At 43.8% G+C, this 144,179-nt stretch overlaps 3 protein-coding genes and 4 long non-coding RNA genes across 16 annotated transcripts; 3 read left to right on the top strand and 4 right to left on the bottom strand.

Moving 5' to 3' along the window:
* The first annotated feature begins 61,088 nt into the window (after window positions 1-61,088).
* LOC111838667 (probable E3 ubiquitin-protein ligase DTX3) lies at window positions 61,089-61,625 on the top strand. The gene is given in 1 exon segment (XM_023801897.2): window positions 61,089-61,625. A coding segment is annotated over 1 exon segment (522 nt). The 5' UTR covers window positions 61,089-61,103.
* Window positions 61,626-65,194: 3,569 nt separating this feature from the next.
* On the bottom strand, window positions 65,195-92,075 carry LOC140581148 (chromogranin-A-like). 5 transcript variants are annotated; one of them, XM_072702997.1, is made up of 8 exons: window positions 75,302-75,538; window positions 74,758-74,807; window positions 73,442-73,535; window positions 71,652-71,720; window positions 71,216-71,308; window positions 68,588-68,851; window positions 67,332-67,714; window positions 65,195-65,879 (listed from the first exon to the last, which is right to left on the bottom strand). In XM_072702997.1, exons 1-8 carry the CDS (start codon window positions 75,342-75,344, stop codon window positions 65,793-65,795), a joined length of 1,083 nt encoding a protein of 360 aa, XP_072559098.1. In that variant the 5' UTR covers window positions 75,345-75,538; the 3' UTR covers window positions 65,195-65,792. The 5 variants fall into 5 exon arrangements, with proteins under 5 accessions (XP_072559098.1, XP_072559100.1, XP_072559097.1 ...); XM_072702999.1 differs by having other exon boundaries at window positions 65,195-65,876; XM_072702996.1 differs by lacking the exons at window positions 74,758-74,807; window positions 75,302-75,538 and adding an exon at window positions 91,838-92,075 and having other exon boundaries at window positions 65,195-65,876.
* Window positions 92,076-110,547: 18,472 nt separating this feature from the next.
* LOC140581133 (uncharacterized) lies at window positions 110,548-111,648 on the top strand. Its single transcript, XR_011984165.1, has 4 exons — window positions 110,548-110,979; window positions 111,244-111,302; window positions 111,401-111,469; window positions 111,551-111,648. It is a non-coding gene; the product is annotated as an uncharacterized lncRNA (long non-coding RNA).
* A 57-nt stretch (window positions 111,649-111,705) lies between these two features.
* Window positions 111,706-112,014, top strand: LOC140581132 (uncharacterized). Its single transcript, XR_011984164.1, has 2 exons — window positions 111,706-111,838; window positions 111,950-112,014. It is a non-coding gene; the product is annotated as an uncharacterized lncRNA (long non-coding RNA).
* On the bottom strand, window positions 111,978-113,104 carry LOC140577647 (uncharacterized). Its single transcript, XR_011984163.1, has 3 exons — window positions 112,625-113,104; window positions 112,436-112,547; window positions 111,978-112,365 (listed from the first exon to the last, which is right to left on the bottom strand). It is a non-coding gene; the product is annotated as an uncharacterized lncRNA (long non-coding RNA).
* Window positions 113,105-115,878: 2,774 nt separating this feature from the next.
* Window positions 115,879-129,209, bottom strand: LOC140580856 (protein sel-1 homolog 1-like). 4 transcript variants are annotated; one of them, XM_072702498.1, is made up of 21 exons: window positions 128,515-129,209; window positions 128,083-128,117; window positions 127,646-127,784; window positions 125,625-125,792; window positions 123,611-123,716; window positions 123,340-123,502; window positions 123,122-123,175; window positions 122,988-123,047; window positions 122,822-122,903; window positions 120,827-120,981; window positions 120,690-120,746; window positions 120,537-120,605; window positions 120,184-120,261; window positions 120,030-120,092; window positions 119,853-119,940; window positions 119,579-119,727; window positions 119,308-119,473; window positions 119,068-119,145; window positions 118,563-118,735; window positions 118,333-118,482; window positions 115,879-117,596 (listed from the first exon to the last, which is right to left on the bottom strand). In XM_072702498.1, the coding sequence occupies exons 1-21, from the start codon at window positions 128,591-128,593 to the stop codon at window positions 117,432-117,434; spliced, it is 2,277 nt and encodes a 758-aa protein (XP_072558599.1). In that variant the 5' UTR covers window positions 128,594-129,209; the 3' UTR covers window positions 115,879-117,431. The 4 variants fall into 4 exon arrangements, with proteins under 4 accessions (XP_072558599.1, XP_072558600.1, XP_072558601.1 ...); XM_072702499.1 differs by having other exon boundaries at window positions 119,068-119,142; window positions 128,515-129,208; XM_072702500.1 differs by having other exon boundaries at window positions 118,333-118,461; window positions 128,515-129,203.
* Window positions 129,210-130,055: 846 nt separating this feature from the next.
* Window positions 130,056-137,908, bottom strand: LOC111838666 (uncharacterized). Of its 3 annotated transcripts, XR_011984039.1 has the most exons (4): window positions 135,752-137,908; window positions 133,144-133,312; window positions 132,244-132,326; window positions 130,056-131,828 (listed from the first exon to the last, which is right to left on the bottom strand). It is a non-coding gene; the product is annotated as an uncharacterized lncRNA (long non-coding RNA). The 3 variants fall into 3 exon arrangements; XR_011984037.1 differs by having other exon boundaries at window positions 130,056-132,326; XR_011984038.1 differs by having other exon boundaries at window positions 130,056-132,326; window positions 137,447-137,908.
* Window positions 137,909-144,179: the final 6,271 nt, after the last annotated feature.

The following is a 144,179-nucleotide window of genomic DNA, read 5'->3' as shown; positions in this document are numbered from 1 at the left end:
CACCCTGCCTGACCACCCCCAACAGAGCTGTCAATCAGTTTGTTCAGTTAGAGTAGCGCTTCAAACAGTAGGGCTGAGCTCCAGCCTCCTCTGTTTCAAAGCCTGTTGGACTACTACTAAAGCATGAAGATGAAAAAGGGTTAAGTAAACAGTTGTTTGCAATATTTAGTGTTTAATGATTCGCAAATGTTGATTTGAGGTTGACAAGTAAGTTGTATAGCGTTAGCATAGCGCCACTAAGTTATAGAGTTCAGCTACGCTGAGCTAAGCATGCTAATTGCGTGACTAGGAAAAATTAGCCTGCACCCTAAGCCAGTGTCACAAACGTTGCAGTTAGCAGCCTCAAGCTTGCACGTTTTTCAACTAAATATTTCTGAAGAATATTTTAAGTAGTGAGAGTTGTTTATTATTCGGAGGGCATCCAAAGGGGTCACCGTAGGTAGCTCCTTCCTGGTTACTCTGTGGCAGTGACTAGTTAACTATGAGTTAGAGTGAGGAGCTGAACAGCCAACAATAGTCCACCCTAAGTGTGTGAGAAGGGCAAAAGGTTCCTCATCCTTTCCTGTTATGACTTGTCTGGGAACAAGTTTTCTCGGACAGTTGTAACCAATCAGTAGTTCCACTTCGCAACTAAGCAGTGGCAGTATTTGATCTGCTGTTGTGGTGAGATGGCGCCATCCTTTGGCCATTTCGTGCGTTGGAATATGCTCCCTGTTCACAGGTATACAGTCTTTGGTGTAGGCAGGGGGCATTACTTACATCTTGTTCAATGAATGTTGTGTCGCTTTGTGTGTCCAGCGAAGCATACACAAGTTTCTCTTTGGATGGATCCCTTTCATTGGAGAACCAGACCAGCACTATCATGGAGGTGTTTACTAACTGACCTTGGCTGATGACGTTGAGGGACATAGCAGATGTTGCTTCCGTTTCACCATGTTGCATCGGAATTTTCTTGCTTCCACCTTTACCGTAGCTGTCGTCATGAAGACAGGTGGGATGTCGTCCTTTGCACAGTCCACACGTGTGACAGAACCGGCACTCCTTCGCACCGTGGCCAGGCTTTAAGCAACCATAACACAGGTTGTTGTCTTTGATATAGGTTCTTCTGTATTTCAGTGTCTCAGGAATTCTGAGCATTTGCAGAGCTGATGATAATTATCCTGGCATAACATGCATGGGGTTTTGACCTTTTCCTTTGTTGTTGTCTGATTGCTATTGTCCACCACGGTTTGTGTGTTGAAGACACTGGCTTTGTTTCTTTTGTTGATTCTTGTGCTCACTTTGTCATTGCAGGATTCAGCTGAATGGGAGCAGAAAGAGAAGTGACTGGATTGCAGGCGGTTTCTGCCTTAATGGACATGAACTTGGAAAACTCCTTAAAGTTAGGAAAATCTTCTCCCTCTGTGAGACGAACAGTTATTTGGCGATTCCACCGTGAGGCAAACCATTTGGGCAGTTTCCTTACCAACTTCTGTTTTCCTTCACAGTCATTTAAGATATTTAAACCTTTTACATGGGGCATGGCCTGCAAACAAGCATTTAAGAAATCAGAGAAATTTCTCTGTCCTTCAGCATCTTTCCCCTGGATTTTAGGCCAATTGAATAACTTTTCTCTAAAGGCTCTTTGATTGACGAACGGCTGGCCGTACCTCTGACTGAGCTTGTTCCAAGCATTACTGTCTTTCTAATTCTTTCCTGTATTCCTCCTCTAGAGCTCTTATCTTCTCCCTTTGTTTCCTTTCTTCCAGTAATACTTTATATTCAGTCTCCTTTGCGGCTAAATCCGCCCCCACTTCAGCTCGCTTGGCCGCAACACTTGAGTGCTTGGAATGACGACTGAGTTCGGAAACAGAGCCATAAATGGACTGGGCGTAGTCTGGCTTGAGTAGCTCACGCAGGTGTCGTCCTTCATGTTTTGCAACATATTCGCCATTTATGCCTGTCAGTCTTTGATTTAGGATTTTCATTATGTCACTCGTTACTGCTACGCAAACATCAACTTTCCGCCTTAGCTCTATATAAGGTGTGCTTCGTACTCTCAGTTCATTAAACATTTTCAAAACGTTCTCTTACCATCACACCGTCTTCAACTACCCGCCATCCTTGTCCCTTTCCTTCAGAGGAGTGTTCCTTTCTATCTGTATAAGTTCTTTTTTCCGTTGGAATCTTTGTAGCAGGTTAGCTGAAGGGGTGAAGCTCTTACTGTACAGATCCCCGTAATATGTGATGGCAATGATCTTGACTGCTAGTGTAGTTTACAGTTTTATTTTCTACTTTCAACACAGTACACTTCGCATAAACATATAAGCTACAACCACCGTAAGAGCTTGTGCCTCATTATGGGTCCATTAACCCCCTGGGGCCTGAGGCCTTTTTTCCACTTTCGAGGATGGCTGACATGCCTTGACATTTTAAAATATTTCACCTATCTAAAAAACATTTATCCCAAAGTGATACATTTGCTTTTATTCAGCACAAACTCAGCACCAATAATCTGAGACCTCTTAGAATGTTATTATTCTATTTTTTGTTAAAATCAACTTTAAACATATACTTTTCAAAAACCTATTTTCAGACATGCTGAGAAATTGTAAAAAATCACATTATAGACATTTCTAGGTAAGACTTTTGAGCTCTGAAGCTTATAGACACAGGGGTTGGCTACACATAGGTGAAAGTGACATTCAGAAATTTTATGTAGTTTGATTACTAAAGTGTTAGAACTTTGGAGTGACACTCTTTTTCTCAAAGTCAGTGGTCTTCACAATGAATATTGATGAGATAGGTGTCCTCACACCTGTAGTAGTTTGCATACTGTCAATGGCCCATCAGTCTGGAATGTCACTGCACCCCACACCCATCACTTTGGAAAGGCAGTTTGAAACGCAAGAAAAGTAGCAACAATAAAATCCCTTTCACAGTTTATTGATAGATGGAATGAAAAATGAAAAACTGTGACTATATAAATATAGAAAGCGATAAATATGATGCAGTGACTATTATTGACGCTCTGGGGACGAGGGCATCATCGACCGCGTATCTTTCTCGTGTATTTCAGTTTATATCTCGCTGAAATCATTATGTAGAATCATGAAAAAAACACTGACTAAATCCGTTATCTGTCTTCTTTTCAAAACTTCCATTGTCAGAAGTATTAACGTTTTTAAAATTAGGTTAAATAGGCAAAAAAGCAAATCGTGTCATCTTTCTTTGTTTTACTTGCGTCGGGAGCGTTTGGGACCGCTCTCAGCGGAAGATCGCTATTCACGTTCTAAATACGCTGCGTTTGAATCGGCGACCACGTGATTGCAGGCACACAGGCTTAGCCCACTGAGCTATGAACACAGGTATGAGCTTCGCTGCTGAAAGTGGCAACACTGGCGCAAAGCTTCAGCGGCAGAGACGTATCCGTGTGCTATATTGTAGCCGATCAGTGTAAACACTACCCAGACATGTGCTCTTGTTTATTTCGGTCACAATGGGCGTATTCACATATTTCTTTACCCAATACTAACTGTCGGATTATCATGTTATTATCATGCGAATAGCGCGATTTGCAAGTGGGTGGGCGATCAGAGCCGCTTCGAGACGCAGACGCTTAAGTCAGTCACTCTTGTTCTTTCAATTCGTATCACGAAGCTGTAAAAATATATTTAGTTTCTACCTATATATATTTGAAAAGTAGACCGTCCAAGGTTTCTGAGAGTATTTTAAAAATGTGTATATGACAAAAACTCGCGGAATTATTTAAACGGTTTTGCGAAATTTCTGTCAGATCCCGCCGGCGGGATCGCCGGTCCCAAGGGGTTAATTGATAAACATTAGTCATAGGCTATGTAACCACTTTTTCTGATGAGTGCAGTAGTCTTACTGACAATTCCACAGGCATGCACAGAGAAAAAATAAAACATCTGCCTTTGACCTTTATCAAAATAAAAGCTCCCCTTTCTACCTCGCACAGGATGGCTTAAGGCTTCTGTACTTCACAGTCAACTAATAGGAGAACATTTTAGACAATATTAAAAAATAAAATAGCTCTGAAAAATCAAACAGGTAATTCAACTAAAATAATAAACCTTTCAGGTGGTTATTTACACCAACTGTCTTGAGTTTTCTCACCAGTGTCTGTGGGACTATTGTGTTAAATGCAGATCTAAAGTCCACAAACAGAAGGTGGACATATGAGTCCTTGCTCTCTAGATGGGTAAGAGCCGTGTGAACCACTGCAGAAATGGCGTCATCAGTGGATCTGTTCCTGCGATAGGCGTATGGATGTAGGTCCGCAGTTATATTGATGGAGCTCTTAATGTGCGCCATAAGTGTGACTAAGGCATTGAAGATGTCCGTCAGCACCTCAGAGAGGTTAATCCTCTTCAGGTTCCTACAGACCTCTGCTGTGGTCACACTGAGGGGCACTTCTCCAAGTGATGGAGGGAGCCTGGTGCTGGAGGAAGGGATGGTTTTGGGGCCCTCGAAGCAAACGTAGAAGGTGTTTAGGCATCACACAGGAAAGGATCAATGGGGTACTGTGCCTCGCTGGGTTTGTAGTCAGTAAGGCACTTGATACCCCTCCACATGCCTAACATAGACATGACATGGGGAACAGTTGTGGTATATCCACATCCATGAGTTTGACTGAACTGTAAGTCAGGCGCTTGTTCGCGCAAGAAACAGAAATAACAATTAAATTCCGGGAGCTGGAGAAGCCGCTGCACTGTGACGCGCCGCCATCTTGAATTTTACTACCAAACAGAGCAAGTACAACTTGAAGCACTAGATGTAACACCCATATTAAAAAAAGGGGATAGAAGTAATCCAGCAAATTATAGGCCAATCAGTTTAACTAGCATTACTGGAAAAATAATGGAAGCTATAATCCAAGTGAAAATTGTAGATTACATGGATGCAAATAACATTCTGATGGATAGCCACCATGGATTTAGGAGTGGTAGATCCTGTTTAATGAATCTACTTGAGTTCTTTGAGGAAGCTACAAGTGAAATTGATCACAAAAAGGCCTACGACGTGATCTACTTAGAGTTCCAGAAGGCCTTTGATGTTGTCCCCCACAAACGGCTCTTGCTTTTCTTTTTTTTTTTTACTCCCTCCACCACCCCCCCTCTGCGGAGGACTACTTTATTTATTTGTATTTATTTATTTATTTATTTTTGTTTTATTATAATTTTTTTTATTATTATTATTTTTATTTACTGTACAGAGAAGGGGGGAAACAAAGGAGAAGAAAGGGGAAAGAGAGAGAGGAGAGAAAAGAAAAAAAACAAAACAGATAATCTGCTTCCATGTCTGCTGAAAAGAGAAAGACAACGTACAACATCTGTACTAATCACAACGACCACCAAACGTTAAATGTTGTTGAATAGCACGCACAAACAGCATTACAACACATGCCCAGAAGCAACAGCCGATCAAGACAGTGTGTGTCCGTGAGCACGCGTCCGTGAGCACCTGTGTGTGTCAGCGCGCTGGTGTTCCTAAGGTTTCTCCATGTAAATGTCTAGTTGTGTGTGTGGGGAGCCACAGCCCCACCCACCCAGGACATGAAGTCGACACGGAGGAGACCCGGGCCCTAGACATCCAGAGGCTCCACAGGGCACGGGAACCCCAGGAGGACCACCGCAGGGACAATTACAGCCCCCACCCAGAAAAGGGCAGAGGAGTGCTCCGGAGGAGCAGCACAGCCGCCAGGCCGGTACCCTATGTCCGCCGGCACAGGCTACCCCAGCAGCGCTGCATGTAGCCGCCAGATAGACGCCACCCAAGAGCCACCAAAGCCCCATCTAGGCCAGGACCACAGCCCCAACGCCAAACCCCCCCAGAAACCCACCCCCAGGGAACCCCCAGACACCCCAAGCCCATATGCCCCCCCACCCCACACCAACAACAAAGACCAAAGCGGAACAAACCTGCGACCCCCCACCCCCACTAGTTGATGGAGCTGATCAGAGGAGCCCAGAGAGTCTGATCTAATATGGCGGCAGAAGCTGTATCAAGACTAATATGGTCCAGCAAACTGTCTCTATATTGGTTGATATTAAGATTATTTTTATTGTTCCAGTTCATGAGGACAGTCTTCTTAGCAATGCATAAAGCGGTGAAAGCCATGTGGGTTGTGTTAATCTCTGTAGTGACACCATCTAGGTCGCCCAACAAGCAGACTGAAGGAGAGGCTGGAATGGTACATTTCAGACACTTTGATAAGTCCTCACAAATCCTGCGCCAAAACATCTGAGTAGGTGGACAGAACCAAAGAGCATGGATGTAATTGTCAGGTGTATCCCCTTGACAGTGTGAGCAGGTGTTAGAAGACGTAAAACCCATCCTGAACATCCGATGCCCTGTATAGTGCACTCTATGCAGGATTGTGTATTGTATTAATTGTAAACTGGAACTTCTGATCAGTTCAAAGGTTTTTAAACATGTCTTAGACCAGGAATTGTGGTCCCAGCTGATTGATAGATCTGCCTCCCATTTTGCAATAGGAAGGGATATTGATCCATCCATTTTGGAAAGTGTCCTGTATATTTTAGACAGTAATTTGGGGGTTTTGAGATTAAGGAATTCTGCCACACTTGGTGGTATTTGTAATTTGATTTGATTAGACTTGAATTTCCTTTTTACTATAGATTTAACTTGTTGATATTCCAAAAATCTATTCTTGTTAATCCCATATCTTTTAACTAATATGTCAAAGGGGATAAAGTCTATTTCTTTGAATATATGTTCCAAGTATTTAATACCTTTACCACTCCAATCCGGGAAGTTTATCATATTATTGTTTAGTAATATGTCAGGGTTGTTCCAGATGGGAGTACGTTTGCATGGGATTAATGAAGACTCAGTCGCTTTTAGAAACTCCCACCATGCTGTCAGAGAAGAGCTGATACTGATACTGAAGAGGTTCCAAAACCAAATTTGTGTAATGTTGCAAATAAAAAACTCCAACTAACTCTATTGAATGCTTTTTCAATATTGTGATTTGAAGGTTTTTATTGCACAAATAGATTGAGTAATCTACGTGTGTTTCTTGATGAGTGCCTCCCTTTTATGAAACCAGTTTGGTCAGGATGAATTATGTGAGGGGTTAACTTCTCTATTCTTTTTGAGAGAGCTTTGTAGATTATTTTAAGGTCAACATTAATAGGCAATATAGGGTCTTTGCCTGGTTTTAGCAAGAGACTAATGTTGGCAGAATTCATATTTGGTAGTAGTCCACCATTTTCCTTGGTTTCCTGCAACATTCTGTAGAATGTTGGTGACAGAATTGTCCAGAATTCTTTATAGAATTCTACTGGAAATCCATCTGGGCCTGGAGCCTTATTATTGGGCATACTGTTCAAAGCTTCCTGGAGTTCACCTGGTGTCAGCGTAGAATCCAGTGCCATCGTTTGATTATCTGATAATTTCGGAAGGGTTATACTATCAAGAAACTGATCAATTTCATCTTTAAATGGGTTTATCTGTGGTGAGTATAAAGATTTGTAAAAGTCCCTGAAAGTGTTGTTTATTCTTTCAGGGTCATATACTGTATCCCCAGTTAAGTCTTTAACAGCACATATAGTTGTTTTTTCTTTATTTATTTTTAACTGGTTAGCTAGAAATCTACCTGATTTGTTACCATATTCATAATTTTGGCAGCAAAGTCTTTGTTGTCACAATGCGAGTTGACGAGCCGGTGAGAGAGGCGAGAGCAGCCAGGTTGACAGACAAAACGGGGTTTATTGGGAAACAAACAAGACGGAAACTCACACATGAGAATTGACGATGACAGATCTGGGGAAAACTGACTGAGACTCGGACTAAATACACAGGACAGGTTGGAATTAACTAGACATAGGTGGGAACAATCAGGAAGTAACATGAGGTAATGAGGGGGCGTGGCTCACATCGTTCGGAGCGGATCGTGACATAACCCCCCCCCCCAAAGGCATGCACACCGGGCGCGCCCGAGGGGAGGCGACGGACGAGACGAGGGGCCCAAAACCTGGAAAACAAAAGCAAAACATCAACGAGACACAGGAACCAGGACCGAGACACAAAACAGACACAGAGGGGACACCCACAGGTGACACGAAGGGGCCAGGAGTGCACAGGAACAGAGGGACAAGGAACAAACACAGGCGGAACAAAAGGAGGAGGAGCCGACAGGGGAGACCAGACAGGAACGGGAGGAGGACAAAGGGGAGCCCGAGGGAGCCCAGGCGGGCGACGGGCAGCGGCCGGAGGGGCCGCAGGGGAGAGGGAGGAGGGAGCAGGAGGGGACCACACAGGGACCGAGGGAGAGACGGAGGGGACACGGAAGGAACAGTAGGGAACACCGACGAAGGCAGGCAGGAGGGGGAAGCCGCGACAGGCGACGGCGCAGCCAGAGCCGGCGAAGGCGCCGTCCGACGCCCCGCCGAAGCAGGGGGGCCCGGAGGTGACCGACATGGAGCCGTAGGAGCGGCCGAGGACCGGCCCCGAGGGACCAGGGGGGGACCCGACGGAGACCGCCGACCCCGAGCCGGAGGACCCGCCGGCAGCCACCTAGCCACAGCCAGGGGCCGAACGGGCAAGCCAGGGGGCAGGGTGGGCGGGACCCGAGCCCGACGCCTGTGTCCCCGTCCCTTACGGGACACTGAAAGGCGGGGTCCTGGGGGGTGTCAGCCTCGCTGAGGCAAGGGTGAAGGAGTCAGTGAGGTCCCCGAGGGTGGAGGCAGGGGGTGTGGCATCAGGCGGTGCAGCCGGAGCTGGGGACAGGACTGGCGAGCCGGGCTGGACGGGAGAGCCGGGCTGGACAGGCAGGACGGGCGAGCTGGGCAGGACAGGAGAGGTGTCCTCAGGCAGGGTCGCGGGCAGGACAGGAGAGGCGGCCTCAGGCAGGGTCGCGGGCAGGACAGGAGAGGCGGCCTCAGACATGGCCGCGGGCAGGACAGGAGCGGCGGCCTCAGACACGGCCGCGGGCAGGACAGGAGCGGCGGCCTCAGGCACGGCAGCGGGCAGGACAGGAGCGCCGGCCTCAGGCAGGGCCGGCCCATCATGTGGCCAGCAGGGGGCGCATCTGCGGCCACCTCGGACAGTGCCGCAGGCAGAGCGGTGACAGCTGCAGGGACTGCAGGCAGAACAGACGAGTCAGGCAGAACAGGTGGTACAGGCGGGTCAGGCAGGATAGGCGGGTCAGGCGCTGCCCCTTTAAGGGCTCTCGGGACCTGGGGAATAGCGTCCCTAACAGCGCGTATCCCGCCTTGACCCAGGCGTGCCGGCCGGTAGTGATACGCCTCCATCGGAGGCGGCTTCTCCGGGTGGGTGCTGGTCAGGTGGGTAGCGGCGGGGTCATCCCAGGTGGGGAGCAGAGAGCAGGCCCCCAGGAAGAGAGTCGGGGCGGCTTCTTCACCCTTTCCCCTTCGCCTCTTCTTCTTTCGCCATCTGGAACCAGTAGGAGGCAGCGGGGTCGCATCGGCACAGGCGAGGGGCTGGAGCCTCTTCTCCCTTACCCGGCGGACGAGCTGCTGCAGGAGGGAGTGCACTTCCGCCATGTTGCACTCCTCTGTCCGAGGGTTTACTCCCCGGAGAAGCTCCTGGCTCCGTTCGACCAAGCCGAACAGCGTGGGGTCCTCCTTGATCTTGTTGGAGCACGCCGTCTCCACCAGGTCCGTGGATGAGAAGAGATTCACAGCTGACACGGGGAGAAGTTGCAAATCACCGGTTTATTGTCTGACAGATTGCAATCCGGGAGCGGCCGTCTGACATACATTCAGCATGTACAGGAGGAGGCTCTGCCATATGTATCAGCTGTATCCCTTTTAAAGCCCTTTGGGCATCCCCCCCCCCCCTTTCTCGGTACCTTGTCTACGTGACAACCACATGTTTGACACTTGCACTCGTTAGCCGGCTCGTAGTTGTCCTTCTGGAAGGCTAAAAGATAAGTAGGGGCCGCTGATATTCTCTGTCGCCCCCCCCATCTGTTCCGATTAGGTAGCCTTGCCTTGCCGGCGCGCCAGTCAGTTCTCGTTTTGATTAGTTACAGCCTTATAGAATCATTCCATTTATTTTATTAATTATTCCCTCAATTCCCCCTTTTGATCTCCGCAAGGAGATCACCCTGATTATGCTGATTAGTAATATTTTCCCTTATTTATGAAATTTTGCATTCCCCCTTTTGATCTCCGCAAAGAGATCACCCTATTGGCGGCGGAGTTGTAGTTCAAAGCTGTCCAAATGACCTTTGCCCCTCTCCGGCCCAACAGGCAGGAGAGGCATCATCTGCGCATAGGTGCCATCCCGCTTTTCTATCACGGTAGTGATGAGACGAACTGACAGTGCGCGCAGGCAGGGAATACAACAACACCCGCAAGTAACTAAAATCGCAGCAAAAGTAGCAAAGGATAATAAAAGCGAGCCCATTAAGCCTTTCCACTGTCCGAACGCTGAGGTCAGCCAAGCATCCCAGATATTATTGATCCCGGAGTGTGCATGCATCGTTTTGGAGAGGGTCCGGAGACCCTCGAGTGCCCTGGTCACTGAGCCGTCTGGTGCTGTGTTATTAGGAATGTAAGTACAGCATTCTTCCCCAAACATAGCACACACTCCCCCCTTTAGGACTCCAAAGAGTTCCACACACAATCCTGTCCATCCAGCCTAGGAAGAAGGGCAAAAACCCTGAGCTTCAGGGAAATTCCACTCCCAGCCCGCCACAGGCGCGGCCCCCCTTCGGGGTCCATGGCTGGCATGGCTCACAAACCACTAATCATTAACACTTTAAGCATTTTAAGCATCACACATAACACACTTGTTTCCCCCAACATTCCCCTCTTTATCTTGATCTTCATCCTGGTCCTAGTGTTGTCTGGCGGTGGCTGAGGTGCTTTTGTTCTTTCTGGTCGTTGGAGCAGGGGTGGACTACCCTGCTCTGGTTGCTCAGGTCAGGGGATTATTCTGCCCTGTTGAGACCTGAGTTGCGTCTAGTTCAGCCGAACTGACGCTCTGGATTCCTCCGTGGACCACTCGTGTGGTTCTCCCCCGCTCATGTGGTCTGCCACTTCCCTTTGTGAGAAAAATTCAGATTAGGTGCCTCTAGTACTTTACTAAGTCTCTGTTGCCTGAGTGGTGTCATGGTAAACGTTTGTGAATTCACATAAGCCACCACACTGTGTGAGGTCAGAATGTGCAGCGGATGTCCCATCACTTTGTGTGCTGTTTTCTGAATAATTTTGGCCACTCCCGCCACGTGCCTTGTGCATGCGGGGTGTCTTTTTTCTGTAGTATCGAGTTTTACGCTGACGTACATCAGCACTCTACTCTCTCCCCCTTTTTTCTGAAACAGGATGCTGTTGACGACCTCTCCTGTTTCAGAAACATCCAAGTGAAATGGGAGAGAGTAATCTGGGAGGGCTAGGTCCGCGGCCTGTGCTAGCCTCTGCTTTAAGGTGATAAAAGCCTCTTCAGATGCTTGGTCCCAGTTAAGGGGCGCCCTGAGGTTACATAGGCCGTGTTCTCGGACAAGCGCCCTAAGGGGCTGTGTAAGCCCTGTGTAATCTGGAATGTAGGTGCGACTGTAACCTGTGAGCCCTAGGAAAGATAACATGTCTTTTACTGTGATGGGCTTTGGGTAATGCAAGATAGCCGACCGATGAGCTGGGGAGAGGCCTGTTCCTGCCCCCGACAACACTCGTCCTAGGAAGGTCACTGCTGTCCTAGCAATCTGCAATTTGTCTTTACTGACCTTAAAGCCTTTTTCTGACAGAAGGCGCAGCACTGACTGGGTGGCCTGTAGGGCCGCCTCCGCTGTTGGGGCCGCGATCAAAAGATCGTCCACGTATTGGACAAGGGTGACACTGTCCGGGAGAGGACACCCCTGCAAAGCCTGCTTCAGGACCTGGTTAAAGATACCTGGAGAAAGGGCAAACCCTTGAGGCAGGCGGGTGTACCGCAGCTGGCAGCCCCTGTAAGTGAATGAGAATATGTCCCTACACTCCTCTGCTAGGGGCAAACAGAAAAAAGCATTTGCTAGATCAATGTCAGATTAGTTAGGGCAACATATGGGTTTGGAACTGAAACAGTAGGGGTCAGCAGGAGGTTGTTTATGGCACGCAAGTCGTGGGCCATCCGATATTTGCCTGTGCCGGGTTTTGCCACTGGGAGGATGGGGGTGTTCCACTGAGACGTGGAGGGCTCTAACACCCCGGCCCGCAAGAGGCCCTCTATAGTCTCAGCTAAACCTTCCTCCGCCGCCGGAGCCAGAGGGGACCCTCCCCTGATTGAAGTTTGAACTGCACTGGCGTGCAGGATATTAGACCTACATCTGTGGGGCTGGTGGACCACAGCGAATCTGGCAGAGACACCAGAAGGGCTGCCGCCTTTGGGTGGTCCATCTTTTCACACCCGTGATCTCTAGCTATCTGCTCATGTTGCAGGAGGGCTGTGTCCTGTGTTGTGACCTGTATGCGATAGGTACTGCAGGAGAGCGAGAAGGAGACCTGTGGGATCTGGGTCTGTACCCAGTCCTCAGTTTCTCTGGCCCGTTTCACCATCGGGCCCAAATCCTTGGCCTGGTGTTTGGGATGGAGGGCCAGAGAGACATGTGGGACAGCTTCCTGTCCCATCATGTACCAGGGCAGTTGTTCTGGGGTAAGCAGTGTGGCTGAGGCTACCCCTTCGGGACCCACATATAAGTTCTCAGAGGCAACTTGCCACTGCCGGCCTTCTAGTTGCTCAACAAACAGTTCCTCATACCAATCAGTACTATCCCTATCGTAGGAAAGGGTCACATGAGGAGGGTCAGGTGGGGGCACATAGGGCTCTAGGAGCGAGATCCAGGGCCGCCACGCTGAGTAGGCCGCCAGGATGCCAGTCAGGCTGGGTTCCAGTAGGCCCCAATAGATATCCGCCAGGGCCTGACTGTGGACCGGCTGTACCAGCCACTGTCCCGAGCCCGCGGTGCGGGCGTCACACCGCAGGCGAGTGCCCTCCGGCAGGGTGCACAGGATCGAGGCCCCCAGCTTCACCAGCATGTCCCGTCCCAGGACGTTCACTGGAACGGAAAAAGCACTGGCAGTCTCTGTTCTTCCCCCGAGAAGCCCATAACGGTCACTGTTGAGGTAGACAGATGATGTTGTTGTGGAACCACGTTAAGAGTGGAATACATGGCTCCCATGTCTACCAGAAATGGCAGTTCTTTGTCCATGACCATAAGGGACAGCATAGGGTCTGCCTCCCCTGCGTCCCGGGCCGCTCGCGGGAACCGTCACGGTGAGGAGGGGTACGAGTCCCACTCCCCTGCCTCCACTGCCAGATATTGTCCTGCCGTGGGAGCTGCTTGGGGGTTGGGGGCCATCACCTGGTTTCCAAGAGGGCCTCCCCTGCCGTGGACATTGGCTGGGACCGCTGCTGGGCAAGTCCTGGCCCAGTGTCCTTCCACCCCGCACCTGTAACAGACACCTGACGGCGGTCCCCTTTGCGGAGAGCCCCTTCCCCAGCCCCGGCCCCTGTAACCCCTGCGCCAACCGCCTCGGCCCCTTCCCCATTGCTGGCCCCACCCTCCCTGTTGGGAGGTGGGTGGCCCGTTCCAAGTGCCAGGTGAGTATATAGGTGGTCCCTCTGGAGAAACCCCTGCCACCCTCTGCTTTCCCTGCCCTTTCCTTTTAGATTCATTAGCCTTTTGACTCGCTTCGCCCACCTGCAGCTTCAACGACTGGGTCTGCAGTTCCTTGAGGTCGTCTGAGACTTCCTGAATCGCATATGTGTGAACATGGAGGGTTCCTCCTGTGACATTAATCACGGGGGACCCATGGGCCGGGGGCGCTGTTGAGAACGCCCTCTGACCTGTATATGCCGGGGGAGGGTCCTCACAATCTATCTGTGTTTCTTTTGCAGGAGGGAGCGACTTACACTCCTCCTTTTCCTCACTGTGGAGGTGATTTGTCTCCTGCCAAAATAGGGCTAACCTCGCCCACTCCCTCCTTTCCTTCTCATGCATATCTCCCTCTTTTCTCAACTTCCCCATCTGCATCAGATTAGCGCTCTCTCTCTTACGTGCTGCTTCATCCCTCAGCCTAGCATGCTCTCTCTCCTTTTTCCACAATAGCTCTCCCAATGAACGCCTGTCTCCTATCTGTTGTCCAGCACGCCGGACCACTGCACACATACGCTCCCAGGCGTCAGCTACCTCCTTATCCTTATCTTCTTTACCACTTGCCCCTTCTATGGCTTCCTTCACCACCTGGATCTGCTTTACTAGTGGCTTCCACACTGCATTTTCCAGGGGCGCCCATCCCCCGTCATCTAGCTCCCGATCAAACTCGCGGTCCATTTTTAATCTGTCCTGACTGTTTTAATCCCTCGTCTAGCAGCCCTTCTGCCTCCGGATGTGGGTTCAGCCACCCACACTTAGTACACCTCCTTACAGTATCTTAGTCGAATGTCCTACCAACAAACACCACCAATACATAAATCAACAACTTCTAAAATAATAAGACTATATTCAGAGCAGCTTACTGTTGTGTCCCCCCTGAACAGGGCACGTCCCACAAGCTCAATCCCAGTCAAACAGGCCCGCTCCCAGCCGAAACCCCCCCGATCTATAGCAATGTCAACTTGGAAGGGGGTGTTCTGTACGCACAACTGAGACAACCCAGGTGGGAGTCAGCTTATCGACCGCACTACCGGTGTTCTGACTCGACCAAGGCCGGCAAAATAGCCTTCAGCCGTCACCCATCCTCCGGAGAGTCCAAGCTAGGGGTGTTCTTAGAACTCACCCTAGGCGAGGTCCTGCTCGGCAGTTGTAATGAACGCCCGAGGTACCTGTTGGCCCTGCCTGTACTGAGTCAGCGGGTGCGGCCGGGCTGGCACGCTTTTGGGCGTCCAATTGCTGAGAACTCCCCTTCGGTTCTGACAAACTGTATGACCGCAAGCAGTGACAGCAGAGCCACGGGCAAGTTCAACCAACATAGAGCGAGCGGCGAGCACTCTGAACAGGAAGAACCCACAACCCTGCTCACACACAAACCAGTACAACTGCACCCAAGCTGGTGCTTTGATTCACCCTTTCTTTTTTTTTTTTTTTTGTTAGAGAGGGGGACCTTATTCCCTCCTCCCAATCTAGAGTTCGGGGGTCCTGAATTCCCCGGGTCTCCCACCCAGCTTTTCTACCGCTCGTCAGCAAATAGTGGGGTTGCCACACCAAGGACAATGCGGGGGTCTCGTACCCTCCGCTCCTTAAAATTCTATTTCCCTGCGGGGTTCCCGTACCCTCCGCTCCTTAAAATTCTATTTCTCTGCGCACGATACCTGGACACAATTCATACACAATACATAGACATACCCAATATACTGTATAAACACAGTGCGTGCAACCTCTCCTCCGTCTTAATTTACCGACGGGCCACTGGACATCAAACTGCTCAATTTCACATATCCAATGTGCAGATTTTGATGTAACAGGCTCTGCTCACTTCTTCTAGTTGGCGCCTCGCAGTTCCCTTAGCCGAATCTTGCGAATCTCCTGGGGATCCCGGACGAGCCCTCAAATTGTTGGAGCACGCCGTCTCCACCGGGTCCGTGGATGAGAAGAGATTCACAGCTGACACGGGGAGAAGTTGCAAGTCACCGGTTTATTGTCTGACAGATTGCAATCCGGCAGCGGCCGTCTGACATACATTCAGCATGTACAAGAGGAGGCTCTGCCATATGTATCAGCTGTATCCCTTTTAAAGCCCTTTGGGCATCCCCCCCCCCCTTTCTCGGTACCTTCCGTCTACGTGACAACCACATGTTTGACACTTGCCCTCGTTAGCCAGCTCGTAGTTGTGCTTCTGGAAGGCTAAAAGATAAGTAGGGGCCGCTGATATTCTCTGTCGCCCCCCCTATCTGTTCCGATTAGGTAGCCTTGCCTTGCCGGCGCGCCAGTCAGTTCTCGTTTTGATTAGTTACAGCCTTATAGAATCATTCCCTTTATTTTATTAATTATTCCCTCAATCTCCGGCTGCTCTCCCCAAAACGCGACCTCATGCAGCAGGACGAGCAGATACTGATCTAGCAGCTGTAAGGTGCAACGGAGGGCTACGAGCATAGTTCTCCCCAAACGAGCTTGATGTTCTTATGTTCTTAGACTATGGATCTTGCAGTATAGTCTTTTGAAGTTTGGGACTGTACGTTGCTCAGGGATTTAAAAATCTAGTGTGCATTTCCCAAAAGCATAGTTAGAACCATGCAAGTAAATGCTATGTAAATTGCTAATGGGAGCTTTTGGGAAACGCAGCCCTGGTTATCAGACTTTTCAGAATTTCATGGTTTTTCCTCACCGTGTTTCATATCCAGGGATGTTGCTAGAGATTATGGGCCACACGAAGGTATATCGTATTGGCCCCCCCAGTCCAGACCAATCCAGTTATCTTCCAATTTTTTTTAGGCCTCCTGTCACTCAGGGGACCTTGGAATTGTCCTAACTACCCCCCCCCCCTTACAGTGCCCCTGATCATGACAGTCTGAACAGAAAGACTCAGGAGCAGGCATTGGGGCAAACAAAATGGGGGTTTATTCAACTCAACGTTCAATTCAAAGAACACTGGAAACAAACTGGATTGCATGGGATCAAAGTTGGGAACACTGAAGGCTAAGGTAGGGACGGCTACAAATAGATAGATGCTTTATTGTCATTGTAAGTACAATGACATTTAGTGTGGAACACGCCAGCTGATGCACAGTATATTTACAATTAAATAGATTCTGACGTGGCTGAGGCCTCCCCTTGGCTGGGCAACACAGCAGCCTCTCCTGGACCATGTTGCAGAGGCTTGGCCAGAGTGATGGAGACCTCACCTGGGCTGGGTACTGCTGCAAAGTCAGGTGTTGGCCTGCCTGCAGCTGGGGAGTCAGCAGGTGGATTGGCTGCTAGCTGCGGGGAGCCAGCAGATGATTTGCAGTCTAGCCAGATTAGTGGCTAGCTCCAAGGAACCAGTCTCACAGTGCCAGGAGCCTGGAGCAAGGACAGGGAAGTGCTTTCTGGGAGGGGAGCTGTGGCTGTAACTGTGGCTTGGAGTCTGGCTTGGACATGGGTTCTACCTACTTTTTAAGTCCCCACTTCCTGTGGCAGGAGCTGGCGGAGAAATTTGGAGAGGCAGGACCACAGCAGGTCTCTGAAAAGTGGCATTCTGTTGTGCTTCTGGCAGTGAATAGGACTTAAGAGGCTTCATTTCCTGAGAAGCCTAAAGAAAGCACAACTTCCACAACAGTTGATGGTCAATTTCTACAAGTGCACCATAGAGTCATCATCATATACTGTAGGGGTGGGGAACCTGTTCCATGGAGGGCCGGTGTGGGTGTGGGTTTTTGGGATGGCCTCTCAATCAGCCAATAAAAGTGGGTCCCCAGGACTGGAGTTGAAAACCACTGCTTTATTATTGGTTGATTGAGAAGCAATCCCAAAACCCACACCCACACTGGCCTGCCATGGAACAGGTTCCCTACCCCTGATATACTGTTTCACAGCATGGTACCCAGGCAGCACCTCTGAGAACAAGAAGGCTATCCAATGCATTTTCAAAACAGTCCTACCCTGGAGGAACTCTTCAGAACCAACTGCAGCTACAAAGACAGGAACATCTGCAGTGATCCAACCCACCCCAGACACAACCTTTTAACTTCTGCCATCTGAAACACACTGAGCCCACTCCCCCCTCTCACAACAGCACCACACTAAACTGAACTGAGACTTATCCACACTACAAACATCATGCACTACACATGTAGAATATGCACTTTAACTGTTCAGGCTCCTAACCTTTTCAAATCCCTGACAAAATACTACACTGACCTTTCAGTTCACACGGTTCCCCCATTTATTGGAGTTAATCGCCATCAAGGTTTAATGGCTGAAAAGAGTTTTCTCTGTGAAAGTTTCTCTCAGTAATATATTTTGGAAAAGCCTGGTTGGTATTGTTGCTTTATTTTGGGGTCTTAAGAACATAAGAACTATACAAACGAGAGGAGGCCATTCGGCCCATCGAGCTCGCTTGGGGAGAACTTAACTAATAACTCAGAGTTGTTAAAATCTTATCTAGCTCTGATTTAAAGGAACCCAAGGATTCAGCTTGCACTACGTTATCAGGAAGACCATTCCATATTCTGACAACACGCGGTGTCAAGAAGTGCTTCCTTAAATCCAGTTTGAAATGTTCTCCCGCTGATTTCCACCTATGGCCACGAGTTCTTGTATTTGAACTAATGCTGAAGTAACTATTTGGTTGAACAGCATCCAAACCTGTTAGAATCTTATAGACCTGGATCATGTCCCCCCTCAGTCTCCTTTGCTTGAGGCTGAACACATTTAGCTCAACTAAACTTTCCTCGTATGACATTCCTCTAAGACCAGGAATCATTCTTGTGGCCCTACGCTGCACCTTTTCTAAGATCGCAATGTCCTTTTTAAGATATGGTGACCAAACCTGCACACAATATTCTAGGTGAGGTCTCACCAAGGAATTGTATAATCTTACCATTACCTCCCTTGACTTAAACTCCACACACCTAGAGATATACCCCAACATCCTATTGGCCTTTTTTATTGCTTCCCCGCACTGGTGAGAATGAGACATGGAAGCATCAACATACACACCAAGGTCTTTCTCATAATCTTTATTTCAGTAGGTCCCATAAAATACCTGTACTTTATATTTCTGCTCCCTACATGGAGTACCTTACATTTGTCTATGTTAAATTTCATCTGCCAGGTATCGGCCCAGTCACTAATTAAATCAAGATCCCGCTGTAGCTGCTGAGCCGCTAGTTCAGTATCTGCTACACCACCCACCTTGGTGTCATCTGCAAATTTCACCAGTTTACTGTATATATTGGTGTCTATATCATTTATGTAAATTAGGAACAATAGTGGTCCTAAAATTGAACCCTGCGGTACCCCACTATGAACGCAGGCCCACTGTGACATTGTGCCTCTTATAACTACTCGCTGCTTCCTGTCTGTCAACCAGTTATCAATCCAGGTCACTACAGTTCCTAAAATACCTGTCGCTTTGAGTTTAAGTAAGAGCCTCTTGTGGGGGACAACATCAGAAGCCTTTTGGAAATCTAAGTAGATGACATAATAGGCCTTCTTTTCATCAACTTCCTGAGTAGCTTCCTCAAAAGACTCCAACAGATTTGTTAAACAGGATCTACCTCTCCTAAATCCATGCTGGCTAGCCCTCAAAATGTTATTTGAGTCCAGGTAATCTACCATTTTCTCTTTGATTATAGCCTCCATAACTTTACCAGTTATACAAGTTAGACTGATTGGCCTATAGTTTGACAAATTACTTCTATCCCCTTTTTGGAAAATGGGCGCTATGTTGGCATGCTTCCAATCAGAAGGTACCACACCTTCAGATAAGGATTTTTGAAAAAGTAAAGTTAAGGGTCGGCAAATAATATCCCTCATCTCTTTTAACACTATAGGTAAGATGCCATCAGGGCCCTGTGATTTATTTATTTTGAGCTTAGCTAGGCTTTGCAAAAAATCAGCTTCAGTTATATATATATTAGTTATAGACGATGCTGGATTAGTAATAAGAACTGGTAAGTTACTAGTGTCCTCAACAGTGAATACCCGTGCAAAACTATCATTGAACTCACTTACTATATCAATGTCGTTTTCAATTTTAAGACCCTTACTATCCTGCAGATTAGTAATTTCAGCTTTTAGAGCTCTTTTAGAGTTAAAATACTGGAAGAAACTTTTACCGTCATCCTTAGCCTCCAATGCAATCTTCCTTTTAGCTCGTCTAATGTCATTTTTTAACTCAGCCTGTAGATTTAGATACTCTTGCTTTATTCTGTCATCATCAGTTATTTTCCATTTCTGGAACAAAGCCCTTTTTCTCCTTACTTTATACTTTATTTCCCTAGTAAACCACCTAGGTTGCAATTTCCTAGATTTATTCTTGCTGGAAAGAGGTATGAAGTCCTCTTGCACTTGCAATAATGTGCTTTTAAAAAATTCCCATGCCTCTTCAACAGTTTTGTTATTTAACTCCATCCAGTTCACAGTTTCTAGTTTTAATCTCATACAATTAAAGTTAGCCTTCCTAACATTATATATTTTTGATTTGGACTTTGCTCTTCGGGCACTAAACTTAACCTCAAATTTAACCATGTTATGATCGCTACTGTCAAGTGATTCTAAAACGTCTAATTTACCAATCCTGTCCTGGTTATTAGACAAAACAAGATCAAGAATGGCATCTCCCCTGGTAGGGGTGTTAACAAACTGAGTAAAAAAAAAAACAATCCTGTACTAATTCCACCATCTCTAGTTCATTTTCAGAAGAGCCAGCGACAATGTCCCACTGCTTCCCCGGTAGATTAAAATCACCCATAACTACCACATCATTTTTATTGCTCATAATCCTAATATCACTGTATAACAATCTGCTTTCCTCGGCAGCTACATTAGGTGCTCTGTAACAAACACCGACAATTAGGCTATTTGAGTTTTTAGCATCTAATTTTACCCATATAGCTTCCGTAGTTTTACTTATATCAGTAAGCTCCCTTGTCTGCAAGTTTTCCGTAGAGATGGCAATTTCGGCACCCAGGATCGATCCGTTCCGAACACGTCCGAAACTTCTGGTTTCGATACGGAGTTTACGAAATGTTTTGAAACATCAGTCACGTGACTGCCATGTCATTGTTCACGGAAAGAGAAAAAAAACTACAGTATTAAAAAAACCCTGGAAAAAATCGGGCCTTGTTGGTTTGAGCGAGTAGTTAGGCGATCATTATTATTTGAAATCAAATTGTATTAGTGAAACAGGTTAGCAGTTAGTGTGATTTACGCATAAATTTAGTGAGGGTAATAGTAGGTGTAATATCAAGGTTTTGCTTAGATTCAGTTAGAAACAAATCAAAAAGCTAGAGTACGCATAGACAAATAGAGACATATACATATATTAACATTGCTAACATAGACAAAGACTGTTGTCTGAAACTGCGTTTTTGCACTGTTCTATTCTATACAAATTAATTAAAACTAAATCATTCCTATAACCTGCTCAACATACACAAACCAAGATAGGATGAGTATTCTAAGTTCTAACCTCAGTAGCTAACTAATTAGGCTACTATGCACACTCAATACTCGGATGGTATGTAAATACAGAAATTATGCTTTGACAATACACAACCATGGGAACAAAAAATCTCTATTAATGAAAGACCCAATTTAGGTTTTGATTGACTGCAATAGTAAAACTATGGTTACTGCATAAAAACCATAGGAAACCATAGTGAATTTTCATAATGTCATAAGGGAAAGGGGTGTGCAACAATCGCTTTGAGCCCAAAATGCTAAACCACCATGTCATTACAGCTGAAAGGACCCATTATAGGCTATTAGCTATCAACACGATTTTGCATAAATTACGAAATGGTTTGAAGCGCAAAAAAATCAGTGTGCATAGTTGTCTGTGTACTGGACATTACAATTCTGTCATTACAAACGCCCCACCTAACTTCCGTTAAAAGTTATTAAAGCCAGAAAAATGAATATCGAATATGAGGCTGTTAACCGCGGTGACGTTTCCTACAGGAAACACAAAAGCGAGCCTCACGTCTCACGCTCCGTTTACCTCACCCGCGAAACTGTTTGACTGACATGGCACAAACTTCCTCTGCATCGTACCTACCCTTTCCCTGTGATCCTCCGCTTGTAAATTGGTAAAAATGTTTTGCGTGTTGTAAATTTGTTTTCACTTTTGTAAATTGGTTTTGGGACTGGTAAAAGTGCTTTGCATATTGTAAATTTGTTTTTATTTTTGCAATATTGTTTTATGATATGCTGATTTGTTTTATGATATGATCATTTGTTTTATGCAATGTTAATTTGATGTGCCATATATTCGGCCACCGTAGTATTATGCACACTTTTGACAGTTCGAGCTTCGTGACATTCGAAACTTGCCGCAATAGGTATTGCCGTATTTGCTATAGCTGCAGTTCCGGTTTTTGCCAGCAGGCTGTGCACAGCTAGTGTTTCGAAACTTTTCGAACCGTTTCGAAACATTGTTTGTCTCGAATGTTTCGAAATTGTTTTGATGATTCGAAATTGCCATCTCTAGTTTTCCTTTACATATACTGCAACACCACCTCCCTTCTTACCTATACGGTCATTACGGAACAACGTATAACCATCCACATTATATTCTTGTCCATCCTTTTCTCTCAACCACGTTTCAGTTATTCCTATAATATTATAAGAGTCCGATGAGGTAAAAGCCTCTAAATCATGAATTTTATTCCTAATACTCCTGGCGTTTAAATACAGACAACAAAGGGTAGGCCTATTACGGTGCCCACTTATAATATGATTATTTGGGGCTTTCCGATTCCCCCCACTTACATACTTAACTAACCTCCCTGCCCCCCCAGTCCCTAGTTTAAACATTCCTCAACTACTCTACAAATACGCCTTCCCAGTACACTGGTTCCCCTCTGGTTCAGATGCAACCCATCCGGCTTGAACAGGTCCCACCTGTTCCAGAAGGTCCTCCAGTGCCCCATATACCTAAACCCCTCTTTCCTACACCATCCTTTTAGCCACGCATTTAATCGCCTTATTTCAGCTAACCTATAGCCTGACTTGCACGTGGCACGGGGAGTATTTCAGAGAATACCACCATGGACGTTCTACTTCTAAGCTTATTGGCGACTTCTATAAATTTATCCTGCAGAACAGCCCTCCTACCCTTGCCTTTGTCGTTGGTGCCAACATGCACCACGACAACTGGATCCACCCCAGCTGGGGCCAAAAGCTTGTCCACACGATCTGGAAGGTCTCCTACCTGGGCACCAGGCAGTCGAGACACCGTACGGGACCCTCTATCACGCGTGCACGCATAACTGTCTACTCCCCTAATAATTGAATCCCCCACTACCACAACCTCCCTCTTCCTGGGGGGAGGGGGCTCCTCAGTGCCCAAGGGCCCACCTGCCTCCCTAGTCCCTTCCGGCTCTAAAGCTGGAAGCACCTGAAACCTGTTAGACACAGACACCTCAGATGATACCGCCTCTGTAACGTGTGTACGCCTTTTCCTGCATCTATGACCTACGGTCACCCAGCTCTCTCAACTTCTCTGCTCTTCATTCTCCCTCCTCCCCGCTAGTGGCGTACACATCATATCTCCCTAAACGGCGTATTAACTAGCTCCTCTAACTCAATGTTGCATTGGATGAGAGCCAGTTGCTCCTCAAGGTCGCGAACCTTGACTATGATTGAGTCCACTAGATGCTTGCAGATGAAGTTCGACTGGACACTAACGTCCAGAAGGGCAAACATCTTGCAAACGCAACACTGAGCCGGCCCCATAATTAACTAACTCACTATGACCCCGTACTCCCAGCCCAGTAAATTTATATAGTGTATTTAACTATAAAGATTAATTTGCGTAACGATAAATGCAGTAAAGTGCCGAGTACACTAAAATAAGTTATTACTTGTGTTAAAACAGAACTTAATTATTATTTTTATTGACAATTTTAAACCTGATAAATTTCCTACTACTTACCAGAAGAACTTCTGCCTGAACCAAGTATGAACTAAAAACAAAGCGAAATCGAAGTTGCTCTTGGGAGGTCAAAAAACCACAAAAGTGAAAACCCACCTCACAGCAGGCTACTGCCGGAGCGGGAAAAAAGTGGAAAATGTCCTCCCGGCCCCGACTGGCGAGTGGCGACCGAGCAAAGCTCAGGAGCAACTGTCCTTTTCCGGCGCTGGGTAACGATACCGACGTTAGATATTATTAGATATTATTAGTTATTATCGCCCCACGGGTGTTTGTTACGCAGTTAAACGCGGACAGAACACGCCGCTCACGCGACACCCGCAGCTCACTGTCGGTAATAATCTCGCTGTTAATTAACGGACAGGACAGACAAGCACTAACGCCGACCAAAATAAGAACAATAAATAGAAACTAGAAACGAAAATTCCTGAAGAAATTTTGAGACGGGCCTATTCCGCTGACCTTGGAAGAGCCTGTGCTACTAATAAAATGGCTGGTCTGTGCACTGCTAGGTGATTGCTATGATTTTAGTAGTTTGGTGCTATGGTGCTGCTAGGTGGTTGTTGTAGTGCCGCTAGGCAATGCTAGGTGGTTGCTATGCTGTTATTAGGCGTTGCAATGGTGTTGGTAGCTGGTTGCTAAATGTTTGCTAGGCGTTGCTATGTGGTTGCTATGGTGTTGCTATGCAATTGTAAGAGGTTGCTATGGTATTGCTTGGTGGTTGCTATGTCATCAGAAGGTGTTGCTGTGGTCTCAGTAGCTGGTTGCTAGGCATAGCTAAATGGTTGCTATGGTGTTGCTATGCATTTTTTGGTGGTTGCTATGGTGTTGCTAGGTGGTTGCTAGCTGCTGCAAGGTGGTTGCTATGATGTCAGAAGGCGTTGCTATGGTCTCAGTAGCTGGTTGCTAGGCATTGCTAAATGGTTGCTATGGTGTTGCTATGCAATTATAGGTGGTTGCTATGCTGTTGCTAGGTGGGTACTAGGTGCTACAAGGTGGTTGCTATGTTTTCAGAAGGCATTGCTATGGTGTCAGTAGCTGGTTGCTAGGCATAGCTAGGTGGTTGCTATGGTGTTGCTATGCAAGTGTAGGTGGTAGCTAGGTGGTTGCTAGGTGCTGCAAGGTGGTTGCTATGTTGTCAGAAGGTGTTGCTATGGTCTCAGTAGCTGGTTGCTAGGCATAGCTAGATGGTTGCTAAGGTGTTGCTATGAAATTGTAGGTAGTTGCTAAGGTGTTGCTAGGTGGTTGCTAGGCAGTTGCTAGGTGTTTGGTGATATGGCCTGAGGTTTAATACCAAGTCTTGTTGCTGTGGCATTAACACTGGCCAAGTGGCAAAACTTTGATTGAAATGCATTGAAGTCAATGGGAGAGAACGAGGGATGAAAGACGAGTGCTGGTCAAGATGGTGGTCTTAAGGTGTTGGGTGATGAGGCCTGAGGTTTAACCCTCTGGGGTCTAGGGGTAGGAAACACACTTTCACTGACTGGGGCATGATCACACATTTCTTCAAATATCATAAACTTAATTCATGGCAAATAAATTATTTCTTATATATTTGTTTTGCCATTACACTCATCTTTATTTTAATTTATATTGTAAATATGTCAGATTTTTGTTAAGTTTGAAATTTGACATCAAAGTATAGACATTGCAAAATGCAGTTTGGAACACTTGCAGAAACATTATAAAAGTACATAGTAAGCAATGCTGGCAGTTTGTTTTGATCCCAGATATCTGATCACCAAAGTCTTGGCTACATGAAGATGACTAAATGGTGTAGATGCAACATTCATTTGGATAAATAAATAAGAAAAATCTAACTCATGTCACTATTTCTGGCTCCTTTCATTGAATATGTAGCAACTTTCATGTGTATGAATGAGCCATTGTCACCTGGCCACGTCCCCAACCCCCTTTTATGGTGCTGAAGGGGATGTATCTGGATCGCGTTTCACCGTTGCGCTGTTAATCAAATTACCATGCGAATGCGATTTGAATACGCGCTAATGCGGCTATTTAGAATGTGAATAGCGATCTTCGGGTGAGAGCGGTACTACACGCCCCCGATGCAGGTAAAACAAAGTAAGATGACATGGTTTACTTTTTTGCCGATTTAACCTAATTAAAAAAACTTTAATACTTCCGACAATGGACGTTTTGAAAAGAAGACAGATTACGGATTTAGCCAGCGTTTTTTCATGATTCTACATTAAGATTTCAGCGAGATATAAACTGAAATAGATGCGAAAAGTACGCGATGTTGCCGACGACATACTCGACCCCAGAGAGTTAATATCAAGTCTTGTTGCTGTGGCATTAACACTGGCCAAGTGGCAAAACTTTGACTGAAATGCATTGAAGTCAATGGGAGAGAATGAGGGATGAAAAACGAGTGCGGGTCAAGATGGTGGTCTTAAGGTGGTGTGTGATGAGGCCTAAGGTTGAATACAGAGTCTTGTTGTTGTGGTATGAACGCTGGCCGAGTGGGAGAACTTTGACTGAAATGCATTGAAGCCAATGGGAGAGAACGAGGGATGAAAGACGAGTGCGGGTCAAGATGGTGGACTTGTGGTGTTGGGTGATGAGGCCTAAGGTTGAATACCGAGTCTTGTTGCTGTGGTATGAACGCTGGCCGAGTGGGAAATCTTTGACTGAAATGCATTCACTGCCATGAAAAAAGACGATCCATACTACTATTCACATGGTTAGTTAGGTATAGGCTAATGCTAGGTAAAAGTTAGCATTCAATGCATTCCTATGGGATTTTTAGTGTGTTTTAACGTGAATAACGTCACCATGGTAACATATTCTGCGCAGAAACGTAATAGCACACCTCACACCATGAAGGACTCACTTTTGATATATATAGATTGCCTGGCTGCATGCTATGGTACGACCCGCATTAATTGCCGAAAATCACGGAAGAATAATAATAATAAAGTTTTTTTTTCGACTTTGAGAGGCAATTGCACGCAATCCGTAAGTAGTACAGAGACAATCGATATGTCAATCCGTCCAGCTAAGCAAGCCCTACGATTTGGTACCAAAGTGAGCTCCGTGCCTTTCACGGGCTCAGCGCAAATTGGGAAAATGTAGTTTACTAGGTGAAGAGTAATATGGGCCTTTCATTACATGAATAGGCCCATAACTAGGTGAAGAGTAATATGGGCCTTTCATTACATGAATAGGCCCATAATAAAACAACCACCCACGTAAACAGGTAAAGCACACAAACACTCAAAATATACGTTCAAAATACGTTTAAAACACTCCAAAAAACAATCCCAAACAATCGCTGCAGCTCAACACCACTCTCTCGCAGCAATCCTTGCACACAACCAATCATCTGGTGAACGCTCAGTGCAGGTCAATTTAACCATATAAGGGGTGGCATGGTTAGTGCTGTTGCTTCATACCTCTGGGACTGGGTTTCAAGTCTTTACCTTGGCTCCATGTGTATGGAATTTCATGTTCTTCCCGTGTTGTTGTGGGGTTTCCTCCAGTTTCCCCCCACGGATAAGAACATGCTGAGGTGAATTTGAGTTGTCAATTTGTGAATGGTGTGTGAGTGTGTCCTGCAATGCATTGGTGCACATATACAGCAATATTGTTAAAACTCTAATGAATATATGTTAAATGTTTAATGTAATGTAATGTAATCTGAGGTACCAAGTTAGACCCGAGTTCACCAGCATGTACATTGTAGCAGTATGAGTTCACAGGGAAAAACAGTGTTTTAACAGTGATAATGGTAGTAATAGGAGTGACATGTCAATATCAGATTTCTAACGTCAGAAAATATGAATAGAAGCAGAATAATGGACCAGACAAGGAATAATGGGGATTTTTCTTAATGCCCCATGTCAGAGTGACGATTAATCGGGAGGGGGGGGGGCAAAAACCAATTTGATTTCCAGCAATTTTTAATAACCCAGTCTGTCTTTGTACAAAGGTTGTTTCCAGCAACTCACATAAAAAACAAATGTATGCTACATTAAGAGTATATAAAAAAAATTTTTGTAGCAGCTGAATCAATGTAATGAAATACACAAAATCTTGTTTTATGAAGTGCAACCAGCATGGTGCTTTAGATAATGTATTCAGTACTCCAGTTTTTTTAATGTAAAAGCACAGACTACAGCCGCTGCTACTAAGAATGTTATTAAATAATTGTCTAATGTTATTTAATGTTGATACACATATGTGACAGGGGGAGAGAGCACGCAATCGAGTGTGTCTGCATTTATTACGGACAAACAAAGTGAACATTTATTGCGAAGAAAAAAGCCTTTTCCGCATTTTACGCTAAAAATGCGCCGACTTGCACTCGATCGTGAAACCCCACAGACTTTAGTGACTGAGCGACACAAATAAGACGATCGGTGACGAAAAACCCATGAACGGCAGGCAGCAAATTTAGTTTTAAAACGTGTCCGGTTGTTTCAGCATAATACAGTGATGAACTGTACATAAGATAAATAACATAAGGCTATTTAATTTGTTTAATAAAAGGACAAGATATAAACATGTTCTATAGGAAAGGTAGCCTTAAATGACTTCTGTTGTGATCTTGCGCTATATATAAAATAAAATTAAATAAAATTAATTTGGGGCGCCCCCCTAATAGAATGGTAGGGTAAACACGGCATATGTAGCCACATTTGTAGCCACATAATAGCTGATTGTGTTGACAACCACGACTTTCCCTGCGTTCATTTAAACACATGTTTGTGTGTGAAGGGACGGGGCAGGTAACGCGGCTGGCAGTAACGCCATTGGTTGCACTTGAAGTTATTAGTTATCTAATCCAACAGTAAACGGCTCATTGATAAGAATATTCTCAGAGTTGTGGTCTCAAAATAAAATCCCGAGTCCATGATAAGAACGAGAACAAATACGGCTGATTCAAAGACAAGATCGAGACATTCAAAAACTGGTCTTAGAATTAAGTGATCATTGCCAACACACCACAGAGTGCGCAACAACGAAATGTGTCCTCCGCATTTGACCCATATGTGACTTTCGTGACATAGCAGGGGGCAGCTAATTCAGCGCCCGGGGAACAGTGCTTGGGGGCGGTACCTTGCTCAGAGTACCTCAGTGGTGCCTTGCTGGTCGGGGATTCGAACCTGTAATCTTTCAATTACAAGTGCACTTCCCTAACTATCAAGCCACCACTACAACATTTGATATTACTATAAATTTCTATCATGAAGAAATGAAGCAGTGGTGTAAGTGGTAACGAAATTTAAGGTGGGTAAACTGTATGTACAGCAGTAAAAACGTTGGGTAACTATTTATATCCTTAACATTAGTGATCTCAAAAAAGGTGAGTAAACGCTTATTTTGTAAATTTAAAAGGTGAGTAAATGGCGTTTATGTGCATTTACCCTCCACTACACCACCGAACGAAGAATTTGCGTTATGTAATCTGAATAATTGCATAAAATAACCCAAAAACTCCAACAACGTCACATAATACATCAGTGTCTCTCCGACCTAATTTCAGCTAATTATCGTCAAATTCTGGCAAAATTAAAACAAGACTTTCTGTTGTGTCCGCCTCCGCCATTTTTTAAACGTTTTTTTCAGTTCTCCCAGAATTCATCACGTAAGCCACTCAAGGCACGCCATTGGTTCTCGTCACCTTTTTCTTTTATGGCGGTCGGCATCCAGCTTAATGGTACTTTACTGCCACCTTTGGTTAGCTTACTGCTCCCAAATTAGGAGGTAGCCACTGTACTTATGTGTATAATAATGTAGACTGTTGGAGTCACCACTCCGCCGGAGTCCGTTGATGAGAAGAGATTCACTGCACAGTCGAGGAGTGGTTGCAGGTCACCAGTTTATTCTCTAACAGATTGCAATCTGGGAGCAACTATCTGACATACATTCAGCATGTACAGGAAGAAGCTCGAACCATAGGTGTCGGCTCTAGGTTTTTATAGGCCTTTTGGGGTGTGGCCCCCCTTTTCTGTACTTTTCCACCTACTTGACTACCACAGATTTTGACTTTTGCTCTAGTTAGTGTGTGTGCCTGTCCCCAGAAAAGAGTAAAAATAAGTGTCAGCTACATGATCGGTTCCTGTTCTCTTACTATCGGGAACAAGGCCCTCCTGCCCTGCTCGGTTCCTGTTCTTTTACTGTCGGGAAGAATTATTAGTTGCATTCTTAAATGATTAACCCCTCAATCTATTTAGGACGAGGTCATCTTGACCTGTTTTCTTGTCTACCAGTTCCCGTTTTTAGTGTCTGCATTATATTAGACACTGTGTTATTAAACATTAGTAAGTTAATATTTGGATTATAGTGAAACTACCCCTTCATTATTGTCTAATGCACCCCTCAAGACCCAACTAATCGATTATTAAATTAGTTGGCAACTATTTTAATAATCTATTTTAATCGATTAAATCAATTAGTTGTTGCAGCCCTACCTGACAGCCTGGAGGTAAAAATGCTTTGAGTCAAATTTGAGTCATGCAGCCTGGCAGACTTGGTTCTGATGCTGCAATATCTTCTTTTGGATGGCAGGAGAGTGAAAAAAGCATGTGAGGGATGTGAATGCCCTTCCTGGAGCCGACACCTTATCGTGGTGGAGGGGTTTGCGTGTTCCAGTGATCCCAGGAGCTAAGTTGCCCGGGGCTTTACGCCCCTGGTAGGGTCACCCAAGGCAAACAGGTCCGGGGTGAGGAACCAGACAAAGTTCAGCTCAAAAGACCCCATATGATGAAGAAAATATTGGAACCACGTTTTCCCTTGCCCGGACGCGGGTCACCGGGGCCCCCCCCTGGAGCCAGGCCTGGGGGTGGGGCTCGATGGCGAGCGCCTGGTGGCCAGGCCTATACCCATGGGGCCTGGTCGGGCACAGCCCGAACAAGGCACGTGGGTCCCCCTTCCAATGGGCTCACCACCCGTAGGAGGGGCCATAGGGGTCGGGTGCATTGTGAGCTGGGCAGTGGTCGAAGGCGGGGACCTTGGCGGTCCGATCCTCGGCTGCAGAAGCTAGCTCTTGGGACATGGAATGTCACCTCTCTGATGGGGAAGGAGCCTGAGCTGGTGCGCGAGGTTGAGAAATTCCGGCTAGACATAGTCGGGCTCACCTCGACGCACGGCTTGGGCTCTGGAACCAGTCTCCTTGAAGGTGGTTGGACCCTATTCCACTCTGGAGTTGCCTGCAGGGAGAGGCGCCGAGCGGGGGTGGGCATACTTATTGCCCCCTGGCTGGGTGCCTGTACATTGGGGTTTACCGCGGTGGACAAGAGGGTAGCCTCCCTTCGCCTTCGGGTGGGGGGACGGGTTCTGACTGTCGTTTGTGCATATGCACCGAGCGGCAGTTCAGAGTACCCACCCTTTTTAGAGTCTCTGGAAGGGGTGTTGGAGAGCATTCCTTCCGGGGACTCTCTTGTTCTACTGGGGGACTTCAATGCTCACGTGGGCAATGACAGTGAGACCTGGAGTGGCGTGATTGGGAGGAACGGCCCCCCCGATCTGAACCCAAGTGGTGTTCTGTTGTTGGACTTCTGTGCTCGCCACGGATTGTCCATAATGAACACCATGTTCAGGCATAAGGGTGTTCATATGTGCACTTGGCACCAGGACACCCTAGGTCGCAGTTCGATGATCGACTTTGTAGTCGTGTCGTCGGACTTGCGGCCGCATGTCTTGGACACTCGGGTGAAGAGAGGCGCGGAGCTGTCAACTGATCACTACCTGGTGGTGGGTTGGCTCCGCTGGTGGGGGAGGAAGCCGGTCAGGCCTGGCAGGCCCAAACGTACAGTGAGGGTCTGCTGGGAACGTCTGGCTGAATCCCCTGTCAGGAGGAGTTTCAACTCCTACCTCCGGCAGAACTTTTCCCATGTCCCGGGGGAGGCGGGGGACATTGAGTCCGAATGGGCCATGTTCCGCGCCTCCATTGTGGAGGCGGCTGACCGGAGCTGTGGCCGTAAGGTAGTCGGTGCCTGTCGTGGCGGCAATCCGCGAACCCGCTGGTGGACACCAGTGGTGAGGGATGCCGTCAAGCTGAAGAAGGAGTCCTATCGGGCCTATTTAGCCTGTGGGACTCCAGAGGCAGCTGACGGGTACCGGCAGGCCAAGGGGGATGCGGCTTCGGCGGTCGCTGAGGCAAAAACTCGGGTTTGGGAGGAGTTTGGCGAGGCCATGGAAAACGACTTCCGGACGGCTTCGAGGCGTTTCTGGTCCACCATCCGGCGGCTCCGGGTGGGAAAGCGGTGCAACATCAACACTGTTTATGGTGGGGATGGGGTGCTGCTGACCTCAACCCGGGACGTTTTGGGTCGGTGGAGGGAGTACTTCGAAGACCTCAATCCCACCAACACGCCTTCCGACGTGGAAGCAGAGTATGGGGACTTGGGTGTGGACTCCCCTATCTCGGGGGCGGAGGTCGCTGAGGTGGTTAAAAAGCTCCTCGGTGGTCGAGCCCTGGGGGTGGATGAGATCCGCCCAGAGTTCCTGAAGGCTCTGGATGCTGTGGGGCTGTCTTGGTTAACACGCATCTGCAGCATCGCGTGGACATCGGGGGCAGTGCCTCTGGACTGGCAGACCGGGGTGGTGGTCCCCCTCTTCAAGAAAGGGGACCAGAGGGTGTGCTCCAACTATAGGGGGATCACACTCCTCAGCCTCCCTGGTAAGGTCTATTCAGGGGTTCTGGAGAGGAGGGTCCGCCGGATTGTCGAACCGCGGATTCAGGAGGAGCAGTGTGGTTTTCGCCCTGGCCGTGGAACAGTGGACCAGCTCTATACTCTCCGCAGAGTTCTGGAGGGTTCATGGGAGTTTGCCCAACCAGTCTACATGTGTTTTGTGGACTTGGAAAAGGCATTCGACCGTGTCCCTCGGGGAGTTCTGTGGGGGGTGCTCCGGGAGTATGGGGTACCGGGCTTCCTTTTAAGGGCTGTTCGGTCCCTGTATGACCGGTGCCAGAGTCTGGTCCGCATGAGCGGCAATAAGTCGGACTTGTTTCCGGTGAGGGTTGGACTCCGTCAGGGCTGTCCTTTGTCACCGATTCTGTTCATAACTTTTATGGACAGAATTTCTAGGCGCAGCCAGGGCGTTGAGGGTGTCCGGTTTGTTGACCTCAGGATTAGGTCTCTGCTTTTTGCAGATGATGTGGTCCTGTTGGCTTCATCAGACCGTGACCTTCGGCTCTCGCTGGGACAGTTCGCAGCCGAGTGTGAAGCGGCTGGGATGAGAATCAGCACCTCCAAATCCGAGACCATGGTCCTCAGCCGGAAAAGGGTAGAATGCTCTCTCCGGGTCGGGGATGGGATCCTTCCGCAAGTGGAGGAGTTTAAGTATCTCGGGGTCTTGTTCACGAGTGGGGGGACGATGGAGCGAGAGGTCGACAGGCGGATCGGTGCGGCGTCCGCAGTGATGCGGGTGCTGCATCGGTCTGTCATGGTGAAGAAGGAGCTGAGCCAAAAGGTGAAGCTCTCGATTTACCAGTCGATCTACGCTCCTACCCTCACCTATGGTCACGAGCTATGGGTAGTGACCGAAAGAACGAGATCGCGAGTGCAAGCGGCCGAAATGAGTTTCCTCCGCAGGGTGGCTGGGCTCTCCCTTAGAGATAGGGTGAGGAGCTCGGTCATTCGGGAGGGACTCAGAGTAGAGCCGCTGCTCCTCCGCATTGAGAGGAGTCAGATGAGGTGGCTCGGGCATCTGATTAGGATGCCTCCTGGACGCCTCCCTGGTGAGGTATTCCGGGCATGTCCCACTGGGAGGGACTATGTCTCTCGGCTGGCCTGGGAACGCCTCGGGATTCCCCCAGAGGAGCTGGATGAAGTGGCCGGGGAGAGGGAAGTCTGGGATTCCCTGCTGAGACTGCTGCCCCCGCGACCCGACCTCGGATAAGCGGGAGAAAATGGATGGATGGATGGGATGTGAATGGTCCTGCACAATGCTGCAGGCCTTACGAACACCGTGTTTGCAAAAAGTGTCAAGAAGTAAAAAGAGAGGCACCACAATAGTATTCTCTGCTGTCTTTACTACTCTCTGCAGGCACTTGCAGCCAGATTTGTTGCATCAGCCATACCAGATGGTGAAGCAGTTGGTCAGGACACTCTCGATGGTGCCTCTGTAGAACATGGTGAGGATGGAAGGGAGAAGGCTTGCTTGTTTCAGTCACCTCAGGAAGTATAGTCATTGCTGGGCTTTCTTGAATAAGGAGGCGATGTTGTTTGAATGGGGTGTGGGCAGGACATGTCCTTCTGAAGTTCACAATTATCTCCTTTAGTCTTGTCAACATTGAGAGATAGATTGTTGTACCACATGGACAGCTGTTACACCTATTCTCTGTATGCTGATTCATCATCTCTGCTTACCAGTCCCACCACCATCATATCATTCGCAAAGTTAATGATGTGGTTGGTGTTGTGTGTGACTGTGCAGTCGTGGGTCCATAAGGTGATGACCACAGGACTAACCGTGAAGCCTTGTAGAGCACTGGTACTGAGCGTGATGGTGTTGCAGTCCATATGTACTGGCTGGGACCTTTCTGTCAGGACATGCAAGATCTAATTGCAGAGATGATGTTCAAGCCTAACCACCTCAGTTTCCCAATCACGCTTTGAGGGATGATCGTGTTGATGGCAAAGCTGAAGTATATGAATAATATTCTGACAAATTTGTCTCGCTTATCCAAATGTGTCAGGGAAAGGTGAAGGGCAGGGGACATGGCGTCCTCAATATACCTGTTGGACCAGTATGCAAATTGGAGAGGGTCTAGCACTAGAACTACTATCCTGCTCAAATTTGAGTAAATTCCCTAGAACTCCCTACAGCTCTTCCTAAGCCTGCGCAGGCCTTCAGCCCCATTGTCCTCCTGCTTTTGTTGTGCAAACACACCAATTATCTGTGAACCCTGGCACATTTGCATTTATGTACTCAGACTGCTAGCTCAAATCCAGGGCAGCCCGAACCTGTGTGTGAGACATGGGAATCTTCACTGAAGCCTGTCATATCTATACAAAATATCCAACACACTGACTGACCTGCAAAATGAAAGACACACATTCACAAAGTATATGGAATCAAGTCTGTTTTATTTATAAGAAATTAGTGAAAATAGAATGTTTCAAGGTCTGTGTTTGCAGACCCAGTATCCATCGTCCCTGCATTTGGTGCACGTGAATCTGTGACACTTTGCGCAGGCAAACTTGCTGCGATTTCTGTTGCAGCTCTCCTGTACCTAGCACTGAGTCATCTGTACAGGCCTTGGCACAGGGCAGAGGGCAGCTGCAGCGGCGTCTCTCTCAGTCTTCATTGCCTTTTGCTGCATGAATCGGCAACGGAGTTCCTTGGCTAGAAGGCTGAGGAAGAGTCTCCTTTTGCCATTCCACCCTGTGCATGCCTTGTACAGTACGTAGGCATTGACTGCCGCCAGGTCCAGCATGTTATAGAAGACAGCCACTGGCCATCTGCGTGTTGCTGCTCGCACTGAATACATGCGTGCCATTTGGTCCAAGACATCTACACCACACTGTAAAAGGAGAGAGAGAGAGAAACATGAGTGTATGTGCTTTTTCTCTCCCGACATAGGCCTATATAATACACATCAGAAAACATTGTGGCACTGGCATAAATTATATACACATTCACATACCTTCATGTGGTTGTAGTTTGTTATCGTGTTAGGTTTCCTCTTTCTGCCATCCCTGATTGCCACGACTGGATGTAAGGAACTCAGCAGACACACAGTTTTCTTTTTTTTTTGGCACGTAGATTGTCAAGGACACTCTGCCACTTCTGAGCACTGACGTGAAGAATTCGTCTCGCAAGGAACTCCATTGCCGATTCATGCAACAAAAGGCAATGAAGACAGAGAGACGCCACTGCAGCTGCCCTCTGCCCTGTGCCAAGGTCTGTACAGACAACTCAGTGCCAGGTACAAGAGAGCTGCAACAGAAGTCGCAGCAAGTTTGCTTGCGTAAAGTGTCAGAAATTCACCTGCGCCAAATGCAGGGACGATGGTCACTGGGTCTGCATACGCTGCAAACACAGACTTTGAAACAGACAGATAGACAGACAGACTGTGTGGGAGAGTGGCCACTGAGACAAATGAACCTGGAACTGAGTGTACGGGCACGTCATCAACCATGGACCATGAACTCTCGTAGCTTATGACATTTGTGGTATTTTTCACCAGAAAATAAAAAGGTCAATAGTTCTAGTGCTAGAGAGGTAGGGAGATTCGTCTGTATATGTACCATGGCCAGCCTTTCGAAACACTTCATGATGACTGACGTGTGTCCTGTGGGGTGGTATTCAATCAGGCCCATCACTGATGGTTTCTACGGCACTGGGATGATGGTGGATGACTTGAAACACACTGGGACAGACAACTGGCTTAAAGAGGTGTTGAAAATATGTGTGAGGACACCAGCCAGTTGGTCAGCGCATTCTCTCAGCATACTTCCAGGTATGTTGTGAGGTCCTGTAGCCTTGTGTGGGTTGACTCTGGATAGAGTTCTCCTCACATCAGCTGTGGACAGACAGAGTGCCAGGTCACTGGAAGGAGGTGTCACTTTCCTCAGAGGCTCTTTATTCTGTGCATTATAGTATGTGAAGAAGTGGTTTAGCTGATCTGGGAGGGAAACATCACCACCATTGCTGTGTGGATTGGGCTTGTTCTTTGTGATTGCCTGAATGCCCTGCCATTGTGGCCTGTGTCTTTGCTGCAATTAAGGTGTTCATTGATCCTTGTGCCTCTGGCTATCCATGTGCATGTGCATGTTTGGCTTTCCTCATGGCTCTAGACAGGTTGCCTCTGGCTATCCTGAGGGCAGCCTTGTCTTTAGATCTGAAAGCTGCATTTCTGACTCTTAGCAGCATGTGCACTTCCCTCATCATCCAGGGCTTTTGATTGGCTTTCATGGTAACATCCATGGAGACAGTAACATCTTCTACCGGGATGCTTCTGATCACAGCGTTTGCGTTCCAGCCAAGTCTGTTTCTCCGGCTGCCAAAGTACACAATGGCTGCAGAGTGTGTCTATCAGCAGCTTGCTGGGGAGTTCAGTGGACCTTAGTGCATTTACTATTGCTCAACTTAATTTCTTTTCTTAAGTTACTGGAAAAAGACAAACGAAAGTTAAAAACACTGCGGTAAATCTTGGGAAATCTGTAAGACATGGCCTGCACAGGCACCTTCATCTTGTAATAGGCTCTTGACCACCTGCAACCTTAAGTTGCAGCAATGGAAGAGGGATGGATGAATGGCTGGATGGATGGATGGATTGATGGATGGATAAACCTTAAGAGAGAAAAGGATTGTGGTCTTAAAGACATTCTTAATTTTTATTAACAATTTTGTTGGGGGGGTATGGAGTGGTGTGTGACTCTTGATCAGAAGGTCACCAAGTTAAAACCCAGGGACAGCTGAGTAATGTCACTGTTGTGCCCTTGGGGGCAGTGTGTGGCTCAGTGGGCTAAGCCTGTGTGCCTGTAATCACAAGGTTGTAGGTTCAAACCCAGCCTCAGCACATCTGTGGGTCCTTGAGCAAGACCCTTAACCCCCAGCTCCCTGGGCACTGCTACAGGTGGCTGCCCTTCACAGACAACTTACTCTACAAAGAGCAAGTTGAGGGAGGCATAAAAACAATTTCCCCACAGGGATCAATAAAGTATCAATTATTATTATTATTGAGCAAGGCCCTTAACCCTCAATTGCTCCAGGGGGACTGTGTCACTTGAACATTGTGTAACATAATTCAGCGTATTTGAGTCTTCAAAAAAATTCAGTGATTCAGTAGTTAGTCCAGTAGAAGGAAGTGAACTTATGACAGATTTCACGGGTCTACAAAAAAAATAAAAAATTCGTGCCAAGGTTTTTTGAATGGATTTAGGGTATTTTGAGGGTGCTCAATTCAAAAATCACATTGAATTGAATTAGTTCTAGTTTTTGAAATAATGGACATCCATGAAAATAATGCATTTGTGTGTGATAACAAATGCAATAGCTTTTGGTCTGTCTTTTGACTCTTTAGCAGTGTCTTAGGTAATGACATTAATGATGAAGCATTGAAGGACAGTCTGAAAATAAAATTAGAGTTACGTTCACATGTGCGTGTTTGCTTGTTCATTTATTGCTGTTGTTACTGTGGTGGTGAATATTTACCCAGATCAAATCTGCCAAGTCCTTCCAAAGGAGGGGCATCATGGGAACACCTATATGGTATTTAGCCAGAAATGGTTGAAATGCTTGTGATAGGGCCAAGTCCACATATTTCACAACAGAGGGCCAGACTTCCAATGCTCGTTCAACAACTGGCAAATTTTCGAGCCACCGATGGCCACAAAAAGGTAGAGGGAATCTTGAGGATGATGTTGCAGCTGTGAAATCCTCTCTTCTGGCTGGTGCAGAGTGGAAAAGAAAATGTAGTGCTTTGAGCATTTTCTCCACCATCCACACTTCAAAACCAGTGAAGGCTATGTAGGCCACAACTTCCTACAATTACTAACTGTGTCCCAGCAAATTGCTCACCACAGTGTGAATGTCATCATTGGACGTATAGGAGTGATGTCGGCTAACCGCTTGCAAAGCCCATAACACTTCTGCTTTCAGTGTGTTGGTTGAGGAGAATGTACCGAAGGCATTGCTTGTCGTGGGATCCAGAGACACTACCAAAGCGGGTGTAAGGTGTAGTATCTGTAGAGGTTGTACTTGCAGGACTGGCAAACAACTGAATGGGGACAGTTGTTGTCTGACTTTTGACAAAACGCTTGTGCTTCTCTCCCCTGATATGTGAGTCGATGGCATTTTACAAAGGTCGCATCGCGCTTCGTAGACATTAGTCGTCTTTTTCAACCAGCCACAGTACTTTTTTTTGAAGCATTGACATTAATAACAATTAATAACTAATTAATATTGTATTATTTAATCAAATCATACAGAACTTTTTCCTGTCACTGTTAGATATTTTAAATTTCTTTTTTGTATGATGTTAGACTGTTTACTTACTAGTTGTAACTAAAAAATATTTTTGCAATTCTGAATGCTCTTCAAACATGTTGCGTTAATTAATTAATTAGCTATTAAATATCTCAGAAACTAGAGCCAATCTGGCAAAACCAAAGCCATATTCTTAATCAGCACCATAAACTTAACATAAAACCATTCAGACATCGTTGGCACCAAAATCACTGTATACCAGTGTCATTTTTGAATGGCTAAGGGGTTATTATTAGGTGCACTGTTTCATGGGCGTTGCACCTGACTCTGAATTTATTAGCCATAATTGAAATAACTCTTATAAAATTGTATTTTTTTTTTTGATCAAGGTATTTTTATTTAGTTTTACAAGTTGTAGTTTACAATATAACATAAGTTCAACAGAACTAAAACCATCCCTCCCCCCACACATACCAGACAAACCATTGTTGTGTATTCGGAACAATAAATCTCTGTACTCGGGTAGTAGTTTTACAACTGAATTCCTTTTCTTTAATCACCTCTACATTATTACCTCTACAATTTACCTCTACATTATCTTGTAACAGCGACACCTGCTGACACGTATGTAAACGTATTCAAAACACCACATATCCCCTTTTTGTGAAAGAACGGAAACTTGCCTTACAAGCAAAATTGAACAAAGCACAGAACACCAGAAAACCACAATTCTGAATATTGCAACATGTAATATTATGCCACTAAATATTCCACAATACCTTGTTTTGTAAAACACATTATTAATTATTTTTTTTTTTTTAACTATTTCTCAAAAGTACTTGTATCACCCTCCCTCGTTAAATTAAAGAGCATGTCTCTTCAAGGAACATAGTCCTTAGACCACACTGGAGAATGATGCACTCTACGAGTACGTCGGGCTTCAGGAAGAGAAATTGCCATTTGAGGTGTTTGAGATGCTACAGGAGACATGAAGGAGTCTTCTGCTACAGAAGTTGTAGCAGGTGCGTTGACACAGGATGCAGCTGGAGCCAGATGCATAGCATTCCAAACTTTCCCGTCAGAGAGGAGGTATGTTGCTGAGCCTCTCCTTGCGACAACCTTAAGAGGCTGTGTAAACTTGTACTGTCCTGTCTTGATGATCCCAGGCCGTCTAACACGCACAAATGTCCCAACTTCTATCTTCGGAGGTGTTGCACTGCGTCGCCGATCTGTATAGTCTTTCATTTTGTTTTGTGACCGTTGGATGATCTGTTTTAAATCCTTCTTATTCTTCGGTGGGGTCACGCATGGAAGACCACTCACATGTAGTTTTGTCCTAATTTGTCGGCCATGCAAAAGTTCGGCAGGCGACAGTTTTGTCACAGCATGTGGAGTTGCCCTGTATGTATGCAAAAACTCTGTCACAAAAGCTTTCCACTCTTTACCTTCAATGCTAGCAGTCTGTAAACAGTCTTTGAACACTCTGTTAAAACGTTCAATCTCACCATTCGCTTGGGGGTAATAGACAGAGCTACGATAGTGTTTAATATCTCTGTCTGTAAGGAATGCCTCAAACTCAGCCGAAACGAATTGTGAACCATTGTCGGTCACAAGTTCAAGCGGATTTCCTTCACGACTGAATGTAGCAGATAGGAACTTTATAATAGTTGCAGAAGTCACATCAGGCGCGAACGCAATCTCTGGCCATTTGCTGTAGTAATCAATAAGTGTTATCGCAAAGCGACATCCTTGAGGGGCATTATGCAGGGGCCCAACTACATCAATAGCCAGTTTTTCCCAAGCGGTCGTTGGAGTAGGCACAGGACAGAGTGGGGCTACATGTGTAGTAGCAGTTTTATCGTGCTGGAGAGAGGTAGCACAAGATTTGATGGCATTTTCCACCTGACAGTCCATGCCAGGCCACCAATACAATTCCCTCAGTCTCTGCTTTGTGCGCACCATTCCTTGATGTGTGGCATGAGCCAGTTGTATGAACTTTGGTCACATGCAGACTTAAGCTCCTCCACAGTAACAGCTGCAAATTCAGGAGACAGCACTGCAACCATCTCAAGTTCTTGCTCCTGACTATAATCGGTGACTGGGAGTGGAAGTCTGGACAAACAATCAGCCGTCACATTGTCTTGTCCAGGTTTGTACTTTATGCTGTAGTTAAAACACAGCAGACGTGCAGACCATCGGGCGATTGTCATGCCCGCGCGTCCAAGGCCCTTAGTCGAAAGCAGAGTGGTCAAGGGACTGTGATCAGTGCAAAGAGTAAAGTGTCGGCCCCAGAGGTAGGTACGCCACTTTTCTGTTGCCCACACACATGCCAAGGCCTCTTTTTCTATTGTGGAGTACTTCCTCTCACAATCTGACAATGTTCTAGATGCAAAAGCAACAGTCCTTTCCGCAATGCCATGATGCTGGGTAAGCACTGCACCAATGCCATAATCTGAAGCATCTGTAGTAACTGTTGTTGGTAAAGAAGGATCGAACAATGCAAGGGCTGGGCTAACAGTGATAAGATGTTTCAAACGGTCAAAATAATCCTGTGCTCCCTTTGTCCAGGAAAAGCTAGTAGACTTTCTGAGCACTGCACGGAGAGGTTCCACCAATGTCGCATAATTGGGAATGAATTTGGAATACCATCCAACCAGTCCAAGAAAAGAACGCAAGGACTGTGCATCATGAGGAGGAGGCGCTTGCTGTATAGCTAGAACATGATCTGGATTTGGATGTAAGCCTGAAGCAGAAACAACATGGCCCAAAAATAGCAGCTCCGTTTTCCTGAAGTGGCACTTTCCTACATTAAGCTTTAAACCACTGTCTTGCAAACGCTGTAGTACGGATCTAAGTCGTTGCTCATGTACCTCTGGATTATCACCATAGACAATGATATCATCTAAATAACACTGCACACCATCCTGACCTGCCAAAATCTGAGACATCATCCTTTGAAATGCACTAGGTGCTGAGGCCAGCCCATAAGGGACCCTTGTAAAATGGTACAGTCCGTCATGTGTGACAAAAGCTGTCAGATCTCTACTATCCTGATGCAAAGTCACTTGGTGATATGCATGCTGGAGATCTATTGTAGAAAACGTAGAAGCACCACGCAGTTCTGTAAAAACTTCCTCAATGTGTGGCAATGGGTGACTGTCGATGATTACAGCTTTGTTTGGCTCTCTTAAATGAACACAAAGTCTAATTCCCCCAGATTTCTTTTGAATGACAACTACTGGAGACACCCAGGGAGAGGAGTCTACTTTTTCTATGATCCCCTCAGATTCCAGCCTCTTTAACTCTTGCGAGACTACATCTCTCACTGCAAATGGCAGCCTACGCAGTTTCTGCTGGACTGGCGGCACATCTGAACGCACTTTTATTTTATGTACAAAGCCAGCAGCCAAACCCAAAGGCTTAGTGAAATTCACAGCAGCTTGGCTGTTTTCTGTAGAACAGTGGTTTTCAACCTGTGGGCCGCGGCCCCCTAGTGGGCCGCGACGGTATTGCAGGGGGGCCGCCAATTATTATTAATAGAAATTGTAATATTGTTAATATAATAAAAAATGTCTAGTCAAAATCAAATAAATCATAATTTGATATATAATGAAATAAATTACCAGTTTATTCAATAAAGACAATTAACAGCCTTGCTTCCGAGTACTTAGTTAACCCGACACAAAAAGCGGGATCGTTTAAATTCTTTTGCAGTGGGCCGCGGAAACATATGTGTTTGGCTGTGTGGGCCGTGAGTTAAAAAAGGTTGGGAACCACTGCTGTAGAAGATGCAACAGATCCATTCCTTATGTCAAGATGCAAAGCAGTGAAGAGATCCATACCAAGTAATGGTGTTCCGCCAGATACGATGTAGAATGAAGCCTGCACACAGTGACACTTAAAGGTAACATCAAGGGACAAGCACCCTAAAACTGGAATAGTCTTTTTCAAATATGTCACTAAATTAACATTAGGTGCATTAAGGGAAATATCTGAAAAGTGCTGGCGGTACAGGTTCTCTGGGAGAATGGAAACAGCTGATCCAGTATCTACAAGTAGTTCAATGTCAACTGATTTACCACTCTCCGTGTGCAAGGAAACAGTGCATGTCAGATATTGTTTCTGTTTCATTTGCAAAGGCGTATCAATGCTCAAGACTGTTAACTCAGGCACAGTAACTTCTTGTACATTGCAGGTGGGAGCTGAACTACGACAGACTCTTGCAAAATGTCCAAATTTACCACACTGTCTGCATTTTGACTGTCTAGCTGGACATTTAGGGTAATTTGCTAAGTGAGATGTAGTGCCACAACGGAAGCATGTTTTTGCATCCATTTTTCCTTGCGAGTCACGAGATGGCATCTGATGAGAAGGTGTGGGCTTACGTGGTACAGATTTCTGACGCCACCGTTGTTTTGTATCTTCGCGTGGGCCAGTATGCACCACTTTAACTAAAGTTTCAGTCCGCTCCATAGCTTTAGCCTCTGCTACTGCAGACTCAATTTGTCCCGCGATAGTAATCGCTTTTTGCAGAGTGAGGTCCGTTTCCAACAGCAGACGTTCCCGTATACTTGAAGTGCATGTCTTCTCCACAATCTGATCTCTAATCATATCGTCCGCAAGCGCGCCAAAGTCACAGTTCACAAGCAGCTCACGCAGAGCAGCCACATACTGCACGATAGGTTCACCGAGTCTCTGAGCACGTTGGCGAAATTTATTTCTCTCAGCAACCACGTTTACTTTCTGCACAAAAAATGCTCATAAAGCAGTCAGCGCAGTCTCATATTTGTCATCCGACACTGTGAGTGTGTAAAAAATCCTCTGTCCCTCTGTACCTAAGCAATGAATTAGCAAAGCATGCTTTCTCTTCTCCGGAATTTCCACTTCAGACAACGCCGTCACGTAGTTATCAAACATACGAATCCATGAATTAAACTGTATGGTCGGCTCACCGGGAGTTTCCAAAAAAGCAGGAGGGGGTGAGAGGGCAAGAAGAGCCATCCTCGTCGCCAATATGTTGTGTATTCGGAACAATAAATCTCTGTACTCGGGTAGTAGTTTTACAACTGAATTCCTTTTCTTTAATCACCCCTCTCTTCCCATACCTCTACATTATCTTGTAACAGCGACACCTGCTGACACGTATGTAAACGTATTCAAAACACCACAACCATGTTCACAGCATGAAACACAGTTCAGTATACAGAGCTCCCAAAGCCAGATGAAGAAAGAAAAAAAAAAAAAAAAAAAAAAACACAGAAAAACACCAAAAATAAATAAATAAAATACCATAATAAAAATAACTGAGAAGAGCAACAGGGGTTCACATTGTTATATTCTCAGTCGCCATATCTTCAACAAACATAAAAAAGGGCTGCCATATGTTATAAAATGTTCTAGTAGACCCCCTAATTGTGTATCTGATTTTCTCCAACTTGATATGATACATGATTTCCCTAATCCAATGACTATATGTTGGAGGTGCTGAGTCTTTCCATTTCAATAGTATCAGTCTCCTAGCTAGGAGAGAGCAGAAAGCTACTATTACTCTTTCCCGCATCTCTAGATGGGAGCCCGTCTGAGTTACGCCAAAAAGTGCAATGAATGGACACGGCGGAAGCCTTTTTGCAAAGATCGTAGAAAAGGTCTCAAAGATGGGCTGCCAGAAAGCGCATAACTTTGGACATGCCCAGAACATATGTAGTAGAGTAGCTGGAGCTTGCCCGCATCTGTTACAAGTGGGGTCTATATCAGCATTGATCTTAGAAAGTTGAACTTTAGACCAATGCAGACGATGCACAATTTTAAACTGAATGCCAGCATGTCTCAGACAGATGGAAGATGAAAAAGTTCCCTGAATTATTTTGTGCCAAGTGTCGCCTGTGATTTGCTCATTCAAATCTGCCTCCCATTTATTTTTGAGGAGGTCCAATGGCATCAGGTTATGAGAATATAATATTTCGTATATTGTGCTAATAGTTCGCTTCCTGACTAGTTTACAGTCAAAAATCGAATCCATCAGGCCAGTTGGAGGAGGAAAGGGAGAGCATGTAAAGTTTGATAATACAAAATTCCGAAGTAGCAAGTATCGATAAAAATGCGAATTGGGAATATGATATTTTTGTACCAACTGCTCAAAGGAGGCAATAAAATTGTATTCTGCTACTAAAATTCCAATTGTTTGTGAAACTTTAGCAAAACTGAATAGAGCAATAATAATAACTATAGTATGTAGCCATCTCAGAGCAGTGAAGTTGCTGCTTTAGGTGCTGAGTCATTTCTTACATTGTCTGAGCAGAGTGGAAGCAGATTTCCACCACTTCTCTGGGGGTGATCCATGGTTCAGCAATCTCCCCACCATGTGGTCCTATGACTTGCTGCTCTAGAGGTCTGTCTGTGCTCCCATATTTTGCATTTCCCTGTATGACTGAAAATAACCCTGTTATTTTATAACCTTGTTTTCTCCTTTGTTCCTCCTCAGCTGCTCTACTCATGCATTGCATTATCTGGGCCTTTACCAGGTGTGGGGGTGGGGTTATATTTCATTTATTTAGTCGACACATTAATCTAAAACAACAAACTTTTTTTTTCTTCTTTTGAGAAACCAGGGTCAGACAGTCCGTGGAACAATTCAGGTTAGAGGTCTTGCTCATGGACCCAATGGTGATATCACTCAGTCAACCCTGGGCCTTGAACCACAGCAGCCTAACCCACAGAGCTGCACACTACACACAAAGGAGTTTGTAATAAAGAAAGAGTAACAGGTCAGGCAAGGATCCTCTGTCTGTTTGTGCTATAGCTGAGAGATGCTCTGATGGGGCAGCATGGTGGCCATATACAGCGTCTGTTTTATTGCTGCCTTATTGTTCTTCTTCTCCCTGTTATTCATCCTTTTTGCAGCTACACGCTGCCACAAATAACTGTGATTTAGCAACATTTACGACTGTATGACACTGGAAAGCAGCCTATGAGGCTCTTGACTGAGATTTAAATTACAATAAATAGACTCTTATATAGACATAGTACAATGTAGCTCATTCAAATTGAATATTTTAGATGCGATACGGCTCATCTAAGGAAAACTTCCAATTATAGAGAGAGAGGGAGAGAGAGAGCAGCATTCCAGGTTCAAGGTTTTGCTTCTCCTTAAAATTGTTTGCAATTAAATGGGAGTAAAGCCAAAACGAGAGTAGATGAATCTTTGTGGAACTGTGGAAGCTCTGATGTCTTCTGCCATATTCTAGCTGCTTTCTTTTGATGGTATTTGCAGTGGATAAAACCCCCTGGGCACTTTTGATGCTGGAGATCTTATCTGAGGTGGCATTATGTCCAGCCTGTTTGAGCTCTCAGAACTTCAGAGTATGTAATGTACTCATGAGGATTTCCAACTGAGTGTAAAATCACTGCTTTTATGGGGATCAAGCGAAGAGGAAGACGGAAATATATACTGAAGAGTGATGTACGTGGATAAAACAACAACAACAACAAATTTATTTTTGTATAGCGCATTATCACAACATTACATTGTCCCAAAGCGCTTTACAGCATCCCCAAACAAGTTGAGGCAGCTATGTGAATCAGAGTCCTGCACGGGTCCACTTTTGGAGACCTGCACCCGCCCGCACCCGCACAGTACAGCACCACACCCACCCATGCACCCATGATTATTTCAAAGTTAAATCCGCACCCGCCCAGGCCCATTAACATTCCACCCGTTACCTGCCCGTACCGTGATAAATTACACAATTATTTTTTCTATGCACCTCTCAACGTGACAAGCGCTAGGCCTACATGAATTTTGAATTGAAACGAAAAAGTCCGTTTAACAAAAAATCTAATCAGATAGATCTAAGCTATCCATACTGTGACAAGCGTGAAAGAGAGAACACGACGACACACTTCAACAAGGATTCAGACGTGTATGTGAATGTTTGTCGAGGCGGTTATCTAATGGTGCTTTCGTTTTTCTCTCGGAACTCAGAAATTCCGAGTTGAGTGACATCACGTCCGACAATCTCCCGTTCGAGCTTCCACAACAAACATGGCTGCCTCCATGAACACGCTGCTGTGTGTTGTTGCTTTATATTTTAGCAGATTCGGAGTGAGATTATTTTTTTCCGAGAGACAAACAAACAAGAAACACGAACTAGTCAAACCACATTAAAAGCTTTATAAAATATTTTAGCACATTCATAGCAATATTCTTTTTTCGAGAGGCAAACAAACTACAAACAAACCAAAGACACTAACAAGTCTGGTAAAAATCTGATATTGCATGATAGGATACTGTTTACGGTCATGTTATGGTATTCTCTAAATCGAACACGTGCAGTTACATTTATAACTATTAATACATTTAACAAAATATACATTTTTAAAGATTTATAAAACAGAATTACTGTTGAGTATGTAAGCCGCCATGTTGAAATTACATCACAGGGGCAACTCAGACAACAAAATCTTGTCCGTCATCAACGTCATAAAAGAGGCGTGTTTCCGACGGGAAGTGACGTTTTTTGTGACGTTTCGTGACGTTTTCATCCGAGTTCCGACTTGGAGAGAAATAATCGAAAGCACCATAAGGTACCCCCGACATACTGAACACACTGTGATGATGACAATTTGTACATGATAGTCTAATACATAGATATTTTTGCTTACAGTGTCTGACAAAAGTTTTGTCACTTAACCAAGTTGTAGGAACAACAAATAATAACTTGACCTGTAGTTAATCAGTTGGAATCAGAAATGGCTTATAAGAAAAGGCAAAGCCCTCTAGATTATGCTTATTATACCAAAATAAAGTTTTGCATCATTCATTGAGTTTTGTCATGGAATTAGGACAGAAAGGCCAACTTTTGCCTGGACAAAAGTCTTGTCATATACAAAAATAATGTAGAAATTATACATATACTTAATTTAGAATACACAAACATGCTACAATAACATCAGAACATAAAGTCATGGTGCCTTGGAAAAAAAAATTAATAATGTGTATGACTCCCAAGAGCTTGGAGGACCACATCCATACGTCTTGGCAATGACTGAAATAACTTGTTGATGAAGTCATCTGGAATGGCAAAGAAAGCAGTCTTGCAGGACTCCCAGGGTTTGTCTAGATTTTTTGGTTTTGTCTTCCAAGCCTCCTCCTTCATCTTACCCCAGACATGCTCAATAATGTTCATGTCTGGTGACTGGGCTGGCCAATCCTGGAGCACCTTGATCCTCTTCAGTTTCAGGAACTTCAATGTGGAGGCTGAAGTATGAGAAGGAGCGCCATCCTTCTGCAGAATTTGCCCTCTCTTATGGTTTGGAATGTAATGGGCAGCAAGAATATCTTGATACTTCAGGCTGTTGATGTTGCCATCCACTCTGCAGATCTCTCGAACACCCCATGCTGGATGTAACCCCAAACCATGATTTTTCCTCCACCAAACTTGACTGTTTTCTGGGTGAATTTTGAGTTCATGAGGGTTCCAACATGTCTCCTGCAGTATTTGCGGCATTTGGTATGTAGTTCAATGGGTGATTCATCAGAAAAATCAACCTTCTGCCACTTTGCCACTGTAAAATCCTTGCTGCAAGCTGTGGGCCTTGGCAAATTCAACATGCTTTTTTTGTTGCGTTCTCATTAATGCTGGTTTCTGAGCACTAATTACAATTAAAGAAACTGTTCTTGTAGACACAGCGGTTTCTGGTGACCAGTTCTGATGTAGCTCTGCTGCAATTGAAAAAGGGTTGGCCCTGGACTTTCGAAGCAACAAACGGTCCTCTCAAAGAGTTGTCTTATGGGGTCTGCCTGACCTGGGCTTGTCATGAACATCACCAGTTTCTTCATATCTTTTTTTAATCCTCTCCACTTGACGTTTGGATACATTAACGATGTCTGCCACCTCAGCAGCAGACTTGGTCTGTCGTTGAATCTTTGGCATGTTGTCAGAAGTCAGGTTGCACTTCAAGTGAAGGTCTGGTGTTCTTGGGGTTCTTTTTATACACACCTGGGAATATGTTAATTACAATATTTGTCACAGGTGAACCTCTAATCTGTGATTGGTTGAATCATTAAAAGACATGACAAGACTTTTGTCCTTGCAAAAACAGGTGTTATGGACTTTAACAAGCTATGAACATCAGGACACTTTTTGACTGTTTCATTTTGCACCCAGTTATTAATGTGAAAGTCCTTGGCATTAAATTGATCCATTCATTGTAACAATTGTTTTATTAGAAATAAAGTTATATGCCTTTTTAAGTTACTATGTCCTTATGTGACAAGACTTTTGTCAATGACTGTATATGTTATTTTTGCAGGCTACAATACTGTTTTGATTGACCTGCTACCCACCCATGTGAAATGAATTACACCGTAAAATTCCAGAACATTAAAATCCGCCCGTTTCAGCAACTATCTGCGGGTACCCAACCTGGTGCAGGTGCATTTGAATTAAATAGTGAGAATTCCGTGTGGGTTTAATAGACCTCAGGAATCAACAAAGAAAAACATCTGCTTGCCTGGATCGGAGAAACGGTTAAGGCGAGACTGGAAAACCAGTGGAACCTTTATCGGAAGATATGCTCTGTGTCTGTACATTTTATTGGCTGTAGGACAGAAGCAAACAGCAGATACACTCAAATGTTTGCTTTCTTAGTCTAATGTATGTACCATAGAAGCACATGCTTTGTCAAGACTGATCTTTTACCCTTGGGCCTCTCCCCAACTGGACCTCAGCCAGCCTCTGGAGGAACAAGGTCCCCTGGATGTCATCATTCACAAGCTGATCGACCTGCTCCTGGAGGCAGAGCAGAGTGATACTCAAGCCCAGCTGTTCATGCAGCATATGCAGGTAAGCAGGTCAAGTGAGAGGGACTGGGCCCAAGTGCCATTCGATGGGACTGGATTCCTTTGGTTGCATTTGTACTTTCTGAAGTTTTACTTCTCTGAGCAGTACCTACGAAAAGTGCTTCAACTGGTGAATAGGTTACAGCGTCACAGGTGCCCAAGACTCATTGATGCACATGAGAAATTAAGGCTAACCTGGTCCAATTCCACCGGAGACCTACTGTAGCACAAATTGGTAAAAAAACTAATGCTGGCTATGATAGAAAGGTGTCAGAACCCACAATGCATCGCAACTTGCTGCACATGGGGCTTCATAGCTACAAACAGGCCAGAGTCCCTATGTAGACCCCTGTCTACTGCCCAAAAGTGCATGCAAAGGAATGTGAGTGTCAGAAAAGGTCCTCCCCATCCCTCTGGAGAATTTTATCAGCAAGATTTCAAAGTGGCAAAATAATATTGATTTTGAAAATACCATGCACCGTGGTATAATGTCTGCACAGTAAAAATGAGATAGATAGATTCTTTCCTGGTTCACCTCTGCTCTGTGAATGTTACTGCTGCCACCTACAGCAAATACCCAGTCAATTATCTTGCACATGCACAGTCGATGTGCACCGATGCCCACAGTCTTCTCCAGACATAAAAATCTGGGCCTCATGTGCACTGTCCAGCTTAGTCCCTTAGATATTTACGTCACTCACCCTGTGTGCGGACCGAAAGTGCATGTGGAAAAGTTTAGTATGAATGGGCCTTTAAGCTTGGGAAACCCACCGGGAACCCAGGCACTCCTCATAGCCTGGGGCCATGCTGCTCTGAGCTGCCATTAAGATCCTGTGCATAACCTCTTCAGCCTTGTGTGATTTACATTCCATAGGTGATGTGTGCTTGCTCAAGAGGGGCGAGACAGGTACTGTATGTAGGAGCTGAAATAACTGCAGACTCATTTTATAGTGCCTTTGAATTCCTTTATAGTGCCTTTCAGTTCATTTTAAATACACTGTTCCCACATATACTCAAGTGTTTGCTTCTGAATCCCAGGAATCCCAGTGCAGTTAGAAATAAATGCAGCCACTTGTAAGATCCAGGAAATGTTTTGTGTAGACCACAAATTGAATTTAAAGCACCCCCGCCCCTTCATTTTCCTAATTCAGCTCCATGGTAATTGGTCCCAAGGCTGCAAGAAATAAGTTTCACCACCTCAACATTCCTACACAACCTAACACGGTGGTTAGAAATCTTGGTCTTCTAGTTGATTCAGATATATGTTTTGATGCTCACATAAGAAGTATTACTAGAACTGCGTTTTATCATCTACGGAACATAGCCAAGCTTCGTAAGATGCTCTCACTTCATGATGCAGAAAAATGAATACATGCCTTTGTAACTTCCAGACTGGACTACTGTAATGACCTCCTTTCTGGTTGATACATAAACTTCAGCTGGTACAGAATGCAGCAGCCAGAGTTCTCACAAACGCTAAAAAATTTGATCGCATTACACCGCTGAAGATAAGAAACTGTTTTTGTGGCATGTTGTTCAGCTCTTGATAGCCCTGAGTCTCTTGCCGGAGAGTAGTTTTTTGAACAGTCCATGTCCAGGATGGTAGTGATCAGCCATGATCTTTCTTGCCTGTGTCAGGATTCTGGAGGTGTATAGGTCCTGTTAGGATGGTAGGTTGCAGCCAATCACCTTCTCTACAGAGTGGATAATACACTGCATTCTGTCCTTGTCCTTGGCAGTAGCTGCAGCATACCAGACGGTGACAGAGCAGGTGAGGATGGATGATGGCTGTGTAAAAGTGCACTATCATTGACCTTGGCAGACCTTGGTACTTTCTTCAGCTGGCATAGAAAGTACATCTTTTGTTGGGATTTTGTAATGAGAGTGCTGATATTCAGCTCCCATCTGAGGTCCTGTGAGATGATGCCCAGGAAATGTAAGTATTCCACTGGTTCACTGGTTGTCCATCTGGATCCTTATATAAGCTTCAGCTAGTACAAAATGCAGCAGCCATGGTTTTTACAAACACTAAAAAATCTTGATCATATTATCCCTGTTCTATGCTCCCTTTACTGGCTACCAGTTAAGTCTCGGATTGACTATAAAATACTGCTATTAACCTACAAAGCACTGAATGGCCTTACACCAGAATACCTTAGTGATCTGCTGACCTCATACAACCCTCCGCGCTTGCTTCATTCTCAAGGCGCGGGATATCTGTTAGTACCTAGGGTAGAAAGAGCTACGGCAGGCTGCAAAGCTTTCTCCTATAGAGCTCCTCAGCTGTGGAATGGTCTTCCAAAGGATGTGCGGGTTTCAGGCTCACTCTCAATATTCAAGTCTAGACTAAAAACACACCTGTTTAGTTTAGCTTGTAGGGACTCTAGTTCTAGCTCTAGCTAACTGTTCACTCCCAGTTAGACCTATAGTGTGACGTGTAGAGCTGGGTGGGGATCGATGCCACTGGCTCTGGATGAACTGAGTGCTTGACGCTCTCTTGTGGAAATAGAGTGCTAATGTTTCAGGGACCCCCCATGCCTGCAATCCCACCTGCCTCTCCCTTCTACTTATGTTGCCATAGTCATATCTGCCAGAGCTTACATATTACACTCACCTAACTGTTTGCACTGCCTCTAAGTCTCCCCTACTTTGGCTAATTGCACATTTTATTTCCCCTACTCCTCCTGGGGTGTGCTGCCTGGAGACCCCAAATGAAAAATGAAAAAAAAGGAATGTAAACACCCACGGGGTAGGTGGTCATGATGGGACCACTGGTCTGAGGGGGTTCAGGAAAATAGGAATGTGTCTCCCTTGCTGCCCCCCACTCATTTTTCTATAGCTATGGAGCGGGTTCTGGGCAGAAATGCACCTGGAAGCCCTTCTTCCTACAGCACCAGCAGGTGCGTCTTTTGTCTTGATGGTGGCTTCAAGGAAGCCTCATTGGGTAGTCTCTGTCCACATCTGGGCACTGGGCTTTATATACATTTCCTTCCAATCTCAGCTGCCAAACAAAATTATGTTTAAATGATCTTCATGTTGGTGTAAAATTATGATTTTATGTCAAAGTAGGTGTCAATGTGTGTCAGCCATTTCAAAACCTCTCCTAAAATCACTACAGTATCTGCAGAAACCATCCAATTCCATCTAACGTGTAATTGTTGACTTGACCACTAACATACCAATTTTGGATAATCAACACCTTATCAAGTCAATTAATTAATTGATTAATTAATTAAAGTGAGCTGGAGGTAAAATTTAACAAACACACTATACGGCTGGGATGTCCCTGAGGTTTGGGGCCTTTGGGAAATATGTAATGTGGAATTTTACCTGCTCATTTTCTTGCCATTTTGTCTCTCCCCCCTATTGCCTGACATTATGGAGGGGATCCTTCAGCTTCCTATCCCAGAGGTCATCCAGGAGTTCTCCAGGTCACTGCAGAAGGCCCTGGGCGTCTCTCTGTTTGGCATTGGTGTCATCATGAACAGCCAGACAGGCCAACACGCTGTCATTGTTATCAATGCCTTCCCAGGTGTGCTGTTCAAAACATGCCATTAAAAAGAGGAAGAGAATTGATCATTTGAAAATTATTGAAATGATCACTGAAAATAAACTTAAAATTTAGGAAGTCTCTCCTTTTGAGAACTAGTGATTTAATAATACCAATAAGAAGAAAAAATAGCTGTCGTACTTAGCAGTTACTCCTTTTCTTAAATGATCCATATGCGCATAATCATTGGGTATAGCACCACTGGTCACAGGGTGTCAGTAGTGAGTCAACAGAAAGTGGACTGTGAGGGAAGTAACAGTTTGAAAGGCTATCACATACACGGACGACTTCTGTACCATCTGTGCAACCCACTGTCATTCTGTCCTTTTATAGTGGCTTTATATACATTTCCTTCCAATATATAGATAATAGAAGGAAAATTAGAAAATATTGCCTTATTCTTGTCAGCCATGTGATGGTCTAATGAAAGCTGCTCATATAAACGAAAGTATTAAAAAATGAGTATTTATGGCATGCTTAAATGATCAGATTAGCATGACAGATGGCATGATCTGTGTCTGTCTGTAAGACTCTATGTGTGAATTTGTGAACTTGATTAGCTGTCATATTAACAACTAAGTAAATGTGGTAAAATGAAAATAAAACTGAGTTAAGATAGTTTGGAGTCAAATATTATTAATTACATGAGCGTTGGTGGGAAGTTTACACAAATACACCTCAATGTAATGTGTGTGTGTGAGCGGGTTTACCTATCCTTATGGGGACATAATGTCCCCATAACGTGATAAAAAAAAGTTTTTTTTTCCCTTATGGGGACCGGTTTCCTGGTCCCCATAAGGGAAAACTGTATTCTATATTTTATAAAAATCGGTGACTGCTATGAAAAAACTAAAAATGCAAAAACTCTTGTATTTTGTTAGGTTACTTATGGTTATGGTTAGGGCAGGGTAGGGGTTAAGGTTATCATAGATAGCGTTAGCATTTTTCCCATTGAAATGGAGGATGAGCGATCCCCATAAGGATATGTTTACCCTACGTGTGTGTGTGTGTGTGTGTGTGTGTGTGTGTTTGTTTGTTTGTGTGTGTGCGCACGCACGCACGCGTGCATGTTTTTGTACTTATTAGATTGTGGGGACCAGATTTCTCCAATAATAAAGACCTGTAACTTTTTACCTTGTGGAGACATTTTTTCAGTCCTCAAGGACAGGCTCAATTTAAAAAATATCTGAGATGCAATCAGAAGACTAAAAATGTAATAAGTCCTGTACTGTATGTTGTTTGATTACTTATGGTTAAGGTTAGGGCTGGTCAATTTTGTCATAATTGGCACTAGGGTTTTGCCCATAGAAATTAATGGGCATTCCCCACGAATGGTACTGACATACAAACGTGTGTGTGTGTGTGTGTGGGTCAGGTATACTTTACATTGTGGTGACCAAACATCCCCACAATGTGATTAAAAACCTGTTATTTTGACATTATGCGGACCATTTGTCAGTCCCCACAAGTTTTATAAAGATATGCAAAAAATTTAAAATTCCAAAACACTTGTATTTTGTTTGGTTACTTATGGTTAAGGTTGTAATTGTTGCAATTAGGGTTTTGCCCACAGAAGTTATGAGTCATGAAGGTGTGTGTGTGTGTGTGTGTGTGTGTGTGTGTGTGTGTGAATCTCTGTGTGCCCTTTGTGGTGGTTTTTCATCACTCTGTGTGGATCTGTGGGTAGTGAATTAAAGAATAAAATCACAGATACTTAGAGATAGGGTGAGGAGATCAGTCATTCGGGAGGAGCTCAAGGTAGAACTGCTGCTCCTATGGAACCAGGTGAGGTGGTTCAAGCATCCATCTAGGATGCCTCCTGGATACTGCCCCGGGGAAGTGTTCTGGGCATGTCCATCTGAGAGGAGACCCTATGGCAGACCCAGGGCACACTGGAGAGTTTATATCTCTTAGCTGGCCTGGGAATGCCTTGGTATTCCCCCAGAGGAGCTAGAGGAGGTGGGTGGTGTATGGGAGGTCTGGGTATTTCTGCTTAGATTGCTGCTCCCACACCTAGACCTTGAAAAATGGCGTACAATGGATGGATGTACGTGTCAAAACGTTATCGATTTGAAAAATCTCTGCTCCCACTGCTGTATACCTCATGCATAGTACAGGGTGCAACAGTCTCATTATGCCCTATGCTCCTCCCAGATGTGATACCTGGGCAACAATGTATTCTCAGGAAGACAGGCTCAGGAAGAGAGGTTCAGGAAGAGAGGCTCATGAAGAGAGGCATAGGAGTGGAATCAAACAGGGAGTAAGCGAACCCTCAGGGTCTGTCCTGGCTGAATCTGCAAATCCAGTCACGGCACAGAGCAGTTTCTCTGCCTTAAATTATTTAGTTCAGCCTATCAGACTGCTCTGTCCTTTGTCTTACTCCGCCAGGATATGAAGGTGTACCAAATTTCTTCACTGACCTCCTGAACCACATCACCAGCATCCTGGAAATCTCAACCTCTGAGACAGCTTCCCACGTGCCACAGAGATATCGCATGTTGGGAAAAGACATTGGCAGGGGGATTGCAGAAAATGAGGAGGTGCAGAAAGTGCCGCACAACAGGCTCGGATACAACGCGAGCATGCATCCTGGATTGCGGCAGAATCACAGTCTCTCCTTGCAGTGAACAGTTTCTCACTGCTCTGGATCAGGAGTACACATAGAGCAGCAGAAGATGCCTTTTCAGTGATGAGAGTGATGGGAAGGTTGGTCATTATGGCACTTTTTATGATGCAATGGGACATCAATGCCAAACTTTAAAAAATAGTCTTACGTGCCTTAGATTTGTGGGCAGAGTGCCTGGCTGGTCCAACTAACCCCCACTAGCGGTCCCAGAATCTCTAAGAGCTCTCATGGTTAGTTTTTGACAATGAAAGCAGTGCTCCACCCAAGACAGAATGACATAGAATGCTCCTCACCCTTGGAGAGAGCACTGCATGTCATATTCATGATACCTGGTGCATTCATGTTGCCTTGGATACCAAAAGCTGTGAGGAAAATTTGAGTAGTCATGTTCTTGTGCCTGACATACAATGTTATGTGGTTTCAGTGACCATAGCAACGCAGTGATCACTTTATTCCTTCTTACTCTTTTCTCTTCATTATCACAAAAAATCTAAATCAAATCAGGACCAGAGACCAACAATTACCTACTGATAGTATTGTTGGTCTACTACATTTTTTTCAGATAGCCAGTGATATTATATTTATCCTTAAATGTACACTGTTGCCTATAAAGTTGGAATACATTTTTACCTCTTCTCATGAAATGATTATGTGATTATGAAAATGTGATATATTCTTGATACATAAAGTATATATTTTCTCAAAATATAATTGATCAAACTCTTCTAAAAAGATAATAGTGAAAATTAAACCACAATTAAGCTTTGCAAACTGTGTATTCAAGCTTAAACAAAATTGGGGGTATTGAACAATAGCATCAAGGACTTCTGTTTCAATTTTTCAACCTTGGTCAATTTAACAGGAAACACATATTCAAGGGGATTTCATGCATAAGAATGTTCAATATTAATCTTTCAAATGTCACTCAGTCACTAATATTGAGTATGGCCACCCCTGACACGGATCAATGCGTTAAGACCTTGTGGCATACTGTCCACAAGCTTTTTGATGCCACTCTTCAGTCAGATCCCGAGCTAATTCCTGTAGACTCTGAGGAATATTGTCCCACTCATTAAGGGCTCAGCCTAAAGCGGGTTTCAGACCGAACGCGGCATGCGCTGCGCTTTGCTCTGAAACCCATTATTTTCTATGGCTTGCGTGCCGCAACGGCGGTTCGTCGCAGCGCGAGCTCAACGCAAGCGCGGCACGCCACTCGGCAGCCATGTGCACGCACCGCGGTCAAAGTTGAAATTTGTTGAACTTTGACCGCTGTGCACCGTGATGCATTTTCGCACGACCAATAGAATCAAAGCATCGAAGCAGGCTAGTGTTCGGTCTGCCCCTTCAAAACACACACACACACAAAGCGGATATGGAGGAAAAGTTCATCTTATCAGTCTCTGAGTGTCCAGAAATCTACAATGCGACATAATCGTCTTACCGGGACGTCGGGAGGAAGACGACATGTTGGAGAAAGATTTCTCTTGATATAGGCATGCCAGGTGTGTTTTGTTGCTTATTGTTGGCAGTATATATGACTGAAATACCATGTGATAGCTACAGGTTATTTTAGGTTTATTAATTGAAATAATGAGGTATGGTTTTAATAGGTATAGGGCTTCAGGAAACCTCCCTGAAATGACCCTTTGCAGGTTGGGATGTCTTAAAACATATTTTATCTTTAAACTTGACATATGTTCTCCACTTTAATAGAGGACGAATGTAAAAATACCTGGAAAAATCTCAGGGACAGTTATATTAAGGAGAGGAAGGATGTCAGGGAAAAGAAGTGTGGTGCAGGGGCAGAGCAGAAAATAACCTGGAAGTACTTCGCAATCATGAGCTTCCTGGAGCCTTATGTCAGGGAGAGGGCCACCTCCTCCTATATGTCCTCATCCTCACAGAATAGACCCTCCAGTCCCCAGGCTACCTCAGCTCCTTTACCAGCCTGAATCCCCCAAGCTGCTCTCTGGATATGAGGGTCTCATGCACCCACAGCTTATTCTTTCTTGGTGCTAACAGAGCTAGTGCTAGTGCTTTTCTTTTATACATTGTCGTGACTGACCATGGGCCAGGACAACAACAAAATAAGAGAGTTTAGAAAACCACACCTACTTTTTTCATTGAGCCCCATGGCAAGCGCAGTGTGTTGAGCGCATTTGCTGTTTTTTGAGAGGAAATGCCACATTCAGTCTGAAACCCGCTTAAGGCATCCCAGGCATGCTTGATAGGGTTCATATCAGGGGAGCAAGCAGGCCATGGCATCTGCTGCACCACCTCTGCATCAGGAAAATCTCTCATTGCAGCTGCCCTATGTGCTCCTGCATTGTCCTCTTGCAACCTAAAGTTGTTCCCATAGACCCTTCTTGCATGTGGGAGGCGATGGTTCTCCAGGAAGTCCCAGTACACGATGTCATTGACGTTTCCATCCAACTCTACCAATGGGGTTTTTCCTCCATAATGAATACCAGCCCATACCAGCACTGAGCTGCCACCTACTTGAGTGGCTTCCTGGAAGCAGGCATCGCCGCACCATTTGTCTTCCAGCTATATGGTCAAGGATATAGCGGCTCTCATCTATAAAAATAACATGTCACCAGTGCTCAAGCTGTAATCTTCTGGGCTCCGTAGCCCAGCGAAGTGAAGCCACTCTGTGTTGAACAGTTAGGCATTGACACTTGGTCATTAGTCTTGCTCGATAACCATGCTGAAGCAATCTTCGATTTACAGTTTGGCGGGAAATGTTGATCCCATTGTATTTTCTCCACAAACGATGAAGGTGGCTTGCTGGCATTTTCCGATTTCTATATTAAGCAGCTGCTAATCATCTCGTCTTGTAGTTAGTCGTGGGCCTTTGTCCTAGGGTTGGAGCTAGGGTTGGCACTGCGGCCTATGCTTAGGGTTTGGAGCTGTGGTTGCCACTGCGGCCTATGCTTTGGCTTGGGGCGGAGGCTGCCCCTGTCGCCTTTGTCCTAGGGTTGGAGCTAGGGGATGCCCCTGTGGCCTGTGCTCGTCCTGGAGATTTTCATGGCCTCAAATGACCCTCCTCTCGATGATGTTTGACGATTTTACAGACCGCACTCTGTGTTATTCCAAGGAAATCAGAAATGTTGGCCTGTCAGAGTGCAAGCACTCTTTGCTATATTGCCAGTGGTGTCGGACAAGGCATAGCCTAGGGAACTTTTTTTTGTCAAATTTGGTTGAAAATTATCAGCCAATTCTGAAAACATGGACTTACTGCATACAAACTTTACGCAGGAAAACGAGAACACCACGACTGTCTTGCCTTTTATAGCGCCAACCAATTGTTAAGCATGAATTTGTTTCACCTCGGTAACTGGGACACAGTATGTAATCATTGCGCCTGGTCAAAGGTGATTACTGATGTGTATAAATAGCAATTAAATGAGGAATGTGTCTGAAAACAAAATTATTCCAACTTTATGGACAACAGTGTAGATGTAGATAATGTAAGATATATGTAAGATCTACTTCTTCTTGGAATACATTCCTCATGGGGTCCAGGCTCCCCACCAATATAAATGGTCAGAAGATGGATTAATTGGAAAAATATCTCTATATACAGACTTGCATGTCCCACTGGGTGGGACATGTTCACCCCACAGACACAAAAGCAATAGTGTTTCCCATTGGGTGGAGCATGGTGACCCCACCCACAGAAAAGCAATAGCTTTCCCAATGGATGGAGCATGTTACATGCACCCACTGAAAAGCAATAGTGTTTCCCTTTGGGTAGAGCATGAGAACCCCACCCACAGAAAAGCAATAGTGATTCAGATTGGGTGCAGCATGGTCATTCTATTCTTGTCCTCAGGCAGGAGGTGCATGAGGCTCCATCTACAGAGCATGAATGGCTGTCCTCCGTATTGTTTCCCATTTCCTTCTATGTACAGGCAGTCCTGCTACAACACAATATTACATCACAAATCTTGTTCTAACATGATTTAAATATTATTACCAAAGTCCTACAGAGTGTGGAACTGGCCTTAGCGAGAAACACTGGGCCATTTCACCGAATAGGTGCCATTTCCTTGTTGTAACTCTTCCAAATTAAACTTAATTTTGTATCTTTTTTCAACTCTGAATCTAATAACACACATATTTAACTATTCAATACATGTATTGGTCAATCTCAGGCAGCTTTTTAATTTTTTTTACAAGGTTTCTAAGCCGAAGATGGTTACATTTTTCTCAGTCCTGTTACAGTACCAAAACTTATGTGACATTTAAAAAGCATGTTTTAAAGCATGTCAACTAATTCCTTTGATTTTCCCTCAAGAAAGTGTTTATTTTTAAAGAAATGGTTGACATGTTCAAATAATCGATATTTATGACAAAAAAAATCACTATACATGCATGCACGTTGTATATTTCTAAAAGATGCAAAGCCATTTTTATCTTTTCAAGAACACCCAAACTGAAATTGATTAAAATTTTTTATCATGTAATTTATCATCAATTAAACAAGTCTATTGAAGTTACAAATGAACTTTGTGTTTAAGAACCGTGTTAAACTGTGTTTACGGAAGACATGCAATACCATGATTAAAAAGCATGGCTCAGAGATTGATCACTAGGACAATAGCAAATGAACTGGTCCAAACTGAAATGAGAATGAAAGTCCTGAATGCATCATCAAATTGCTAAAGCTGGATTCATTTTCATTACTTTTAAGTGTTTTTTATTTATTAATTAGTTAAAACCCAGGACAGAATTTGGGCAAAGTCTATAAGTAAATAAATACTGTAGCGCGGAGGTACCGGTGGGCAGCGCAGCATGTTGGACTTACGCCAGCTTGTAAATAGTTCTCAGTAATCGCTTGTGTCATTATAAAAGTGCTGTGTGTTATGTCATGTATAATTGTTAATGTTTATTGTAGTACCCACTGTGTGTATGAGGAGTAAACGGGGCGATGTGCACGGTGAGCAGTGCGAGTATGTGGATTGTAGTAATACGGGTGTAATAAACGTCATCTGGTGATTAAACCCCGAACTATCTCTGCTGTTTAATTGTTGCAAGAATGGTTTGACGGCCCACTAGTTCAATACTTTATTGTAAATATTAAACTCTGTGTGTGTGTGTGTGTGTGTGTGTGTGTGTGCACGCGCAAGTGAGCCTATTTGCTTGCCTGGCGCCGCTGAGTTACATGAGCAGCATCGCTTACACAAACAGCCGCAGTGCATTCAGGACAGAAATTGAAACTGAAGTATCGATCTCATGACGCTGCCATACCCATGTGTGTTTCGATAGACAGGCAATAGAAGCAGAGTACAAGGTCACGCATGAACATGCTTTATTTGTGATTGTTGCGTTTCAAAATCATACTGCAGAGGAAACCTCTGCTTTTCTCAGACATGTCCTGGAAATTTTAGCTTTTGTGGACGCTACGTTGCTACTTGATCAAAAAAATAACATAACTACTGGAAAGTTATTTGATTCAGAAATCAGCGACGCAACAGGCGAGCTACTAGAAAATGTAGCTAAACTAATAGCTTCGCTACATGAAGCGCCGGTACCGCCCATCACTGCACGTATCACAATACGTCAGCTGGCAGGGAGGCCGAATTTGGTACCTCTCTGGGTGCAGACAGTGGGACTACCTGTACCATATGCATGGGTGAGATTGTGGAAAGAACAACACTGGACAAGTGTGGACACTCCTTCTGTCGGACCTGCCTAGATCAGGCATTCCAGGTGAAGCAAGTGTGTCCAGTGTGCCGCATGGTGTATGGCCAGTTAATTGGGAACTAGCCTGCCAATGGCAGCATGATGGTGGAGCGCGACCCAGACCTGTCGGGACATGAGGGCTACGGCTGTGTTTGTATAATCTACATCTGCAAGTCAAGAGCACCCAAACCCAGGGTGAGGTATCCAGGAACAGACAGTGTGACCTACCTCCCGGACAGCTCAGAAGGAAACAGTTTTATAGGTCTGCTGCGTCGGGTCTTTGAACAGCGACTCATCTTTACCATTGGTACCTCCATGACCACAGTCATGCAGAATGTCATCACCTGGAATGATATCCACCACAAAACCTCCATTTGGGGAGGGCCATGATGTTTCGGCTATCCAGATTCAACACATCTAGTTCGGGTCAAAGAGGAGCTTCGAGACAAAGGTATCATGGCTGACTGATTCCCAGGATGGCAATGGATGCTCCAACCAACATCCTGCTGCTGCTACTGCTGTTAACAGGGCAGATGGTCCACCTGCCCTCATCCTGGCCCACCAACAGCACTTATCCTTGTGGGAATGCAGGTGTGATCTGCACCACTCTGCTATTCTCCCAGGTCTAGTTTTTTAAATTATTTTCTTTTAGAACAGGATTTGCTCCATCCCAGTCCTGCTGGTCAGTGAAGACATGCAAGGATGTCTTTCTTACCTCTCCTCTTTTTAGCATTGAGATATATCGAAAAAGATAATATAGTCCAAAATATAGGCACTAAAATTTTGTAACATGATGCATGTCTGTTTTTATTAACCTCTTTTTTTTATTTGTGGTTATGTTAATAATTGTTTGTTAGTAGTCAAAGGGAAAACAAGTGTTTGAATGTGACTACCTTAATTCCCTAATGGTTTTCAGTTATATGCTTAACGTGCACATGTAGGCGTAGTATTGCAGCAGAAGGCGCCGTCCGACGCCCAGCCGGAGCAGGGGGGCCCGGAGGCGGCCGACACGGACCCGCAGGCGGGACCGAGGACCGGCACCGAGGATCCAGGGGGGGACCCGGAGGCGACCGCCGACCCCGAGCCGGAGGACCCGCAGGCAGCCACCGAGCCACAGCCAGGGGCCGAACGGGCGAGCCAGGGGGCAGGGCGGGCGGGACCCGGGCCCGACGCCTATGGCCCCGTCCCTTACGGGACACCGAAAGGTAATTCAGGGAAGCCCTGAAAAGATATTGTAAAGATATTTGTTTTCCTGGGTCGATGTGGGTTGAATTCTTTGAATTGATACGTGTAACGTTTTGTCTACTACAGATATAATAAATAACCATGTTTATACTGCATAAGAAGATTTGTTGGTAAAATAACAAGAACAATTTGGGTGAAGATGGTGGCGCAGGAGGTAGAGCCTCGTTTCTGCACCAATCAAAATTCAGTCAGATCAGGTCTGATCTCAGCATTGCTGTCATTGTGTGCCCCTCCCTGTCCCCCTGACTTCATGTCCCGCCCCTTGTTTTAGCATTCTAGAATGTTAAGCGTTCCCGCCCTTTGTCTCATTCACTCCAAACTTTTCACAGACACACACAAGTTACAAGAGCTGTCAATAAATCATGGTGTGTTCAAAGCAAGCGAGTCTGGATTCTTTCTTTCGGAAGCATCCATCAAATGATGCCGACTTACAGGATGAGCCAGAGGCAAAAAAGCATCGCCCATTTACTCGAAATTACAACATTTCATACATTAAATTCGGTTTTATTTCTAGTGATAGTACCCCCCGAAACCAATCTGTGTCATCTGCCAAGCTAAGTAACGAGGCTATGAAACCGTCGAAATTACACCGGCATTTGGAAACAAAACATGCACAGCTAAAAGATAAATCAGATGACTTCTTCAAAAGAAAATGCGATAATACTACACATATTTCAGTACGTGATTTTCAGAGTGGTAGTTCTTCAGATCTGGTCTCATCTCAGCCTCATGTTGGTCTTGAGCCCATTTTGTCTTGATCTTTCCTTGGTCTTGACCATAAGTCTCAAAATATTACAAGACATATTATCTGAATGGATATGCAAATATACTTCTTTTCAGGGGTGCCGCCAACTCAGATCAGTTGGGTTATGTTTCAACTTTTTTAGGGATGCAGTCACTCAGGGGCCCTTGGAATCGTCCTAACTTTCCCCCATTTTACGGCGCCCCTACTTCTTTCCACTCACTAAGTGGAAAAAAAATCCTGCATTGTCCTCTTGTTGCAGCGCTACAGTGAACAATGAACTACATCTCCCAGCTGCCCTGGCAGTGTAACGCTATTGTATGGCTTCAGAGGGCACAGGGACAGCTGAAAAGATATACTGAGCAAGCAGACCCTTTAAAAATTAATGTGAAAGATGCTGGAAAGATTGCGATTGTCCATATGTTTCTTCATAGGTCTCTCGCACTCAATTGGATTATAGCTTGACCACCTTGCGTTACAGTTTGCATATGGATGTATGTGCTGTCCTGTGCCTGCTTGTCCAGTGTCAGTTCATCTTGAGTGGATATACCTTTGTCTGGGGAGCATTCCCAATCAGGGCCTGCCAGATATGAGGTCACGAGGCCCAGATCTTGGTAATTTTTTAAAGAGCTAAAAATAAAATTTCACCTCAATTTTGAAAAATCAGCAGTTGAAAATATCTGTGGGCCACGTGAATTCTTAATTCAGTTTTAATGTTTTATTAATAGTGTCTGCTGTGTGTATGTGTATGAGACAGAACTAGAGCATTCAGTATCAGCATGACAGAGGATGTGCAACTCACGAACCACACGCACGTACTTCACTGAAAGCTGTTCAAAGTCATGTTGGGTGTTTGTGATCCTGCAGTATTGTAATGGAGGGTGCACAAGCAGCATGTCATTCAGTTAAGCAAAGCAATGATCATTATCTGTAAAAAAAACATTGCAAAACGGGAACCTGCTATAGCGTCTTGAGTTACGATAATTGTATGAAACGTTAAATATAAGCGTAGGCTAGGCTACTCTGGCCATGTTAAAGGCTGGATTTCTTTCATATTACACCTAATGGGGTGCATAAGGCTTTTTTTTAATTAATGACTTTAAGATTAGTTATAATGTTTCACATAACGTCATTAATAAAAAATAATAATAAACAGCTTATGAAGGGGATGGTATCAGTAATAGTGTAGGAAAATGTGCAAAAAACATTAGAAAACTTGCAATTCCTGTCACACAAATCCGTGTAATTTGTTTAGTGCTTTTTTGTTCTTAAATAAATGAAATATAAGATATGCACGGAGCTCCTGAGGGGACCTGTGCAAAAAATTAAAATCATACTTTTGCATGCGCACAAGATATTTTCTCATGTGCATGACTTAATTTTGCATGAGCACGAGATACTTTCATGTGTGCACACAGAAGTAAGAGAATTTTTTTTTTTTGAATAGGTCCCATCAGGGGCTCCATAGATATGGATACAACTCAGTTGCATTAAATTGGTTGTTTTGAAAATACTGCGGTAACTCAGTCAATTTAGTTTTTTTGGTGAAGCAAACAGATGAAGAAACATTCCAGACTGTCTGCCTGAAATCCCCCCTGCTGGCTGGCACTCCGGCACATTATCCTGTTTTCCTGGCCTATCAGTAGACCTGGGTGCCTTTGTCAGGTTTTTATAGAACATTAAACCACACAGGGATTGACAAAAGCACAGCCAGATGGGAGTCATTAGCAATCAGCGAAGAGCTGGATTAACCCTATTCATATGTCAGCACTGTGTTAATGGGGAACAGAGAAGGTTATTATATAACCCACTGGTAGTGTCACTGTCAGTCATGGGAACAGTCAGATAATAATTTCAGGCTCGTTACTATATCACAAGTGGGGTGGGAAATGCCACCTACAGCCTAATAAAATTAACATCCATCAGAGAGGGCTGTACAAAGTATTGCAGGCTGCTACTGTGATACACCATTAGCCCTGGTGTACAGGATATATGAAGAAGCTAAATGAATAAGTATTATCAGTGCAGAAAAGAAACACATACAGATGGATTTACAGGTAATTCCATCTAGTTTATTGATTTTTGTAGATAAATCCCATAGCTCTTAAATACAGTTGTCATTTGCCTATTAAAAATTCTTATTTATTGCATGAGTTTTTCATAATGATTATTTCAATTAATGTCTTCTTAACAAAGCATAATATTTTATAAATAAATTTTAAACATTTGCCTGCAGACTAGATTCATTTCCTACACCCCAGCCAACACAGAAAATCATAAATATCTCAGGATATAAATATAATTAGTGCCACTTAGTATTTTTTGTAGCTCTGCAGAGGGCAAAGATCATTAATGAAGCAGACAGGGTACTGAGGGTGAGGAGGCACAGTGGAGAGGAGCTCAGGGAGTGGGAGGAGCTAAGGCAGCTCAGGGAGTGGGAGGAGCTAAGGCAGCTCAGGGAGTGGGAGGAGCTAAGGCAGCTCAGGGAGAGGAAGGGCCATAGAGGTGAACAGAGCAGCAAGGGGAGACAGGGACAGTACCAAAAGAAATCCCTCTTTCAGCAGCAGCCCGTTTCAGAAAGCCGGAGTGTGTCCATAACGGGGTGCAGAGGAAGAGGAGGGCAGTGAGGAGCGGTCCCTGCTCTGCTCTCAGCCTCTTCTGAGCTTGTGCAGCTTCTGGGCCACGCTCTCCAGCTCCGACTCGATGGCTGCCAGGCTCTCAATCTCCTGGTCCTGCTGGGAGAAGAGGAGGACAGGGGAGAGTACAGGTCAGGGGTGTCTGCACAGGGAGGAATGCAAGCGCAACTACAGCTGGGAGCCTGAGATGTGGAAAACTCAGTATCAGCCAGAATGGCAAATTTGGCCAGGATGGATTCACCTGTTGATTGCTGGGTATACAGTGCCAGTCAAAAGTTTGGACACACCTACCCATAGAAATGTTTATTTGTACTATTCTCTACATTTTAGAATGATTACAAAGACATCAAACCTATAAAATAATGCAAATTGTCCCAAGAAAAATTTATGTGTTGTGGGCGTGGCAGACAGCTGTCAGTTGGAACTCAGAATGTTGCTTGTTCAAATCCCTGGGTCGGCAGACTGATCCCACCATTGGGCTCTTGAGCAAGGCCATTAACCCCAGTGGCTCCAGGGACAGGCGGACCCTACTGTCTCCTCTATGCCAGTTTCATGAGGTGGCCTCCTGGGATGCTTTTCCAGCTATCGTGAAGCTCCCAGATATACTGAGCACTCATTGGCCTCTTTTCCTTCACTCTCTGGTCATACTCCTCCAAAACCATTTCTACTGTATTTAGATCAGGTGGCCAGGTATGTGATGCAACTAGGGTGACCACCCAATCCATGTCATGAGGGACACTATGAGCTATGACAGGATTTGCAAACTGCCATTCTAACTATTTCAATTAAAAAGACCTGGAATTAATTTAAGCACTGAGTTCTTGCTGTGTGTTGATTGGTTAGTCTCCAATAATCATGCATGTGTCACTAATGTTAAAGTGAAACAGCTGGATGAGTCTTTCAATCAAGGAAACAAACTAGTAAAAGTACAAGACAAACCAAACAATTTAGCCGAGTAGGGGAGCCTTTCATTAAAGTAGTTTGACAAACCTGAATTAGCTCATAGTGTCCCTCCTGACATGGATTAGGTGGTCACCCTAGATGCAACCCTCTATCACTCTCCTTTGGAGGCAGCTTGGTGTGTCCAAATTTTTGACGGGCATTGTATTTAAGAATGAAGTCTAGACAACATGAGACACTGAAGTGATATTTCAGAAACAAGCTTTTCAGGGTGTGGTATGAAATAACATACTGGATCCCACCGTAACTTAGATGGCCATGTAACTCTGCATGACCCTGACTATTAAGTGAGTAAAACATGAACAAGGTCAGCTATAAGTGTTCAGTGCCGCCTGAGAGACTACAGGCAGTATGTGCTTATCAGGAAGAGGCACCTTAGGGACACAAGACAGCTGCAGGCAAGCAAGCTGTTTACTCCCAGTCGTCATGGACACGGAAAGGCCTCCCCGCTGCTCTCCTGCTTAAGGAGTATCAGGCCATGCTGGAGTCAGATCTCCGCATTTGGCCAAAGCCCACATATTCCTAAAGTGAGATCTCCAACGCCATGCCACATTGCACATGCGCCCACTGGCCCAGGCAACAGGAACATACCTCAGCTTTCCTGCTGCCACTGCCGTCATCATCTCTCCGCTCAGTGGGCTCCCTGCGAGCCATCATCTGGAGCTCCTGGATTTGCTCCTCACTGTCCTCCTTGGAGTGGTGGGACGGGTTGAGCGCCATGGGCTGTTCTCCAGCTGTGAAGGTGTCATCACTACCTACATCCATCTCAGATGACTTCTCTGTCATTTTGACAATTCTGTTCCAGTGTTTGATCTGCTCTTCCTCATCCTTTTCTTCTTCATCTCCTTCTGCCTCACTGTCCAGTCCTTCAGGAGACCTCTCTGCATCCTCCTTTTTTGCCACCTCCTTCTCTTCCTCCTCCATGTGTTTTCCCACCTTGAGCTCTGCCTTATGACTACTCTCTAGCTTGTGTCCTGTGGGAGAAAAGTGTAGACTGGAACTCGACCTATCTTGGCCTTTCTGGGACATAGAATCACTAAAGTTCTCTTGAGTTTATTTCACTTAGGTTCTCCTTGTAGTACACCAAAAGTAGCCATGTAGATGTTGAATCCCTAATCTGAATCTCCTCAGTAAATTATCAACAGCATTAAATGGTAAGAGTGTTTCTGAGTATTAATGTTAATCTAGAGCGTTCTGAGTTGCCCCACTGTAGTCAGCCACAGCACCTGTTCCAGTGCTCCTATCCTGGCTGCCAGGAGGATCAGAGACTTAGCATTTGCCTGATTGAATTGCAGGGTTTTATGCCTATTTTGCAAGCTTTCTTACCTGGATCTAGTTCAATTTCCATTTATTTAATCAATCTGGTACCCTGCTGAACTGACCAGAATTATAATGGCCCTCAGAATTGCTGCCCCATCCATCATAGTGCTATTGCTCTGCCTCAGCATGTATCTCCCTTTACCAAGCATAACAAAGAGGGCACCAGATTGGCCTGTCAATCCAGTGGGTCTATGATTAATCTTTTTTCTACTCAACAATCTCAAATCTTCCTGGGCACACATTCCATATAGCTGTAGGCACTTATTGCACTATAATAACCCTCATATTTTTTTCAGCCTCTGGTCAGCTACAAAATTCATGGATTATTGCTGTTAGGCCACACGTGACAGAGGTTTGTCACATGTTAATCGAGCTCCTGTAGCCACTGCTCTTATATCATGCTGTGATTTGCTCCGAGACCCTGGATACAGATATCCAGTTTCTGCTGAGCAGACTAATGTTCTTAAGTTAGCTTCCTCTGCATTGTTTATTTAATGGGTAGGGTTTAGCTGGCAGGTTCAACAAACCTGTGTCAGCTTGCATCTTGTATTCCCCTGCAGCACTCCTAACCTGATCCTCTTCAGCTTCCTCAGAACTGGTCTTCCCCCTCTGTTTTGGCCCATGCTTATCCTCCTCCTGAGTTCTGATAACCAACTTTTGGTTTTGCCTGCTCTCCTGTTCCTTGCTGTTTGGCTCTTCAGATGCCTTGCTGGCAAACATTTCCTTCACATCCAATCTGGCCTCCCTCTTCTCAGTTGGAGCAGCCCTCAAAGCAACCAGCATGGATTGGTCTAAGAAGAAGAGAAGCAGTATGGGTTGGAGAAAAAGTACGTGTTTTGTCAGTTGAGAAAATGAAAAGTTGTGGCTATGAGTTTCTAGGCCACAAAGACAAGAGCACAGCGCAGCTTTACCTAACCCACTTAGCCCCCACTAGTGAAAAGCAAATAGGGCAACCAGTAGTGCATGTCAGGGAGGACACTTTGAGCTACTTCAGGTTTTAAAAACTACTTTAAAACTGAATGGCTCCTGTGCTTGGCTAAACAGTTCAGTTCCTCTTGTGCTTTGACTGGTGTGTTTCCTTGATTGAAAGACTCATTCAGCTGTTTCACAATAACATTAGTAACACATGCATGATATGGGAGACTAACAATAGAGGTACTGTATGCATAGATAGATGCATAGATGCATGTGCTGTGTGTAAGGTAAGACTATGTCTATGAGTGTATTTGTTTGTTTGTTTATTTATTTATTTATTTTGGTGTTAGCTTTTTTTTACTGAATGTTCTATGCAGTTGCTGTTACATAGATGTGCAACTGTATCTAAAAGTAAGTACAGTATAATCAGTCACCCCAAGAAAACTTATAATTTCTTGTTGAATTATAATACAAACTACGAACATTTTTGGTTTAAGATTTTAGCTAAAAGTAAAAAAACATCAGGCTAGCTCTTGACATGAAATATGGATATTTTCAATAAGATATACAAAGACATGATGGGATACTTTTTCGTAACGTATTGATTTTATATAAAACTGAAAAAGTCATTTGCTGTTTTATTATGAGTTTATTTCACTTTGGTTCTACTTGTAGAAAGTCAAAAGTATTCATTACCTAGATACTGAAAGTTCAACTAAGCATAGCCCCAAATCCGAATTTCCTCAGCAAATATTAACAGCGTTAAATGTGCTCCTCGACCGTTACATTACCATTGCTAATTTATGCGACAAATGCTTTGGGAACAGCCTGGTAACAATGGAAAAGTGCTGGAAATAATCACTAAAAACACAGGCCCATGATTCTATATGTTTAACAGTAGATCTAATACGTATTTTCCTGTTAAAACATGTTAAACAAAAACACTGTAGTTTGGAGAAGCAAGGAAAGCAAGCATTAAATACAGATTTTCCAGCTTTCAAATCCATGAATAAAGAGCAAATTGGCGGCTGACCAACAGTGTAACTTTGGATTGAACACTGGGGGGCTTGAAGTCCCCACCCATTCATCCTGACAATATGATTATTTTGGGTGATCGCATTAGCCTGTTCTAGTTATTGGGGGGGATTTACAACCCCCCTGTCCCCCCATAGTTTGCACCCATCCATCTGACCCACACTTCAAATGACAGATTTCGGTTTGTGTTCCACCCACTGTCTTTTCAGTAGCTGGTTATTTGCAAAATTATTGCTACACTTCCAGTTTTCTCAATTATTGCAAATTTGGACACATAATGTTTTCATATCCTCAAAAAATACTAGATAAATACAACCAGGGAGAATAATAGTTTTTACTTATTTAATTTTTTGAATAAACTGATTTTCTAGGTAATTCAACCCAATTAGAGGGCAATAAGAATTACCTGACTAAACACTGCCAGTCTCTAAAACCCTGCAGAGGTGCACCTTCCCATAGAATTGCAAGTGTTCCCTGCCTCATGAAAATTATACCTGATTCATAGACGAGTATCAAGGTTGAAACCATTGCTCACTGATATTGTAAAAGACCCCTCTCATCCTGGTAACAAACTATTTCAGCTTCAGGCAGAAGGTTCCGCAACATCATGGCCAAGACAGAAAGACCCACAAGGAGTTTTTATCCCCAGGTCATTTGACTCCTCAATCAGGACATGCCCCCTCTCTCTACACTGTATTATAGTATATTATTAGTACTTTTATACTATACTGGACAGCAACCTTCTCATGGTCTCATTCTCATCGTCATCATTCCATACAATGCACTTTAGCTTTATAACTGCATATCACACATCTGTAAATCTGTTTCAAATCTGTATTATATTCAATGTTCTATTTAAGCCCTTTTTATTTTTTTCATATCCTTTGTAACTAGTTGCACAGTCAAAAGAGTGGTTCAGGATACATTTCACTGCATGTTGTACGTGTATTGCTCCATTCTTTCTGCTGCAAAAAGGGCTACAGAGTGGCTGCCAGAGCCGTCCTGTATTCCCATCTTACACTCCACCAAATTTCAGTGAAACCTTCCACAATGCATATATATGCACTGTGGATTGTGGAAAGGATGGTCTGTGCCCCAGGTGCACACTGAGGGAAGCGCAGTCTGTGCCGCTCCCCCCACCCCCAACACACACACACATATACAAACACGCGTCACATACACACATGGCTAGGGAAGATTCTTACCTGCTAACTCTCTTGAACCCAGGGAATACCCCAGCATGTCAAACATGTGACCAGCCCCAATCGCATTCTTCTGATTGGCTCTCTCAGTGGCCCCTGTTGATGGCCAAAACAACAAGCGTGTAACAAGCATGTGGATACCTCATATAATCTCATATTTAATCAAATTTAATAAAATGCTGAGTGGTATGTGCTGTTAAATGATTTAAGCTATATTTGATTTCCTTTTGAATTTTTTTAAATGTTTCATTACCTTGAAAGGGTTTACTAATTAAGTATTACCAGTTAAGCAGTAGCAATCAGCTTAGGATAATTCCTTTCTTGGATTGAACATTTAGGGAATGCACACTGTGTTACTCTGCTGGCTCTTTAATGGCTGGTCTGATACATTAGACAGCAGCCTCTTACTTATGACACCAAGTCAGGTTTGAGGTCCCACCTTGAGCAGCAATATCCTGAAGCTCTTTCAAGAAGTTCTGGTGGCGGAGGATGGAAATGAGCCGCTCATCTAGGAAACACACACACAGAACAGAGGAGGGCCTGTTAATCTGTTAGCAAGACTCAGCTATGACCAGTCATTGATCACATTAAGAATTTTGCTTTTCGGTAGCTAATTGTGCTGAAATTTATAGTGAGTGGCTTGGGGCTCTACTGCAAACAGGCAATTAATGAACACAATTGCACTGCTGGGCCTCCGCTTTCTGCTTACCGAGGAAGAGCAGCAAACCCTCTGAAGGACCAGGGGGAACAAGAACTGACTCCCCACAACACCCTACACATGTAGCACTGGTACTTCACTCACCCTGGAGTCCCTCCTCCCTCTCCAGTTTCTCCCCTCTGTCAGAATCTGTCTCCTTTCCAGACTCTTCTGTCTGTCGAAACTCTGCCTCCTTTCCAGTCACTCTGCTCTCTCCTTACTCTACCTCCTCTATAGTTTCTTCTGTCTGTACAAACTCTGCCTCCTCTCCTGTCACTCTTCACTATCCAAACTCTGCCTCCTCTCCAGTCTCTCTTTTCTGTCCAGGCTTTACCTTCTGTCCAGACTCTGCCTCCTCTCCAGCCTCCCCTCCCTCTTCAGTCTCCCTCTGGGTCTCAGTCAATGTGGATCAAGGACTTTCTGCCAAACTGCCCACAAACAGTCAGAGTTGGCCCCCGTCTCTCCCCTAATCTGATACTCAACAATGGGACCCTACAAAGCTGCGTACTGAACCACCTCTATTCTTTCTACACATAGGACTGAGTACCTGTTTTCCTCATAAACACAATAATTAAATGTGCAGATGACACAACAGTGATGGGTCTGATCTAAAAAGGGGATAAGCCTATAGGGAAAAAGTCTGCAAACTGGCAGTTTGGTGCACAGAAAACAACTTGTCATTCAATATCAACAAAACCAAAAACCACCCATTAAACATCAATGATGATAATGTGGAAAGAGTCTCCAGTTTAAAATTTCTGGGAATCCACATCACGAAGGACCTCACATGGACAACCAACGCTACCAGCTTGGTGAAGAAGCCACAACAGTGGCTGTACTTTTTATGGTCACCTAAAATAAACAGCCTGTCCCCCCAACTTGTTTGTGCCGTTCTGTCTTTGCTCCATTGGAAGCATCTTTTTTCACATTTGCAGTGTGAAATACTGGTTTTGTTTGGATTGTCTGCTTATTTGTTTGCACTGTTAATTTGGCACAATTTAAATTTCTAGTTTGCACTTGTATCATTGCATCTTGTCATAATTCATAGCATCACTCTCTCTGTATGTTCTGTCTGCCCTCTGGAATGCTGTATGAATGAAATTCTGTTAGTATCTAACCAGGTGCACAAAATATATAAATATATACAAATAGAATAAATTATACATGATTTATTGCATTTGTATATATTTGTATATATTTTGTGCATCTGGTTAGATACTAACAGCATTTCATTGACTCTTTACCTGTACTCGGCACAATGACAAAGCTGAATATAATCTAAAAAAAAATCCTCTCTCTCCAGTGTCCCCTCTCTGTCCATGCACTGTTCCACCCATTTCCTCCCCATCCTGTTTGGTCTGGATTACATAACCAGCTCCATTGATTGCTCAGCACTGACCAGTGAATCATCTTTGCTACTTCACTCTCTGTTGACCTCCCTTGTCCTCATGCCATCAGTGCCTTAGTTTTATACTACAGTGACAGTTATATTCCAGCTCACAATGACCAATCCCCTTGCTGAAAACCCCTACCTGCTCTCAGGGTGTCCAGGCACTCCCGGCTGACAGGTTTGGGCCCGGGGATGGACAGAACATCAGCAATCACCTCCACGATACATTTCATCACCTGCAGAAATCAGGGATCAAGAGCAGAGGTGGATGTAAGGGGGTCGACACCCCTAGTAAATATATGGCCACCCCTGTAGCCACCCCATATCAAAATAATAAAACAATACAGATTGTTTTGTTTTCTAAAAGGACCCATAAAAAAGCACGGAGTATCATGCCCAAGCCCTTAAATATAACTGGCCCCTGATAGCCACCCCAATCAAAATGTTCTGCAGACACTGTCTGGTAAACTGCTTGTGAACAATGTAATTAACATACAAAATACACTCAATTCTTTTTTTCACACTTGAATTGCATGTGCTAGAGATCAGTACATCTGGAGTTTGATGAGTAGACTTTAGCCTGCTTGTCTCTTAAACCAAAGAACAGAACCAAGGCCAGCCTGCTCTATTGGCAACATAGGCAATTGCCTATGGTGCCATTTCATTAGATGCACATAAGAGTGAGTGAAAAACATCAAAAGAAATACCTCTGGTTGCATTGTATGATATTACAGTTTTAATATTTCACTACTTTTCTTGTTTGAACAGACACGACTTAGCTAGGGACACCTTTCCTCTGCACCAAATGCTTTGTATCCTACCCACATGATCAGCGCATGCTCCCCTCTAACCACTCGATGTATTTTCTCTTTATCTGTCTCTGTTCATGCAGGCAATGCACCCATCAGCATAACAGGTCAGCTTGTCCATTCCTCACTAACTGCAGCAGCACGCTCAACTGATATTGCAGCACTGGCACTGTTCTGTTCCCTTCCACGGAGAGGGATACAGCTACCAGGGCCATCCCTCTCTGTTAAAATGGAGAGCCTGCCAATAAACTGAATCAGTGTGTTTTCATTTGCACTAAACAGCATGTGGGAAACTGTGCCCATGTGTTTCTCTCTGTTATGTAATTGGTAAGAATCAGAGTTCTTAGTATTTTAGTCGAACCCGTGTTTGCCTTAGACCTAATTGTCTCTGACCCCCTTGAAGTAGGCTACATGTAGAGCCAAATCAAACCATCAAGTACATAAAACTGATCCGGAAATTGACGCCATGTGTTTTCTTGGTTCTTTTCCCACTGCCATTTATGTATAGTATATACATATATACTATATATATGTTTTTGATTAATGGGGGTTAATGGGGGTTAATGGGGGTTACAATCCCCTGTCCCCCCATAATTTATGCCCATTCAAAAGTTTAAAGTTAATAATAGTTCATAAATCAGAATCTTACCTTTACGTCATTATTGTCCATGTGATCTGATGTTACTGGTAAAGAAACAACTTCGGGATAAAATATTTTTTTTTGTTAGTGATCATTTTAAATTCCTCCTCAGAAACTTTGGTTTTGATCAGAATACACGGGCCATCTAAAACGTTGCAGTGTAGTTTTACGCAATGACATATCCTGCCAAAAGCGATTTAGATTATATTATATAAACACACTTGACACTGAATGCATTATTTAAAAAACAGTAATGGACCTAATACGCATCTAACCAAAGTAAGTGTATCGTGTTTCACAACGTTTTAAAATATATACATTTACAAATATAAAACAGGAAATTTAATCCGTGTTAGAATGATTATTACATCCGTGGAGTTTTGGTTTCTAGCTCTGTCCTTGGTGCTGAACTGAAAAGGACAGCTTCGCAAAAACGGAACGTATTTTACAGTAGACAGCGGAACCATTAATTGAAATGCAATCAAATGTCTCAGTATTTCCGACATAATAACTCATGTTATTATGCTCATAACATTTAGTAATATTTACTTACCATAATTCACAATTAATGCAAAAACAACGCATGCCCTTGTCATTTTTGCTGATGAGAGACGATGAGACGTTGTGAAGCACAGTGAATTTCCCTTAATGAATGAATATAATATTTAGATCAGCAGTGCATCTGTGGCTGCATTTATGTGTTTTTCCTTCTTTCTGCAACGTTTGCCTTGCTCCGCCGTCGTCTCAGGTACTGCTTAATGCCGCATCACTCGATTTATATGAATTTGTGGGTAGGAAATGACATCACCGAAAATAAACTGCCCCCCCCCCCCCCCCCCCACGCAAACCTTTTGCATATGAGCACCTAAAAGGTTTCACGATCTAGAGTAAGGCAACTCGGGAAAATTGTTACTTTGATTCGAACGTATTTGCAGCTTTTACTTCAATTTCATATAAAATTATAGAAAATGGCAAGGTGAAAAATCACTGCATCGCATAACGTATAGTTACTTAGGGTAAGGAACTGCAAAACCCACTTCAATTAAGCAGTTAACCTTGACAAACGTCAAATTATATGTGATTCTTTTGATAATGGTTCTGAAAAGGAGCATGGTACGTGTGGACCAGTAATTAAATTTCTTCACCAAGCGTAGTGCCATTAGTGATTGGAAAGTTATGTTCGATGTACAGAACCGATTCTGTCGAGCTCGAGTGAGTTCTCCAGTAACGGTGGATCTTGATGAATAACGAACAACATAAAAACAAAAGAGATTTGCGAGTGTTTCCCAAAAGCCTTCGTTATTCCAGAATTAACGAACAAACTACAGTTACACTTTGCTGGCTTCTCCCCAGTCTCCACACAGACTTGAGAACAGGAAGATCGATCCCCCGTGTTTCTATGGTGAAATATATGTTAGGTATATTATTGTAAAACGCATTTGTAAAAAAAAGAAAACAAAAAAACCCACAATAAATTATTAACAAAAAAACTATAATTTAAGACCACAACAAAGTAACCTATTGAAATACAGTGTAGCGCAGGTGAGATTTGCCTATACTGTATAGCCTATAACCCGAATTCCGGAAAAGTTGGGACGTTCTTTAAATTTGAATAAAATGAAAACTAAAATACTTTCAAATCACATGAGCCAATATTTTATTCACAACAGAACGTAGATAACATAACAAATGTTTAAACTGAGAAAATTTACCATTTTATGCACAAAATGAGCTCATTTTAAATTTGATGTTTGCTACAGGTCCCAAAATAATTGGGACAGGGGCATGTTTAAAATTTAGGTGATCAGTCGTCATTGTTGACACACCACAGCACAAAACAAAAAAATATGGCCTCTGCATTTAGCCCATATGAGACATTGTGACATAGCAGGGGACAGCTATTTCAACATCCAGGGAGCAGTACCTTGCTCAGGGTACCTCAGTGGTGCCTTGTTGGTCAGGGATTCAAACCAGCAATCTTTCAATTACAAGTGCGCTTCCCTAACTATTAAGCCACCACTGCCCACAATGGTGTAGCGTCTCATCTTCTTTTCAGAACAAATTGAAGACATCTGGGCATAAAGGTTATGAGTTTCTGGAGGTTTGGTGTTGGAATTTGGTCCCATTCTTGCCTGATATAGGTTTCCAGCTGCTGAAGAGTTCGTGGTCGTCTTTGACGTATTTTTCATTTGATGATGCGCCAAATGTTCTCTATAGGTGAAAGATCTGGTTTCTCTGAATCTTTTGATGATGTTATGCACTGTAAATGATGAGATTTGCAAAGCCTTTGCAATTTGATGTTGAGGAACATCGTTTTTAAAGTATTCCACAATCTTTTTACGCACTCTTTCACAGATTGGAGAGCCTCTGCCCATCTTTGCTTCTGAGAGACTCTGTCTGTCTAAGACATCCCTTTTATAGCTAATCATGTTAGAGACCTGATATCAATTAACTTAATTAGTTGCTAGATGTTCTCCAAGCCAAATCATGCTCCCGTGCCAACTTTTTTGGGACCTGTGGCAGCCTCGGTGTGTCCGGCGCCAGAATGTAGATGTGGTGTTTCTTTCTTGTAAAAAAGAACAATGGCGAGCAGCAATAGGAAAAGGAAACAATATTTCTCAAAAGAAATATAAAAACTTATTGTGGGGGTATAGCTAAAAATAAGTTTTAATAAAACAGTTACTGCAACAGTGGGCAGCCTAGCACACACAACAACAACAGTACAGCATCAGTCAGGGGAAATTGTTAGAGGTCCCAAGGACTTGTGTAGGCATTGGAATCACATCTTTCACTTGCCCAACGCACACTCTAAAACAGTTTGGGCTCTTTGGTTTGCAGTGTTTTACCTTTCCTCAGCCATGGTTTGGGGATTCAACCCTTGAATTGGCAGATATTTGCTAAGAGGATACCCAATGTCTCCCAATAACCAGCCACTAGCAAACGTACCATGCTTTGCCATTTGTCAAACTCCAAAGCTGGACCAGATATAAACACCATATGTGTCCTAGGCCATTTGGCCACAATTTCTGTAAAATGTTGTGTTATATCACCAGGGCATTGAACCCTTTTCAACAGGTGTAGATGGAATTCAAGAGACTATGTAATCCACTGTACAGCCACAGAAAAAATTAGGAATGCCTCTGTGAATTTATATATATATATATATACACTCACCTAAAGGATTATTAGGAACACCTGTTCAATTTCTCATTAATGCAATTATCTAATCAACCAATCACATGGCAGTTGCTTCAATGCATTTAGGGGTGTGGTCCTGGTCAAGACAATCTCCTGAACTCCAAACTGAATGTCAGAATGAGAAAGAAAGGTGATTTAAGCAATTTTGAGCGTGGCATGGTTGTTGGTGCCAGACGGGCCGGTCTGAATATTTCACAATCTGCTCAGTTACTGGGATTTTCACGCACAACCATTTCTAGGGTTTACAAAGAATGGTGTGCAAAGGGAAAAACATCCAGTATGCAGCAGTCCTGTGGGCGAAAATGCCTTGTTGATGGTAGAGGTCAGAGGAGAATGGGCCGACTGATTCAAGCTGATAGAAGAGCAACTTTGACTGAAATAACCACTCGTTACAACCGAGGTATGCAGCAAAGCATTTGTGAAGCCACAACACGCACAACCTTGAGGCGGATGGGCTACAACAGCAGAAGACCCCACTGGGTACCACTCATCTCCACTACAAATAGGAAAAAGAGGCTACAATTTGCACGAGCTCACCAAAATTGGACAGTTGAAGACTGGAAAAATGTTGCCTGGTCTGATGAGTCTCGATTTCTGTTGAGACATTCAAATGGTAGAGTCAGAATTTGGCGTAAACAGAATGAGAACATGGATCCATCATGCCTTGTTACCACTGTGCAGGCTGGTGGTGGTGGTGTAATGGTGTGGGGGATGTTTTCTTGGCACACTTTAGGCCCCTTAGTGCCAATTGGGCATCATTTAAATGCCATGGCCTACCTGAGCATTGTTTCTGACCATGTCCATCCCTTTATGACCTCCATGTACCCATCCTCTGATGGCTACTTCCAGCAGGATAATGCACCATGTCACAAAGCTCTAATCATTTCAAATTGGTTTCTTGAACATGACAATGAGTTCACTGTACTAAAATGACCCCCACAGTCACCAGATCTCAACCCAATAGAGCATCTTTGGGATGTGGTGGAACGGGAGCTTCGTGCCCTGGATGTGCATCCCACAAATCTCCATCTGCAACAGCACGCTCAACTGATATTGCAGCACTGGCACTGTTCTGTTCCCTTCCACGGAGAGGGATACAGCTACCAGGGCCATCCCTCTCTGTTAAAATGGAGAGCTGGACAGTAGAGCCCTGCGCGGGACTATTTTTTTAATCCCGCTCCCGCCCACTCCCGCTGAATTTCTAACCATTACCGCCCACTCCCGCTGAATTTCTGACGATTCCCGCCCAATCCCGCCCGCTGTCTCTGTCACTCCCGCCCGCTCCCACCCACGACAATCTAAAACCCGCCCAATCCCGTGAGATTTGCGTTGGGTCCCACGGGACCCGTGGGATCCCGCTCCCAATGCAGGGCTCTACCTGGGAGTACAGCAACGGGGCAGTGTGCCGCCTCAATCCTGAAGTGCCAGATTTGTGCCCGTTGTACACTATTGCTTTGCCGCACTTCACACAACACACAAAGTTCAGCTCTTTACCCTCTTTGTTTGTTACAATTTTAAAGTTTTTCCATATCTCCGATTTCCCCAGTTTTAGTTTTGTTTTATATTCTCCCTTTGCAATTTTATTAACAACATCAGCTGCATCCTCCATCCTGCTAAGCTAACAATTTTGGGACCCGCTGTCTATTTTTATCCCGCCCGCTATCTCTGTTGCTCCCGCCCACGACAATCTAAAACCCGCCCAATCCCGTGAGATTTGCGTTGGGTCCCGCGGGACCCACGGGATCCCGCTCCCAATGCAGGGCTCTACTGGACAGATCATATCAATATGGGCCAACATTTCTAAAGAATGCTTTCAGCACCTTGTTGAATCAATGCCACGTAGAATTAAGGCAGTTCTGAAGGCGAAAGGGGGTCAAACACCGTATTAGTATGGTGTTCCTAATAATCCTTAGGTGAGTGTATATATACATGAGAAACTATCAGATAAGTTAACGGTCATCTCTGGCATTAAAATGTCATTTCCGCCCTTTACCTGGCTGGTTTCTGGTCGTTCCCAGTGTCTGTTGTGTCACCTTATTCTTGTGTACTGCTGTCTTAGAAATTTTGAACCTGGAAGCAGCCTGCTGCTCAGCGTAGCCTTCTGCCAGCAGAACCACAATTTTACTAGGATACAGAGTGGTCTCAATTTTTTCTGCAGCTGTATGTCTGTGATGGCGTGAAAAGTTTTGTACACAGCAGCTTTTCTGAGGTCATGTGCATCACCTACGGTCTGCAAGCATCCACTGGTGGCATAGACAGACAGAACTGTTAGAAGCTGCACAGTGGGACTGAGGGCAAAATTCCAGTGTATTCCTCTTTTCAATTTATACTGTACCAGACCAAGGAGGCTCATTTCACCCCAGTCCAGCTGGTATTTGTCTATTAATAGTTTATTACTTAGATGTGAGTTCATGTCCACCCACCTAACAGCATTTAGACCAGCAACTTGGCTTCTTGGATTCTCAAACATCATCTCTGGTTAAGTTGCGGAATGCTCTGGATAGCTGCCATCGTTGTTGCTGGTAGTAAGGGGTGATTCACATTTCCATTTTAAAGGATGTGAGTGAATACATAGCAAGTTTGATTGGTTAGCTCATTATGTGCCAGTGTTGTTCAGAATTTATTAATTGTGCCTCATTCCATTCATGAATTGTAATTTAGATTGAATTGGTCACACTCCACAAGATGTTCAATTGGAATTTGAATGGGGCGGTCTGGCAACAATTTTTAACACAATGTTAAAAATTGAACCCAAGATTATCAGAGATTTTATAACATTTGAAGCATTGCTAATCCTCTTGGTGTCCAACCCGCCCATCTATTTTCTTATAGTTTATAGACCACCAGGAACATACATTTCATAATGTGACCTTCTTGTCTAGTACACATGTTAATGAAGTCATGCATGACTTCAATACAGTGGTTAGGCAGATTTAGGAAAACTTCTTATCACTAAATGCTCAGAAAACTGAGGTTCTGTTGTTCGGAGGTAGGTCTGCAGATAGGAATAGTATAATCTCTGCACCTCACTCCAAAGGGCTGAACCCTCAGCAGCTCAGCCCGTAACCTAGGTGTCATCTTAGATACAAGCCTCTCATTTAAGTCACATGTAAATGCAGTATCGAAGGCATGCTTCATACAGCTACGCCAAATCGCCAAACTGTGACGATTTCTTACTATTCAAGACAATGATAAATTGACACATGCCTTTGTATACAGTGGGTTAGACTATTGCAATGCTCTATTATCTGGCAGCACACACTGCACACTGAATACCTTGCAGCATATTCAAAATGCAGCAGCTCGAATTGTCACCAGGAGCAGGAAGTTTGAACACATAACCCTTGTTCTTAGTTCCCTGCATTGGCTTCCTGTTAGGTTTAGAGCTGACTTCAAAGTTCTCCTACTTACATATAAAGCACTTAATGGTCTACACTGTAAAAAAATCTGTTCAATTTACGGTAAATTACTGGCAGCCGTGGTTGCCAGAATTTCACTGTAAAAATTACAGTAATACTGTTTAATGTAATACAGTACATATTATTATTCTGTATAATAAACGGTTTAAATCTGTAGTTTTCCAGACATTTTCATATTAAAATATTGTGTTTTTTTAATCTAAAACTAACAGCTAAAAACCATAAAAACTGCAAAACGTAGCTGTAAAATGTACAGGTGTAGATTTTCCACTGTATTGTAGTATCTGTTGATTCCAGCCATGATGCCATGTCACAAATGCAGTCCAGTTAAAGCAATTTTATTCATAACCCTTAACAGGACTGTGAATCACACCAATCATCACAACACCTGCTTGTATAACAACATACAAGAACAAGCATTACTTCTAACTGGAGGAACAGGGTCACTGTACGAACAATGGGAACTACACATCTTGGGTAATTTATACACAGTCAAACACACGGGGATAAAGCTTAAACTTAAGCAGGGCACCAGTACAGAACACACAATGCATAGAACCTGGAACATTAACTACATGCATAACATAGACAGCGGCCATTGTCAGCACGACAGTGCGGCATGCTGGGACACATGCAAATAGGCCAGACGGCGCTTGGCTCACCCACACTACAGTATAAATTCTACTATAAAATTACAGGAGCACTGTTTAATGTATAACAGTATACCTTGTGCCCATAAACTGTAGAACTACATATGTAAAACTGTATTTTAACACGTATTCTCATGTCATTATCATGTTACAGATTATACCAGTAACTGAAGCAAAAAATTAATCCATGTTACAACTAAAACTAGTATTTTACCTGATTGATATTTACAGTATTTTCCCGTTATCATCTAAGGTATTTTACAGTATTTTTTACTGCATTTAAAAAAAAACTCTAACAATGTATTAAATACAGAAATAATTTGTATTTACATTTACTGTTCTTTTTCTATATATGACGGTATTTTACCTGATTGTTTTTTACGGTATTTTTCCGTCGCCATTTAAGGTATTTTTACAGTGTAGCTCCTGCCTACCTGCCAGAATTACTTCAAGTTTACAAGCCACATCATCCACTCAGGTCACAGAATGCAGGTTTCCTTGTCGTTCCACATATAAATACAGTGAGAGTGGGCGGTAAAGCATTCTGCTACAGGGCCCCTAAATTGTGGAATGGTTTACCAGCCTTTGTTCGGGATTATCTTTAAATCTCGACTGATGACCCATTACTTCAGTTTAGCTTACCTGCGACCTACCACACCATAACTATGGCTGCTGGTGCTGCTGTACATGTCATTTTTATCTGCTATGCTTGTCTGTTTATGTGTCAACGCATGTTCTGACCATCCATGCTCTTTGCCTTCCCACATGTCCGGGTGGTGCCCGGGGTGGGCACCATCTGACCTGGAATCCTGGTTCAGTCACATGAAGGGGTGACATCGCAAATGGGCCATACAAACTATATCATCGTGGGTGCAGCCTTCAGTGCTACCTGGCACAGCCCAACGAGGAGAAAAGACCTTGGCCACCCTTCAAAGGCCAACATGGATAATGGGCTCATTGATGGACTTTGCCTTCATTCTTAATTCCAGTTTAAACCTTTTAGCAAGCATGTCTACTCTTTTCTGTTTTCGGTAATGTCAGTATGCCCAGGGGCGGTTGGCAGCCAGTTGACCTTGGACCCACAGAGGTTTTTCTTTTCCCTACTTGGGAGTTTTTGGTTCCTCTCCTCCATTGTCTTCTGGATTTCTTTATTCAATTTCTTTATTTCCTTTTTTTTCCAGTTCTGTATCTCACTCTACTTCTGTTTTATGTATCACAACACAACCCTGTAAAGCACTTTGGGACAACTGCAACATTTTTATTTGAAATTTTCAGGCTAGAAGTGGAACTACTATATATCATTGCAATGTTTACGTTAGACCTTCGTCCAATCAGGTTAGGAAAATATGAAATGGTCTTATCTGGGCAGTGCCAACATCAGAACAAATCTGATGATCAGACCCAAGATTTTCACATGGGCCACAGGGAGGGGGGATGGCAATGCACATAGGGCTGGTTGATTTTCATCGAAAACCATACCTCTTTGTTTTTAGGCAGAATAGCAATGCACAATATATACACATTCTGGCTAATTTATTAGATACACCTGTTCAACTGCTTGTTGAAACAAATTTCTAATCAACCAATCAGATTACCTCATCCAGAGACAGAAGACCAGAAAAACACCTTATGTCAAAAAGAAACTGGGTCCTATCTTCCTGCAGATGTTTAACAGATCCTTGGAGATCTGTGAAGTCCCCTTCTGCTTCAAATGTTGCACCATTGTCCCTTTCCCCAAGAAACCCTCCATCATGGGACTGAATGATTACAGGCCTGTCGGTCTGACATCTGTGATCATGAAATCCTTTGAATGACAGGTGTTGGCCCACTTAAAGGACATCACAGGACACCTATTGGACTGCCTGCAGTTTGTCTACCAAGCAGGGGTGGCTTTCTCGAAAGTGATTGATCTTAGTGAATAATGAACCAGATAAAGAACGACGTAAAAAACGAGTGAGTCTACGTGCATTTTACATAACCCATTGTTATTTCAGAATTAACAAATTAACTTTAAGTGGTTTAACTTTGGTGGCTCCTCCCCAGCTTCCGCATGAGAAAAGCAGACTATTGATAACAGGAACATCGATTTCATGTATTTTAATGGTGAAATACATCATATTATTGTCACACCAGACATATGGAAATGTAAAAAAATAAAACCAATGATGAGCAGCAATAGGAAAAGGAAATAATATTTCTCAAAAGAAGCCTTAAAACAACTTATTGAGGAGATGGTGAAAATCATATATCATATAAAAATCATATATTTTAATAAAATAAACACTTCATTTATGTACCTTAAAAGGTACAATTACCTACAGCTAAGGGTACAATTGAGGATACAGCCCCAGTGACAAGCAAAGGTACAAATTTTTACCCTTTTTCTGAGAGTGAAGGCACCAGAATCACATCTTTTACATGCCTAAAGAACGCTCTACAGCAGTGTGTGTTCTTTGGTGTCCTCAGTCATGGTTTTGGGATTCAACAGTAGAGTCAGTAGGTATTCGCTAAGAGGATACCTGCTGTGTTACAATACTCAGCCACCAGCAAACACACCATCCTTTGCCATCTGACACACTCCAAACCTGGACCTATATATCATGTACTGTATATTTAAAATATTCTTCATGGTTGCATATCACTTGGACATTTAGATCTAGTACATTTAGATCTAATAACCCTTTTTGACAGGTGCAAGTATGATTCAAGGGGCTGCAAATATGTATAGGGTAGAGAATTCCATCCGCTGCTCCTACAATGCCAGGTATGGCAGTATGTATATATTTACCTTATATATGTACCAATGAGTAAACTTTATATTTGTATGATTGTATGTTAATAATTAAGTAATTGCCTATTCTTTTTATTAATTTATTTATTATATATATATATTTTTTTATTATTTTTATTTTATTATGTAATTGCCTATTCTAACAATATGCATTTGTTTTATGTCATCCCTCTAATTCCTTTTCCATGTGCATATATATTGTTTTTGCATATTTAACTGTTTATATGTGTTACTATTTGTGAGGAGTCTGCATGCAGTAGTTTTTCCATGGGCTGACAGAAGGATACAGTTTTGATCAGGTTACTTGATAGTCCCCCACAATGGAGTGAGGTTGCGAAAGCAATTAAGAAGGCAAGGGCTGCTTCAGCTCCTGGACCAAATGGAGTTCCATATCGGCTATACAAAAATGCCCCCGACATCTTGGTGTTTCTCTGGAAGCAAATGAAAGTGGTGTGGACAAAGCAAACCATCCCAAAAGCATGGCGGAGAGCAGGGGGAGTGATGATACCCAAGGAAAAGGATGCCACAAACATCCACCAGTTCCGCCAGATCAATCTCCTGAATGTTGAAGGGAAGCTCTTCTTTAGCATTGTTGCGCAAAGGATGACAACTTACCTAAAACAGAATGGCCTGATTGACACAACGGTGCAGAAGGCTGGGATACCAGGCTTCTCAGGGTGCTTAGAACATACAAGCATCATATGGCACCAAATCCAATCTGCAAAATGGGAAGGAAGAGACCTGCATGTCTTATTCCTGGATTTAGCTAACGCTTTTGGATCTGTCCCCCACTCATTTGGGCAGCCTTTGATTTCTTTCATATACCAAAGAACATCACGGACCTGGTCAGAAATTACTTCCAGGTTTTGCAATTTTGCATAACAACAACAGAGTATACAAGATCATGGCAATTACTGGAAGTGGGAATAATGGCAGGGTGTACAATCTCCCCGTTAGCCTTTACCATGGCGATGGAGGTGATCATCCAGGCTTCCAAGTGGGTGGTAGGAGGAGAACGCCTGCAGGATGGACAGCGACTACCACCTATTCGTGCCTACATGGATGACCTGACCACCCTGACCTCCACCATTCCATGCACCAGATGAGAAAGCTTCATGAGAACATAACATGGGCTCGTGTGAAGTTTAAACCCACCAAGTCTAGGAGTATATCCATCATCAGAGGAAAACTTATAGACCAGAGATTCTACATTGGTGAAACACCCATTCCATTGGTGTCAGAGCAACCAGTCAAGGGCCTGGGACGATGGTACAATCAAAGTCTTAAAGACTCAGATCAGAGCAATCAAATAAGGGAGGAAACCATCAAAGGCCTTATCACCATAGGCAAGCTGAAACTGTGGTGTCTGCAGTTTGGACTTCTCCCCCGCCTGATGTGGCCCCTAACAATCTACGAGGTCTCAATCACCAAAGTCGAGAAACTGGAGAGAACCATCAGCTCATATATCAAGAAATGGCTTGGCCTCCCACAGTGCCTCAGCACTATCGGCTTGTACGGACGTAATGCTTTGGAACTGCCAGTCTCCAGCATCACTGAAGAATATAAATGTACTAAAGTGAGACTGGACATGACTCTGTCTGAGTCTAATGATGCAGCAATACGAGCAGCTGCACCCAGACTAGCAACTGGGAGGAAATGGACTCCATCAGAGGCTGTGGAGCGAGCAAAATCTGCTCTTAGGCATGGAGACATCGTAGCGCAAGTACAACAGGGAAGAACAGGACTTGGATTTGGTGCAAGTCGACCAACTTGGCACAAGTTTAAACTAAAAAAAAATAAATCGCAGAGGCCTGATGGCATCTTACCTTTAGTCTTGAAAGAGATGAGGGATATTATTAGCCAACCTTTGACTTTAATATTCCAGAAATCGTTATCTGCGGGTGTGGTACCATCAGATTGGAAGCATGCTAATATAACACCCATATTCAAAAAAGGGGATAGAAGTAATCCAGCAAACTATAGGCCAATCAGTTTAACTAGCATTACTGGAAAAATAATGGAAGCTATAATTCAAGTGAAAATGGTAGATTACCTAGATGCAAATAACATTATAAAGGATAGCCAACATGGATTTAGGAGAGGTAGATCCTGCTTAACGAATTTGCTTGAGTTCTTTGAGGAAGCTACAAGTGAAATTGATCACAAAAAGGCCTATGATGTGATTTACTTAGATTTCCAGAAAGCCTTTGATGTTGTCCCCCACAAACGGCTCTTGTTAAAGCTTAAAGCTGCAGGAATTTTAGGAACTGTGGCAGCTTGGATCGAAAACTGGCTAACTGATAGGAAGCAGCGAGTAGTTATTAGAGGCACTATGTCACAGTGGGCCTCCGTTTATAGTGGGGTACCGCAGGGTTCAATTTTAGGACCACTATTGTTCCTAATTTACATTAATGATATTGACACGAATACATACAGTAAACTGGTTAAATTTGCAGACGACACTAAGGTGGGCGGGGTAGCAGATAGTAATCTAGCAGCAGAGAGGCTTCAACGGGATCTGGATTTAATTAGCGAATGGGCTGATACTTGGCAGATGAAATTTAACACAGATAAATGTAAGGTAATCCATGCAGGGAGCAGAAATATACAGTACAGATATTTTATGGGTTCCACTGAAATAAAGGTAGCGGATTACGAGAAAGATCTCGGTATGTATGTTGATGCTTCCATGTCCCACTCTCGCCAATGTGGGGAAGCAATAAAAAAGGCGAACAGAATGTTGGGTTATATCTCTAGATGTGTGGAGTTTAAGTCAAGGGAGGTGATGTTACACTTATATAATTCCTTGGTAAGACCCCACCTAGAATACTGTGTGCAGGTTTGGTCACCGTACCTCAAGAAGGACATTGCTGCCTTAGAAAAGGTGCAACGAAGAGCTACGAGAATGATTCCTGGTCTTAGAGGAATGTCTTACGAGGAGAGGTTAGCGGAACTGAATCTGTTCAGCCTTGAGCAAAGGAGACTAAGGGGGGATATGATTCAGGTCTATAAGATTCTAACGGGTCTGGATGCTGTTCAGCCAAATGACTATTTCAATATTAGTCTAAATACTAGAACTCGTGGCCATAAGTGGAAATTAGCGGGAGAACATTTTAAAACAAATTTGAGGAAGCACTTCTTTACACAGCGTGTAGTCAGAGTATGGAATAGTCTTCCTGCTATTGTAGTGGAAGCTAAAACCATGGGTTCCTTTAAATCAGAGCTAGATAAGATTTTAACAACTCTGAGCTATTAGCTAAGTTCTCCCCAAACGAGCTTGATGGGCCGAATGGCCTCCTCTCGTTTGTAAATTTCTTATGTTCTTATGTTCTTAAGGCTACACCCACTGAGAGAAGGAAACTGGTAGTGGAGGAAGTTCGGTGCCAAGAGGAGGCAGAAAGAGGTGCAAAGGCAGTATCACAGGTTAAACAGGGACAGTGGACCAGGTGGGTAAACCTAGAACATCGTAAACTCACCTGGAGAGATCTTTGGGAAATGGAAGGAAGCAGACTTGGCTTCATCATCAGAGCCACCTATGATGTTCTTTCAACTCCAAAAAATTTACATCAGTGGAGAGGAGATGACCCTACATGTGCAATTTGCCAAACACCAGCAACATTGAGGCACATCATGACCGGTTGTAAGACCAGCCTGTCCCAAGGCCGTTACACCTGGAGGCATAACCAGGTCCTGCGTCAGCTGGGTAACATCCTGGAAGAAAGGAGAAACATCACTAATGCCCTCCCTCCTCCAATACATGGATTCTCAAACACCACCCATTTTGTGAGAACAGGCGAATGTCCACCAAAAACATTGACAAGAGCGAACACCTCCCTCCTTGACCCAGCCCGGGATTGGAAAATGCAGGTCGACCTTGACCACAAGCTCATCTTTCCAACAGAGATAGTGACAACTACCCTCAGGCCAGACATCATTATGTGGTCAACTTCTCAGAAACTTTTGTATATTCTGGAACTAACGGTACCATGGAAAGCTGCTGTTGAAGAGGCATACGAGTGGAAAAGGTTGAAGTACGCTGAATTAGCTGCCCAGACAGAACAACGCAAATGGCGTACTAAAGTGTTCCCAGTAGAAGTTGGGTGCAGAGGGTTCGTTGCCAAAACTACAACCTGGCTCCTGAAGAGGATGGGGGTGAAAGGACAGGCCCTTCGGCAGGCAGAGAAGTCACTCTCAGAGGCTGCGGACCGAAGTAGCAACTGGCTGTGGATCAAGAGAAAGGACTCAAATTGGCCGACGAGATGACCGTTGAGGGGTAAAGACAGAGGGGAGCACACCTGGGACACTAGGTGTTGCTGCTGAGCCCTCCGGAGGTGTCGTGGGGCTAAATCAGCGAAACACTGAAGATGGAGGGTGCCCACCTGATGACCCCAATGATGTTGTTTTCCCCTCTCCCATTCAGGATATAAAGCAAGAATCCGTGCTGATTATTCAAGGGATTGTTCAATCAAGTCCTAGAAGCTCTAGTGAGCTAGAAGCTGACTGTATGAAATACTCTTCCACCATGGTACACAAAATGACAGTTAAATTATTTATATTTAGGCGACACTTCAAGTGTGACATTCATTATGAATAACAGTGACGCACAGATTTTCACTACTTTAGTTATGAAGGTTTTAAGGAAACGTGTGCTAATAACGATCAATCTTAAGTACTAGTATAAACTACTTAGTGCTAAGAGGCTTTTGGGAAAGCCACCCCTGATCTGGAACATCATTGTCCACATCAGCTTCTAACTCTGAACATCCTCCCTCACCAAAAACATCCTCATCGAGACAGCATGACTTTCTTTCTAACGTGCTCTTGTAATGGATGTGACAATCTGTGTTAAAGAAAAGAAAAGAAAAACTAATAGTTCAGGTGCATTTTAATGTGTTTTTCATATCTGAAAAGAGACACTTTGAAATGATACTTTAAAATATTTGTTATTCCTCCAGATTCATTACTGCTTAATTAATATTTACTCTGAGATATTTGCAATCGATTATTCCAGCAGAGTAACGTGTTTTGATTGATTGCTCTTGTCTTATGGAACCCGCCTGTAGGGGGCTCGTGTTGCCGACGGCTCGTTCATTACAGTTTGAACCTGAAGCCAGCAACACTGTCTCTCGTTTCAATTCTTTATATTTCCCCTTACAGGTAGGGTGACCACCTCCAGACAGACAAAATGTGGGACAAGTACCAAGTTTAAGTGGGACAATGTGGGACAGGCGTAAAATCTTAAAGCTTAAGATATAATGTCTATATATTTAACTAAGAAACATTAATTATTGCCCTTCAACACCATCAGAAGATTAAGACACTTCCTGACCCAGAAGTAGCCCAAAGTAGGCTACAGTTAAAGGCATAAGCCTATACAAGTCAGAACACTTTTGCAACCTCTTATCTTTATTAGAAAAGACCAAATTAGACAACTGTCCAGAGGACCAGGCATTATACAACTAAAAGTATGTTATTACTTTTGATCACATTAAAATAAAAATAGAAAAGGCACAAAAATATCAGGCCTGACCTGTATAAGTTCAACAAAATATTACAGTATGCATAGGCATATTTCAGCAGAGGTGAGTAAAGAATGTGTGTACTTTTGACAAGTACAAGTATAGATACCTGTGTTTAAAAACACTCTAGTAAAAGTTGAAGTACTGACTCAACTTTTTTACTCAAATTAAAGTGAAAAGTACAGGCTCTAAAACATACTTAAAGTATAAAAGTATAAAGTAACTTTGCGAAGGACAAAACCACCATTTTAGGGAAAAGCTTCCTGGAGTGCAAGCAGAAAAAAATTAAGTGAAATGAATACAAAAAGCTCCGTTGACCAATCTTTTCTAAACACATTCAAAAAATAAAACTGCTGTAAAAGATTGAGGGATTGCAAACTCAATGTGCGCGGTGTTCAAAAAATTTATTGGTATGCAAATAGATATTAGCCTACACATAAATATTATCCATCACAACAGACTTCAAAGCCTAGACAGTAACATTAAAAGCATACCCTATTACTAACTTCTATTTAACAGCAAGAGATCATGTGTAGGACTTTGAGTGCATCTATGTGAGAACTACCCACATCACTGTGTGTGTGTGTTGGGGGGAGAGGGAAGAGAAAGACACAGCCAATGATGTGACGTCTCTGCGGAGTTTCCGGTTCAATCCAATGTGCTGTGATTCCTATAAAACTACGTCGCGTGAGGTCCAGCAATCAGTCGTCATTGCAATAAACTCAATTTTGCCAAGAGCTGTTTTCAGATTATTTTTCATGACCTTCTCTACTCTATTTTTAACAGTGCCACGTGACATCACTGACACATCAGGTTGAAGGTGAAGAACTAGACCTTGGAAACCCTGCTGCTCAACAACACTCAATGGGTGCAGCCCTTGAATGACAAAATTCATGATGACTTTATCAACACTGGCCTGTGACACTCTTCTGGTCTCCCATAGTTTTGGTTGTTTGAAGGCTGGGCCTTCATCTGGCGCTGTGAGCCTTTTGGAAGTGAGGTTTGTGTACCTCTCCAATTGATTTTTGTGTTTTCTCTGGAGGCCAAAAGCAGGCACTCACACACACACACACACACACACACACACACACACACATTAGGACTACATTAAATAATTTTCTTTGAATAATATCTGGCTATACAAGCAACAGAGTATGCTAAATAATATTAGGTTATGGTCAGGGGCGGATTAACGCACAGGCTAGATATGGCTTAAGCCTAGGGGCCCCACGTGTGCCAGCCTGCAAGGGGGCCCCCATTGGCGCGGAGCGGGGCTGGGTTGGGGGGCCAACAGACTACTATAGCCTAGGGGCCTCTGTACACCTTAATCCGCCCCTGGTTATGGTAGTGAAGTGATTATGAGCTTATTTTCAAACTGATAGCTAGCTAACCTAAATGAGTAAACCAAGACACACCGTGTCGCTCCTAGCCGAGTACAGCATTGCAAACGTAGCCGAGCCATTATTACTAAAAACAAGGAATTAACTATCCATGACAAGAAGCATTTCTTACCTCCACATGTTTTTTGAAATTGGAAGGCGAATTCTTGAATGCCAAAAGTTCGTGGCGTTTTGGTAGACACAATTTACAACACATTCTCCAGGAGTCTTTCTTGCTGCCTGCGATTTCAAACATTTCTCTGAGGTAAGGCCAGGGATGCGGGAGGTGCTGCTGGTCTTCACTCGACTCTCCATCGCCCAAGGAATCTCCACTAACACGCTCACCAGTTTTATCAGTCACTTCGCTGAACTTCGCTTCTTGGTGCCACTGTCGCGAACGATATGAATTCCCACCGAGTTGCCGCCTGGTTTTATTTTTTTTTCTCTTACTCGCTTTACGTTCATCGTCTTGTGCGCGTAAAGACAAATGCACCAATAGGATTGTCTTTTCTGTATGTGTTTACATACGTTTCTAAGCATAAACCAATCAGTCACGTTGTCTGCATGGCGCGTATTATTGATACGAAATAGGTAAAATGCGTTGCAAAATAGCATAATAAATATGCCATTTACTGTCTATGATTATGAACAAACACCATTTAAATGCAAGAGTAAAAATCTAGGGAGTAGAAAGTACAGATACTCGTGCTAAAATGTACGAAGTAAAAGTCGAAAGTTGGCAAAAAAAATAAATAGTGAAGTAAAGTATAGATACCCGAAAATTCTACTTAAGTACAGTAACGAAGTATTTATACTTCGTTACTTCCCATCTCTGTATTTCAGTGCAAAATATGAAGGCCTAGCCAATACAAAGTTTTAACAATTTCAGCCCAACATATAGGCTATTATTAAGGCCTTGCAAAAATTCAGTGCAAAAAGGTTTTGATTACAACAGCCATTTGGAATGAAAAAAAAATCCTTCCACCAAACACACATATTTTGCCTATGTGTCAATATCCAGATGGTAGCAGGCCACCAGCATTTCCCAGAACCATGGATAGCACTTTTCTGAAACACAGGAGTAGCAGCATACCAACCAAATATTAAAAACTGGTGTAGTAATATGATCACAAATATACTAGGCTATATAGGCTATTCTAAATTTTACACAAAGAATAGGCTATTCATCTTACCTTAATTCTTCTTCTTGAATTTGTACTTTTTGTCTGACCGCACTGCTTCCAGTAGGGTTTTCTCTTGCAATGAGTAGCTGTAGAAATCCACGCAGCTATATCCAAAGTTGTTCTTGACTTGAATCTCACTCTTGATAAGGTCCACAGAGCACCGGTTTTGCTGGTCAGTCCATGCTGCAGTCATCAGGGAAAACACTCTTTCCACATGTGCATTTGTCACAGGGATGCTGAAGAGAAAGGATCCAAGTACAGTCAAATTTGGTGTGTTTGTGCCTTGAAGCAATGCTGACCACTTCTCCACAACAGGAACTGCTCTCTTTACAACCTCCTGCTGGCGTGGCAAAGTCACAAAGTACTCTTCATAGAGTTCATCCATGTTTAGTTTATCCATCATCTGGAGGATCTTCACCACATCACAGAGGTTGGAGAATGTGAATTCACTCTTGAGTCCTAACATTGCCACATGCTTGTGAAAGTTGCTGTCTGAGAAGTCATAACGTTTTTCAAGGTAGCTCAGTGAAGTACTGTAGAAATTAGACAAGTCCTGCTTGATTGCTGTTGCTTTACAGTGTCGAAACTGCTGGAGAAGAGCACAGGTCTCAACTCCAAAAAAGGAGTCTGCCTGTCTCTGCTGGAGCTTTCTCTGAAGAGTGGAGAGAATGTCATATAACTCACACACAGTTACGTTGTCTCCCTCCAACAGCAGAATTATATCATGGAATATCTTCAGTGCATTGTGAAGAAAGGACAGATAGACCTGTAACTCAAGAGGGTGCCCATCACTGTGCTGATCCTTTTCAAAAAGCTTCCATAGCACCTTTGGACAATGTTCCTCTCCTAGTGACAGAAAGTAGGCCTTAACTGCAGGCCAGCTGGCATGAAGCCTTGAGACAGCAGGCCATATACTCAGCCATCTTGTAGGCACATGCCTCAGTAAAGCATGATAGTCTTGATCAACAAATTCAAACAATGATTTCAGTTCTTCTGTGCGCTTTGCAGATGATGAGAAGTGTCTGTAAATCTTGTTAATTGTACATTCAATGTCAATGTCCAGTCTGTCTGCAGCATATTTTGCACCGTTACGCACAATATGAGCCATGCAGTTAGCCTTAATAATGCCTACATTATCTGCCTTCAGCTTTTGATAAACAGATTTGTACTTTCCATAATTCACACTAGCATTATCAGCAGTGTAAGCAGAGATCATCTCCAGTCGTAGACCATTTTCTTTAAGTTTACTTGTTATCTGGTGGTGAATTGATTCTGACGTCTTTGCGCTATCCTCGTAAAAATCAAGAACCCTGTTCATTAACCCAAACTCGGGGGTCCAGTATCTCACTGCCAGTGGGAAAAGCTTGGAGCTCTTTCTGTTTCGCCATCTACCCGGCGCTACTCGGTAAGAAAGCGCGTGTCGCGTATGTTCATTTTGGAGTATGTGGAGAAAATAATAGTGTGAATGTGTTTAAGCTTAAAGGATATTGTGTTTATTAAATGTGCATATGCTTAACTGATGTGTGATAAAGTTAAAGTAAGAGTTAAGTGTATTCAAAGTAAAAGTGCCTTATTTTTCTAACTAGTTTTTTTTTAAAGAGGTAGTACACAATTGAGAGTTACAGTTATTCAAGAGAAGATGTACATTTGTGTTAACTGTTAAAAGAACAGTGCATGTTGTGTGTTGTGCATTGGTGAAATATAATGCATCCATACATTCATTGTAAGTTTGATGAACATGTAATGTTGCGATTTATTCATTACATTTTGAACCTGAAGCCAGCAACACTGTCTCTCGTTTCAATTTTTTATATTTCCCCTTACAGGGGCGTAACACTCTCCACCTGTCTCTCTTTAGTATGTTCTCTCCTTCGTAGCATAACATATTCATATAGTCTATTAATCTAGATTAATCTAATTAATCTAGGAAACGACAACCCAGGTGGTTTACTAAGGAAATTAAGAATAAAGTCAGGAGGAAAAGGGCTCTGTTCCACAATTGGAAAATAACTAATGATTTCAAAATTAAGCAGGAGTATCTAAGTCTACAGGCAGAGTTTAAAAATAACATTAGGCTATCCAAGAGGGATGTAGAAAGAAAAATTGCATTGGAGGCTAAGGATGACATGTTTCTTCCAATATTTTAACTCCAAGAGAGCTCTAAAAGCTGAAATCACTAATTTGCAGGATAGTAAGGGTCTTATAATTGATAACGAAATTGATATAGTAAATGAGTTTAATGATTATTTTTCAAGGGTGTTCACAGTAGAGAACACAAGTAACTTACCACCAATTAATACGAATACAGCATCGTCTATGACCAATATATGTATAACTGAGCCTAGCTAAACTCAAAATAAATAAATCACAGGGCCCTGATGGCATCTTACCTATAGTCTTAAAAGAGATGAGGGATATTATTTGCCGACCCTTAACTTTACTGTTTCAAAAATCCTTTAACTTTAATATTCCAGAAATCGTTATCTGCGGGTGTGGTACCATCAGATTGGAAGCATGCTAATATAACACCCATATTCAAAAAAGGGGATAGAAGTAATCCAGCAAACTATAGGCCAATCAGTTTAACTAGCATTACTGGAAAAATAATGGAAGCTATAATTCAAGTGAAAATGGTAGATTACCTAGATGCAAATAACATTATAAAGGATAGCCAACAAGGATTTAGGAGAGGTAGATCCTGTTTAACGAATCTACTTGAGTTCTTTGAGGAAGCTACAAGTGAAATTGATCACAAAAAGGCCTATGATGTGATTTACTTAGATTTCCAGAAGGCCTTTGATGTTGTCCCCCACAAACGGCTCTTGCTAAAGCTTAAAGCTGCATGGATTTTAGGAACTGTGGCAGCTTGGATCGAAAACTGGCTAACTGACAGGAAGCAGTGAGTAGTTATTAGAGGCACAATGTCACAGTGGGCCTCCGTTCATAGTGGGGTACCGCAGGGTTAAATTTTAGGACCACTATTGTTCCTAATTGACATTAATGATATTGACACAAATACATACAGTAAACTGGTTAAATTTGCAGATGACACCAAGGTGGGCGGTGTAGCAAATACTGATCTAGCAGCAGAGAGGCTTCAACGGGATCTGGATTTAATTAGCGAATGGGCTGATACTTGGCAGATGAAATTTAACACAGATAAATGTAAGGTAATCCATGCAGGGAGCAGAAATATAAAGTACAGATATTTTATGGGTTCCACTGAAATAAAGGTAGCTGATTACAAGAAAGATCTCGGTATGTATGTTGATGCTTCCATGTCCCACTCTCGCCAGTGTGGGGAAGCAATAAAAAAGGCCAGCAGAATGTTGGGTTATATCTCTAGGTGTATGGAGTTTAAGTCAAGGGAGGTGATGTTACACTTATATAATTCCTTGGTAAGACCCCACCTAGAATACTGTGTGCAGGTTTGGTCACCTTACCTCAAGAAGGACATTGCTGCCTTAGAAAAGGTGCAACGAAGAGCTACGAGAATGATTCCTGTTCTTAGAGGAATGTCTTATGAGGAGAGGTTAGCGGAACTGAATCTGTTTAGCCTTGAGCAAAGGAGACTAAGGGGGGATATGATTCAGGTCTATAAGATTCTAACGGGTCTGGATGCTGTTCAGCCAAATGACTATTTCAATATTAGTCTAAATACTAGAACTCGTGGCCATAAGTGGAAATTAGCGGGAGAACATTTTAAAACAAATTTGAGGAAGCACTTCTTTACACAGCGTGTAGTCAGAGTATGGAATAGTCTTCCTGCTAGTGTAGCGGAAGCTAAAACCATGGGTTCCTTTAAATCAGAGCTAGATAAGATTTTAACAACTCTGAGCTATTAGTTAAGTTCTCCCCAAATGAGCTTGATGGGCTGAATGGCCTCCTCTCATTTGTAAATTTCTTATGTTCTTATGCACATGCTCAACTTCATTTGACACAAAAAAGCCCACCTTCCCCAGTGTTTTGTTCAGCAGTGTCAGACAACTCGTTAAGAATCCTGCATCCTAGAATGGGAACCTTCTTAAGTACTACAGTAACAAAGTAACTTAAGTAACAAACTTCTTACTGTTACAAAGCTTTCGGGAAAGCCATCCCAGATAGGGCAGTGGATGATGCAGTCAACATGGGACTGCACTACATCCTGCAACATCTAGAGTTGCCCAGGGACATATACAAGGATCCTGTTTGTGGACTTCAGTTCGGCATTCAAAACTATAACTCACATCCTCTCCACCAAACTCTCCAAATTCATTGCACCCCCTGGTATCTGTCCGTGGATCACCAGCTTCCTGACAGGCAGGACATAGCAGGTGAGGTTGGGAGAATTCACTTCAGGTATACATACATTCAGCACTGGTGCTCCCCAGGGACGTATCCCACTGCTTTTCTCCCTGTAAAGCAATGACTGCACCTCCAAGGACTTTTGCTGTTAAAATCTTTTTGTTTGCAGACAACACTGCGGTCATCGGACTCATCCAAGATGAGAGTCTATACACTCACCTAAAGGATTATTAAGAACACCTGTTCAATTTCTCATTAATGCAATTATCTAATCAACCAATCACATGGCAGTTGCTTCAATGCATTTAGGGGTGTGGTCCTGGTCAAGACAATCTCCTGAACTCCAAACTGAATGTCAGAATGGGAAAGAAAGGTGATTTAAGCAATTTTGAGCGTGGCATGGTTGTTGGTGCCAGACGGGCCGGTCTGAGTATTTCACAATCTGCTCAGTTACTGGGATTTTCACGCACAACCATTTCTAGGGTTTACAAAGAATGGTGTGCAAAGGGAAAAACATCCAGTATGCGGCAGTCCTGTGGGCGAAAATGCCTTGTTGATGCTAGAGGTCAGAGGAGAATGGGCCGACTGATTCAAGCTGATAGAAGAGCAACTTTGACTGAAATAACCACTCGTTACAACCGAGGTATGCAGCAAAGCATTTGTGAAGCCACAACACGCACAACCTTGAGGCAGATGGGCTACAACAGCAGAAGACCCCACCGGGTACCACTCATCTCCACTACAAATAGGAAAAAGAGGCTACAATTTGCACGAGCTCACCAAAATTGGACAGTTGAAGACTGGAAAAATGTTGCCTGGTCTGATGAGTCTCGATTTCTGTTGAGACATTCAAATGGTAGAGTCAGAATTTGGCGTAAACAGAATGAGAACATGGATCCATCATGCCTTGTTACCACTGTGCAGGCTGGTGGTGGTGGTGTAATGGTGTGGGGGATGTTTTCTTGGCACACTTTAGGCCCCTTAGTGCCAATTGGGCATCGTTTAAATGCCATGGCCTACCTGAGCATTGTTTCTGACCATGTCCATCCCTTTATGACCACCATGTACCCATCCTCTGATGGCTACTTCCAGCAGGATAATGCACCATGTCACAAAGCTCAAATCATTTCAAATTGGTTTCTTGAACATGGCAATGAGTTCACTGTACTACAATGCCCCACCACAGTCACCAGATCTCAACCCAATAGAGCTTCTTTGGGATGTGGTGGAACGGGAGCTTCGTGCCCTGGATGTGCATCCCACAAATCTCCATCAACTGCAAGATGCTATCCTATCAATATGGGCCAACATTTCTAAACAATGCTTTCAGCACCTTGTTGAATCAATGCCACGTAGAATTAAGGCAGTTCTGAAGGCGAAAGTGGGTCAAACACCATATTAGTATGGTGTTCCTAATAATACTTTAGGTGAGTGTATATTGGTGGGAGGTTGAAAGGCTGGTGTTTTGGTGCAGTCAGAACAACCTGGAGTTGAACATGCTCAGAACTTTAGAGATAACAATGGACTGGAGATATCCCTCAACACTGTCCAGCCTCACAATATCCAACAGCCCTGTATCAACCATGGAGATCTTCAGGTTTCCGGGAACCACCATTCCCCAAAACCTGAAGTGAAAGACCAAAATCAACTCCATCCTCAAAAAGACACAGCAGAGGATGTACTGTACTTTCTGCGGCAACTGAAGACGTATGGCCTGCCACAAGAGCTGCTGAGACACTTCTACACCGCAGTCATCAAATCTGTCCAGTATACATCCATCACAGTCAGGTTCAGAGCAGCCACAAAAAAGGACAAAAACAGACTGCAGTGAACAGTAAGGATAGCATTAAATATCATTGGTGTTCCTCTGCCTACCCTCCAGGATTTGTACTCTTCAAGAATCAGGATTTCTCACACTCTCTACGCCACAGATGTCAGACTCCAGTCCTGGGGGGCCGGAGCCCTGCACATTTTTGGGTTTCCCCTCGTTTATCACACCTGATTCAACTTCTTGTGCTAATTACCACATAGCTGTTGAGCTGAATCATTTGTGGTGGAACAGGGAAAGAACTAAGCTACACAGGGCTGCGGCCCTCCAGGACTGCAGTTTGACACCCCTGCTCTACGCCAAATTTTTCAGCCCCTCCCCTCCAGCAGAACCCTTTATACCAAAACTACTCCATATAGGAGCAGTTTCTTTCCTCATGCCATCACCTTCTTAAATAGATGACCAGCATCATCTGCTATGCTGCACCTACTCATGTCTTTACACCCTGCCTCACATCCACAAAACACAAATTGTACAATCTCATTCCCATATGTGATGCTCATTATTGCTGTTGACACTTTATGTATATTACTTGTCTTGTATTTAATCAGTATATGGCTTGTATATTGTGTATTGTCCTTCAACTATATGTTTATTGTCTTTATAACTTGTCATGTTAGTTACATGATATGTCTATTGTCTGTATAACGTGAGAGACACCATCAGCCAGAACCAAGTTCCTTGCCAGGGTTAACATATTTGGCCAATAAATCTGATTCTCATCATATACCAGCAGTGGCGGCATGGTGGTGCAGTGATTAGCACTGTTGCCTCACACCTCTGGGACCTGGGTTTGAGTCTTCACCTGTGTGCGGAGTTTGCATGTTCTCCCCGTGTTGTCGTGGGGTTTCCTCTGGGTACTCTGGTTTCCCCCCACAGTCTAAATCCATGCTGAGGCTAATTGGAGTTACTAAATTTCCTATACAGTAGGTGTACATGTGTGAGTGAATGTTGTGTGAGTGTGCCCTGTGATGGGCCGGCCCCCCATCCTGGGTTGTTCCCTGCCTCGTGCCTGTAGCTTCTGGGATAGGCTCTGGACCCCCTGTGACCCAGAAGGATAAGCAGGTTGGAAAATGGATGGATGGATATATCAGCAGCACATAAAATCATGCAGATACAGGTTAGGAGCTCCAGTTAAGGTTCACCAGAATGGAGAAGAAAGGTGATTTAGATGACTTTGAATGTTGATGGTGCCAGACAAGCTGGTATGTGTATTTCAGAAATTGCTGATGTACTGGGATTTTCACTCACAACCATCTCTAGGGATTACAGAGAATGAGCCAAAAAAGAAAAAAAAACATCCCGATTATATTTTTTATCTAAAGCATTGTAGCACCAGCTAGATGGCTCTGCATAGTGGAGCCCAGTAAGTGTACGCATCATGCTAGGAACTTTGTAAATAGCCCCTGTGGATTGTGAATACTTGTGTCGCATGTGTCCTTACCTGTATCATATGTGAACCCTATCCTTGCAAGCCATTGTATAATTTTCCAATCGTCCGTGTGCCTTTCAGTCCAGTGTCAGACCTCCTTGAATTTCATTACTGTGTGTGGTTTGGTTGTTGTTTGCTTCCTGAGTTAGTCCTTTTAAGGACTTAATAAAAAACATTATTTTTACTTTTAAGAGAATCGTTTTGTTTGTGCTGTCACCGCAATGCTTTCAGGTTGTTAGACTGCAACACCAATAATGGAGAAAATGAAATGAACATGAACAATAAACCAAAGTTATGATGCCTTTTGTGAGTATTGGTAATGCCTGTACTGTATGTTGGTTTTTACCACCAACTTTAAGTACAAAAATATTAATCTGAACATTTTACAAGTCAGCAAAATATTTTGGAAATAGAATCTTTATGCAGATCAGTTACGCTGGACCACGCAGTGGCCTCACCCCCTCTAGTGATCTCACACCACGTTATATCATACATGTTTTAGATTAATACATTGCTGCAAATACAGATGTTTTAGCTGCTTAAATGTTTTTCATCACACATATATTATTCTGCACTACAGATGTTAACTCCATTGATGGCCGCAAACTTAAGATTTCCTTTTAAGAAGGCACACAGAAACTTCTCCTGGCAATTTAACCCCCAGAGCAAAGTTAATATTGTATCCACATAAGGGTGGTATTTATAATACTGGTTAATGATTTATGAAATGGAAACATCTCTACTGTCAGCATCGGGTTCGGGCGAACCGGAAATCAGGCGAGTTGCAGCCAGTAGGTCAGGTAACGGGGTTTATTTGGAGGGACGGACATCCAACGAGACAATACAATGACGGAACTGGGGACTACTGACTTAGACACGGACTAAATACACAAGACAAGCTAGACTTAATAGGACACAGGCGAGCACAATCAGGATTGAACACGAGGTAATGAGGGGGGCGTGGCACACATCGGGATCGTACGGAGCAGGGTGTGACAGAACCCCCCCCCCAAAGGCGCGCACACCGGGCGCGCCAGAGGAGAGGCGACGGACGAGACGAACCGGGAAAACAGGACCTGGAAAACAAAACAGAACGTCAACCAAAACCAGGGAACAGGATGGAGACACAGAAGAAGACCAAGGACGAGAGGAAGGACAAGAGACGACACAGAACAGGGAAGGCAGACAGGCAAACAAGGAAGGGAGACACAGAAGGGGAGACAGGCGGAACAAAAGGGCCAGGAGGGAACGGAGGAGGAACAAAGGGACGAGGAGCAGAGACAGGCGGGACAAACGGAAAGGGAGGAGGAACAAGGGGAGCACGAGGGAGCCCAGGCGGGCGACGGGCAGCGGCCGGAGGGGCCGCAGGCGGGAGGGAGAAGGAAGCTGAAGGGGACCACCCAGGGGCCAAGGGAACGGGACGAGGGAGTGACGGAGGGGACATGGAGGGAGCAGGAGGGAACACCGGTGCAGGCAGGCAAAAGGGGGAAGCCGCGGCAGGCGGAGGCGCAGCCGGAGCCGGCGAAGGCGCCGTCCGACGCCCAGCCGGAGCAGGGGGGCCCGGAGGCGACCGACATGGAGCCGGAGGAGGGACCGAGGACCAGCACCGAGGATCCAGGGGGGGACCCGGCGGCGACCGCCGACCCCGAGCCGGAGGACCCGCAGGCAGCCACCGAGCCACAGCCAGGGGCTGAACGGGCGAGCCAGGGGGCAGGGCGGGCGGGACCCGGGCCCTACGCCTATGTCCCCGTCCCTTGCTGGAGACGGAGAGGCGGGGTCCTGGGGGGCGTTGGCTTTGCCGGGGTAAGGGCGAGGGAGTCAGGAAGGAGGTGCCCGAGGGTGTAGATTCGGGCAGAGCAGGGGGCGTGGCTGCAGGTGATGCAGCCGGGGCCGCGGGCGTGGCCTCAGGCGGGCCGGGCAGGACTGGAGAGGCGGCCTCAGGCAGGGCCGCGGGCAGGTGTCCAGCAGGGGGCGCCGCGGTGGGCGCCACCTCAGGCAGTTCAGGCGAGTGGCCAGCAGGGGGCGCCGCGGGCAGAGCGGCGTCATCCTCCGCCGGTGCGACTGCCGGTGAGCAGGGCTGGCCGGACAGGACAGGCGAGACAGGCAGGACAGGAGCCGGCAGGGCAGGCGAGACAGGCAGGACAGGAGCCGGCAGGGCAGGCGAGACAGGCAGGACAGGAGCCGGCAGGGCAGGCGAGACAGGCAGGACAGGAGCCGGCAGGGCAGGCGAGACAGGCAGGACAGGAGCCGGCAGGGCAGGCGAGACAGGCAGGACAGGAGCCGGCAGAACAGGCGAGACAGGCAGGACAGGAGCCGGCAGAACAGGCGAGACAGGCAGTTCAAGAGCCGGCAGAACAGGCGAGACAGGCAGTTCAGGTGCCGGCAGGACAGGCGAGACAGGCAGTTCAGGTGCTGGTAGGACGGGCGCCGCCGTCACGTGGCCAGCACGGGGCACCTCAGAGGGCACCTCGGGTGTGCGGCCAGCAGGGGGCGCCTCGGCGGGCACCTCATTCGGAGCTGCAGCGGGCACCCTTGGTTCCTGGTCTCCAGGGGGTGCCGCCATCACGCGGCCAGCAGGGGGCGCCGCCATCACGCAGCCAGCAGGGGGCGCCGCCATCACGCAGCCAGCAGGGGGCGCCGCCATCACGCAGCCAGCAGGGGGCGCCGCCATCACGCAGCCAGCAGGGGGCGCCGCCATCACGCAGCCAGCAGGGGGCGCCGCCATCACGCAGCCAGCAGGGGGCGCCGCCATCACGCAGCCAGCAGGGGGCGCCGCCATCACGCAGCCAGCAGGGGGCGCCGCCATCACGCAGCCAGCAGGGGGCGCCGCCATCACGCAGCCAGCAGGGGGCGCCGCCATCACGCAGCCAGCAGGGGGCACCGCAACGGGCGCCGCCATCACGCGGCCAGCAGGGGGCGCCGCAGCGGGTGCTGCAGCTAGAGTGGTGGCAGCTGCAGGAACTGCAGGCAGGTCAGGCAGGACAAGCGGGTCAGGTGGGTCAAGCAAGACAGGCGAGTCAGGCTGGACAGGCGGGTCCGGCAGTGCCGCGGGCAGAGCGGCGGCATCAGCAGCAGGCGGTGCCGCGGGCAAAGCGGCGGCATCAGCAGCAGGCCGCGCAGCCACGGGCAGATCAGCGGCGGCAGCAGGCAGCGCAGCCGCGGGCAGATCGGCGGCGGCAGCAGGCGGGTCAGGCTGGACAGGCGGGTAAGGCGGTGCCGCGGGCAGAGCGGCGGCATCAGCAGCAGGCGGTGCCGCGGGCAAAGCGGCGGCATCAGCAGCAGGCGGTGCCGCGGGCAAAGCGGCGGCATCAGCAGCAGGCGGTGCCGCCGCGGGCAGATCGGTGGCGGCAGCAGGCAGCGCAGCCGCGGGCAGATCGGCGGCGGCAGCAGGCAGCGCAGCCGCGGGCAGATCGGCGGCGGCAGCAGGCAGCGCAGCCGCGGGCAGATCGGCGGAAGCTGCAGCAGGCGGTGCCGCAGGCAGAGCGGCGGCAGCTGCAGCAGGCAGGACAAGCAGGGCAAGCGGGTCAGGCAGGACAGGCGGGTCCGCTGGCAAAGCGGCGGAAGCTGCAGCAGACTGTGCCGCGGGCAGAGCGGCAGAAGCTGCAGCAGGCAGGAAAGGCAGTGCCGCGGGCATTAGGGAGCAGGCACCCAGGAAGAGCGTTGCCTCTCCCTCATGCTGCGCTCTACGCGGCTTTCGCCGCTTCCTTCCGGAGCGGCGGGGGTGAGCGGCCGAAGCCGCTTCAAGCTCAGTCTTGCGCTGTGAGAAAGTCGTCTGTCGCTGGGCGGCTGGAGCCTTCGCAGTCTTGCTTACGACCGGGATGAAGGTAGGTGGCGAGCCGGGGGGCGGTTCCCAGTTGGCATACCCCAGGGGGGCCAGCCAAACCGCCGCTCTCTCCCTTAGCAGCAGTAGGTTTCTGCCTACCTCGATTCGCTGCTGTTGCTCACTGGGGTGGACCTTCCTGTGCAGGAGATCCCAACACCGGTCGACCAATCGACGGGCCACTGGATCCTCCTGCAGCTCGAGGAGGTTAGTCCAATGGAGGACTTCTTCTTCCGGGGGGAGACCTTCCCCAGAAGCGCTGAGCTTGTGTGGGAGTTCCGTCATTCTGTCAGCATCGGGTTCGGGCGAACCGGAAATCAGGCGAGTTGCAGCCAGTAGGTCAGGTAACGGGGTTTATTTGGAGGGACGGACATCCAACGAGACAATACAATGACGGAACTGGGGACTACTGACTTAGACACGGACTAAATACACAAGACAAGCTAGACTTAATAGGACACAGGCGAGCACAATCAGGATTGAACACGAGGTAATGAGGGGGGCGTGGCACACATCGGGATCGTACGGAGCAGGGTGTGACATCTACATTATGAGATTTAAACTGATTTAATTGAAAAGCCATGTTAATGAATACCTAACCTAGCCAGAGACAGGTATTAATATTGACACTTTCAAATTTCCATTTTCACTAGAGATAAGGAGTCCAATCCGTGTGTACCGCTTGGACAGAGGTAGATTTGTGTCAGATAATTGTTTGCCCTGCATTAAATTACAGTGGACTGCTAATAGTATTACATGCTCTTTATATGTCGGGAGAAAGCCGAAGATTTTTTTTTATGTATTTTATGAATTAATGGGTAAGAACCTTTGGTGTTTTATATTACTGCAAAGGTGTTACTGATTAAAAAACATCCAATTAGATTGCTTGTCAATGAACTTTTCAACTCAGAACCTTAGTGTCCCAACCCTTTTTGTGAGCTCTTTTAGAATTATAATTTGGTTTTCAATTTATTACTACTTGAAATGAATGCTTTAGTTAAAACTAATGGTTGTTATTAATGTGATCTATGTTTTGTAAACAACCAAACGACTAAAGTAATGGTTTTTGTTATAAAACCAATACATTTGTAACATTTTTGCTGAATTAAGCAAGTGTCACAAGCAGGGGTGCTGCTAAAGATTTTGGGCCCCATGACAGCACATTATATTTGGTTATCATTTGCCACAGGTTAGATCAACAGGTGAACCCTTCTCTCCAGTACCCTGATATAGACTTTTCCAGGGAGGCTGAGGGTGGAACGCATCCTTTGCTCCCCTTTCTTAAAGATTGCCAATCCAGTCTGTCAGTCCAAAGGAACTGTCCCCAATCTCCATTCAAGGTTGAAGTGGCATCTCAGCCAAGCCCAATAACATCAAGACCTTTCCACCTCCGGAACCATAGCACCAAAGAAATTTTTGACTATTTCAGTGATCTCAGCTCTAATGATGGGTCAGTTCATCCAGCTCTATTTCCTCCATGGAAGGCGTGTCAGTGGGATTCAGGAGGTCCTCAAAATATTTCTTCCACTGCCTGACCTTATTTCCATTTGAAGTTAACAGTGCTCCATCCCCACTGTAACCCCTGCTCAATCTAAGGAAGAGAATTTAACTTCCCTGTTAAGGTTAACTGCATCAGTAAATAGAGCTTCTATTAGAGTACAAACTGAAAGCAAGCCATCAGATATTCAGAGATTAAAGGTTGAATTGAAAGAGTTGAAATCACAGTTTTCAGCTCTCAGGTTAAATCCGCAAACAGCCCCGCAGGAAGATAATCCACTAATACAGAGTCAAAGTGCACAGACTATGGATGCTTGTACTTGCACAGTGGTTATTATCATGATGCGGAAATGATGGAAGCAAGGCAGGCATTGAGGGAAAAACAAAGGGACTGTATTATGGCGAACACAAACAGCGAGATAGAAGGAAAGGGACTGCAAGGGATCAAAACTAGGTAAGGAGAGTCAAGGGAAACCATAGTGCGCAAGGCCACAGAGGAGCACATGCAATCAGGAACACTACAACGACCAGACTGGGGAACTCAGGACGAGGAGCCACTATATATACCACAGATTAGGGGCAGACAAGAGGTACCTGGGAGGATCCACACAAGGGGTTAAACGAGGATCAGGTGTGGCTCATTAGAGCCACTCAACAGAGAACATGAGGGAGAAGGCATGCAGGGCGTGACAGTTATTTCTTTGAGAAAGCAAGTAAAGAGGCTGCAGCAGAAGCTGCTTAACAAAGAGAAAGAGTCTATAACTAATATATATATATATAACTGAAGCTGATGTTTTGCAGAGCCTAGCTAAGCTCAAAATAAATAAATCACAGGGCCCTGATGGCATCTTACCTATAGTGTTAAAAGAGATGAGGGATATTATTTGCCGACCCTTAACTTTACTGTTTCAAAAATCCTTATCTGAAGGTGTGGTACCTTCTGATTGGAAGCATGCCAACATAACGCCCATTTTCAAAAGAGGGGATAGAAGTAATTTGTCAAACTATAGGCCAATCAGTCTAACTTATATAACTGGTAAAGTTATGGAGGCTATAATCAAAGAGGAAATGGTAGATTACCTGGACTCAAATAACATTTTGAAGGATAGCCAGCATGGTACATCCTGTTTTACAAATCTGTTGGAGTCTTTTGAGGAAGCTACTCAGGAAGTTGATGATAAGAAGGCCTATGATGTCATCTACTTAGATTTCCAAAAGGCTTTTGATGTTGTCCCCCACAAGAGGCTCTTACTTAGGCCCAATCCAAATTCTACCCCTTACCCCTACACTTCCCCCTACCCCTCCGTTTGGCACGTTCACGTGTAGGGGTAGGGGTGTCTCAATTCTCTTTTGATTGGAGGGGTAGGGGTAAGGGGAAGGGCTAGATAGCCCTCGAAACGAAGATTTTTCGGGACCTCACTTCAAACGAAGGGCTAAGAGAAATTTACAACATGGCTGCCCACTCGAGCAAGCAGACCCATAAATGTAAGTAATTTTTGCCATTACATGTATATTACCATCAATCTTGTGTTTGTGTTTACGGTGATGTTCTGTAAAGAAACGTTTGAAAAAAAATCGCTGCAATCCAGGCAACTGATATGACTGACGGCGACATCTTGGAATTTGTGATAAACATCGGCGCATGTCCTCTGACGTAACGTTAGGAGGTAGTGACAATGGATGATGACGTATAACAGTGTAGTAGTGGTGTCCCATTTCTTAGGGGAAATTGTTTAACCCTAGCCCTTTCCACTTCATTTCAAGGGGAAGGGGGGAGGGGTAGGCAAAGGGGTAGAAAATAGAATTGGGATTGGGCCTTAAACTCAAAGCAACAGGTACTTTAGGATCTGTAGCGACCTGGATTGATAACTGGTTAACAGAAAGGAAGCAGCGAGTAGTTATAAGAGGCACAATGTCACAGTGGGCCTGCGTTCATAGTGGGGTACCGCAGGGTTCAATTTTAGGACCACTATTGTTCCTAATTTACATAAATGATATAGACACCAATATATACAGTAAACTGGTGAAATTTGCAGATGACACCAAGGTGGGTGGTGTAGCAGATACTGAACTAGCGGCTCAGCAGCTACAGCGGGATCTTGATTTAATTAGTGACTGGGCCGACACCTGGCAGATGAAATTTAACATAAACAAATGTAAGGTACTCCATGCAGGGAGCAGAAATATAAAGTACAGGTATTTTATGGGACCTACTGAAATAAAGGTAGCTGATTATGAGAAAGACCTTGGTGTGTATGTTGATGCTTCCATGTCTCATTCTCGCCAGTGCGGGGAAGCAATAAAAAAGGCCAATAGGATGTTGGGGTATATCTCTAGGTGTGTGGAGTTTAAGTCAAGGGAGGTAATGCTAAGATTATACAATTCCTTGGTGAGACCTCACCTAGAATATTGTGTGCAGGTTTGGTCACCATATCTTAAAAAGGACATTGCGGCCTTAGAAAAGGTGCAGCGTAGGGCCACAAGAATGATTCCTGGTATTAGAGGAATGTCATACGAGGAAAGGTTAGTTGAGCTAAATCTGTTCAGCCTCAAGCAAAGGAGACTGAGGGGGGAACATGATCCAGGTCTATAAGATTCTAACAGGTTTGGATGCTGTTCAACCAAATAGTTACTTCAGCATTAGTTCAAATACAAGAACTCGTGGCCATAGGTGGAAATTAGCGGGAGAACATTTCAAACTGGATTTAAGGAAGCACTTCTTTACACAGCGTGTAGTCAGAGTATGGAATAGTCTTCCTGATAACGTAGTGCAAGCTGAATCCTTGGGTTCCTTTAAATCAGAGCTAGATAAGATTTTAACAACTCTGAGCTATTAGTTAAGTTCTCCCCTAGCAAGCTCGATGGACCAAATGGCCTCCTCTCGTTTGTATAGTTCTTATGTTCTTATGCTCTTATGTTCTAACAGTTGCAACCCACACACAACCTTCCCAAGTAACAGCCATGGTGCCTACACCATCCTCTAAAGCAGGGGTCTCCAACTCCAGTCCTGGAGAGCTACTATCCAGTCGGTTTTCAATCCTACCTGGCTTCTGATGAGCCACACCTGGGGGGTATTCCAGAAAGCTTGGTTAACTTAACATTTGGTAAATCATAACCTCTGGGTTGATTTACCCCAAACCCGCATATCATGAGCATTTCGGTTCCAAAACACCTGAGAAGAGTAAGTTCAATCAACCTCCTACTGGTTACCCAGAGTTAATGCGCGTGCACCGTGCATACATAAAGACGTTTTCAATGGAACACCGATTTCACGAGTCAAAATGGAAGATCAAAGTGATCTTGTGATCAAAGTGGGCCCAACACCACATTTCACACAACACTAGGGCCTTGAGGGGCGGTGGGGAGGTGCGCCGAGACACTGCCCCTCAATTTTTACTTGCATGTTAGACACCACATGACACTAGGGCTGAGGAGGTGGGTTGAGGCAGGTGGGGCTCTGCCGTCTGCCAGCGGTGGGGTGCCCATGCCTCAACTGCTCGCCCACTTTTTGCACCTTAGTCATATACGCAGTCCATATTACATTAGGGCCTTGGGGGTGCGGGGAGGGGGATGGGGGATCTGCCAGTGGTGGGGCCCTCATACCCGAACTGCACCCACTAATTTTAATGCATTGTAGACATAAACACACAACTCTCTGGTTGGTGTTTGTCCGGGGAATCTTGGGACACTCTGGGCCCTGCTAGGCGGATTGGGGGGTTCGGTCTGGGCTGGGCGGGGTGTCTGCCGCTCCCCGGTCGCCGCGGGTCCGCTCCCGGGTGGGGGGGGGGCTCTTTGTATGGGCCCCCCTTGGATCATCCTGCAGTGTTGGGGGGGAGGCGTGCCGGGTCGCTGCGGTGGGCGGCGGCCCGTCCTCCCGGGGGACGGGCTGGGGGGGCTGGGGCTCCCCCGGTGTGTGGGGGGCCGTCCGTCGGGGGGTGGGGGGGTGGTCCCGGTGGGTGGGGCCCTTCGGCCCTGGACCCGCCTGCCCCGGTGGGGGGGTTGCGGGTGGGGCTGGGGGGCTCGCCGCCCGTCCTCCCTCTGCGGGCCTCCCTGTGCGGGGGTTGGCGCCCCCTTAGTCCCTCGCGGGCTCCCTCTCGGGTTGGGCGGGTGGTTGTCTCTGGGATGCGTGGCTGTGGGCCCTTGTGCCGGGGGGGCGGTAGGGTGGCCTCGGTTGCCTGGTTCTCCTGCCTTCGCCTTGGGCCTGGGGGGGGGGGGGGGGTGCTGCCGCCTCCCCTGACGGCATTAAATGCCAGCACATCCAATGACAAATCAGGTCACACCTACACTTGCACATGCATACAAGACTGGTTGAGCGATCAATATCATTATTATTATTACTTTTTAGGGTATGTTATAGATTTAGGAATTGAAATATACATATATAACGGTACGATTACGTGTGTGTATGCTACATATATATAATACCGATTTGTATTAATTATTATTAGTATCACTGATGTTGTTATAATTCTTGTTGTTTGATGAGTGTTATGTTTCTTATGGTTGTTTGTATTCTGTATTCCCCTATACTTCATTTTTTTTCCATCCCGCCTACATTATTAGTGTTATTATTTCTGTATACCTTTTTTTTTTTCTCTCTCCCCCTCTCCCCATGGTGATTGATGTCTGTTATTGTTACGCTTGTTGTTTCTGTACCCCCCCTGTTTTTCTCCTTTTCCACGGTACTGGTGAGTTCGGAGCGGCCACAATCTTTGCTCTTGAATGTAATGTAAAATAAAGTTGTCCTACGAAGAGGGGGGGTGGTGGTGGGCAATAAAAAAAAATAATAATAAAAAAAAGAAGATCAAAGTGAAAAAAAGAGAGTGGCATACTTCACAGAGGCGGAGTTGGAGGTTTTAATGCACGCATATGAAGAATTCAAGCCAATAATAATGAAAAAAAGCAATACGGCTGCATCGGCTAAAGAAAGAGAGTTGGCTTGGCAAAAAATAACGGACAGAGTAAATGCGTGAGTGTATTAAATTGCAAATTTGACATCACCTCCCCTTTTATTATAATGTAAAATAATTAAGCACCCCTTCCGCATCCTTTAGACTGTTAAATCACTATGAAAGCATTTACTTTTCCTGCCATTCATTTCTTTAGGTTAAAATAACAATGTGTATTGACTAGGAATATATGGTTTGTTATTTAATAAGGTGTAATCCTTCTGGAGCCAGAAGAACTTTGAGCCAAGTCAAAATGAAACACAAAAACATTCTGCAAAAAGGTAATATTTGATTACACGATCACTGAACTATTGATTAAACACGATTTAGTATATTCTTTCTGTCATGTAGCTAATAAATTTACTATCTCTGTCACTTAAAGGCATTTTGAACATGCTTAACGTTTTTATGCAGGCTTACTTTATTTAACTGCATATGATGCATAGGCTACTGTGATCTTAGTTGTATTACTTTGACATGTTTTTTTCCTGCATTATTGGTTTTTCTTTAATATTGAGAATTTTGTGGGTTGTATTTTCTTATAGATACCGATAGAGGGATTGTATTATTGGACCCTAGAGAAAGAACACCGTCTGTCACAGTTGTAAGTGTTTTGTTGTCAGGTACCTTTAGTTGCTTTTAGATATTCTGTTTTTTTTTTCTTTTTGCCAGATAATGTATACTTGCATATTTCCACTGAAGGATGAAGATGATGATGAAGAGACCACATCTGCTGTGACAGAAGTGGACAATGCTGGTAGATCCACTGAGGTATGATGCATACCATTATACCATTATAATGCATGCCCCCTTTTTTCATTAGAGTAACAAACTGTCATTGTCCTTTCATAGTACATACGTGGGGATTTGCCCACAGATGAAGATCCTTCAACCTCAATGCAGTGTAAGATTTTGTGTTAAGTTGTCCATGTTTTAATTTTATTGTCTGACAGAATCTCATTTATTTAATTATTTTTGCCTTCCTAGTTGCCAGAAAAGGAGCTGTATAAGGTCCATCTTCAAAAACAAATAAGAAAAAGTAACATGGAGATGGACCTTAAACAGCTTCAAATGGAAGAGAAAAGGCTATCCATTAAAAAAGCAACACTAGAAATTGAATTATTGGAGCATCGCCTTAAGGTGAGAACTTGTGTGAATATTAATCTGTTGCATGTTAAAAGTATTGTATATAAAGCAATGTAATGAATTAAAAAACACATTTTATTTCATTTTACTTTCATTGTTTTTCAGGAAATAAAGAAATGAATTGCACAGCAGACCAGTGCAAACAATTTAATAAAAGTAATTTTGACAAATCCTGTCTCTCAAAAGTCTTCCATCTCTATGTGCACAAATCTGTAGGGGTTCCTCTGGGCCATCTTCTTCAATACAAGGAGGGTGGCTCTCTCCTCTTATAGTGGCAATGTTGTGAAGCGCAACACAAGCCACTATGATGTCACATGCTCTCTCTGGACTGACCCGGAGCCCACGCAGACACTGAAACCTAGACTTGAGGATCGCTATGGTCATCTCCACCTTGGCCCGTGTTCAGCTGTGAGCCAGGTTAAAGCGTGTCTGTGGTCCAGGATCAGGTTCAGGGTAGGGTGTCATTAAGTAGGGCAGACAAGGGTATCCTCTGTCCCCCAGCAAGTAATCATTGTACTGTCCTGTAATGATTCAAGTGTACAATACAAATATAGTAAAAAGAAAAAAAACATTGTATGAAGCAAAACATACCCTGCTGAAATGTCTGCCATAATGATGACTCACGGTAAATTCTGGCATCGTGCACAGATCCTGGCCATTTTGCCTCAACATTAGTAATGATGTGGGTTGCCTCACATATTACCTATAGTTGAAAAGTGGAAAGTAATGAGTTTAATGATGTTAACAAGGCAAAAAATTAAGGACACAAAATCAAGTTACCTGCACATTGATACTATGAATAGATTTCCTATTAACATAGTCTCCCTCATTTATTGAAGGAGCTTTAATAGGAATGTGGGTGCCATCAATGCACCCAATTACATTTGGAAACCCTGAAATAGAAAGTCATATATGGAAGTATCAAATGTGTGTGTGTGTGTGTGCAGGATGAATACATGCATAGATATAAATAGTATGACTACATATTAAATATGCATCATAGATTTTACTACAAAGGACAAACCTGCCACTCTGTGGAATTCCTCTTTAATAACACGCAGAGGTTTATGGCCAGGGAACTGTACAAACGTGTGTAAGAAGCGTTTAAGTGCCAGACATACTGTGCGAACGGCTCTACACATAGTTGCCTTTCCCACATGCTCTGCATCGCCCACATTGTACAAAAAATGCCCTGACGCAAAAAACTGAAGTGCTATGCACAGAATGTTTTCTGTGCTAAGCGCAGACCCGCGGTTTGTGACATTTGCAATATGTGGTTTCAAGAGATGTGTTAAGTAAATTAACAATTCTTTTGAAAACCGATAATGCTCTTTCAAATAATCATTAGGAAATGAAAAGACATCAATACGCGGTCTTATAACTCTCTCCCAGCAAAAAAAACCTTGTATAATTTGTGCCTCCATGTCCACAGGATCGTCATCAAAAGGGCACGCCATGCTCAGTAACCTTCTGAAACAAACTGACCCTGGAACATAACCTGCTCAGTTGCAGGTTATCTTCAGAGAGTAAGCTGCTATGGTTACGTACATACCCAGAAAGTTAACCTCCGTTTTTGGAACCGAAAGTTGAGGATATCCACTAACTTACCCTTAAACTTACCCGGGTATGTCACATAACCTGCTTTCTGGAATACCCCCCTGTTCTCAGGTAAATACCAGGGCCAGGTGTGGCTCATCAGAAGCCAAGTAGGATAGAAAACCTACTGCAAAGTAGCTCTCCAGGACCGGAGTTGGAGACCCCTGCTCTAAAGATATGTTATTTTTGTTATCGTTGTGGAGGCAGTGGGCATGTTGCTAAGATAGGCCAAGAACCAGACCCTGGTTATTCAGAAATTAATCAGGACAAAGAACAGAGGACCCTCTGAAGAAGCAAAAAGAGGTAACGCTTGCTTTGTTAAAAGAAGTGCTGTGCAGACACAGCACAAGAGGAATATTCCTGAAGTGTTGATTGTACCTTCTTCTACTGTGGCACTTAGGGTGAATGGTCACTCATTTAAGGCGTTATTAGATAGTGGTTCTCAGGTGACCATTATCTTTGATCAGTGGTACTGGGACATCTGCCTGATGTTCCCATCCATCCTGTAGCTCGTACGGCAGTCTGGGGATTGAGTGAGTCCACTTACCCTTATACAGTCTATGTAATTGTGGACATGGAATTTCCTGATAGCTTCAGAAACCTGTCATACTATTTCAGTTTTAGCACTGGTTTGTCCTAGTCCAGAGTCCAGATGAAACACCTGTGGTACTTCGCACTAATGCTAGCATGTTTAAGCACTTAGCTCTATTGTGCAAGGAGATAGCAGGTGTGGACATTTTACAATCTTTTGGTACTGATGTTTACTTTTGTGTTTTGTAAATATTAATTGTATTGTAATCACTGGGTTTGGGATATAGGAAGTCATTACGCTTGCTTACATTGATTTATTATATCTTTTTTGTTCTAATTAAAATATTTGGGTGTGTTCATTCTTTCGGGTGTCAATGGTGTTTGTAGTGTTTTTTTTTTGGTAGTGAGGAGGGTGATATAGATGCCAAGGAGGTGTGGGGCACGCCCAGGGCCCTTTTTCTATTTGTAGTGTATGAGGAAAGGGTGCTACAGGTGCATAAGCATTGATAAAGTCAGGGGAAGACGACCCTCTCGTTCACCAGGGTTTACTCCAACATACAGGCACTGAACTGGGGACTACAAGTAGACCCACACCTGCCCAGCACCTCCAAAGTGGAATTGAGTCCACCCCCTTTCCATAGCCCAAGCTCTTCAAAAACAACACTATTTAGGCATTTTAAAATCTAGTCTATAAAACTTCCCCCGGACGGGGGTGGGGGGGTCCAGCTTAGGTGTATGTTCTAATTGCTGGACTTCTGGTTAGAGATGGATAGTTGGTCCAGAAAATAAAAATCCAGACCAAGAACCAACCAGCTGAGTACTCTGTTACGGATTCTTTTTATACTCAACTAGTTGGTTGAAACAAAATCTTGATCTGGATTTTTACTTTCTAGACCTGAACTATCCACCTCTGCTTCTGGTCATTGAATAGTACAGTATTATTAGGTTCTGGCTTGGTTGGAAGATGTTGTGTAGCTCTTTCTCCAATACTGCTTACACTTGTACCTGGGCATTCATTGAAAGCTCAACCTAGCTAGCTTGATATGTTTGTACTGTGCCGTTTGCCTCGCTTGTACATTGCTTTGGACAAAAGCATCTGCTAAATGAATGTTAATGGGGGTGTGGAGCATATCCCAAAAAGGGATTATCAGATAGGTTATCAGTTTGTTCATTTGTTTTTTTCCAGTCTTCATTTTCATAACAAACAAATGTGTCCACCTGAGGCTACATATAGTAAGTACCCAGCTACACACACCTTGATTGGCTCTAACAGGAAATGTGAACTTGTTGGGAAACCAAAACGAAACCAACCCTAAGAACTTTGTAACCAACAACACTAAGGCATGGCGCTTTGATCACATAGACAATCAAAGTAGTAACAAAGAGGATGAATATGCATTAAGGAGCACCCTGCCACCTCAAGATTGTTTTCAACACGGAGCCATGAATGCACATACATGACTCATGCAAACATTAAAAAGCCCATGAGTTGATGGTGCTCAGCTTGGGAAAGACACGCCACTCCAGTCAGTTTTGACCTCACCAGCAGAATCTCCCAGAGGCAGAGTGGTGGGGGTGTGAAGTTGGGGTCCTGTTTCACACCACTTCCTAAAATGTAGGGAATGGTAGGTAGAAATGACAAAGTGGAAATTTAATAAATAAAATGGGAAGGGGGAGAAAGCCAACCTGTTTATCAGACACTTACTGTAATTTCACACAGGTGCCATAGAACAAAACATTTAAAAACCATTACAAAAGAACCTTTTTAACATTCTTTCTGATAAACAGCTTTCCTTGCCCATGAGGTACATTGGAGGGCACCAGCAGAACGAGTTACTAAAAATGTACTAATTGAATTTATTTAAATTACCAAAATATCGTATAAAAAAGAGCTAACTGCAGTGTGCCCAGGTGAAAACAGTTTAATTTTACAGATCTCAGGATTAGTTAAGGTAAATTGCATTACATATATTTTTAATCAATGTACTTGAACCCACTTAATTCATAGCATTATATAAACAGCGTTTATTCCTTTACAAATTTATACACTGTTAAAATATTGCTATTTCAACAGACATTTACAACTTTTGTCCCCCATTCCTCTCTGAAGCACAGCACAAGAGGATCTCAAAGTCCACAGTGGAGCTCAAGTTATCCTTTTAAATGGGCAGGGGGGGATTATGTGCATATTCGTATGTGAGATTGTGATTGGTCACCAAGAAGCTCAGGTATGTTCCAGGAGGATGTGGTAACCGTCCAAGTATCTATAGATTAATTCAAGCATGAAGGAACATACACCAGTAGACAGTAGTGGAAAATGGGATTGTCATCTTGGCTGTACCGTTTTTAAGGTGACATGACAAGGATAAGAAAAGAAAAAAAAAAGAAAAAAAAAAACTGACATTTCACAGGAAGCGATTAACACTGAATCAGCATTCAACATGGTCAATGCTTTACTTAAAATGATCAGGACTAATCCCAAAAATAATCTTAAAATCCTTTAAAGCAGCCAGTACTTAAAATGCAACACACTTAGAGGGAAAAAAAACCTGATAAGCTCAATCAGAAGTTTATTTTCAAACCCCAAAGCTGAATCTAGGGTTGAAAACCAACAGTGAGGAGACATTTCACAGGTTGCTTAATGCTGCATGACAGAACTGCTGCAGTGCCACCAGTACAGGCCTCTGATAGTCTGGAAACATGACAGATGGGTTGGTTCTCTGCTGCCCCCTGGCAGCTGTGCAGATACAATGCCAAAGACACCTCAACAGGAAAACGCAAGGAAATACACAGAAATAAAAACCCAAAATATAATGCCTGGGTTAGGCTCACTACGATCATTCTTCAATTTAAGCTCCTGCATGTCTGAAGTGCACCAGTCCTTACACTCCAGCAGATGGCACCAATACCAAGTTACAGTTTCTGCTGTAAGGTTGGTTCCATGCACAGTCAGTCAGTCCAAAGTGAAAAGGCAAGAACCTGCCAAATCATGAGCCAAGCTCTTCACTGAGATTGAGTGCTGCCACTTTTGACTGGGCAGGTGCACAGCGAGTCAGCGTCAGTACGGAAAGGGAATCCGAAGAGGAGACTGCCGTCAAACCCCCAGAGCAGAGTAAACATTGCAGGTCAGTCATCCAGAGGTTGTACAAGTGCACAGGGGTGGATCAGGGAAAAAGGGTGACTGGCTTTTCTCTGAATAAAGCCTGCTTTACCAGTCATTCTGGGCCAGTTCTGAGAGGACAGCAGGAAAAACCCCACCAAGGGCCTGCAGGTTCGAGTCCATCTGCGTACACACACACACACACACACACACACACACACACACACACACACACACACACACACACACACACACACACACAATTCCACCAGACATGCATGCATGCCGTAACTAGTGTCTGCACGGCTGCACAGTCAGCACTCCTGGCCCTCACTGCAGATTGGGTGCCTCGGCAGGGGCTCACTGAGGGGGGACAGCAGCGGCGGGTCGCAGGATGGCCTGATGCTGCCTCTGACGGTAGGCTATGACAGTGCCCAGCAGCAGGGCAATGACGGTCATGAGGTAGAGGTCCCACTCAGGTCCCAGCAGCTGGTCCAGGTCCACCTGGGACATGACCTCTTTGACCTGCAAGGGGCCCAGAGGCATCATAAACACACAAACTGATGGCTTTGTTCTCAAACCACTAGCATTTCACAGTGAACACCTTACCCTGATAAACACACAGCTGTCACCCCTAACCGTTACTCACATTAACCTCTGCTTTAGAGATCTGACCAAAGAAACAAACAACTCCACTATACCACCACCAGCAGCAGCAGCAACACACCACCATCAGCTAGACTTGCACAATGTGCGACGTTAATATATACATTCCATGATATGCACATGCAATTGCCTCATTGCAAATCTTGCCGAAAAAGATTTACCAAAGGGAGATCAGTAAGATAACATTTTACTCTGTCATAGGAAAGAAAACTGAGCAATTTTGCCATTTCAGTGGTTGGTCCTTTTCAAGATTAGTGTAGGATTTGTTGTTGCTTTTGTACGATTTCTGAATATGCTCTCTATGCCAATCATATAAAGTGAGTGTCTTACTCAAGGATATTTAGCTAAAGTGGGTAAATTTTCGGGAAAACTTTATAAAAGGTTATACTTAATTCCTTTATAAATATCATAATATTCCTTAAAATTGTTATAAATGATGAAAAGGGTAATTCCTCAAATTGATTACAAATCCAGTTGTAAAGCAGCATATTCTCAGAGATTATGGCCCTTGTTCTCTGCACTGATCTTTCCTCACGTGTGCCTCCAGGGAGAGAACAGCAGGGAGAGAACAGCAGGGTGAGCAGGTGGCCCTTACACTAAGGTCCTGCAGGTACTGCAGGGAGTAGAGGAGGCCCAGCTTGCAGAGGGCCAGGAAGACCGGCACCTGGGCATCTGGGCTGGCCTCCGCCGCCATGTCGTAGAAACGCTTGGCCAGGTGGATGTCCTGGGAGAGCAGAGGCAGAGACTGCATCAGGACCATGGCATCATGGATGGCCTCAGGCCCACTGCTCAGCAGCGCCCCTGCTTTGTACATATAAGAATCACCTGCTTGATGCCCAGGCCCTTCTCATGCATGTAGCCCAAATTAAACATGGCCTGGGCGCTGTGCTGCTGCTCAGAAGCCAGCCTGTAGTGGATCACAGCCGTCTCATAGTCCACGTCCGTGCCATGCCCGTAGAAGTGGTAATCCCCTAGCTTTATCCTGGCCACGGTGTATCCTGACCAAAAGAAACACTTACAGCTGAAACCACAGTAAAGCATAAAAAATTTCAGTAGTTAACCAGGGTAAGCAGTAAGCCTGACAGACAGATGTAGGTTTCTCTGCACCTAACCAGTACCCTGCTAGGAGAGCAGATTATAGTAATCATCAACAGTAGTTGGTGTCAAATTCCAGTCCAGACAAAATATCAGCAACTCAAAGAGTGAGGGGGACCGAAGGAGGAGCCGAGGAGCGAGGGGGGGCTGAAGGAGCCAAGACCTGAAGATTCAGAAGTACAGCCTGCTGCAATGACAGGAAAACTGATTTCTTGAGATGGCAGATGGGTCTCACCCTGAGCCGCTGCCCTGTTCCAGTGAAGCAGTGCCCTGGGGTACGTCTCATTCTCACTGAAGATCTTGGCCTCTTCTACTTCATGTTCAGGAATGGAGACAAGGGGTAGAGTTAGAGAACCCGTGATTTTACAGTTCCCAAGACCCCAACCAGAATAAGCAACTGGGAGAAGGATATAAATTGATTTAACAGACAGAAATACAGGGCACACTCTCTGGGGGTTGCCCTAGAGCCACTCACTCTGGTCCAGGATGAAAGCAACATTGCTCTGGGCCACCTCGTAGCCCTGCTCAGCCAGCAGCAGGTACTGCACCACGGCAGAGTCTGAGTCACCCTCCTTGAAGCTGCTGTAGGCCGTCATGAGGCGTTCTGACCACCGGCCGCGCTCACACACGTTCTTGAAGAGCTGCAAGACACACAGAAATGGGGACAGACTCAGAGCTGAGGAGAGACTCTGCCTGCTGTCTTGGGCAGAATGAATACAGCAAACCACTCACCCCAAGTCACTCACCTCCACAGCCGTGTGACAGGAGCGCATGACCCCAGTGCCTGTGGCATGCATCTGAGCCAAACTGTAGAAGGCCAAGATGTGGCCTGCCTGAGAGGCCAGGTTGAAGTACTTCAGGGCCTGCTTGTAGTCTCGCTTGACACCAATGCCATCTGGGAGAGGAGACAAACAAATAGTGCAAACCTGCACACACCTGCAGATCGCTCCTATGATAGATAGACAGACAGACTGTGGCTGAGACGTGGCTCCACCAGGGAGTGCTGTGCAGATCACTCACTGTAGTACATGGTGCCTAGCTGCAGCTGCCCATCTACCAGGCCTTGTTCCGCTGCCTTCTGGAAGTACTTCAGCGCCAGCTCGTAGTTCTGACAAGCACACAAATCACAGTCACTGTTCTGTACCTGAACATATAGCCAACAGGCATGTTTGAGGCTGGCAGGGGGTGGACACTCACCACAGGGACGCCTCGGCCATACAAGTAGGCCATACCTAGGCCGCTTTGGCCCACAGGGTTGCCCTAAGTCAGGGAGAGAGAGTCGTGTGTGTGTGTGTGGGGTGGGGGGCAGATGCAGGGAGGAAGGCAATGGGAAGGGGGGCAGCACACATACCAGGTCGGCTGCTTTCTTGAAGTACCGTAGGGCAGTCTCATTGTTCTGGGGCACAAACTCACTGCCTTCAGAGTACATCTATAAAACGACATCAGACACAGGTTATATAGGCATCAGACCAGGGGTGGGCAATAAAATCCAGAAAGGGCCGCCGTATATGCGGGTTTTCGCTGCAACTCCCTAATTAGATTACCAAGTAGAGGACTGATTGGCTGAAGACTCCTCACACCTGGTTTTGAACAGCTGAAGTAAAGGTTATCCCAAAAACCTACATACACACTGGCCCTTTGTGGATAAGATTTCTCACCCTTGCATCAGAGGCTTCCTGCAGGGGGCTACGCCACTCCACATACCTTCCCCAGGAATGCCATGGCATGCGTGTTCCCAGCGTTGGCTGCCTGATTGAAGTAGTTGTAGGCCCTCTGAAAAAGACGGACAGGCAAGTCAGCTAGTCGTGACTCATTACAACAGTGCCAGTGCAATCTGATTGGCAGTAGCGGCTCTACCTCATGGTTCTGCTCCACGCCCCGGCCCCCATGCAGATGCAGCTGGCCCAGGCCAACCTGCGTGGACAGGACAATGCATCAGCATGATGGACCCACCCACTGAGCCCTGACTGCAGGAAATCACCAAGTCCTCCCACCTGGGCCTGGACATCCCCCTTCTCAGCTAGAAACTGGTAGTATTGGATAAGGTCTTCCTCTAGCATGCCACTGGTGGAACCGGGGTTTTCCACCTCATCCAGCAGGCGGACCCTTTGCACTGCACTGCCCCCCATCAGAGAGACGTCACTAGCAACTGAGGAGAGAGAAGAGGCAGCCAATACCATTAAGAACATAAGAACTATACAAACGAGAGGAGGCCATTCGTCCCATCGAGCTCGCTTGCGGAGAACTTAACTAATAGCTCAGAGTTGTTAAAATCTTATCTAGCTCTGATTTAAAGGAACCCAAGGATTCAGCTTGCACTACGTTATCAGGAAGACTATTCCATACTCTGACTACACGCTGTGTAAAGAAATGCTTCCTTAAATCCAGTTTGAAATGTTCTCCCGCTAATTTCCACCTATGGTCACGAGTTCTTGTATTTGAACTAATGCTGAAGTAACTATTCGGTTGAACAGCATCCAAACCTGTTAGAATCTTATAGACCTGGATCATGTCCCCCCTCAGTCTCCTTTGCTTGAGGCTGAACAGATTTAGCTCAACTAACCTTTCCTCGTATGACATTACTCTAAGACCAGGAATCATTCTTGTGGCCCTACTCTGCACCTTTGCTAAGGCCGCAATGTCCTTTTTAAGATATGGTGACCAAACCAGCACACAATATTCTAGGTGAGGTCTCACCAAGGAATTGTATAATCTTAGCATTACCTCCCTTGACTTAAACTCCACACACCTAGAGATATACCCCAACATCCCATTGGCCTTTTTTATTGCTTCCCCGCACTGGCGAGAATGAGACATGGAAGCATCAACATACACACCAAGGTCTTTCTCATAATCAGCTACCTTTATTTCAGTAGGTCCCATAAAATACCTGTACTTTATATTTCTGCTCCCTACATGGAGTACCTTACATTTATCTATGATAAATTTCATCTGCCAGGTATCGGCCCAGTCACTAATTAAATCAAGATCCCGCTGTAGCTGCTGAGCCGCTAGTTCAGTATCTGCTACACCACCCACCTTGGTGTCATCTGCAAATTTCACCAGTTTACTGTATATATTGGTGTCTATATCATTTATGTAAATTAGGAACAATAGTGGTCCTAAAATTGAACCCTGCGGTACCACACTATGAACGCAGGCCCACTGTCACATTGTGCCTCTTATAACTACTCGCTGCTTCCTATCTGTTAAACAGTTATCAATCTAGGTTGCTACAGTTCCTAAAGTACCTGTTGCTTTGAGTTTAAGTAAGAGCCTCTTGTGGGGGACAACATCAAAAGCCTTTTGGAAATCTAAGTAGATGACATCATAGGCCTTCTTATCATCAACTTCCTGAGTAGCTTCCTCAAAAGACTCCAACAGATTTGTAAAACAGGATGTACCATGCTGGCTATCCTTCAAAATGTTATTTGAGTCCAGGTAATCTACCATTTCCTCTTTGATTATAGCCTCCATAACTTTACCAGTTATATAAGTTAGACTGATTGGCCTATAGTTTGACAAATTACTTCTATCCCCTCTTTTGAAAATGGGCGTTATGTTGGCATGCTTCCAATCAGAAGGTACCACACCTTCAGATAAGGATTTTTGAAACAGTAAAGTTAAGGGTCGGCAAATAATATCCCTCATCTCTTTTAACACTATAGGTAAGATGCCATCAGGGCCCTGTGATTTATTTATTTTGAGCTTAGCTAGGCTTTGCAAAACATCAGCTTCAGATATATATATAGTTAGTTATAGAGGCAGCTCCCCCACTGGATATAGCCTCTGATAGATTAACACACTGCAATGCACTTACTGTTGGTTTATGCATCTAATGACAGGATAAATAGGTGCAGAAAATTGAATTCCCAGCATTCCCAAACAAATTTGCAGGAGTGGTGATAAAGCGGTGCAAACCACTCAGCCCCCTGGATGGCTGGCATGCCCCCTCCTAGGCTGGGCCACGAAGAGATGAAGCAGCTTACCGTGATTGGCCACCAGCCGGTAATGTGTCAGGGCCGACTCGCAGCTCTGGGGGACGCCCACACCACCCCAGTACCTGTAGCCCTGCAGGCAAACCAGGGGAATCAGAGGGAGCATGGATGGTGGCCAGTTTGAAGAAGGTCTGCTTCCCTGCCTGCCTCAGCTTACCAGGATCATGTGAGCCACCAGGTTTCCACCTAAAGCCCCGAAAGTGTAGTAAACCAGCGCCTGTGGAGAGGACAGCAGCCCGTCAGCCTACCATCACACTGCAGAAGGGGCAAGACACTGAGGAGCATGCTCACCTTAGCCTGACTGGAGTTCACTCCTAAACCGGCAGCATACAGAAAGCCCAGGGCCTAACAGAGAAAGAGCATCCGGTCAGCTGACTGTCTGAAGGCATGTCCTGCTGGATCTGATTTCCACGTTTTATACAAGGTAGCACAATGTAACATAGTGTTAACAGCGTAAAGTAACAGAAGGACTGTAAAAACAGGACCTGTAGCTAAGGACCTTTCCGTACCATCTGTGCCTTGGGTGAGCCCTCCAGCACCAGCTTCTCAAACAGCTCCTTTGCCTGGCTCACGTTCTGGCTCATGTAATCTCCAAACAGCATGGCGTAGGCCACCTTCTCCGCAGCCTTGGTGTGGCCCATGTCTACCGCCTTCTTCAGCTTCTCATAAGCCCTGGGGGGGGGCATATAGGCACTGAGGACAGACCTAAAGCCTGGTTAGGCTCACTGTATAAGCCAGCTGCAGATGGGGCGGTGAGGCCAGCGAACAAGGCAGACTCACTCCTTCTTCTGACTTTTCTTGGTGGTGCCATTGAGTGTGCGGACAGCTCTCTGGTAGATCTCGTCAGCCTCCTCGGCCTGCCTTCTCTGCGCAGTCTGCTCCTCCGCTGGGGATGACAGAAAAGGTTAATGCACCTTGTGATTGGCTCAGAGAAGGCCCTGGTCCCCAACATGCACAGTGCTACGAGAGGACTGCAGAGTGTCTGCAGAAATCCTGATGTGAAATTTCAAGCCAAATTTAAGACCAAACTGTAAGCGGAAATATGCCTTACAACAATCAATACACAATACTACAGTGACTATACCCACAGTTCATTCAAGTTTGTATTAAATATGGTCTAACAACTGATGTGCAAAAAAAAAAAAAAATTTTATTAAATCAAACCAGAGGAACAACAGACTTGGACAAAGACATTCAATGTCTCATTCTCCAACATTACGAGCATATAAAGTGGCAGATTTAACTGATTCTTGAATATTTTAATTTACACTTTCCCGTGGGTTGCTGCTTCAAAGACAATGTCTTAGACAAGTTAACCAGCTAATGTGTGTTCTGATTAGCATGGACTGTAGCAGCCCCTTTAGCACCAATTTTTGAGCTTTCACTAAAAGAAAAAAAAATGCTTGATACAGGACACGCAAGAGTTATCAAAACTAAAGGGTATACTACGAAGAGAGATTAACATGCACCCTTCAAAACCCATTAAACATTCCTTTATCACTCACACAGTGTGGGTATGTGACCAGGAAGATAAACATGCTCATTTAAAATTACACCAGTCAAAGTGTAAATGGTAGAATAAATGGACTAATAAATATTGAAGTGTTGAGATGGACATATAAAGTATGGTTTAAACAATGAACGATGGGGAACAATGCACCCCACTTGATTTTCAGGTTATGTATTTCTGTACATCTTTTAATAATTGCACTATACCCATTCACCAGCAGTGTCTGTAAGCGAGTGACAGCTATTGAATGTGATGTACATGTGTGAACAGGGGCGCTGCTAAGGATTTTGGGCCCCATGAAAAGAATCTTGACAGGGCCCCCAACACAGCTGAGACTTTTTTCTCTGGGCCCCCTCTCAGTCATGGGCCCCGAGAATCGTCATCGTTTACCCCCCCTTTACAGCGCCCCTGTGTGTGAACATTGTCCATTGAACTTGCAGATACAAGTTTACAAGGGAAAGAAAAAAAAAAAAAGAAACTTGCAGATAATCTGGAAAACCAAGGGGTATGCAAGAGTTGCTATCAACTCAATATGCTGAATCACTATCTCGTTACAGCAGAGATCACCTGATAGTTATGCATCTCTGCCTGTGAACATCATATGTCTTATTAAAAACTGACTTGGTACAATACACCTTAAGAGAGAGTCACATTTAAAATTTAAATGAAATATTCTTCAACATCAGACTATACAGTAGTCCCCCCTTATTCATGGGGGGTATGTTCCAAGAACCCCAGCAGATGCCGCAGATAGGATTGAACTGTATATATAAAACTATGTTTATTCTTATACATGCCAATTAAACTTTATCATAGCTTTACATTAAATGCACTTTCATAAAACCTTTATAATGTATTCACAGAACATTCAGAGTACCTTCATAATGCATTCATAAGCAGCACAATATACCATAACATCCTAACATACCATAACGTTTTAATTACATTTAAAAACAATCATATAATTATAATGTTTATCATCGTCATGACATGGAGGTTCTTATTTTCTATGAGGTGTCAAAGTAGGGGGAACAGCACCCCCTTCCTGCCATACAGCATCTCACACCCCCACACAGGTCTGTGCTTATGGAACATGCACACGGCTGTGGATAATCAGCAGCTCATGGTGCTGATTAATGCATGACAATGGACTTCCATGACACAATGGCGGTGAGGAAGGGCAGTTCTGTTACCACTCAGATGGTTGGACATCCAAGTTACGTCAGCACAGGATTCCTCCTATCATCCCAGTCAGGGCGGGGAAGAGTGCTCCTGCCTACTCACTCTCACAGAAGCCCCATCTCTTGTCTCTGTCGTAGTCATAGGTGGTGGCGCACCAGAGCCGGCCATCTCCCCTGCCCTCAGTGGTGCAGTCCAAGTACTCCTTCCCCAGGAAAAGGAAGGGGAATAAGCAAGGCTCCCCAGCAGCGGTGCCTCCAATCACCACGGGCACTGGTGAGGAGACAGTGGCACGCAAGTGAGTGCATATGCCAGGAATAAGCACAAATTCATCACAGCCACAATGCATCGGTGGTCACGAGCCACACACAAATAGGGCTGGGTGATATCCCTATAAAATATCACATTGTGTTCATGAACATTCACATTGCCATCAATTTGAATTTTGTATCATGATATAGCCTATGCACTTGTTTTCTTGCACAAATTCTATCAAGGTATGACCCTGTTGTTGGTGTAATTTATTAGAGATGCACCGATCCGGCGGTGACCCAGGCTTGTTTGACGGATCAGGTATCGGATACACCTGTCTGATCCACATCTGATACTTACTTATTTAGATTCTGAGTCTCTAAAAAGATAGATTTAACACGAAATGTGAGCTATCTGTACAATCAGTAGCACGACAGCTCTTTCCAATTTTAGATATGTATTTTGCAGCCTTCAAGCTGAAAACTAATTCTGCCAATCAGTTTATTTGCTACTCAGTGGATATGAGCGCAGAGACTTCCGCCTGCCGTGACATCATGCGCATACCCCTCACAATACGAGGAGAGTAAGAACAGTAACAATCAGATTACTGTATAAAGGTATTGATCTGTATTTACTAGTTTTAAAAATATGTATTTATACTTTACATATTAATATATATTTTTATGATTCTTTATTATATGTATAAACTATCACTGCATACCCAACTAACCATTTCTAGTCAAAAAGTACACACATCGCCAATACAAAATATACAGTGGAGCACAGATGAAATTTAAGTAGTTATTAACCAAACTTTAGAAAGAAAACAAGTGAAGACAACTGGTTTGTATATATTTTACTGCGATCAGAAAAATCAGCACTAGCCTTATATACATTGTAGTTTTGCTTTTTTCTTCTTTCAGCATAAAGTACAATAACTATATTTCCACACAGCCGACATGACAGCTCCAATGCACATGCATTACTGAACAACTAACCATCACCTGACCCTTTACTATATGTTGTGCTAAGGCTACAAGAACTTTTCCAATTTTTCAGACTAGACCACGCTCTTGGAAAATCAGACTGGTTTCTTAATAATACTCACATATTATTCACATAATATTGTTTTGGTATACTTTGGTTTAAGTATATACAGAATTTTTACTGATTACTAACTTTTGGGTATCAAAATGCCTCATTAATATTTTAGACACACTACTAACCTGCTTATCTGATTGTGGATGTAAACAAATGTCTGTATAGTACCGAAAAGCTGGCGTCCAGCCAAATGTTTCGCCTGTCATCTGAAGCCCTGGTGATTATTGTACATGCACGATATAATATTGATGTGATATCGCCCAGCCCTATAGTGGGTATCACATTGGTGCCACATCTCTAGTTTGGACAGAGGGAGGAAACTTACACAAACAAGAACATGCCAGATCCACGTATATATATGCATGTGAGTGCACGCACACACAGCATTAAAAATTTCCAGTCATGGAGTATGGGACTACCCAATGGGCCCCATTGTTGTACAACACATTTTGATATCCTTTTCCCTACCCAATCCTTTCCACCATAAAAAACTAGGCCCAACACACTCAGCTCTCTGCTTCATTGCTACAAAATGCTTTTAAAAAATACAGGCACTAATATACCAAAAAAATGAACAAATGTGGCAAAGAGATGAGGGAGGACCTCACCAGCACCAAATGACATTAAGAGCTGGCGTCTGATAAAGATCTGAGCAAACCACCAAAGCCTTAGAAAACAGCCAGGAGCGTGTCAACAATGATGGCAGCAAGTGAGTTGGGTAGGTCTGCCTTCCAAACCAAAAGGCCAGTCTGCTCCATTTCTAGGTGGCTCACCCTCTTTTGGCTTCTCCTGTCTGGGGGCTGGCTGAGAGGGAAGGTCCTCTTCCTCGACAGGGGACTCCCTGTCAGTCCCTTCCCCAAATTCTGTCTCCTGCCCCACTTGGTGATTATCCTCAAGCTCTCTGTCAGAAGGCTGTGGAACCAGCGTTAGAGGATTAAAGACAAAGAGCCTGAAGCAATCAGCGACAACAGAAGTACATGCATGCAATGCAGCTACACAGCTGCCTGTATCCAATCTAGGTTAGGAAATCCAGGCGTCCAATAATCCAGCAGTCACTTTAGAACAGGTTAATGGCAGCCTCTAGTTGCCTGTAAGTGCTATGTTCAGAGGGAGTCGAAGGTAATTCACAGCAGTAAAGGGTGACATTTAAACGTCGTTACACGCAATCGAGACAGAAGGAACTAGCGGATATATAAAATGTATTTATTACCTTTTCTTCGGACCTGTCACTCGACTCTATCGCCTCTGCAATGGACATAAGAACTGATTAAGCTTAAAAACACCACATTATTTAAAAGTCAAGGCTTTTGACAATAATATAAATGAAATATATCAATGATCATGCATCCAATTCGTGATCAACTTAAAAGACAACACGAGGGATCATAAATGTGAGCCCATTTCATTTAAGTACATACTAAGTATTTGAATGCATTGCAAAATTTAAACCTCTCTAAAGTCAAGCTAAGCAGATCAAGTCAGTATAAAATAAAACAGCAACTGGCCACAGTAATGAAAGGCAACTTAATTGATCATTCAACATACGGGCCACACCTGCTTTCCACAAACCCAGCCAATGTTGCTCCTGACTGCTCAGACACGGCACATTAAAGCATGGGAAGCTGCGTGCAGAAACACTTACCAGCCGCCGTCCTGACAGCACCGAGCACATATAATAAGAGGAGTAGGCGCTTATTCATGGTGGCGTTCAAAAGCGGCATGTTAGCAGGCTAGGTGGCTAGCTGACCGTAGCTAGCTTAGCCGCCGGGCTAGCTATTCATGGAGAGTCCCTGACGACTTCGACCCTGTGACTCCGGAGTGTCGGACTACGAATGGGGTTATCAATCTTTGGCGTGTTTAAGCTTTAAAGCCTGTTTTGAATTTGTTAAACCTGATGTCGGAAAAGAGCTAATTAACGACAGCGGCCACACCGCTAACGAACAGCCAATACAACGTTTCAGCATCGGCTTTAAACTCGGAAACACCCCTAGAGCAAAACGCCTTTGTCATGTCCGATCTCTTTCAGTAACGACAGTAATTTGTCGTTACTTTTCAAATAGTTCTTCAGGATTTCCCTTACTTAGCAATAGATTAATGCTGCATTTAATAAGATTACGGGTATCCTTACAAGAAGGCAACCGACTCCACTTCCGACTCGTTCTCAATTGTCCAATCACAACTCGATGTGGCACAGTAGCAGCCAATGAAAGGCATTGTCCAATAGAGTTAGAACACACACTGCGAGACTGAACTACGGCTGCGGGAGGTGGACAAACGAAGTCGCTAGGGTGCAATAACATACGGCTGTGTCAGTGCCCTATGCGTGCCAGCTGCACGATCGGTTCTGCGCATGCTCAAGCATGCGCACTCGGAAAGACGCCATGTTGCTGCTCGATAGGTCCCAGACTCCAGCCTCCCAGGTCGTAAGAGAAGGGTCTGGCTGCAGCTGCTGTGGAGCGTGGAGTATGGAGTTTTACAGGAAGTGGAGTTTAACCGGAAATGGAGCGTTTTACAGGACGTCCCTCCTTAAAATGAGTAGTGGAGTTTTAAGTACCACCGGTAGTCCGTCCTCAAAATAAATACGCAACCTCATCTCGATAAAATAACAAATTACTTCTTACAAATTAACTTCTTAGTGTAGTGTTTACGGAGGTTACAATGAATTTCGGAGGAGAAATATTCCCGTCTTTCCTTTACATGTAGCTTTGTACTTTTGACAGAACATTGTTTTTACCATATATGTTGCTATTGTTAGACATTTTCAACGTGTGTGTGTGCAAAACATACTGCAATGTAATCTTTTAATCAGCAGTAATTAATTGTATCTTATTATTAATACATGTATAATTTGTAGGGTTTGTTTGAGAAAATATTAAGGTGTCTTGGTACTTCGGCAAAACTTCGGCTCTCCGTAGCGTTACTTACATTTTTGCTCTTGTGCAATTCAGTCTTTCTGTCGTGTGTACCTACATACGTATATCATTTTTGCCTTTATTTTTTTTCCATTATAAAAACACATTTTTTAGTTGATTTATACACAACTTTCTGTCATAACTCATTCCAAAAGTCGCTGCATGATGGGGATAATCGCATCTCGAGTAATCTATGTCTGTCATAAGAATGCACTCTGGTAAAAGAACAACTTCGCTAAGACATACCTTCAAAGTTTTATAACACCAAATATTTATTTTTAGAAGATTTTAATCAGAGCAAAATGACCACAATCTTGCAAATTTTATTACACTTACGTGTTTGGTAATAAATACAAATGTATGGAGGGGGGGGGGGGGTTATTAATATAAACAATTATGATAAAATGTTTCATTTGAACTTCTTTATGAACACACACTACATATATTTATCATTAATCTGTTAATATTTTAATACTATAATGTAGGTTATGATGCAAAATTCAGATGACAGATTTGAAGTTGAGACAAACATTTATTTTAAGACAATGATATATAACAAATCAAAATGTATAAATACTATATAAAAATAAAAATGCACATATACACATTGTAGTACTAAGAGAGCAATAAAAAGAGTGGAAGAGAGCGGAGCATAAAAAAGGAAGAGAGAAAAAACAAGAAACGCACTAATTAAAGATGTCTTCTGATCAAACAAAAAAATTTAAACATAGTAAGTACAATTCTTACAACCAAACACCTTTCCTTTTCATGTACAGTCGAGCACGGTTATTACGATTTTCTGGGGCCGGCAGATTTCTTTCGTTATAACCGAATTTCGTTATATCCATTTTCATGTAAGATTGCTATGTATTATGACTGATCGCTAGGCACATGTATTATGACTGTATAAAATAACACTGACCTTCTAGTTCTGTCTATGAAGCTTAGTTTCATGTAATGATCAAAATAAAACATCTTTTTTACTATCAAGCAACGTGTATTTTGTAATTCAACAACCATTTAGTATGGACCACGAAATCGATAACATATTACATGGTGGTAGAACGCTACGCACAGAAAAAAGGTACATACTGTACTGACTGCTGCTCGCTTTGGCTACGCGATTAAGCTGACGTAGGACTTATTTTAAACTATTAAATCTGGAATGGTTGAGGCAAATCGTTATAACCGAATAAAAATTCATTGAAATATTTCTTTGGGGAAGACAGTAGACATCGTTATAGCCGAATTTTCGCTATAAAAGAATCGCTATATGCGTGTTTTCTTTAAGGAAAACATGCTTATTGTATTGTATTCATTGGTATGTTTGTATGACTTTAGGTGTAAATATTACAAGTGTGTAAGTTGTTTGTTTATGTTGGAACTTTTGTAACTTATTGCTGCCACCTTGGCCAGGACTCCCCGGAAGAAGAGATAATGTATCTCAATGGGACATTCCTGGTAAAATAAAGGATAAATAAAAAGGAATTTAACGTTACTGAAGGTCGGGGATTTGGAATCGAAGCGTTACAAGCGTGTTTTCGTTATAAGCCGAATCGTAATAACCGTGCTCGACTGTACTTCTCAACTGATTCGTTGAAGACATCTTTCTCACTGAAAAGAAGAAAAATTGCTTAACTTTTACAGAATAATTAAAAATAAAACTCGATTAAATACGAGTACATAGCTTTGATCTAACGGATCCTCTGCCTTCATAAAATCAGTATTATGAAGTACAGAAAGGCCATAGATGGTGCACTGGAATAAAACTCATGATTTATCTACCAAATAATAAGCTCAGCAACTTAATCAAGTGCATTCAAAATTAATTCAACACTTACCTCTGGCATCAATACATCAAGAATGAACTTGATTTTATCCTAGATCAGCAAAACAGTAGGGGTCCTGTCAAGGAATCTTTAAGGTATATGAAAGGTATATGGTTTTGCTGTTCATCATCCTCGAAATACACAGGAACGATGTAAGAAGATGGTTTCAGAAACTTTTTCAGATACTTTGATTTATTCTTGCCCATTAATATGCCCTATGACAAGGAAGCACACTAATCAGTCATGCACCACATAATATAATAATGCACTCCATAATTTTCAAATTACTTATTGTAATCTACTCTCTCCTTTCCTTAAGTAACCATTCAATACTTATAGTATGAAAAACATGTTCTTTCATTTTGCACTACAACTAATAGCTGCTGAGGGTTGCAAACAGTGGGATTTCTTGGTAAAACAAAAACATTTCATGGCTACTAAATGCATAATTTGCCCGTGTTAGTTCTTACTTATAACTATTGAAAATATTAAAGGAATAATATCTTATATTCAGTAGTTCTTTTGCCACTTGTTCCTTGATTATAAGGTCCACAGGCTTTTCGTTGTTTGAAGTGCGCTCACTGAGCACCACCTCATGTTTTGGGGTGCTATAACTTATTTTAGACGTACTGGATACCCTGTACACAGGCTGCAACTTGTCCTGAAGAAGGTCAGTTGCCTCAACAGTCCAAAAGGCAAATCTGAAGCTATGTCTGAGAGAGAAATAAGAGGAGCTATGGTTAACAAGTTTTTACTATTTTAACCTGCATGGTAATCTGCACCTTACAATATATTTTTTCTGCAAAATAATATATAATATTAGGAAATACACATTATACAAGATTATACAATTCCTTGGTGAGACCTCACCTAGAATATTGTGTACAGGTTTGGTCACCATATCTTAAAAAGGACATAGCGGCCTTAGAAAAGGTGCAGCGTAGGGCCACAAGAATGATTCCTGGTCTTAGAGTAATGTCATACGAGGAAAGGTTATTTGAGCTAAATCTGTTCAGCCTCAAGCAAAGGAGACTGAGGGGGGACATGATCCAGGTCTATAAGATTCTAACAGGTTTGGATGCTGTTCAACCGAATAGTTACTTCAGCATTAGTTCCAATACAAGAACTCGTGGCCATAGGTGGAAATTAGCGGGAGAACATTTCAAACGGGATTTAAGGAAGCACTTCTTTACACAGCGTGTAGTTAGAGTATGGAATAGTCTTCCTGATAATGTAGTGCAAGCTGAATCCTTGGGTTCCTTTAAATCAGAGCTAGATAAGATTTTAACAACAAGATTTTAAGTTCTCCCCAAGCGAGCTCGATGGGCCGAATGGCCTCCTCTCGTTTGTATAGTTCTTATGTTCTTATTATAATAAATTATGAAATATTATTTTTAGAAATGTAACAATAGGTAATTAGCTTATGTTTTAATTCAATACACTTTATAATATTTATCTAAATATTCCTAAAGAAATGTGTGTATCCATTAAACTTTTACACGCTTTTACACAGCTGCACAGTCAACTTACCTTTAAAATGCAATGCCCTTTTTACATGAAGATTCATATGGGTCTCAATCACTGTCTTTTTGCTGGGTTTAAAGGTAGGACACAGCGGGCAGTGAAAAAGTCTCTTACAACAAACATGGCATTCTTCTAGAGCTGGATAGGAACCAGCCTCACAGATAGATCGGTGCATCTGAAAGATTTTTTTCCAATAGTCAGCCAGTGTATACAAAAGCAATATTACCATTGTAGCACTATAATTACTATAGAGGCTATTAAATAAACTTTTATTACTAATAATGTTTTTGTAATAATTATGCAAAGAATTAAGTGCCTGGAATACAGCCACTTCTGACGATGTTTACTACCTTGTCAAAATATACTACTGAAGAATCAAAAAAGAATAAAAAAAATATACCGTGTCAAATTATGGTTAGTGTGTAACTTTGACACAAGGAATCGGCACTTGTTCACAATGAGAGCATAGTACAATACTCTTTTAAAATTGAAACATGTTAAATATCATGCTATATTTGATTAGTGCATTCATGGTATCACGTCTCAATGCGATTGAACACACAATTTAAAAAAAAATTAAAATTACAAGCAAATATTTTTTTAAATTGTAAAGCTCTAAGGAATCGATGTCCAGGAAAGGTCGTAACTTTTCAGACTCATTATTCAGGACACTGGCTGGCAGTTGTATTAAATATTGATAATTCATTTGTGATTCTAGTAAATGTATATGGGTATTCCTCTTTAACTCTAAATAAGCTCATGCTGGACAAAATAACAGATGTCCTTTCCCAGTATAAACATTTATACCATACAGACCATGTATTACTAGGCGGCGACTTTAATCTTGTTCCAAATGAATGGCAGGATAGAAATCCCCCCAGATACAGTACCAATCAGTGGAATCCAACTCTGACGGAGTTCATTGACTCAAACAATTTAAGTGATATATGGAGAGAGAAAAACCCTGGAGTTACCCAATTCTCTTGGATTAAACCAAATGGTAATAATATGTCCAGACTGGATCTGTGGTTGGGCTCGACTTTACTATATAGATATGTTTCACACGTTTCTATCTCAGCAGCCCCATTGACAGATCACAGTATTATTATTCTTTAACTTAACCCTGAAAATAAAACGCAATTTAAAAGAGATTATTGGAAATTTAATGCAGATCTGTTAAGTGATGATGGGTTTGTCGAGCTAGTTAAAAAGCTCCTTCATAAAATTTACAATGATGTGACAATTGGCAACTACTTACATAGATGGGAATTTTTTTAATTTAAAGTTAGATCATTTTCAATTACATTTAGTAACAGGAGAATAAGACAACAGAAGGAATTTGAAAATAAATTACTTTACAGTATAAATATTTACTGTAATAGACAAGTTATGTCAGAGCATGATAAGGAATCCCTATTGTCTTTACAGGCTCAATTAGATGATTTATACAAAAAAAGGCTCATGGAGCATACATTAGAGCTCGTGCAAGATGGATAGAAGGTGAAAAAAGTACTTCATATTTCTACTATTTGGAGAAACGGAGGCAGGAAAAAAAATCTATTAATACATTAATTGTAAATGGGGAGGAATGTACAAATCACAAGACTATAGCGGAAGAATTACATAAATTCTACTCAATTTTATACTCCTCGGAATATCTAATTACTGATTCATCATGTTTTTTTGATCAGATTGAACCTCATATTCCAGTAATCGATTCTGTATTCAAAGAAATTTGTGATTCTGATATATCACTGGATGACTTAAATCAAGCATTAAACAAACTAAAAATAGGTAAAGCTCCTGGGGTGCGTTTCTCGAACAACGACGGAAGTTAGCATTAACGATGCATCGTACTATGGTAGTTCAAACTAACAAACATCCGACCAACGACTGTTTCTCGAAACCGTCGTACCACAGTTGTTCGAACCACGTTAGTTAGTTAGTTAGGACTTATGTAGTTGGAACTACAGTGGTTCCAGCGCTGATTGGTCAGACTCACGGCTAACCTACTGTAGTTTAAACCACAATGGTTCCAGCGCCGATTGGTCAGACTCACGACAACAAACAACGCACTTTCACAGCCGGTCGCGTACAAACACTCGCGAACTGTGTAAAATATATAATAATCACACACACACACACACACGTATATTTATTTGTGACATCAATTTCTGTCAGTCACATAACGCCAATAAAATGAAAATGAGCAATCGCGGAAAAATAATGCGACGCTCCTTGGAGTGATAAACAGAATAACTTTTATTCCGACGTTGTCGCTTACAGAATATTGTTATACTGGCTGACTGGAATACACAGGTGTGTGTAATAACCAAACATTACAGACGTAATTTCCCGAGAACAAAGGCATGGATTCGTATCTGGCCGCTGTAGTGTCATTCTGCTTTTACTGGATAAAATTAGCCACCCCTGTGCTAATTAATACTTTGCAGTCTGAGATTTGCTCACTACAGACAGTTACCGTACTTATGACCAGAGACCCACACAACAATTACGTTTCAAACTACATTTTCAGACAACTTCACATTATATGTGATCGTAGAGCTAAATTATTTCTTATTAGGTATTAAAGATTATTAAATTTCTTACTTACACGGTGACTATACCCTTATTGCACTGTATTTTCCACCATCGCTGACGAATTTACATATAACTACGCTTCTAACTACAGCTCGTGAGCTGTAGTTCAAACTACACAATTTAACGACAGTGTTTGCGAACGTTCGTTCGAACTATGGTTTCGAGAAACACCTGCGTCGTTTAACGATGCATCGCACCACGTAAGTCCGCAGTATCGTTACCTATGTAGTTTGAACGATGGTTTCGAGAAACGCACCCCTGGTCAGGACGGCTTGACTGCAATCTTTTATAAATTTTTCTGGAAAGAAATAAAGCAATTTTTCTTCAAAACTATTAAGGACATAATTAGTAATGAAACGTTAACACCAACAATGAAACAGGGTCTTATCTCTCTTATCCAGAGGTGTCAAAAGTACACACATTCTTTACTCAAGTACAAGTATAGATACCTGTGTTTAAAAACACTCTAGTAAAAGTTGAAGTACTGACTCAACTTTTTTACTCAAATTAAAGTGAAAAGTACAGGCTCTAAAACATACTTAAAGTATAAAAGTATAAAGTAACTTTGCGAAGGACAAAACCACCATTTTAGGGAAAAGCTTCCTGGACTCCATGCCCAAGTGCAAGCAGAAAAAAATTAAGTGAAATGAATACAAAAAGCTCCGTTGACCAATCTTTTCTAAACACATTCAAAAAATAAAACTGCTGTAAAAGATTGAGGGATTGCAAACTCAATGTGCGCGGTGTTCAAAAAATTTATTGGTATGCAAATAGATATTAGCCTACACATAAATATTATCCATCACAACAGACTTCAAAGCCTAGACAGTAACATTAAAAGCATACCCTATTACTAACTTCTATTTAACAGCAAGAGATCATGTGTAGGACTTTGAGTGCATCTATGTGAGAACTACCCACATCACTGTGTGTGTGTGTTGGGGGGAGAGGGAAGAGAAAGACACAGCCAATGATGTGACGTCTCTGCGGAGTTTCCGGTTCAATCCAATGTGCTGTGATTCCTATAAAACTACGTCGCGTGAGGTCCAGCAATCAGTCGTCATTGCAATAAACTCAATTTTGCCAAGAGCTGTTTTCAGATTATTTTTCATGACCAGTGCAGCCTTCTCTACTCTATTTTTAACAGTGCCACGTGACATCACTGACACATCAGGTTGAAGGTGAAGAACTAGACCTTGGAAACCCTGCTGCTCAACAACACTCAATGGGTGCAGCCCTTGAATGACAAAATTCATGATGACTTTATCAACACTGGCCTGTGACACTCTTCTGGTCTCCCATAGTTTTGGTTGTTTGAAGGCTGGGCCTTCATCTGGCGCTGTGAGCCTTTTGGAAGTGAGGTTTGTGTACCTCTCCAATTGATTTTTGTGTTTTCTCTGGAGGCCAAAAGCAGGCACTCACACACACACACACACACACACACACACACACACACACATTAGGACTACATTAAATAATTTTCTTTGAATAATATCTGGCTATACAAGCAACAGAGTATGCTAAATAATATTAGGTTATGGTAGTGAAGTGATTATGAGCTTATTTTCAAACTGATAGCTAGCTAACCTAAATGAGTAAACCAAGACACACCGTGTCGCTCCTAGCCGAGTACAGCATTGCAAACGTAGCCGAGCCATTATTACTAAAAACAAGGAATTAACTATCCATGACAAGAAGCATTTCTTACCTCCACATGTTTTTTGAAATTGGAAGGCGAATTCTTGAATGCCAAAAGTTCGTGGCGTTTTGGTAGACACAATTTACAACACATTCTCCAGGAGTCTTTCTTGCTGCCTGCGATTTCAAACATTTCTCTGAGGTAAGGCCAGGTATGCGGGAGGTGCTGCTGGTCTTCACTCGACTCTCCATCGCCCAAGGAATCTCCACTAACACTCACCAGTTTTATCAGTCACTTCGCTGAACTTCGCTTCTTGGTGCCACTGTCGCGAACGATATGAATTCCCACCGAGTTGCCGCCTGGTTTTATTTTTTTTTCTCTTACTCGCTTTACGTTCATCGTCTTGTGCGCGTAAAGACAAATGCACCAATAGGATTGTCTTTTCTTTATGTGTTTACATACGTTTCTAAGCATAAACCAATCAGTCACGTTGTCTGCATGGCGCGTATTATTGATACGGAATAGGTAAAATGCGTTGCAAAATGGCATAATAAATATGCCATTTACTGTCTGATTATTTTGTTAAAAGAGATGAGGGATATTATTTGCCGACCCTTAACATTACTGTTTCAAAAATCCTTATCTGAAGGTGTGGTACCTTCTGATTGGAAGCATGCCAACATAACGCCCATTTTCAAAAAAGGGGATAGAAGTAATTTGTCAAACTATAGGCCAATCAGTCTAACTTGTATAACTGGTAAAGTTATGGAGGCTATAATCAAAGAGAAAATGGTAGATTACCTGGACTCAAATAACATTTTGAGGGATAGCCAGCATGGATTTAGGAGAGGTAGATCCTGTTTAACAAATCTGTTGGAGTTTTTTGAGGAAGCTACTCAGGAAGTTGATGATAAGAAGGCCTATGATGTCATCTATTTAGATTTCCAAAAGGCTTTTGATGTTGTTCCCCACAAGAGGCTCTCACTTAAACTCAAAGCGACAGGTATTTTAGGAACTGTAGCGACTTGGATTGATAACTGGTTAACGGATAGGAAGCAGCGAGTAGTTATAAGAGGCTCGATGTCACAGTGGGCCTGCGTTCATAGTGGGGTACCGCAGGGTTCAATTTTAGGACCACTTTTGTTCCTAATTTACATAAATGATATAGACACCAATATATACAGTAAACTGGTGAAATTTGCAGATGACACCAAGGTGGGTGGTGTAGCAGATACTGAACTAGCGGCTCAGCAGCTACAGCGGGATCTTAATTTAATTAGTGACTGGGCTGACACCTGGCAGATGAAATTTAACATAGACAAATGTAAGGTACTCCATGTAGGGAGCAGAAATATAAAGTACAGGTATTTTATGGGACCTACTGAAATAAAGGTAGCTGATTATGAGAAAGACCTTGGTGTGTATGTTGATGCTTCCATGTCTCATTCTCGCCAGTGTGGGGAAGCAATAAAAAAGGCCAATAGGATGTTGGGGTACATCTCCAGGTGTGTGGAGTTTAAGTCAAGGGAGGTAATGCTAAGATTATACAATTCCTTGGTGAGACCTCACCTAGAATATTGTGTACAGGTTTGGTCACCATATCTTAAAAAGGACATAGCGGCCTTAGAAAAGGTGCAGCGTAGGGCCACAAGAATGATTCCTGGTCTTAGAGGAATGTCATACGAGGAAAGGTTATTTGAGCTAAATCTGTTCAGCCTCAAGCAAAGGAGACTGAGGGGGGACATGATCCAGGTCTATAAGATTCTAACAGGTTTGGATGCTGTTCAACCGAATAGTTACTTCAGCATTAGTTCAAATACAAGAACTCGTGGCCATAGGTGGAAATTAGCGGGAGAACATTTCAAACTGGATTTAAGGAAGCACTTCTTTACACAGCGTGTAGTCAGAGTATGGAATAGTCTTCCTGATAACGTAGTGCAAGCTGAATCCTTGGGTTCCTTTAAATCAGAGCTAGATAAGATTTTAACAACTCTGAGCTATTAGTTAAGTTCTCCCCAAGCGAGCTCGATGGGCCGAATGGCCTCCTCTCGTTTGTATAGTTCTTATGTTCTTATGTTCTTATGTTCTTATTATGAACAAACACCATTTAAATGCAAGAGTAAAAATCTAGGGAGTAGAAAGTACAGATACTCGTGCTAAAATGTACGAAGTAAAAGTCGAAAGTTGGCAAAAAAAATAAATAGTGAAGTAAAGTATAGATACCCGAAAATTCTACTTAAGTACAGTAACGAAGTATTTATACTTCGTTACTTCCCATCTCTGCTCTTATCCCCAAACCTGGTAAAGATAAAAGACTAATTGATAATCTACGACGAATTACACTATTGAATACAGATTATAAAATCTTTGCTCATGTAATCGCAAATAGATTAAAGGACGGTAAATTTAGAGCAAATTATTAGTGAAACACAATCCAGGTTCCTTAAAGATCGCTCTATCCACAATAATATTAGATTGGTCTTGGATTTATTGGATTATAATCACTTAATTGATAATGATGGTGTGATTCTTTTTTTAGACTTCTACAAGGCATTTGACACGGTCGAACATCCTTTTATTTTAAAATCTTTACACTATTTTGGTTTTGGCAAAAAAATCATAGATTTAATTTCTTCATTATACTCTGACATTAATATCTGTATTTCTTTACCTTTTGGAACATCTAAACGCTTCAATGTTAGACGAGGAATCCGTCAGGGGTGTCCAGCTTCTCCGTTACTTTTCATTGTTGTAATTAACTGAACTGCTAGCTATTTTTATGAAACACAATCGAAATGTTCAACCATTGAATTTAATGGGAGTCCCGTTGATCATAAGTCAATTAGCAGACGATACTACACTGTTTTTAAAGAACATGTCACAGGTTCCTCTCGCACTAAGTGAAATTTCACTATTCTCAAAAGCTTCTGGTTTGTACCTGAATATTAGAAAATGCGAATCATCTATCCATGATTGTCAATCTAGTAGCCCTCTTAACATAGCTATTAAAACTGATGTCAAATATTTGGGTATTATAATCTCAAAGAATACAAATAATAGAGAATATTTAAATTTTGAGCATTTTACCCAAAAATCTAAAAAGATTTTAAACAGTTGGCTACAAAGAGACCTCTCCATCTTTGGACGCGTCTTGCTTACTAAAACAGAAGGTATTTCTCGTTTTATTTATCCTTCACAATGTTTATATGTTTCCAATAGGTTAATCAAGAGGATAAATCAAATTAATTACAATTACATTTGGAGAAACAAGGGGGGGGGGGGGTCGGTACTTTCAGGGGGCCCCCGGCCCTGCTATAGGAACTTTAAAGGGAAATGGGTGCATGTGAGCCTACTTTCAGAAGGCCCTCTTAGGCCCTCCTATTATGGTCCTGGCTTCTGGCTACCAGGGGGTCCTAGGGAGGATAGGGGCTTTGGGGGTTTTAGAGGGCCCTCTGATTATGAGGGCCCTACTAGGAGGCCCTAGGGAGGAGGGTGTAGTGTACCTTTAGGACAAGGGCCCCTACCATGGGGCCCCTGGCTTCTGGGGGGAGGGGAGGGGAGGGGGCGTGTTAACAGCATTACAGAAGGCCCTCTGACTAGGGAGCAGTAGCATGGTGGGATGGAGGCGGTTAACCTGCCCGCTGAGTGGCCCCCAGACCAGTGTAGCAGTGTAAGAGTTTGACCAGTGTAATCACTCCCAGGGCTGTAGTGGAGGCTAATCGCAAGTAAACACGGTTTACCCACCTCTGAAATTTCAGAATTAGAGTTTACCCACTTCTCAATTGAGCTAAATGCACATCATAGTATAGTTTATGCACAAAATGTGATCACAGAATTCGTAGTTCACCCACCTCTTATTTTACCACTACACCCCTGATCACTCCGTTCTGTAAGGGGATATGGTACACAGGTGGATTCTGGCATGGTTCAGCTGGACACGGTACACATGTAGTGTGATCACTAACCGTGCCCCAACATGGCTCTCACTGTACGTTCACACCAGGAGAGACCAAAGCGAACACGTCGCCAAGGTTGTTGAAGAAGCTTCGTTGTTGAATTTGCTTTATTCACTTTGTTCGCTCATTGGAATGTTTGATTTAGCCTGTTACCGTGGGGCGTTGGTAAATCTATATATTAGAATTGGTTTTCACCGAACCGCGTCATAACTCATTACATAAGGTTAACTGACTTTTAACTTCTCTTTTTCGCTCTGGTCGCCCAATTCGCTTCGCTGCCAGTGAATTTGCTTTGTTCGGCCAATTTGCCGACTCTCCATAGAGAAACAATGACTTTCGTCGCTCTGGTCTCTTCTGATGTGAATGTACGTGACATCAATAATGACACTCCAAATAATAAATATTTGAATTAATTTGAGAAAGTTGGTGTTAATAACAGTTTTTTTCACATTGGAGAACTTGCAATGCGTAAATCATGGGGAGAGACCTATCTTTTCCCATGGTAATAACCAGGCTGCTGAATAGAAATGGGATGATTAGCAAAAGTGCTTTGATTTAGAGCATGAATTGTATGACATTCAAACTGCATGATCAGTTTGCATTGTTGATTAAAACTGGACAAGTTCTAATATTTTCTGACTTCTGACACTAGTTTGGACCCACAAGTGGCATGATGACGTAGCAACTAGCCATCCCAGACAATGCTGGCGTTTTTTTTTTTTTTTTTTGAGGGGGGGGGCCCTCGCAAACGTTTTGCCCAGGGGCCCACACAACCCATAATCCGTCCCTGCTTGAATGCGATTGATTTTGAAGCAATGGACGGTTCCATCAAACTTAAATGGTCGCAATCTTTCATTAGTAGTTCAAATAGTATTTGGTTTTATTTCCCCAAAGTAATTTTCAAGAAACTTGGTGGCGTTGAATTTCTTATGAAATGCGACTTTGAAATTTCCAAATTACCAATTAAATTATCAAATTTTCACAAGCAGGTCCTCCAGTACTGGAAAATGATATACAAGCATAATTTTTCTCCACATACAAATTCGATTTGGAACAACAGATAAGAACATAAGAAATTTACAAACGAGAGGAGGCCATTCGGCCCATCATGCTCGTTTGGGGAGAACTTAACTAATAGCTCAGAGTTGTTAAAATCTTATCTAGCTCTGATTTAAAGGAAGGTTTTAGCTTCCGCTACACTAGCAGGAAGACTATTCCATACTCTAACTACACGCTGTGTAAAGAAGTGCTTCCTCAAATTTGTTTTAAAATGTTCTCCCGCTAGAGATGCATACTGATAAAAAGAAAATCCATATTTTATAAGGATTGGATGGATCATGAGATTTGGACAGTTGTACACCTTTTAGACAATGACGGAAATGTGTTGACTTATAACAAATTCATAGATATTTATGGCATATCATGTACCGAAAGTAAATTCATTAAGGTTGTGAAACCCATTCCCCTTGCGTTGATTCAGATGGCTAAAACCAGTTTAATTTATTCTTTCTCTATAATTCGTGAACTGTCCTTAATAATTGATGATCGTCAATTTAAAGGGAAGACATGCAATAATACATTTTTAAGGACAACTCTCACTAAACAACTCTTCCCTTCTCAACTAAAAAGAAAATATATGTTCATAGATTATAGCTTGAAGATTTTGACTGAATATCTTTCTTTTCCAATTCCACCTAAAGCAAAAGAAAATCACTTTAAAATTTTAAATGATATATATCTCCACAAGATATTTATTGTAGATACGAACGCATGCACTTTCTGCAATACTGACATTGAAACTACAGAGCATCTTTTCTATTCATGTGAATATTCCAAATCTTTTTGGGATGATTTTCAGTACTGGTTAACCTCTAAAAATATTGACTGCTGTCACGCCCCGCTCCGTCCGATCCTTCTGTGTACCACGCCCACCTCGTTACCTCATGTTTTTACCTGATCGTTTCCACCTGTTGCTCGTTGAACTCTGCTTGTCCTCTGTATATTAATCCACGTCTCCCCTTGTTCCCCAGTAGTGATGGGATTTATGGCTCTTTGAGGGGATCCGGATCTTGGCGATCCGTTCCTTTCAAAGAGCCGTTCAAAAGAACAGCTCTTTTGGCTCTTTTTAAATATTTAGTCAGTTTTAAGAAGCCAGCTTGGGGGCATCTCAGTTTATCCTGGAAATAATCACTGGGAGGAATGATGAGGTGAGATTTGTAGTCAAATAATTAAAACTCAGATATCACACACCAATATCTGAGCTTGAATTATTCTGAAATATTGATTATTACCTCATTTGTCATGTGTGTACTATATTCCATATGGTTGCACAACATCCCTCTGCTTAGACAGTGACATCACTATTTTGGATTTACCTTTAGTACAAAGTGTGTGTATGTGTAAAGCTACGTTGACTTATGTTATTCATACAATACCTACTCACAAATAAACATCAAAAACAAAGCCGGCTGCAATGAATTTCTGTGCAAAACAGCTTTTACTACAAACACTTCCACACAATGTGGAAGTGAAGGATGCGTGCACAACTATCTAGGTATGTCACAAAAAAATTCAAAGTTGTTGGATTTTTACAAAAATAGAAGAAAGGGCTTGATAAGACCTTTCCAATGATACCAAGAACTTCTTTCTGTGATGAATGGCAAGAAAGTTATAGGATATTTTGTAACGCCAATTAAGGCTTTTTAACATCCACTTAGTAACAGATAAAACAATGGAGAACCACATTTGACTTTGTGACCTGTTTATGGTGTTCAGAAAAATGAGCATAACTCTGTTATTGTTTATCAGATTTTAATAAACTAGGTATCATTAGAAAGCTTATTCCT

Source organism: Paramormyrops kingsleyae, chromosome 19 (genome assembly GCF_048594095.1).
Source record: "Paramormyrops kingsleyae isolate MSU_618 chromosome 19, PKINGS_0.4, whole genome shotgun sequence".
NCBI classification, from domain to species: domain Eukaryota; kingdom Metazoa; phylum Chordata; class Actinopteri; order Osteoglossiformes; family Mormyridae; genus Paramormyrops; species Paramormyrops kingsleyae.
Note: the sequence above shows the minus strand (reverse complement) of the source record. Positions and strands in the feature narration are given on the sequence as shown.

Excerpts from the sequence above, each read along its gene's own strand:
- LOC140581148 (XM_072702995.1), bottom strand. The coding sequence starts at position 91,960 with ATGTTTGAAATCGCAGGCAGCAAGAAAGACTCCTGGAGAATGTGTTGT. Across the intron at positions 71,721-73,441 it reads CCTGGACACCCTGAGAGCAG|ATGAGCGGCTCATTTCCATC; the intron begins GTAGGGGTTTTC and ends TGTGTTTCCTAG. Across the intron at positions 71,309-71,651 it reads TCAGGATATTGCTGCTCAAG|GGGCCACTGAGAGAGCCAAT; the intron begins GTGGGACCTCAA and ends GGCCATCAACAG.
- LOC140580856 (XM_072702498.1), bottom strand. The coding sequence starts at position 128,593 with ATGCCGCTTTTGAACGCCACCATGAATAAGCGCCTACTCCTCTTATTA. Across the intron at positions 120,606-120,689 it reads GCGTGGAGCAGAACCATGAG|AGGGCCTACAACTACTTCAA; the intron begins GTAGAGCCGCTA and ends CGTCTTTTTCAG. Across the intron at positions 120,093-120,183 it reads TCAAGAAAGCAGCCGACCTG|GGCAACCCTGTGGGCCAAAG; the intron begins GTATGTGTGCTG and ends TCCCTGACTTAG.